This window comes from Panthera tigris, chromosome A1 (genome assembly GCF_018350195.1).
Source record: "Panthera tigris isolate Pti1 chromosome A1, P.tigris_Pti1_mat1.1, whole genome shotgun sequence".
NCBI lineage: Eukaryota > Metazoa > Chordata > Mammalia > Carnivora > Felidae > Panthera > Panthera tigris.
The window spans coordinates 228,412,674-228,556,852 of record NC_056660.1 but is presented as its reverse complement, the minus strand read 5'-3'; the positions used below and the strand labels follow the sequence as shown (position 1 = coordinate 228,556,852).

Below are 144,179 nucleotides of genomic sequence, written 5' to 3'. Positions count from 1 at the left end.
CCAATTCCTCTGTAATTTCTTTGTGCTTTTTCTTTGTGCTCTCCTATTATATGATGCATAATTTAAAATCTAGGACTTACTACACCAAATTTTGATTGTTAGTTTCACTGTCTCCCTCCACAACTACACTGAGAATTATTTGAGAGAAAGACTGGTTTTTATTGTTTATTTTTATTTCAGCCGCCAACACAGTGCCTGGCACATAGACGGTGGCCATTCAATGTGAATGAACAAAATGGAAAGATGGATGGATAGTGATAAAAGAATCAGTTGTCAATAGCAATCATAAGTGTAGAGCTTTCAAATAATGTGTGTTAAACATGATGTCACTCATGTGAAATTTAAGAAACAAAACAGATGAACATAGGGGAGGGGAGGGGAAAAAAAGAGAGGGAAGCAAACTATGAGAGTCTCTTAAAGACGGAACGAACTGAGGGTTGATGGAGAGAGGTGGGTGGGGGATGGGCTAGATGGGTGATAGGTATTAAGGAGGGCACTTGTTTTGATGAGCACTGGGTGTTGTATGTAAGAGATGAATCACTGGGTTCTACCCCTGAAACCAATATTGTACTGTATGTTAACTAACTAGAATTTAAATAAAAATTTGGAAGAAAAAAAATGTGTGCTAAAATAGAAAGGATTCAAGGAAGAAATAGATGATAGATTGAAAATTTCTTAGCATAATATTAGCAAATTGAACTCAACACTATGTACAAAAACTTAAAACATCAAGACTAAGTGACTATGGTTTATCACAGGAATGCAAGATTGATTTAATATGTGAAATTCAATCAATGCAGTTTACCTTGTTTCGAGAATAAAAAAAGAAAAACCATGACATCATTTCCATAAATGTACAAAAGCATTTGAAAAAAAATTCATAGTTATGTATGATAAAATGACCAGAATGCTAGGAACAGGACAAAACTTCCTGAATCTGATAAAGGGCATCAACAAAAAAATCCAACATCTTACATCATTAATAGCAGTGAAATATTTACCACATGCCCTCAGGATTGGGAACAAGGCAAATGCTCCTTCCCCTCACGTGTATTCAGTATTGTCCTGGGGTCTTAGCCAGTGCAGTAAATCAAACCAAAGACATAAAAGTTATAATGATGGGAAAGTAGATGTAAAACTATTCATTTGTATATGGCATAATTATTTATGTAAACATTTTTAAGAAATGCACAAAATAATGATCAGAACTAGTGAGTTAATTCAATAAGGCTGCAGCATTTAAGACTAGTATATAAAAAATCAAAAACTTTTTAAACTGGCAGCAAAAAAATTAGAAAGTAAAATCAAATAAGCAGTTTCAAATACAATAGTATCAAACCATAAAATGTGTAAGTGATAAATTTAACAATTGATGTGAGTGAAGGACCTTTACAAAGAAAGCAACATAACACTACTAAGGATTTTAAGAAGACCAAAAAAAAAAAAAAAAAAAAGATAAACTATGTTCATAGATTGAAAGACTCAGTATTGTCAGTTGTCCATGATTGAATGGATTCAATGCAATCTGAATCATCATATTAGTACCAGGCTGTTGCTGTTTTTCTTTTCTTTTTTCTTTTTTTTTAGATACAGACAAGCTAATTCTCTAGTTGATGTAAAAATGCAAAGGATCTAAAAATCCAAAGCAATCTTTGGAAAAAACAAAAAGAATATTTTTGAAAGACTTTCACTATCTGACTTCATGCTTACTTAAAAGCTAAAGTAACGACTGTTTTACTGCTCTAACAGCTGACAAATAAGTGAAACAGAAAACAGAACTTAGAAATAAACCCAAACTTTTGAGGCCATTAAGAAAATATAAAGATGCCAAAACAATTGAAAGGAGGTGGGGATAACCTGTTAATCAAATTTTGCTGGATATCTATACAGAGAAAATGAATGTCAAACTCTGTCTCACACAATATATACCCACCCCCCCCATTCATAATACACAAAAAATAACTATACAGGATAGTTCATAAACTTAAACATACAAGCTAAAACCAGGAAGCTTGAAAATAATATATTAGACTTCATCAAAATTATTTGCTCAGCAAAAGACACTGTTAGGGAAAGAAATAGGCAAGCCATAGACAAAATCATTGAAAATCATATTTGTGGCAAGAGACCAGTATCCAGATATACAAAGAACTCTATATCCTCCCAAAATGAGTAATAACAAATCAATAAAATAGGCAAAATATTTTCACAAATATACTATAAAAGACAATCTATGAATGGGAAAAAAAAAAAACCCTACATGAGACCATGCTCTAAATCTTTAGTCATCAGGGAACTGAAAATTAAAACTAAGGTTTAATACCCACCAGAATTACTTAAATTCAAAAGCTTGACAAAACCAAATGTCATGTAGGTTGTCGTACAACTGGATATCTCATACATTGTTGGTTGGAATGAAAAATGGTACAATCACTTTGGAAAATATCTGGCATTTTCTTACAAATAAAAAAAAAGTACTTATCTTCCTAGATTTTTATGGAAGAGGAGTTAAAACGAATTCTTAAAAAAATCGTGTAATAAAGTTTATAGTAACATTATTCACATAAACAAAAACTAGAAACATCTCGGGTGTCCATCCATAAGAGAATGGATAAATAAATTGGTATATTCATACAATGGAACATTATGCTGAATAAAATAGATTTCTTCTTTTTAAGACTGGATTTCTAATACATGCTACAACTTGGATGGATCTATAAAGTATTTTGGTGGAAATGAGAAAAAAAGGATATATTGTATCATGCTGCATTCATGTTGCAGTTCTAGAACAGGCAAAACTAATCTATGATGTAAAAACAAAACAACACAAAACAAAAAAACAGGGCAGTGATTGCCTCTGGAGGGGGTGAGGGCTGGGATTGATTTGGGAGGGGTATGTGATGCTAATATTCTATATCCTGTAACAAACCAAAAAACTGTGAGGTTTCAATTACCAATTGCCTTACTGACAGTATGCTGAATCTCTGACTTTCACTCCTGCACACTAGGAAAAATGTATAAAACTAGGGAAGGTAATAAATTTTCCCTAGCCTGGAACCAGTGTTTATAACTTCCCTAACATTTTGTTTAGTTGGTCTTAGAAATTTATAGCAGGAATGAGTGGATGATATGGGAATAAGATATTGTCCCTGCCCTCAGTAACCTCCAGAAGTATGGATTAGAACCATTCCCCTATTTTTCTTGTGCTAAATTTTACCCCTTATTGGCTTCCTCATCTTGGACCCAGCACCCTAGATTCTCTCACTGAGTGTCTTTCTGCCTGATTGGTGGTCTAATCTGTATCGCCAGTTCTGGTTATGTGATCATGCTGGCACCCACTGCTGTGGGGGTGCCTTGACCTACCTGTTTGGAGAGTTACCCTGTATGCCACAGGGAGCTCTTGTGCTCTGGGTTCCCTCTTCCTGATCCATCTCACTCCGCATATGCTCTGGGTTGGTTGGTGGGAGATAGACCAAAAGTGACACTGTCTTTTGAATATAGAATAAAGGCAAATTGTGTAGAAGAAAGATCTCCTGCCTGAATCTCTAAGCTTTTTGAACAAGTCAACCCAATTCCTGGGCTTGACCTACACCTGATTCTTTCTCTAAATCCCGATGGGAATGAAAATTGATGTCAGTCAGAAAGGGAGAGTTTGTTTATTTATTGCTTCTTTTTTTTTTTAACATTTATTATTTTTTGAGAGACAGAGAGTGAGTGGGGGAGGGGTAGAGAGCGAGGAAGACAGAATCTGAAGTAGGCTCCAGGCTCTGAGCTGGCAGCACAGAGCCTGATGACCATAAGATCATGACCTGAGCAGAAGTCTGATGCTTAACCGACTGAGCCACCCGGGTGCCCCAAAGGAAGGTTTGAAGACTATGAATAATACAAAAAGAAATAAAGGCAAACATTAGTGTTTCCAGAATAGTGGGGAAGAAATTACAACCCTCTGCATCCCAAATTTAGCACTACTAAATATTCCCAATACACTGAGAATGTATTGGTCTGGGAATGGGGATATCCGGATACTAGTCTGGGTCCCCCATTCGGCTGTTTGACGTTGACTAAGGCACCTCATCCATAGGGGTAGTGGAGCCAAGAGGTGGAGACCTGAGCCAGACCGCACTAATCCGGTTCTCCTGCCTGCTGCTCAGGCTACCGAAGCACTTCCTAGCTCTCTGTCATCCTTGGGTAAAAATGGCACTAATACTCACTAAAATGCTGTGTTTCTATGGTCTTTTTACATTTTCGTTTTCTGATCAGTTACGGTGCCTTGTAGTGTGACATTTTAATTGTTTACACATTGAAGACAATAAGAAAGAATGCAAAATTTTGACCCTGAAGAACAATTACTGCGCAATCCTATCCTTCGGAAGTGGGGCAAAAAATGCACAACTTTCCCTATTTTACACTTGAAGATTTATAAACAACTTTTATTTTGCATCTAAATTGGAGCTATTCAAAAAGGTAAGCTACAAATACACACACACACACACACACACACACACACACACACAATTTGGTTAAAAACTTGTGGAAAAAGAAGATGGGTACACCAGGATGTCAGAGCGTATCTTTAAACATCTGAATCATAAAATTTTCTTTTGTTCTAATTCTGATGTCACCAGGACAAACTCTTGATTATTATTTTTTTTAAGTCCAGAACTCAGATTTTTTTTTTAACTCTACACTTGGATTCTTTTTCTTTCTTTCTTTTTTTCTTTTTTTAAATTTACATCCAAATTGGCATGTAGTGCAACAATGATTTCAGGAGTAGATTTTTAGTGCCCCTTACCCATTTAGCCCATCCCCCCACACCCCCTCCAGAAACCGTCTGTTTTTTCTCCATATTTAAAATTCTTTTACATATTGCCCCCCTCCCTGTTTTTATATTATTTTTGCTTCCCTTCCCTGTGTTCATCTGTTTATTGCTTCTTTTGGAGAAAAGCCCATAAACTTCAAATGGACTTCCTTAAGGTGGTTGACACCACTGGAGATATTAATTCAGAGAGAAGAAAATGTGGTTAGATATGTTTTGTTGCATTTAATTAAAAGCTAGTTGTCCTGAGAGTAATATTTCTGAGTGTGACAATTGCAGGCTGTTTTATGAGATCAAAAACAGATTTGTAGGGTATAAGCAATACCACCAGTTTTAAGAAACATAATCCTTAAAATTTGGTTGGATTCTGAATTTTTGTTAATATATTTCCCAACTAACAATTTCTGCTACTTTTCTTATTGCCTGTAGTTCTTCTGAATGTTTTTATTATTATGATGTATGTAATAACAAAGAACTAAAAAATCTTTTAGTTTTGTAGAGCAATATAATAGAATATGAAGCATTTACTCTACGTGTAGAGAAAATAATTCCTTTATTGTCTAAAACAATTCTTTGAAGAGCCTTTAGAACTTATTATCCTCTCATTATTCATGACTAATTCCTTGTTAAGAAATTTGAACTCAACTGGCCACACATAAGGGCAGTACTCTGATTCTCAAAGTCATTGAGAATGACTAATATTTTATAAAAGAAAATATCTCACAAATAAGTATTTTCTGACTTTGCATCAATATTTTTATTTAGCTATAGGAAACATTTCATTGTATAAAAAGCGAATTCCATTCCATATATTTTATTAAGTATTTGATTATCTACTACAGCCACATGTTTTCTTAATATTAATATATTAGGATTCTCTAATTTTTTTAAACTACTTAAATTGTGGTTATGGTGCAGGTAACAGTAATTCTTTCTTTTTCCTCACTTCACTTAGAATTTCTTCTCTTCCTTCAAATGCTGCCTTCTGGGAGAGGACTCAACTCACTATCTATACACACACTATATATAGCACATACATCATCTCCATCAGAATGCCAGCTCTCTGAAGAGACTCCATCTTTTGGTGATGGCTGTGTCCATACTTCTTAGAAGAGTACTTGGCAACTAGGAGGATCTAAGGAAAATTTGTTTAGTGAATGTTGAATAAATAGTTCACTTTCCTGTATCTTTCATTTCAGTGACAATTTGTTATGCCCAACTCTTCATTTCTTAAAACAATATTTTAATGCAGAGAGTTAAACACTACTGGTATATTTTAAAAATATATGTAAAGGACAATACACTGTTTCCAGAAATTAATAAATGTATTATTCTGTACTAAATTTCATATTTGATTACTATTTCATGCTGTATCAAAAGTTTACCAACACAGCCAAAATATTTCCTTGATCACAAAAACACAGCCAATTCTAATTACCCAAGATAATGGGATAAGAGAGTGGAATGAATTGAAATTCACAAGTTAGTCCCTAGTTACATTTTGGTCAGTATATTAAATGTCTCTACCTCCTAACCTTTAACTAGAGTTGCTGGCAGGCAGAAAGGTGTCCGGACCCACCTTGCCAAGTGTTTCTATTCTAGAGGAATCCTTGAGCTCTATTTACAGAGATCATTTTTATTATATTTTTTGACTCCATGAAGAATTGATTAGCCACTCTTTTAACCATGACAAAGTGCATGTGTTTTTCTCCTAAAATGTGTTTTAATTTTGTTTTTCTGTTCATAACCTTTTTTTTTTTTTTACAGCACATTTATAGAACTCCTCTTCTATTTATTGTTTCCTTACTTGTATTTGAATGAAAGGAGCTCTTACTGGAACAGATACTTCAATAGTAATACTGTACAGAAATGCCTGCAGGAAGATTACATACCTTTCATTAAAATCCAGTAAAATAGGAGTATGAGAGAGAGAGAGAGAGAGAGAGAGAGAGAGAGAGTCTGTAGGGGAAGGGGAGGAGGAGAGATGTCTGTTGTGTTCATTCATGTCACCCAGAAGACTAGAGTTTGGCATATAACACACTTTCAAAGTTATATATTGAGTGGACAAGTGACAGGTGTTATCTTTGATAAATCTCAGCTGACCAAGATCAGAAATGCAGTGCTATGCACTTCCACTTGGGGGCCTCCTTGCCTGTGTCTCATGAAACTCTCTTGCCCAGAGATTTCTGTGCCCTTACCCACATCCCTAAACATGCCCGGCTATTCATCGGGATAGCAACCACAGCATTCTCTGTATCCACACCTTGTTTCAAACAAAAGATCTTTGCTTTTGTCCTTCAGATTGGGCCACCTACTGGAGGGCGTTTTCTTCTGAGTTTTCTCTCAGACTCTCTAGGCCAGGGTCTCTTCCTTTGCCCTCCATCTTTTGCCCCTATTTTCAACGACCTTGGCAGTCATTCTACACGGATATTGTCGTTTCGGTTATAAGTTTCCCTCTTTTTCATTCCCTCATGGTTTTCACTGCAGATGGGAGAAGGGTAAATAAATATATTTTTGTTATTATCTTAGGATTATGATACCTCTTTTCTCTCTTCTACATACTTTCTGGCATGTATCCTTATCATTTGTAAACAGCTTGCGTCATGTGGTTGTACTTCCTAGTTTTCCAGGGATCAAAGAGACAAGTTCTATGTATAGACAGATAACAGAGGAATGATCTCAATAAATAAGTGACTTTAAGTATTTTTAGCAAGGATGAAATAAAATCATCTAACCCCAAACTAATGGAATCATAAAAGTTGCCTGTGCCATATTTCTTATTTTATGTCTGGTTTAAGTACATTTGTATAGGTGTCCAGTAAATTCCACTGGTGACTTACTCTTGGAAGTACAGTGCACACAATCAGAACTTCAATAAGACCATTTATGAGATTTTTCTAGTATCAGGTCTCCTGACAGGTCATACTTGCTCGAATGTTTTCTAGGCTCAAATGCTCTCTGAGGTGATATCAGGTGTGGAACTGTGGAAATTTCAGTCATTTGTTCGGCTTGTATGGGACCAGAAAGGTCATTTCTCTGTCTCTCTACTTGAGGAGGGTAGCAGATCATCTACTTATCTGAAAGTCACGATCACATCTGTTAATTATTGGTGAAATAATTCTAACCTTATTACCTATACTCCTCTGTGACATTTAATATATGAGGAATTGTCTTTAATCAGCAACACTTGTGATCTTTACTCCATACCCTTTAGAGAAAACAGGACTTCTTTCTTAGACTCTATGTTTTATTGAAGGATATATTTTAAATTTTTTTTAACGTTTATTTATTTTTGAGACAGAGAGAGACAGAGCATGAACAGGGGAGGGTCAGAGAGAGAGGGAGACACAGAATCCGAAGCAGGCTCCAGGCTCTGAGCTGTCAGCACAGAGCCCGACGTGGGGCTCGAACTCACAGACCGTGAGATCATGACCTGAGCCGAAGTCGGAAGCTCAACCGACTGAGCCACCCAGGCGCCCCATTATTGAAGGATATTTTTAAAACATGTGGAGAAAATTAATGTTTACCTGTGAGTGTGTTTGAGAAAGTACTTAGCAAAAGCAATAAGTCAGCTTGTTATTCGTAATAGAGGGTTGCATTTTCTGAGGACAGTAGAGAGTGAAAGGATAGTTTCAAGCAGGTCTAAGTGACAGATTGGCATCTAGGACAAGGACCGAAGTGAAAGCAGTTTGCAGGAGGAGTAGAGGGTTGAGAAGATGTAAACAAAGGAAAGATGCTTCCCTGGTCAGCTAAAACACACATTGAGGTCCTGAGCTCGCCAGTGGCTGTGGTGATGGTGAAAGATATGCCTGTAGGGGCACCTGGGTGGCTCAGTCGGTTGAAGGTCTGATTTCAGTTCAGGTCACGATCTCGTGGTTCATGAGTTCGAGCCCCACATCGAGCTCTGCGCTGACAGCTCGGAGCCTGGAGCCTCCTTCGCATTCTGTGTCTCCCTCTCTCTCTGCCCCTCCCCTGCTCATACTCTGCCTCTCTCTCTCAAAAATAAATAAAACATTAAAAAATTTAAAAAAGAAAAAAATATGCATAAAGAGGTATGAGATAATTAGACAAGAAAGAAAATCCAGAGGTTTTCATGGTTAAGTGAATAAAGAAGGTTACAAAGATGAAGACTTCAGAATGATTTCCAAGTTTTTGGTCTTGGTTACCAAAACAGTGGTACCACCAGCAGCGGTAATTATACGAGAGGAGGGTGGTAAACTCAGAATTAGGGTTGTTATGTTTGTGTTGCCCCAGGGAACATTAACGAAGAACTTTACAACAACCAGGCAGATGTCTGGATCTGGGGCCCTTGGGACATGTCAGGGAGGACGATGGATCTCCTGGGAGCCTGTGAGAATCCAGGGAGGCTGCACAGAGTGAGGACTGGGTCTAATGATGGGGGTGAAATAAGCCTGAGTATCTTGGGGTTGGGTGGGGGAAGCTCTTAATTGACATTACTAGAAAATTAACAATATATCTGCTATTTACTATAATTTTATCTTAAATAGTTGACAAGTACGGAATTCGGTTAAAGGTGGCTTCTGAGTATTCATGAATGCAGTGGGTTTTCAGATGATGGTACAGCCTTTCAGTACAGCCTGTCAATATTGGGAAAGCGAAGAGTGTTTTTGGTAGACTGAAGGCTGGGAGTAAATAAACAAAGGCAGGAAGTTCTAGGGACTTGTTTTAGGATGATTACTATTTTAATTGAATATAGGTTTGCAAACTATATAAAAGGGAAAAGCATATAAAGATGAAAAAACAGATTTGGACAGACCAATGGAATTTGAACTTTGTTATGTAGGCACTAGTTAAATAAAACAGATTTTTTGCTACATATTATAAATTCAGATAATTGCATAACTTATCTTGACAATTAATTTAACCATTGTTTCACATGTAGGAGCAGAAAACCCATTTTTAGCATAGCATTCATTTCCATTTTAATGCCACTATTTAAACATCTTGGAAGTGAATTGCAATCTAAATTTACTTACATAGAAATCTTATTTTGGTCAATATCTTCATGGTTATATTCAAAAGAGAATTATGAATAGAATTTTATTCCCTAGATATCGATTGGTTTAGAATGGCAGGTGATATTCTTAAGACCACTGAAGCCTCTCAAAAACAATTTAACATATTTAAGACACTGATGTTTTATAACACAAAATAAAATAATCTTGGCTAGTCATTCATTGTTCGACATTGAAATGTGTGTCACTTTTATGAACTCCTTACACATGGTGTTTTAAAAATGCAATTCCATGTGAATATATTTTAATAAATTTGCTTACGTATTTATGGAAAGAATAATCAGAATTCAAAAGGTATCTCATTTCCATTCTTGAAGCATTCTCAACATTGAGTTGAGAGGTTTGATAGCATAAGTTTTTAAGACTCAAAAGGCTCTTTTTATCTATTCATTATCACTGTAGTTCTAGAAGTAGGTCATCTGAAAAAACATCTCATTTTAGCACAGAATATTAGACAGGAAGGATATTTGTTTGCTCATTAAATCTCACGTGATCTGGAAAAAAAGTCTATGGCACAACAATATCGGGAAAAGGTACAATTGAACTATGTCAGTGAAATGTATTAAATGGATATTGACATGCATTTTGAGTAGGATTAACATTTAACTTTAGATAATATTGGGAAAATGAATGCAAAAATGTAAAGTATTTAGAATTTCTGATTAACAGTTTGTTACTTAAGATGATAATACAAGCTGCTTATTGCAGTCACGTGAACATACAATATTTAAAAAAGGAAATAATTCTAATAATTTAAAAAAAAATTTTTTTTCTTCCTCTCTAGCTCAGTCCTGACTTTGCAGGAGCTACAAACCACTGAACCACGGTGCCCCATGTCCCTTCTCTTTCTCACCATCCCTAAGAATCTCATAAGCAAGGGGACTACGGCTCCAAAATAAATAACTTAAAATACAAACACTAAGGTAGAAAGGTATAATGGCGAGCCTGGGGCTCCTTGGCAAAATGGCCTCAAGATGATAGTATCCTACAGGATAAAATTATGTCTGCATGAATTAATTTATTTGCATAAAAGAATTTTTAATAACTATACAGAAAAATACAAACATTTCTCATTAGGGTCAGCAACAGGAAATCTCACCTAATGTATATTGTTATGATTATATCTTAATAATATTTTAATGTAACATTATTACACTTTAAACTATTATGTAACATTATTGGAGATATTAGGCAATATAATATGGTTAGAAGAAGATATAAGTTATTAGACAATATAATAAAGTCAGTTAAATATTAAAATGGAATTATGTGATGTAAAATCAAGAAAATCATAAAAATAAAGAAATTCTACAAAATACTAACAATAAGAAACTTCCAAGAGTATATTGAAACAGGATAGCAAACAAAATTCATTAATGTTTGTATCCCAGAAATAACCAGTTAGAAAATGCAGTAATATTTTTCTTTTGTTAAAGCTACCTGGTCTCTCAAAATATGTGTAAAACATATGTGGATGTGCTTTATGCTGAAAATGTATCGTTACTCAAGGTTTTTAAAGAAGGTGGAGAAAAAAAGGGGGGGCTCCTGGGTGGCTCAGTCAGTTGTGTCCAACTTTGGCTCAGGTCATGATCTCATGGTTTGTGACTTTGAGCTCCACATCGGGCTCTGTGCTGACAGCTCAGAGCCTGGGGTCTGCTTTGGATTCTGGGTCTCTATTTCTGCCCCTTCCCTGCTTGTACTCTGTCTCTCACTCTCTCTCTCTCTCTGTCTCTCTCTTTCTCTCAAAAAGCGAATGAACAGTAAAAAAAAAAAAAGGTGGAGGGGTGCCTGGGTGGCCCAGTTAGTTGAGCCTCTGACTGTTGATTTCTGCTTAGGTCATGATCTCATGGTTCGTGAGATCAAGTCCCATGTCAGGCTCTCTGGGGAGATCTTGGAGCCTGCTTGGGATTCTCCCTCTCTCCCTCCCTCTCTCTCTCTCTCTCTCTCAAAATAAATAATATAAACTTAAAAAAAAGAAGGTGGAAAGATGTGCAATTTTAAGGATGTAAATTTTTTCTAGATGAGTCTATAAATTAAATGAAGTTTTTAGGCAAATCACAATAGAATATTTTGTGGGACTTCAACAATGAATTCTAAGATTTGTTGGAAATCATCAGGAATATAGGTATCTTGGGGGTATGGAACTTGTCATTTCAGATTTCAAGGCATACTGAAAATCTCCAGGGGGGCCTCTGGATGGCTCCCTCCGTTTAGTGTCTGACTCTTGATTTTGGCTCAGGTTATGATCCCAGGGTCATGGGATCAAGCCCCATGTAGGGCTTTGCACTGAGGGTGAAGCCTGCTTAAGATTCTCTCTCTCTCCCTCTGTTCCTCTCCCTGTTCATGCACACACTCTGCCTCTGGAATAAAGAAATAAATAAAAAGAAAGTAAAAATAAAAGAACAGCTGTAATGGCAAAATAGAATAAAGTCAAAAAAGATGAGGACAAATGCATCAACTAAAATAAACTATAGAAAAAAATCCATGCTTGTCTGTGAACTTCACATATAACGGAGGCAGTCCTACAAATTGGTGTGAGACGATCACCTGTCCAACAGTGAGTACTGGAATAATTTGCTGTGTACAGGAAAAAAGTAAACAAAATTTCTACCTTACCTATATACACACATACAGAAAGTCCCAACTGAAAAGATATCTAACATTTTAAATATCTCAAAGAAAATATAGAAGCTTATTTTTTTAAATCTTAAGGTTGAAAAGATTTCCTAAACACAGCATATGAAGCATAAACTTTAAAGGAAAAGCTTGATATATTTGAGGTAAACAAAATAGAACTTCCGTGTGTGGCATTTATTATAAAACTGTTTGTGATAACAACAGAAATGAGAAATGGCTAAATGGCCGTTAATATGGAAAAGGATACAGATATGTAAATGGTGCTATATTAATATGAGGGAAGATTGCATGGTCGTTAACATGAATGAATCTGTATATAATCCAGGACATGTCTTTGGTAAAAACAGGTGATTTGCAGAATGATGCAAAGAGCAGATAGCGTTTATATAGTGTAAAAATAAAAGCAATAATAAACATTTCTTTAATTTTTATGTTCCTCTGTGTGTAAGCATATAAACTTGAACTGCAAAGTTTGTGTCTGCAAAGTGGGGAGCAAAATGAAATTGGCGAGTGGGGATAAAATGATTTCAACTTTAATGTTTTCTATAAAAAATTTAAAGAGGTGTTTTTATTTTAAAAAAAGATAATATAACAGGGGCACCTAGGTGGCTCAGTTGGTTAAGTGTCTGACTTTGGGCTCAGGTCATGATCTCACAGCTTGTGAGTTCGAGCCCTGCGTAGGGCTCTGCACTGACAGCTCAGAGTCTGGAGCTTACTTTGGATTTTGTGTCTCCCTCTCTCTCTGCTCCTTCCTCTCTCTCTGTCTCTCTCTCAAAAAATAAACATTAGAAAATTGAAAAAATAACATAACAAAATGTGAACAAATATAAATTTGGGATTGTTGGTATTTAGGAGTTTTTACTACTTTTGTGCTGTTTTTTAATGTTTCTTAATTTTCTCGGAGCAAAAGTCTCACGTGACTGTTTGAAATAGTAGTTGGATAAAAAAGGTGTTGGTGATTCCCAGAGAAGACAAGCTCTGTGTTCTGTTGTCAAGAATAAGAAACATGCAGTGGCAATAAGCAAGTTCGAAAGAAGCCTGTAGAGATCAAATGATAACAATGGTGCCAGTGTTGAAGGATTAGGAACAGAAAAACATAGTGCGCGCGGGCACACACACACACACACACACACACACACACAGCATTCTGCTTCGCAGTTGTTATGTATTCCAGAACTTCAACCAGATGGGAAGAATATAAATTGACTAAAATTATGTTTCTCCCACCCGGTAAGATAGGGATCGAATACAACTTGAGGTTGTTGTGGAAAATTATGAAATAATACCTTTGTAGAGATGACTCTGTGAATGAATAGTTGTTTTGTGGCAAGTTATATCTTTTTTCCCATTTTTATTACAAGTTGGTTAGGTATAGCTCTGTCTTTAGATCAGGTCTTTAGAATATTAACTACCATGGCTGAAATGCTGTGTGTGTATGTATGTGTATGATATTATATGTGTATCATACATATAGGATAGTTTGCTTTTTCTCAAGCTGAATATGGAATGTATTTAGATAACATATTTTATCTTTGTTCAATCTAAAATCTGATTCTTCACTGAGATGTATTTATAGCTGCTAAGTTTAGCTAATATTTAATTGTGTGAACTACAGTTTTCATCTTTCAAGGTCATACCTATAATAGAAATACTAATTAATAGTTAGCACTTATGGGCTTTTTATCTTCTAAGTACTTTACCAACAATTAATTTAATGCTCTCAAGAACCATGGGAACCCTAATTTCTGTAGGATAAAAGGAAGGTTATACTAGCCACTTTGGGACAGAAATTAGATGAGGGTATGTTTTCACATATATATGCAATGTTCATCAGTGTAAGTAGAGGAAATAAAAGCAAACACATATAATTCATCTTTATTGTGAAATTTTTGATATTGAGAAAAAAATGCCTATTTTCCTTTTCCTAAATTAAGGTGCAAGAAAGTGTGGAATTTAATTGTTCTTGGGGGCAATTCACTAGGAGAAAACCGTAAGTGGGATGCAAATCTACTTATAACACTTTAGTAGTTTATAATTATTTCTGACATGTACATTTTATTTCAAGATTATTCGACATTTCATTTGTTAAACTGGAGGCAATGGGATCTTTTGAAGCACAGCCAGTCATATTATTAATTTTTTTTTGATAATAGTTATTTGGAGCCCTATGACCAGAGTGATACCTTGGCTGTGATATGAATTTCACATTATTCTGTTGTAATTTGGAACTTTCTGGTTATTTGCAATTACTTAAAACTGAACATTTAACAATACAGATGTAGACATCTGGATTACCAGAGTTTGTCTCTAAATTAATGCCTCACCTATAAGATTTAATAAAGTGGTGTGCTTGGAGAAAATGTTAATTGTGGAAACTATTTATATTACCCTTATTTTTTTTAACTTTTAAGGGATCTGAGCGTTTATCTTTGATGATGTAATTGAGAGATATTTTTGTTTTATTAGTGTTGACAGAGGCACATATTTCATAGTAAAGGCATAGAAATGGTTTACCTGAACACTTTGGAGGGACTCACCTCAGAAATTAACATAGCATCAGGGAAATATGAGAAATATGTCACTCTGATTAATCAGTAGAGAGTTGTCCACCATCCTCATGGTAAAAGGCATCCTTTGGGGTTTTGGCTGCTAGAGTCATCAAAGGTGAGTGTTTAGTTGAGCGGGTCCTCAGAACCACCCCCCACACAGCTATTTTGTGGGTGTACGATGGGACCCCTCAGATAGCTTTGAAAAGTACTTACGCAGGATCTTTACCTGTATGTGAACGGACCCTTATCTATCTGGGGAAAAGCCCACTGTCTTGCTTGAAGCTGTGCCTCTGTGAGGAAGTAAGAATTTTAGCAAAATTAGGCAAAATAAATACTATTGATATAAAAGTTGTTGTTTTCTTGGAATAATCATTTGTAGTCATGAAAATCTTAATTTGCTAATAATTTTCTATTTAAATACTTCACTTTAAAGGCCATAAGCATGTGAAATAAACATCTTTATTTTTCACCCATCCATACAATCAAGTATTATAATTAGTTGACGTTTTAATTAAAAAAAAAAAAAACTGAGTAATCAGACTTCTGCCATTGATCTATTTATCCAAAAGCTGAGTTAATCTCTCAGTCTTTGTTATCATATGGTTACTTTTGCCCAGCATTTAGGGCTTATCATTTCAATAAGGGAATGGTTACATGCCAATAATGAGTTCACTAATGAATAGCTTCAAAGATCAATGTTATTAGCATCCTCTTAATGTAGTTTAAAAGTCCCTCCCAAGGGCTTGCCTAGGAAAAGATTCACAGATAAATAATCTACTATTTTCCAGACAAAAATTGTTTCTAGTGATGGTACAGGTTCAATAAATCATTGATGTAAACTTGAGGAAACATTTCCCAACATTACCCATGCTATTGAGGACTCATGAGGACAGAAAAACTTCAACTCCCTACTAGTTTAGTAATTTTAGGGAATTCTAACTGCATTTTCTAAACTGTTCATTGGGAATAACCCCAGCATTTCTGTGGTAGATTAAATAATAACCCCAAAGACATCCACATCCTAATCTCTGGAACCTAGAAGTATTACTTCATGTGACAAAGGGATTTTGTAGATGAGATTAAGTATCTTGAGATGGGATGGTTATCCTGGCTTATCTGATCAGACTCTAAAACGCAACTCCAAATGTCCTTAAAAGAGAGAGCCAGAGGGAGGCCTGCCTGGAAACAGTGGAGGAGAAGACAGTGTGACTATGACAATGGAGATTGTCATCATGAAGCCAGGAGTCAAGGAACATGGGCAACCCCTAGAAATGGAAGAGACAAGGGACAGATTCACCTCTAGAGCCTCTAAACAATAGCAGGCTTGTTGAGAGCCTCACTTTACCTCAGTGAAAGTGATTTCAGACTTCTGGCCTGGAGAATTGGAAGAGAATAGATTTATTCTGTTTGGAGCCACCAAATTGGTGGTAATCTGTTACAAAATATATAGGAAACTAGCACAATATCCTTTTCAACTCCTTCCCCATTAAAAGTTTGCACAAGTCTCTACAAGCCAGTAGGTAATTGATCAAACACATGTGGAACACTTGTCTCTATCCATATACCTATTCTCTATATTGATAATTAATTTTTGGTTTAGTGCTTCTTTTTTAGTGCGCTTAGTTTGTTCCTTAATGCTTATTTATTTTTAAGAGACAGAGCCGAGTGTGGAAGGGGCAGAGAAAGGGGGGCAGAGGATCCCAAGCATGCTCTGTGCTGACAGCAGAGAGCCTGATTGGGGGCTGGAACTCACAAACCGTGAGATCACGACCTGAGCTAAAGTCGGGTGCTCAACCCACTGAGCCACTCAGGCACCCCAGTGCACTTAGTTTTGTTTTGTTTTTAACTTGCATTTATTTCCTTTGTAATTATTACAAAGCCACAACTAACATTTTTCTATCTACCCCCAGTGCAAACGATTCACCTGACTTTTAATCATAATTTATTTTCTAAGTGACTCCGTATGGATAAAATTATTTTAGTAACGTATTTATATAACTAGGACATTTCACATTATAACAATGAAAGCACTTTTGCTTTGAAGATAGAAAATTTAAAAATTCTGAGAGAAGATGTCTTGGTTTTAAAAGCCTGCTTGATGTTTCACTATCCATATTCAACTGAGTAAATTTCAGTAAGTTGGAAAAAAGATACAGACCTTGTAAATTCCGAGCTGCCATGTTGGTAGCAGATTGTAGAGGAAATCTCTGATCATACTTGTCGAAAACTATTGTTTCAACACTTCAGTTCCTGGATTCACAGGCTCAAAGTATATATACATCAAAAACACCTTCATAAAGTAATTTAATAATTATGCAGAGCATAGCAATGTGTATGAATCAGTCTCAATGTGTATCTAATCTTGTAAGAATATTAACTACTTTTGGAAAAGAAAGCCAGGTATCCTAGATTCAATTTCATTTGAACTGAGTAACCACAGGCTCTGAATTTCACAGGTGTTTTTTGTTTTGTTTTTTTTTTTTTTTTTGCCTTAAAGTGGGAAGATTGGTCTGCATTAACCTTCTCAGTGGTAAAGATTCTGTGCATTTTATGGTCGAATGAATTTAAAAAACTGTTACCTCCAGTCTCTGGTGCTGGAGGGATGGTTTGAATCCGCAAGAAACTACTCGTTTGGTTCTGCAACCAAAAAATACAGCTGGCCTCTTATTCTCAGAAATGTGATTAATAGTCTCTTTCTTTTCAAATATACATCTAGTTGGTTATTTTCAAGGAGATGGTAAATGTTTTTAAAAAAATTATGCAGGAAATAGAAGCAAAATTTTAAATGGATGTGTCTATATAAATGACTTGCAATTATGATTGTTAAAAAAAATGCATGTACTTCTTAATGACCCATGAGTGTCCTCCATGGGTTATGGAGAGCCTTGTGATTTACCCACGTACAATCCAGAAATGGACGATCAATAGTAAGTTACCAGGCATATGTTATGTAATCTTTAGTGCTTTTAGTCCCTAGGTCTAATCCAAACACGTTTTGTGTGCACGTGTGTATACATTTGTGCGTGTCTGTGTGTGTGTGTTCGTGCTTATGAGTGAGTGCATGCAGGAGGTGGGAGGTAGAGTTGGGGATGGTTGTCTATTAAAAGGAAGTATGGGAAACTGGTGTTATATCCACAAATACATGCCAGAAATTCTGACATACATTTCCTCTTAGAATTATGTATTGGATTTTATTTCCGATTACACGAGCATTTTAGCTCAAGCATAATTTTTTTCTTGGGATTTTATACATATAATGCAAATCAACATTCACAGAATTTTAAGAGGCAGGTTGGGCAGAGGGCCAGCGTGTATGAAAGGAAAGAGAGATGAGCCTTTGCAGGGAATTGCATTTCAATGATTAAGGAGACTCTGTCAGATAAGCACTGATGACTTTTCCACAAAGTGTCACATGAAGACATTAGAGAGGGAGCAGTTCAGGTGGGCCTTTCCCCCTGGCAGCTGGTAATCCTGCCCATGAATGCTCATTGTCTCTGATGGAATCAGGTCCTCTGAAAAGTTATAAGGGTCTCTTGTTTCCTTCCTCTGTTTCCTTCCTCTCTAAATTGAACGTTTCTTTCCTCATGCCATAGAGCGGTATAGTGACTGAGTCTGGTGTCATTTACAATAGGACTTTTAAAACTGTATCTTTAGATTGCGGGTCTGTTACTTTTCCCTTTTGAGTTGTTCCCAAATAAAAGCTTTTTACTGAGATAGAGGAGAAGGTAGTAGTAAATAGTACCACTTCAAAAACCTTGGATTTTGCAGGCAGCCCTTGGGGGGCAAATAAGAAATACAAAGCTGCATTTTTGTGCCTTTACAGTCTAGAAGGGTTCATACAGTTCACCTCTTCCAGGGCCTACTATCTGAGTGTGTGGCTCCTAAAAGCAGCGAATTTGGGCCTGGCTACAAACTGAGAAGAGAGGACTACAGTGTGGCTGCTGTTAGGCACAAGGGGGCTCATGATATGAATGTAAGTAGCGTATTGAACAATCATAAGAGATGCAATCACAGTGAACCTTTACTTATTTTTTAAATTTAGCAATGAAATCTTCCCCTTCCCAAGAATGAAAACGCATGTTGGCACCCTCACTTGCCTGTTCCTTCTTTGGTAATGAAAAGCCCAATTGTCACTTTAACTGCAAATGCAGTCATGTGTCATACTTAGAATGCTCATTCCAAGATGTTAACAATTACAAACTTGATTCCACATTTTTGTATATTTTTGCCAGGTCTAGCCACCTGACTGTGGACCCCGGCCCTGGGAGGGGGTGTGATTGATCTCTTCTCTATTGTGGTGCCTGCAGGTATCCTTTGCCCTCCACCTCATAACCCTCCAAAAATTATAACAAAAACTTGTAATTAACAAAATTTGTATATATTTACGTCGTACAGTATATTTTGATATATCTTGTGAAATGATTACTACAGTCAAGCTAATTAACACACTCATCACCTCACATAGTTACCTTTTGTATGTGTGTGATGAGAATCCATGAGATCTATCCTTTCAGCAAATATCAGGGATACAATACAGTATTATTAGCTACAGTCACCACACTGAACATTAGGTTTCCTGAACTTATTCATCTTATAACTGAAAGTTTGTATACTTTGATCAATATCTCCCCATTTCCCTAAACTCCAGCCCTTGGGAACTACCATTCTATCTGTTTTCTGTCAGTAAGAGCTCAACTTGTTGATTGATCTGTTGATTTAGATTCCACATATAAGTGAAAATTCTTTATCCATTTATCTTTGATGGGCAATCAAATGGTTTCTATGTCTTGGCTACCATGAATAATAATGCTGGGAAGTTGAAGGTGCAGGTCTCTTCATTTCCTTTGAATATATACCTAGAAGTGGGATTGCTGGATCATATGGTAGTTCTATTTTTATTTTTCTATTTTTTTCATCTTTGTTTTTGAGAGAGAGAAAGACAGAATGTGAGCAGCCGAGGGGCAGAAGGAGAGGGAGACAGGGAATCCGAAGCAGGCTCCAGGCTTCACACTTGTCAGCACAAAGCCTGATGAGGGGATTGAACTCAGAAACCGTGAGATCATGACCTGAGCCGAAGTCAGATGCTTAACCAACTGGGCCACCAGGCATCCCTATTTTTAATTTTTTGAGAAAACTCCATATTGTTTTTAATGATGACTATACCAGTTTACATTCTCACCAACAGTATGTAAGAGTTCTCTTTTTTCCACATCCTACTTGATACTTATCTTTTGACTTTTTGATAATTACCACTACATCGGGTGAGATGATATCTCATTGTGATTTTGATTCACGTTTCTTGATGATTAGTGATGCTGAACACCTTTTTATATACCTGTTGACCATTTTATGTCTTTTTTTTTTTTTTGTAAAACTGTCTATTCACAACTTTTGCTCATTTTTAAATCAGTTTTTTTTTTTTCTGTCTCTTGAGTTGTATGAGCTCCTTATATATTTTGGACATTAACCCCTAATTGAACATATTTTGTGGATTTTTTTTTCTAATTCCATAGTTTGCTTTACACTGTGTTGGCTATTTCCCTTACTGTGCAGACACTGTTGAGTTTGATGTAGTTTTCCTTGTCTATTTTTGCTTTTGAAGTCTGTGCTTTTGGTGTCAAATCCAAAAAGTCATTGCCAAGTCCAATGTCAAGAAGTTGTTCTCCCATGTCTTCTTCTAGGATTTTTATGTTTTAAGGTCTTACATTCAATCCTTTAATCCATTTTGTTAATTTTTGCGTATGGTATAAGATAAGGTTCAATTTCATTCTTTTACGTTTGGCTGTCCAGTTTTCCCCACACCATTTACTGAAGACATCATGCTTTCCCCATTGCGTATCCTTGGCACTGTTGTCTAAGATTAATTGATGGTATTTGTATGAGTTAACATTTTAAGTAGGGAGATACAATAATCAAATCTATGTTTCAGGAATGTGAATGTTGTTACGGTATGAAGGATTGAAAAATGAATACACACATACACACACACTAAGTCTATCACACTTTATAAAGGAGAGGAACAATGTATTATTTGACTTTGCTTTACTAGAATTTTGTTTAGATACAAGCAGTGAACAGGTGTTTAAAATATTTGTTAAAATATTAAATGACTGGATAGGAATAGGAGGTCTTCAAATAAGTTGGCTAAAAACCATTACAGGAGTGCAGAAGAGACATGATAAAATCTGGAAACAGGCTTGAGATGGATTCTAAATGCACACTTTATGAAGTAGCAATTAAATATACATTAAGAGAAAGGAACAATGTCTCAAAGTGGCTCAGAATTCTCTAACTTTGGATGTTTATGACATCATTATGAGAAATGAGAAAGTCAGAGGGTAGGCCTATTTGGGTTAGACAGGGTGTAAGTTTTACGGCCGTTTATACATTCCCGAGGTTGGTTTCTTGAATTAGTTTGAAAGCACGCTAAAAAGTGAATGGTTTGTCAAGGTCGGACAACAGCCAAGTAAGTTGGGATGGTGAAAAAAAAGAAAACCATGTTTAGCTTACTGCGTTTTCAGTGCAGCAGGTTTGTTTCAGGGAGTAGGGGTCTCAAGGAAAAGCCTTCTTTATACCGCATATTGTCTTCATCAGGATCAGCACTAAGCACAGCAGGAGATACCGGGGCATGTGGGTGGCTCAGTCGGTTGACTGTCCGACTTCAGTCAGGTCATGATCTCGCAGTCCGTGAGTTCCAGCCCAGAATTGGGCTCTGTGCTGATGGCTCGGAGCCCGGAGCCTGTTTTCAGATTCTGTGTCTCCCTCTCTCTCTGCCCCTCCCCCGCTCATGCTCTGTTTGTTTCTCTCTCTGTGTCAAAAAAAAATAGACATTTAAAAAAATTAAAAAAAAAAAGAATAGCAGTAGATAGATGTGTTACAGGCTTCTGTCAAAAAAATCCATCATTTTTCTGAAGCGAGAAGGAACCAAGCATTGGTATTTCAAATTGTCTTTAAACAAGAGTGAGCCATGATAGATGAAGGGAGACTTGACTAGCAGAAAAATAAAATGAATAGAGCTAATACTGCATAGCAGGAATAAATGCGAAGTCATTCTGAATACCTCATAGAGGAACAGGCATCATTATTTCCTGTGCTCTGATCATGAAGAAGGATAGGGAAAGGCAAGCAGGGCTGATAGTGTTATTAGCTCAGAAAGACAGGGAGGCAGATGACCGTATTCTTAATAAATAAGAAAAAACCCCTATTATAAATGAGATGAAATTAAGTAAAATTTAAAAAATTTGTAAAACATGGAGGGTACTTTAATTCTTAGATCATTCCAATAATTCCAATATGGTAGACAATGTCATGCACCAAAGGCTCAAGGCAGATCCTGCTTCTCTTTTAGCATCACAAGCAGCATGGCGTGTGTTCTAAGGGTCAACTGCGTGGACTTCATTCTAACTTGCTATATAACCCGAGGGGTGGTTACGCAGTCTCTCTGCTCCTCACGTTTTTAAGCTGTAAAAATTGGTATATAGTAGTGCCTAGCTCACCAATGTGGTAAACAAGTTGTTCTTTTATGTAAAGCACTTAGAAGCGTGCCTGTACAGTCTTTGCTAAACAAACAAATAAAAGGTATTGTGGGGGGAAAATGTGATTCAAATTCAAAGGATAAATTTCAGTATTAAGAGGAATCAACAAAGATTTTCCTCCTCACCTAGAAATAACTTTAGTCCCAAGGGCACCCCAAATGTACTTACTTTTCTTAGATTTTTCATCTTCTTGAGAGTTACTGAAGCCCAGAGAAATTGGGATTGAAATTCAGGGACAGAGTGGGCTCCCCCAGGTCAGTTCTAATTCTTTCAAAATCCTTAAGATGGCACCTGGCCTTGGTTCCTGCCCAAAATGAAGGAAAGAGTAGAGAGAAATGAAAATGAAAATGAAATAATATTTGGGTATGTGCTACCATGATTCCTTTACTCCAAAACTCTTTCCATATCTCCATTGGAGGCAAAGATTTCATCTTAAATTGGATCCTGAGGGTTAAGTAAAATCAATAAAGAACTTCAGAGTGCAGAGAACTTAAATTACCAGTATTCTCTAGGAAAATGAAATTTATCACTGTGTCTACCCTAGAGCAGAATTTGTTTGCTTAGAAATTATGAAAATAAATTATAAACATTTATTTCACACTTATATTGATCTAATGTTAAAAAATTCACAGATTTTTGGAGGCAAAACACAAGGTAAAAAGGTTCTCAAAATATACACATGGAATGAGCTATGGTGATTTTGGGAGGTCTACAATTTTGCAAGTGTTTAGGGCATATATTCCTACAAAGAAAACCTTAAGACAGCATTCAATCATTAAAAAATATTTCCACCGTAGTCATTTGAGTTTCCCCACAGTATTTGCTATTCAGCAAATAGTTACCAGTCAAGTGTCCTTGATCTAACCTCAATACACCTCAGTACTCAAGCATACATACACTTTAATCTTAGAGCAAGTCTTATGATTCCAGGTTCCTGGGGCAAAACAATTTGTAGTTAATAAAAGTCTTTTCTTTCTTAAGTGTAATTTCTCCACCAGCCACATCTCCAAACTAACATTTATTGGGGCTTGGGGGTGGGGGTGGAAAGGAAATCTAAAGAGGGGAAATAATGAAAAATTGAGTGAGAGATTGCATGGTACTAAATAAATACTCATTGTACGAAAACACTGTTTTTATTTTAAGACCTCTTATGGAAGGTGAGTAAAAAGGAGACTCTAGTCCAACTGTAGACTGCTTTGCCTGAGATTTGGCTGATTTTCTCTGGTTTTCAGATTATGTTTAGTTAATAGCATGTTTGATATTGGTGAGCTAATAATTACCTGCTCTTGCCTATATTGGCGCCAAAGTACATATGTATGTTGAAACAATAAATGTTGCATTTTTGAAAATACCATGTTCAAATGATTTCAGTATAAAGGATGGCAATAGTTATGATCTAATAGAATAGTTTCAGTTAATTTTTAGTGAATACTTTTATTATTAAACTTCTCATTAAAATACAAAAAATACAGAAAAGTGTAATAAAGGAAATAAAATTCACTCATAATTTCACCCACCAGAAGTTATTATTCTGAATTCCTTGGTATGTTTTGTTTGCATACATAAAGCTCCCCATACCTTTATTCCCTGGTGGTAATCACTACCGTAAAATGGTGCTTATCATTCCTCGATATCATTTTGTAATTTGTGCTACCATAAAAACAATGTGTAGTATTGTTTTGTGCTTTTAGAACTTACAGAAGCAGTGCTATGATATACATACCCTTTTGCAACTTTTAGACTTAACCTCACATCTTAGTTATTTATCCATGTTAGTACATATCAGTCCAGTTTCTTTTTGCTGCCATAGACTATTCCATTGTTTGAAAAAAATTACAGTGGCTATAATTCCTGAGGAGAAATTATGCAGGTTCCCTGCATGGCTACAGCAAACAGTGCTGCAGTAAAGATGGGTGGATGTGTCTCCTTGGCAAATGTGTGAGCATTTTTCTGGCACACACTGCTGGATTGCTTAGTCCCAGGGTGTTGGTATCTTAAGATTTATTAAGTGCTGTCAAATTGCTCTCTGAGGAGGTTTTATCAATTAATATTTTCACCAACTGTATATTAGTGTCCCCTTCCCCTCACCACCACCAACAAATGGTTAGGTGTTGGATGTTAGTAGTTATGGGATAACTCATTTTCCCGTTAATCTGCATTTCTCTTTCTTTTTAAAGGCTTATTTATTTATTTTTGAGAAAGGGAGAGGAGCAGAGTGAGAGGAAGAGAGAACCCCAACCAGACTCCCCACTATCAACACAGAACCTGACATGGGGCTCGAACCCATGAACCATGAGATCATGACCTGGGCCAAAATTAAGAGTAGGATGCTTAACTGATTGAGCCACCCAGGTGCCACTGCACTTCTCTTATTATAAGGGTATGTCAAGAACTGTACATGTAATAATTGGTGATTCAAATTTTCAGTGTTCTTCATTTCAGTGAATGACATCACTGTCTATCTGGTTGCACCAGCCAGATATGAGAAGTCAATCTTGATCCTTTTGTCTCCTTCATTGATCATCAGTGTCTTTTGATTCTTCCACCTAAATTTGTTTCACTACTTCTCACTTATCTACATTTCCACCAGCATCCTGGTCCAAGCCACCATCTTTGGTCTATATGGAACTGTGCATATATGGAACTATGGAGACTCCCAGTTGGTTTCCCAGAATGCAGTGTTGTCTTTGTACCTTGCATTATCCATCCATATATTAACTTGGCTAATCATTATTTTATAATTTTATTTTTTTGAAAGTTTATTTATTTTGAGAGAGAGAGAAAGAATGTGCACGAGTGTGTGAGTGGCGGAGGGGCAGAGAGCGAGGGAGAGCAAGAATCCTAAACAGGTTCTGTTGCTGTCAGTACTGAGCCTTACATGGGGCTGGATCTCAGGAACCATGAGATCATGACCTGAACTGAAATCAAGAGTCAGCCACTCAATTGCTCAATTGACTGAGCCACCCAGGTGCCCCTGGCTGATCACTTTTAAAGGAAATTATAAACCTATGGTAGTTTTTTAGTTGAGTAGTTACAACGAGGAGGAAATATATAATTCACTCTTTGTTTCTCTCTGTTCCTGTCTTTCTCTCTCTGTCTCTGTCTCTCTCTCTCACGCACACACAGATATCTGCCAACAAAACTAAAGATATACTTTTATTTTCTAAGCCTCAGTTTAGTTAATCCTCTTGCTCAAAATCTAGCAGTATTTCTACACATCAATAAATTATTAACCTAAGGCTTGATACTTTGATACAATATTTCTTTATCTAAGGTGAAATTCTTTTCTACAAAATTAAACACAATCACTTAAAAGTCTGAACATATTACTTCTAGTCCTTACTTATTATTCACCAGCCATTTGACTTTCATTAAATTAAAGTCTAAGATTATCTAACTAGGAATCTAAACACCAAACACATCCCTACAGTCGAATGTTATAAATGGATATTATAATGATCATCCATTTAAAAAATTCCATTTGTCTTAGTATTTTTTTGCCTTAAATCATCGTTATCTAAAATTACAATGTGCTCTTCATCTTTTCACATGATTGTAGTAAGTAAAATCTTTGGTCATATAGCATTTTCCTACTTCTAAATCCCTGATCACGAGCCCATTAAGTGCATTTTCATGGAAATGCGAGGTCAAGATAGTGCATTTCAGTTAATTTTTGTCCGAGTATTTGGATGGTTGCATTTTGCCAAGGTTATATTTTCAGACAATTTAATTTTTTCTGTGCATGTTTAAAGTACTTTTAATCTTTAAAAAAGGCTAGAATGTCATTTGTACGTCCAAGTTAATATATTGCCATTCAATAACACTTTTGTGTAGACAATGACATAATAATAAACAACATTGGTATATATCATGTACAACAAATTGCTGAGCTATTTAACGATATTGGCACAGATGTTGAAAAGCTTTATATCAGCGTACTATTTAGGAGATGCTTTGGATTGGGAATGCCAAAGCCGCTAGTTTGAGATCTGAAATATTTTGGTTTAGCCTTAGGAATGATCTATGTACAGGAGGAACCTTTTAATTTTTCATGTGATACTGCCCTTAGAAAAAATTAAGTTATTATCTCTACTATACATTTCCAAGGGAAAAGATAATAAAGTTTCTGATGTTTTTACTTGCATTAATTGAATAAAGAGAATATTTTTTTCTCATAAATATCTCCATTATAGCAGCCCCAATATACACTAAATTCTTTCCATGTTCCTTGATTAATACTTCAAAGTACATTGAATACCTATTAGTCCTCATATGAAGGGGAGATGAGGAGCTCTTGGCTTTCTGCTATCCATTGGCAGTCATTTGTGTCCTTGTAGGTTCATGGGAAGCCTAGAAAATGGCCCTGGAGGAACCAGAAGGACCTGTATGTGGTCAGCCATTACTGCTCTTGAGGGGGAAGATGCACTGCATATCATCTTTGACCACTTAGTACAAAGTCTTTTTGGACTCGCTTGCAAGTGGTCGTGCCTCAGACTCTAAATTGCCTGACATAATTTATCCATAATTAAGAGCTAAAGATTGTGATGCATGTTGACTCTATGATATGAAGAAAATTCCTTTAACAAGTTACAATTTGTTGAATCAGTCAAAAAATTACATTTTCTAATATTAATCTGGAAACCTGCTTTTTAAGGAAGGATTATTCTAAATATTAGGTCAGTAATGAATTGTTTGGAATGGTATATTTCTTTCCTGGGTCTGTCATAAAGTACCACTAACTGAGTGGCTTAAAATAACAAAAATTGATTATTTTACAGTTCTGGAAGCTGGATGTCCAGACTCAAGATATTGGCTGGGCCACCCTCCTCAGTAGTGTCTGGGGTAGAATCTTTCTTCACATCTTCCAGCTTCTATAGGCTCAGGTGTTCCTTGGTTTGTGGCAACATGACTTCAATCCTGCTGCTGTCTTCATATGATCTTCTCTCACATAGTGCTCTCTCTCTCTCTCTCTCTCTCCCTCTGTATGTATGTGTCCAAATTTTCCTCTTATAAGGATACCAGTCACATTGGATTAAGGTTCCTCTCTACTCCAGTGTGAACTTATTTTAACTCATTTAATTATATCTGCAAGGACTCTTTTCCCAAACAAGACCACATTCTGGAGTAATAGGGGATAGAATTTTTTTTTAAGTTTTATTTTTGAGAGAGAGAGCCAGACAGAGTGCAAGCAGGGGAGGGGCAGGGAAAGAGGGAGACAGAGAATCTGAAACAGGCTCCAGGCTCTGAACCGTCAACACAGAGCCCGATGCGGGGCTCAAATTCACAAACTGAGAGATCATGAGCTGAGCTGGGGTCAGACGCTCAACTGACTGAGCCACCCAGGTGAATAGGGGATAGAATTTTTAGGGGCTCTTTTTTAGGGGTTCGAATCAACCCTAATAGATGATTAAAGCATTAAATATTGATTTTCATTGCTGGATATATGCATATGGAAGGTCTGTCATAGTGCAACTTTCACAAAGAGTAGAAATAAGTTACTTATTTTTGAAAACTAGAAATTCATGATGTGTAAAAATGTTTGCTCAATTTAACTGAAAAATTATGTGTTATGCACAGTTTGCAAGTGAGATTGTTCCATCATATTCATCAACTCAGGAAAATGTATCTACAAAATTACTCTCACTTGGTGGTCAGCTAGTCACTATTCCTTAATAATTTGTTGCTATTATGTCCCTTAATTTGTTAACATGAGATAAACTTGACGGTTACCCATGTCACAGTATTATTTTATGTGCCACTTGGTATACTCTAGAGGTTAAGGGGAGAATTATGGAGACAGGCTGCATTATTTGGAATCCAGGCTCTGTCACTTACCAGCAATATGACCTGCGGAAATTTGTTTATCATTTGTCTCCTTCCTTTTTCTGCAGCTGTACAGTAAGGACAGTCACAGTAGCTACTCAGTGAGGTTGTTCTGAAATAAGGTGAATCACCTAAAGTATGTAGAAAAAGTTTTGCAAATAGCAATTTCTTAATAAAACTTTTAAGTTTTGCTTATTATTAAAATATCTAATCCTCATTTGATATATGAAGTAATTATTACCTTTTAGAGAAATAAAACACAACTATTTATATTTTAAAAGAAACTTAGAAACAACAGGTGTTGACAAAGATGTGAAGAAAGGGGAACAATTTTTCACTGTTGGTGGGAATGCAAACTGGTGCAGTCACTCTGGAAAAGACCACTGAGGTTCTTCAAAAAGCTAAAAATAGAACTAGCCTAAGACCCAGCAATTGCACTACTAGGTATTTATCCAAAGGATACAAAAATGCTGATTTGAAGGGGCACATGTAGAGGCATTTGGGTGGCTCAGTCAGTTAAGTGTCAGGCTTCAGCTCGGGTCATGATCCCACAGTTCATGGGTTTGAGCCCCACATTGGGCTCTGTGATGACAGCTCAGAGCCTGGAGCCTGCTTCTGATTCTGTAGCTCCCTCTGTCTCTGCTTCTCCCCCACTCACACTTTGTCTCTTTCTCTCTCTCTCTCTCTCAAAAATAAACATTAAAAAAATGAAGAGGTACATGCACCCCAATGTTTATAGCAATGCTATCAACAATAGCCAAATTATGGAAAGAGCCCAAATGTCCACCAACTGATCAATGGATAAAGGAGATGAATGGATAAAGAAGATGTTTTCACACACACACACACACACACACACACACACACACACACACAATGGAATATTACTCAGTGATCAAAAAGAATGAAATCTTGCCATTTGCAACAACGTGGACAGAACTAGAGTATATTATCCTAAGTGAAATAAATCAGAGAAAGACAAATACCATATGATTTCACTCATTTGTGGAATTTAAGAAACAAAACAGATGAACATAGGGGAAGGGAAGGAAAAATAAAATAAGGTAAAAACAGAGAAGGAAGCAAACTATAAGAGACTCTTAAATACAGAGAATAAACTGAGGGTTGCTGGACGGGAGGTGGGTGGGGGAATGGGCTAAATGGGTGATGGGCATTAAGGAGGGCACTTGCTGGGATTAGCACTGGGTGTTATGTAGAAGTTATGAATCACTGGGTTCTACTCCTGAAACCCACACTACACTGTACATTAACTGAGTTAAATAAATTGATTGGTATTGGACAGTCTATGAGCTTGGAAAAATGTATAACATGTATCTTCCACTATAGTTTCATAGAAATTATTTTCACTGCCCTAAAAATCTCTTTGCCTATTCATCCCTCCCTCCCCCAGATATACAATATAGTTAACGTGATTTAGTGATTTTAGTGATATAGTGATTTTAACTATATACAATATAGTTAAAGTGTTTAACTATAAACAATATAGTTAAAGTGATTATGAAATTTTGAAAAATCAGCAAATTGGAAACTATACAAAATGTCAAATTAAAATCATAGAACTAAAACCTACAATGTCTGAAAATTAGGAATTTATTAGGTGAACTTCACAACACATTAGACTTATTGAAAAATAATTAGTGTCCTGAAAGTTAGTTCAGAAGAAAATATTCTAGACTGAAGCACAGAGAAGTAAAATAAGTGCAAAACTTGTAATAGAGTATAAGAGATACATGGAATACAGAAAAAGTTCTAACATACATGGAATTGAACAGACAGAAGAAATATCTGATGACATAATTACTATTTTTTTAAAATAGGAGACAAAAACCACAAAAGCAAAAAGCTATTTAAAACCCAAATATAATTGATGCTATAAAATAACACTGGGCACACCATGGTATAACTGCCAAAAACTAATGTGAGAAATGTAAACTTAAAGCATCCAGAAGATAAAGAGAGAGAAAAAAAAAAAGGTATATTACCATCAAAGAAACTATAATAGGATTAATCACAAGCATCTCAAAGCAAAGAAATCCAGAGACAATGGAATATCTTGAAAACACTGAAGTAATACAAGTACCAATGTTTTATACCCAGCAAATATATATTTTAAATATGAAGGTGTGGTGAAGATTCTTCAGAATAGCAAACCATGATGTAATTAAACACTAGCAAAGCCATAATAAAAGAAATGAAAGGTCACTATTAAGACAAAAGGAACTAATCACAGACGGCCATGTAGAAAATAAGAAAAAATGAAGGATTGCAAAAGGTAAGTATGTGGGATTCTAATTGAATATGAGTACATAAAGAAATAACCAAAATATCCTGTTTTGTTGAAATGCAAATGGAATTAAATACCATTTAATTATACCTCAATATTATTAATATAACATATAATATAATTAATATATTACTATACTGCACCTCAATAAAATGATGTGGGAAGGCAATAAATGAGTTAAATTCTCTTTATTCAGGAAATGGCAAACAAGCATATTATAAATATTAGACTTTGGTATGTCAGGGGTTCAATTAGTAATCTCTAAACTGGACTGTCCAATGCGGTGGCCATTAGCCATATGTGTCTATTTAACTTTAAAGTTAAATTAAAAATTATGTTCCTGAGTCAGACTAGCCACATTTTAAGTGTACAAGAGAAATATGTGGCTATGGCTACTATTTTACACTCTGCACAGATGTAGAATATTTCCATCATTGTAGAAATTTATACTGGACGGTATTGCTCTAGAATAACCACCATAAGAATAGCAAAATAGTCATTAACAAAAACATAAAAGGTTCATTGAATCATTAAAGGTCAATAAATAATCCTAAAGAAGAGAAGAAGACAGAAAACAACAATATAACACAGTTGAGGGTCCAAGGGACACCTGGGTAGCTCAGTCTGTTAAGCATCCGACTCTTGGTTTTGGCTCAAGCCATGATCTTGCGGTTTCGGTTTCGTGGGCTTAAGCCCCACATCAGCCTCTGCGCTTACAGCATGGATCCTGCTTGGGATTCTCTCTCTCTCTCTCTCTCTCTCTCTCTCTCTCTCTCTCTCCCGCTCTCTCTGCTCCTTCCCCACTTGCGCTGTCTCTGTCTCTCTCAAAATAAATAAGTAAACTTAAAAAAAAGCAGTTCTGGGTCAAATACAATATAAAGAATACATTTGTAAATCTAAAATAGAATTAATATCCTAAAAAGTGCAAATAATCAAGTAATCTAAATAAAAAAGAAACGATGATCAGAATGGGTTAAAACATGGATGCTTAAGTGATATATACCTTTAAAATAAGCACAGAAACAGACTAAAATTCAAAGAATGGAAAAAGATAACATTTGCAAAAGAAAAAAAAGGATAGCCATAGTAATATACTACAAAATAGACATTAAAAAGAAGCAAAGAGAGGGACAGATCATAGTGTTAACTATTGTACCAAAATAATGCAATTCCAATTTTGTACGAACCTAATAAACACACCTTCAAATACATAAAGGATGACAAAAGAGACACTGGTAAATCTAAAAATACCATTAACATATCTCTCTCAATATCTTATGAAACAGAAAAATTAGCAAGTATACTAAAGATTTGTAACAATATTTGCAAATGTGATAAAATAGGCATATATAGAAATCTTCCTTCAACAACTGCAGAATGCAACTCTTTTCAACTGTGCGTGGAACATTTATCAAGATCGACCCTATACTGGCACATAAAGTATTGCTCAAAACTTTAAAGTCTTGAAACCGTACAGGATATTTTCTCCAACTACAGTGGAATTAAGCTAAAAATCAGGAGTAAACAGATAATTTGAAAATTGCTTTATGTAGGAAACTTATGCAAAACATTTCTAAAATCTCTAGGACCAAAGCAGAACAGAAATAGTAATCCAAAATACATTGGACTGAATTTTAATGGTAAAATATCAAAGTTCACGATGGACTTCTTGCAGTAGCATGCAGTAGAACACAGGTGGCCATTATTCCTGCTGCAACAATTAGAAAAAAATAAAAGGATAAACTGTTAAGATAATATTTTAAAGACATGGAGAATTGTGGAAACAATGAATAGATGAATTAATAATAAAATTCACCAAAGAAAAAGCTTTTTAAAGATAAACTGATAGTGGCTGACCATTTTGGTTCTTGGTAGCATTTGGCAATTTTATTTTATTTTATATTTTATTTTTTGCATTTGGCAATTTTAAATGAGGGCTGAGGATCAGCTTTGGCTCAGGCAGAGTCTCTGTTGGAGGAAGAGAAACCAGAGGACTTTTGGAAGTTGTATGGAGCTGGACTGAAATCAAAACGAACTTCAAAAACAAGATTATTTTTCACCGTGGAACATTTCTGAGGGTCTGGAATGGGCAAGGAGACTAGACCTGGGCCAAAAGAAGAGGTAAATCTTTCACAGTCTTGCATTGTTTAAGAATCAAAGACCTGCTATGGGAAGGGCCTAACATAAACCTACAGAGCATCATTCCTTAAGATGTCTACCAAGTTTTGAACCTTCCACAGGAAAGAGGCTAAAGACTAAAGATCAAAGCTTTAAAAACTCATAACTTAATGAACAGAGTCTTATACAATCAATCAAAAGCCTGATAGTGCCATGCTTGAAGAACAAGAGTGATGTAGATGTGGACTGATCTTAAGAAAAGTTCAGTGCTTATTGGACTCAGATTAATACGTGGTCAGCTAGAGGTAATTGTCTCTACCATATGTACCTAATAAAAGGAGAAACCCTTTGGGGAAAAAATATCATCTCAAGCTTTATGATTAGTTGATATACAATGTCTAGCATACCATAAAACTTACTAGACATATGAAGAGAGAGAAAAACATAATAATCAGGAGAACATAGCAGAGCATAAGAGACATGGGAGGAGGAAATATTCAAAGATGTAATGTCCATATACTTGGAATCTGAGAACTAGGAGAGAGAGAGTGGGGGGAGGAGGAGGGGAAATTATTTGATGAGATAAAGGCTGAGGACCTTCCTGAACTGAAAAGACATTAAGCAATATAATGAATAGACATATTGTTTTAATTCATGAAATGGGACACTGTATAGAAGTAACAATGAATAAACCATTACTACATGCAACAATGTAAGTGGATCTCACAAATATGTTGAATTAAAGAAGCCAGACACAAGAGAATAATATGATTCCATTATACAAATTTCTATTCTGTAATTTATATTGTTACAAATTAGGATAATTGTCACCTGTGATAGGAATGAGTGTGGATTGAATGGGAAGGTACATTTTGGGATTTTATGGAGTATGGTTTTTAATTGGACAATTTGCTCCCCTCTACAATATGAGGATGATATTTGAACAAAAAAAATTAAGGAATTGTTTTCAAATAGATAATACTGTAGTCTCTGCTGCAAGTCCCAAAATCTTGACTTTAGTTTGGTTGTTTTAGTGTACAGAAGGAAAAGTCTGGCTCTACAGACTGAGGTAGAAAAGAGATATAAATATGAATTATCTGTTTCAGGAAACCATTGCCCAGAAAATCATTAAACCAATTTAAATAACACAAAAATTGTGTTCTGTTTCAGGAAGTTCTCGCAATCCAATTTATTTGGGCAAAGAGTCAGTTCATCTGGGCCAAGAGCTCTCACAATGAAATTAATACATTGTTCACCTGGGCAAACAGTTCACTCATGAGGCAACAATCAGAACTTCCTACAAGAATCTAGCTTTTCTGTGTTTACCAAACCTACATTATTAGGTCACAAGTGTTATTTAATCACAATCTGTTCCCCACCTTGAAAATTCTTCCTTAAGCCACATAGACCCAGACTCCCCAAATATATAAATGACTCTTCACTGTAAGTACCTCTCTTACACACTACTGATGTCTGTCTGTAAGTTTTCTTCTTTACTGCAGTAAGTCTAATGAACTTAAATTTAGATACACACCACACAAACACATTTATATAGAGATATTGAGATATAAATATAGATTCATAAACAAATTTATTTATAAATAAATATATATATTTATAAATAAATTATATATATATATAATTTATTTATTTATATCAGAGACAGAATCAGAAGCAGGTTTCAGGCTCTGAGCTGTCAGCAGAAAGCCTATGTATGTGTGTGTGTGTGTGTGTGTGTGTGTATACACACACACATACATATTGTGTGTGTGTGTGTGTGTTGTGTGTGCTATTTTGGTGGTCTTTTTGTTGAGCCATCAGTTAAAAACCCTACTTTATGGTCCAGAAGCTCATATTAGGAGCCTATTAATAGATATCTATATCAAAGTTTACATGGATTTTAGATAGTCCCTTTCTTTTGCATACCCAAGAAATCTAAGGACCTGTGCTATATCCCCCCTTCACTTTATCCTGAAAAATCAAGAATTTTGATTAAGTTCCTGAACAAAATAAATTTTGTAAAAATCTAAAGGGATTATTGCAGTAGAGGGTAGGACCTTTTCTTGAGAGGAGTCTGGGATTTATGTAAGCACAACTGGAGAAGGGCATTGATGTCTTATGGTGACTCTCTACTCTCGTGCATCTTCCTTTGGTGCTAGGGTAAGGCAGGGCCTGGCAGGAATTTCCTATTCTTAGGAAGCTCTAACCACATAAAGGCATGTGGGGAGCGTTGTCTCCCAAAAAAGGAATCACAGGCAGATGCCTACCCAGCTCTTAATTACAAAGGTGAGAAGGAATGTGGTGTTCATGCAGGATCCAGGCTTGTTGATTGAAGGAAGTGACTTGGTGGCCTGCTAATAAAATTCTCCCTTCTCAGTCGTGTTCTTTTTATTTAAAATTTTTTAATGTTGATTTAACTTTGAAAGAGAGAGAGAGAGAGAGAGAGAGCGCACACGAGCGGGGGAAGGGCAGAGACATAGAATCTGAAGCAGGTTTCAGGCTCTGAGCTGTCAGCAGAGAGCCTGACGCAGGGCTCACACTCACAAACTATGAGATCATGACTTGAGTTGAAGGCAGAGGCTTAACCAACTGAGCCACCCAGGCGCCCCTTGGTCGTGTTCCTATTCCTGATATACTTCAGGACTCAAAGCCTCACTAGGCATTCCTGATCACAGCCAGTGACTCAGGAGTGACACTCTAGGCTTTAGCTCATTTTATGCAAAGTGCCAGTTATTTGACAAGTTATGGTAATTAGAAGTGAACTTTCAAATTATTAAATTATTCAAGTGTAGGAAATTATAAGTTCTCAAATTACCAACTGATCCAAATATTTTTTCGACTAAGAGGAACATGTCTGCATTAAAGGGCTATTACTCACTCGTCACATAGTGGAGGTTTTTGCAGATATGTGTCAAGTCTTGCATATGTTCAGAAGAACCATTTGAAAGTCCCAGGTTTCACCAACTATGTCATAATCAAAATAAATATAAATCTACATGTAAAGAAAATATAAAGTCACAATGGAAGTCCCTTTGGAGAATTGCTTTTCAGAATCGAAATAGTGATTATTATGAGAGTCAACACTTCCCATTATCATTATCAAAGTATATCACAACAGGAACACCCTTACCACCCTTAAGATTGTTGTGTGCTGAGTATCATAAATTCAGCTACAGTCAATTAAATTACTACCTGGAACTTTTAAAAACAGAAGGTGATTTTGTATTTATTCAAAATTGATATCACTTTGATATTTAAATATGTTTTAAAACCCAGATTGTAAGTCTTCATGGATATCACATAGTATGTATATTATGCATTTTATTCCTTCTGATTTCATAACATTTCCAGAAGATTATGACATCTTTTGGCTTAAACCAAAACAAGTAAAGCAAAGATAAAAAATGTGTTTGAGGGGCGCCTGGGTGGCTCAGTTGGTTAAGTGTCCATCCTCTGCTCAGGTCATGATCTCATGGCTTGTTGAGTTCAAGTCCCTCTATGGGGTCTGTGCTGACAGCTCAGAGCCTGGAGTCCGCTTCAGATTCTGTGTCTCCCTCTCTCTCTGCCCCTCCCCAACTCACATTCTGTCTCTGTCTCTCTCAAAAATAAATAAAAAAAAACATTAAAATAAAAAAAATGTTTTTGGTTATGTTTTGAATTGATTTGCACATCAGATCTTCAGCTAACATGGTTCTATAATCTAAAGTGAGTTTTGATATATTATTGCATACACCTGGAGTAATGAAGAGATTTCATTTAATAAATAATGCAAAATTAAAATGTTTTAAGTCATTATGACTATGTCATGCTTATAAGTGGGACTTTACCCCACTAAAGTGGAATATTTAAAAGAAGATGAATGGCATATAGCCTCAATCAAATAGCACAATTTCAAAAATGTGATGACGGAGATAAATAAGACAAGATATGGTTCTCCTTGGCCTCTATGTGGGGTGTGGAAGGTCTCAGACCATGGTTGTTCAGTTTCCATTCTCCACAAAGGCACCTGGCAAGTCTGCGTGGTCTGTGGGAACTGAACTCATATAGACCAAGCCAGGGAGCCCGGCTCCAGGTTGCATCAGCTTGGAAGAAAGGATACCCTTGAGAAATAGTGATTCTGAGGGTGTTTTAGCTTACTCATTGACTGGGGTTGGTCTTGAATTAGAACAGAAGGTGAGTTTAGGACTAATTGATGGAGTAATGGAAGGTGCAGAGTTGTCCGGGGTTTTTATTTCTCTCCCTGAAATGCTTCTCTTTCATTTGTTTATTAGAGAAACAATTTCCTAATGTATGTGATAGGCACTGAAAGACATATTACTGAATACCCAACGATCGCTATCTTCAAATAAATTACAGCCCGGCTAAGATGATAACACATTTGTTCACAGTTGTGGTGAATCTTGCCTGACAGGTATAAACTCAGGGATAAGGGAGAAAATGGAAGGGAGAAAGCACTGTGAAAGTTGCAGAAATACCTGGAGGTGGCATATGGAGTAAGAAGTGTTCAGGGAGGTGAGTGAGCTTTAAGGAGATGTTTTTGGCAATGGGCAGAATAAGGAACACCTGGATATGATGTTAAGCAGAAGGCCAACCGCCACTGGAGAGATTGATTGGTGTTCCTGGTATGTGATAATTGTTGGAACAGGAACTAGTCCAGGCAGGAAGGATTAGCTGAATTTTACAGTTAGACAGACACTCATTGTAGAAAATGCCCTGTTTTGAAAGGCAGATATAGGCACTAGTTAAACCTACACTGTGTCAACTATCTTAATACTAGATAAGCTAACAAGTTAAACTCAACCACATGCTAGGGACTTAGAAAACATTTCTTGACTTTTATCTAAAAGCAATGCATCTCAATCTGGGGTGGTGTTGCCCTCCAGGAGACATTTACAAATGTCTGGAAACATTTTGTTTGTCACTAGGAAACAGACATTATATGGTGTCTCCTGGGGAGAGGCTGAGGCTGATACTGTTTCCATAATTTAACAAAATTCCAGGTATTGTACCCATGTATTCTGTGAAGTCCTTATTCCTTTTAATGGAACTGTTTTTTAGATCTTAGAGTTCACTAGTAACCTTTCTAAATTTGTAATCATTATACAAAAAAAGCCCTTAACATTTAGATAAGATATTCAGTAACTGCTTAATAGTGACTACACACATACTTATGTTTCTGACTCCAATTCATCATTTCTCGATCAATGATTTTTTACATAATTGAAGTACCAACATTTTGCTGAGTTAAATGTTAACTAACAATAAAGCTCTGGTCTTTGAGAAATGTGCATGTCAGTGATTTCCTATAATACTGCTGGAAATTCTTAGTGACTAAGCTCAAGAACACCGGATAGTTCATGCTTCTAAACTGATGCTCAAGCCCAAAAAACTTATTAAAATTAATATAATTTATATTTAATTACATCAGGCACACAAGATCTAAAAACTGAGCAAGCATGGGGAAAAAAATAAGCTATTTTAAAATAATGAATAAACTGTACTCTTCTTGGGTGAAGAATTCCTCGTGTCAGAGAAACAATTTTGGAAATAAAGGTTACCTTTTCCTGCTCACCTAAAACAAATATTTAGGGCATGCGGTACATGATCTCTTGATCTAGAAAGAGTTCTCCCATTCTCTGAGACCTAAATACTTACTCTGTCAAGAGTATTGTATTGTATTGTGGCAGAAATTTGTTTTAACCCAAACAAAAAATTGACAATCTATGAAAAAGCTATAGTATATGTGATAAACTAGCAAGAATAGATTGGAAAAACTATTTCAGTTATCTCAGTTTAGAATATGGCCCTATGGTGATAGAAATGGTAAGGGAGATAGTCATTTAAAAAAAGGAAAGCTGTAAGAAAAATCAGTGTGGACAGCTCTTGGCTGGGGATTGACATGCCAAATATGATAATTATAGTTACTGTAGTGAAATGAATGGTTAAAAAATAATCACCCGTAGGGAAATTCTGGGAGATGTCATAAACCTCGCAACGGGGCACATTAAGATTCAGAGACTGCCAGACATCAGGACCTAAGGATTTAGAAGAAAAAAATGTTAGATGTAGGTATTAAATATATGATAATTGTTATTATGTATCAGTTAGTATTTGCTTATTGGACTTGATTCATTATAGAGGAAAGTCTAGCATTGAAGACAGATGGAGTAAAAGGTGGGTCTTTACAATTTATATTTGAGTCAACTCTGTAGGCCTGTGCTTCTATACATCTAATTATTTTCTTTGTGTTTGAATAACATATATACATTATATAAACATATTAAGGAATTATCTTTAATAAACATGTCTATATGGTTAAGTCAAATGTATGTTGAAGTGACTGTATTATACACTGACAGTTTAACTTGGTTCCTACATGTCCTTTATACCAGGGAAGCTAAAGTTTATGGCAGAATTCTCAAAAAACCTTTTAAATATTTATTAGAAACTAACACACACCACATACAGGTAAGGGCTCACCTATATAACAAAGCACACAGAGGGTACAGAGGAAAGTCAGATCATGAACATGCTCAAAATCCCATTCCTTCCTTCTCAAATAGTTGGTAATGAACACCCTTCAGCAAGTTGGGTATTTCATGTATGAATTGTTTTATAATCAGAGACTATAAATTATAATAACCTAGAAGGCATATAGGAATGGCTCATATTTAATTGAAGATAATTTAATTGGGGTACCTGGGTGGCTCAGTTGGTTGAGCATTCAACTTTTGATTTGGGTTCAGGTCATGATCCCAGGGTCATGGGATAGAGCCCCACCTCAGACTCAGTACTGAGTGTGGAGGCTGCTTAAGATTCTCTCTCTCCCTCTCCCTCTGCCCCTCCCTTGCACTCTCTCTCTCTCTCTCTCAAAAATTTTTTAAATTATAAACAATGACCAGAATTTGTAAAAAAAACATATCTAAAAGAGAAAACATACATTTTGATTTATTTGACCAATATTATTTGAGAAAATGTTCAATACATTTCATTTGAGAGAAGCCTTGTCCAGGTGTAATAATTGTTAATATAAATAATGTTGATGTAAATAATGATAAATAATGACATGATGAAATCGTGTTGGTATGAATAATGATACAGTAACTCTGCATAAACTCCTTCCATAAATATGATAAAAGAGGATAGAAAATACAAACAGTCTGGTGGCCAGAGAACAGTGCTGTTAGGAATCAGCCTGGTACTTCTGGGTATATCATGGGAATATCATGACTTTAGGTTGATCTCTCTCATTTATTGAAAACAAGACATTATTGCTAAGAATCAACTAAAAGCCTTTGTTTTACTCTTCCCCAAATTAGTTATGAACTAGAAAGCATGCACTCAAGATGTGTAAAACATGTCCACTTTAAGAAATCTTAAAAGAGGCCAGAGCAAAAAGGCACAATACTTTCAAAGGCACAACAGGAAGATTACATGGAATCCCTTCCAGAAGCAGGGGAAGCTAGGAGACAGCAGAATGATGTCTTCAAAGGGTAAAAAGCCAAATCTGCCAGCTGAGAATTCTGAGCCCATCAAAATATCATTAAAAATGTGAAAATTAAAGAAGAGACATTTTCAGGAAAATAAAATCGAAGACGATTTGTCGTTAGCAGAACCATATTAAAGAACTATATTTTTAAGAGGGAATAACAATAGTAATCAATGAAAGGTTGAAGATGCAAGTTTGAAAGAAGAACATTGGAAATGGCAGATATATCAACAAATATGAATGAATATACTGTCTGTTAAAGACTATGTCGACAACATCTTGGGGGACTAAAAGAGGATTCAATCACACGACAGGTAGAATATAAGTCAGGAGAAAGATAAATGGAATTAAAGGGTTAAAGATCACTGTCTGATTTGATTGATCAAGGACGTATGTTATAATTTCTGGGTAATCTCTTAAAAGCATAATAAACGAATCTCACAATCCTATAAAATTTGTAAATCTACCAGCCTAACAGGAGAGTAAAACAGGATGTTGAAAAATAATCAAACCAAGAGAAGTGCAAGAAAGAACAGAGAACAGGAGAGAAAGGCAAGATTAAGAGAAAGAAAGGTGAGGCATGCCTGGGTGGCTCAGTCAGTTGAGCATTCTACTCTTGATTTCAGCTCAGGTCATGATCTCACGGTTTGGTGCTCAGTTCGAGCCCCACATTACGCTCTATGCTGGCAAGGTGGAGCCTGCTTGGGATTCTCTGTCTCCCTCTCTTTCTGCCCCTCTCCCTCTTGCTCTTTCCCTCTCTCTCTCTCTCTTTCAAAAGTAAATAAACAAACATTAAAAAAAAAAGAAAGGTGGGGCGCCTGGGTGGCTCAGTCGGTTGAGTGTCTGACTTCGGCTCAGGTCATGATCTCACAGTTCACGGGGTCGAGCCCCACATCGGGCTCTGTGCTGGCAGCTCGGAGCCTGAAGCCTGCTTCGGATTCTGTGTCTCCCTCTCTCTCTGCCCCTCCCCTGCCATGCTCTGTCTCTCTCTGCCTCTCAAAAATAAATGTAATAAAATGTAATAAAAAAATTAAAAAAGAAAGGTAAATTAATAGCCAAAAAAGAAGTTAGTTAATTACAAATGGAGCAGGTGCTCTAGTTGTAGGGTAGTCTTATCAGATTGGAAGAACCTAAAATGTAAAGAATAAGAAATTTCAAAATATTGGATAATACAGATTTAGACCTTAAGACATGATTTTATTTCTAAACATGTGATCATAATAATGTAATCATAGTTTATAACTAAAGGATATGTACATATTTCTTAAAATTTGTTCTAAAAAGCATTTGTGAACTCTTAACTGCATGCTTCTCCAAAAAATATAGAGTACCAACAATTACCTGTTACATTCTAGATCTAAATCTATAGCAGTTTATCACAAATACCAACTTTCATCTTTCACTTGGACTTGAAATTTTCAGGCTGAATTACCCTCCACTCTGAATTTCTCATTTGGCTCCTCTGTCATTCTCTATATAATCTAATTGCTTCATTCACCTAGTTACCAAAGCTAGAAACTTGAGTGCAGTAAAAAGTATTTCCTTTCTCCAGCCTCTGCACTCCCTCAAAACCACTTGTAAATGAATTCCCAGAGTATTGATCTTGCTCGGAACTATTTCAATTAGGGAGGTGTCACAATAGCTTTTAGTCTCTAAAAGAAAAAAAAAATAAGATATGGATTCTGTTCCATTGACTCAGTCTGTTTCTTGACCAGGCAGCATATCTACCATTGGCTTGCAATTTTTGAATTCTACATGCCATAAAGTATGTACAGTAGGACGGTCTTTGTCAAGTAAAAAACTTATCCTCAAATTTTAGTTTGGGGAGCTACTGTTTTTAAATGGGGATTTAAATATGTATCAACTTCAAATATAAAATATATGATATTTCCTTGATTTTACTGTGACACGGAAAACAAATATACCATATGTATGTATGTATGTACGTATGTATGTACAAAAGTGGATGGGATAATAGAGGCATTGCTTTCCATGGAATTTCTTTTGCATACCTAGTGTTAAAGCTAGTAATTCACCTTAGTATACCAACATATTGCTATATTACTCTAATACTCAACTTTTGCCACCTTTGAAATTGTAAGCGCAATTATGAATTACTAGCTTCAACACTAGGTCCAAGGAAAAGAAATTCCGCGGAAAGCAATACCTCCTTAGCGCATTTTTTTTTTTTGCTTACACGTTTTTTATTTGAAAAATGTAGTTAAAAGTCCAACACATTTTTAATATAAATTATGACTTTTGAACCCATTGCCATCACTCTTAAATATTGTTAAAGTGATGGTAGCATACACATTAGAAAAGGTAGCTAAAGGCAAAAGAACACCAGAGAAGACTGTGTCCAAAGACAAGACATCAGGATAAGGCTAAAGATCAGGGTGTCCTGAGTCCACGAGCCCCCCATCTTTCTACCCTATCCTGTTAACCCTTCAGATTGAGTATAACCCTCAGGCCATTAAGCTACTTTAGGACAAGATGAGCTACTTTCAGAGCAACTAGCTAGATTTGAACAGTAAATTGGGAATGTATGACCAATCTTCGACCCTGAAAAGGGCAGGAAATACACTGAAATGGAAACACAATTAGAACCTGTCACTAGAGGAGGGGCACACCGGATGGATGGTGGACTCAGCAGAGTGGATCTTAGTTCCCACATTCCTGGGATTGTTCTAAGGAATTGCTTCTAAGACCATGAATAGGTGGATCTCCAGTGGAAGCTTTTATCAGATTCTTATTCACCTGCATGTACTAATTTGTTTGATATTCCTACTTGGTTGTTTAGCAAAATGCAAATAAACTGGACAAGGCCAACATCAAATTAATATTCTCAACTCACCTCAGTGCCCAACCAGACCCTTAGGCATATGAGCATTGCTACATTCCCTTCATTCATGATGCAGGAATTATCTCAATTTCTACCCTCACGGCCAGTTTGGTTGCTCTTGGGAGCACAGTTATTTTGTACACCTGCTGCTCTCACCAAATTATGTTTTTGAGAGCCTGATAGGATCTATACTAATGTATATGAGGAACATTTTAGGTTATTGTCATAGGTTGAATAACATTATCATATATAATATGAAATTTTCACACAATAAAAAATGGTTATTTTGGGGTACAATAAAACTTCCTTACACTCCTGTCACTTTCAAATCTGCTCTAAAATCATGGGACATGAGAGAATTCCCTCATACTGGCCCCATTCTTTGAGAATGAGCATTCAGTATCTAGGTCAAATATATCTTTGGCTCTCTGTCTCCCCATCACCCCCACAAGAACACACATGCACATAGAGGAGACAGAGAATCACAAAAAAAAAAAAGAAAGAAAAACAACAACAAAAAACAAAACAAGAATGAAGTGAATCTAGTATTATGGTTAACACCATAAAAAAGGAAATAATACAAAACAATAAGACAATGTAGGGTAAGGAAAGAAATTAGCTGTAGAAGAAAGTAAACTACCTTCATTTCTTTATTTTTTCTATTCTCTTTGTCCTCTCCGTTATAATTATATGTGGAAATATTCATTATAGTGATTCATTAGATTTAATGAGATAGATAACATTTTAATTTTAGAGAAACAATTATGCCATAAATACACCTGAATAGCCATATTTCATGGTCATGAATACAAAATGAATTTCTTTCATTGATATTAGCACTAAAAACAGTGTACAAATTGCAACTCCCTTTTTAAAAAAATATCATCATGATAGTTATTAGACTAATATATTTCTCAGTTAACCTGTAATTCTGGAGTTACAGAAAGAAGTTGTGTTTTAAGAAAGAAGATACACAACAAATCTCTGGGGTAGGTAAAGTCTGTTTTTCCTTTCCTTTCCTTTCCTTTCCTTTCCTTTCCTTTCCTTTCCTTTCCTTTTCTTTTTTCACTTTAGATTTTGTTGATTTAAACATGGCTGCTAGGGGCACCTGGGTGGCTCAGCCAGTTAAGCGTCTGACTTTGGCTCAGGTCATGATCTCATGGTTTGTGAGTTTGAGCACCGCATCGGGCTCCGTGGTGACAGCACAGAGTCTGCCTGAGATTCTCTTTCTCTTCTTCCTCTCTCTCCGCCTCTCCTCTGCTCTGTCTCTCAAAATAAATAAGCTTTAAAAAACAAAGAAACAAAACATGGTTGCCTTTCCAGACCTGGATTGGCAAGGTGTTAGAGTCTTGATGAAGTGTTTAAGTTTGAATATGGTTGCCATGTAACTAGGGAGAAAGAGGAAAACTCTAGAGAAACTGAATGTTTTCTTGGAATACAAAGTAATGCTGCAGCCATATTAAAAAAAGCATCAACAAAGAGAAGATAGGAAATCTCTGACTCCAATAGAAGTATTACTTGAAAAACCAATCATAGCGGAAACCACTAAAAAACGAATATTTTCACATGCAATAAACAGTTCTCCAGATCATATGTGTAAGCCCACCAAAGATTGCTAAAACAGTCCACAGATTGAAATATAGCTGCCTCTGGAGTAGAATCAAGACAGGATTTGATGCTGGTATATCAAATAAGTCTTGCAAGGTGAAAGGTAAATCTCTGTAGCTTCAGCAATTACTCTAACGGTTTAGTTGCTGTAAAGTTACTACTGCAGCGAGCACTGGGGCACCAAGCTCATACTCCCATGTACATCCTTCATTTTAGGGAAGAAGAAAGATTTAACACTTTAAAATTGATTCACTTAAAGTTCCCAGTCAATTTCTCCTATAAAATTTGACTGCAGCAATATACTAAGGAGTGCTTTGTAAATGCCAATGTACAATGTTAATATTTCATTGAAGTTATTTTAATGATTTCTCAAACTCTGGAATGTGAGAGGGTTATATTGCCTGCAAAAATTATCGTCACAGATGCAAGTGTAAGATAATATTAAATAGTTATACAATTATTCATGACCTTGATACACTTTATTTTTGGTACTAAATACATATTAATTTGCTTTTTCAGATTAAGTATGCATGTATAACTGATCCGGTTTTGGAAGCCTTATGTGAAAAATTGCATACCCATATTAAAAACAGACATAATAATATACCGTGCACACTGAAATTTCTACAGAGATTTACAGGGCAAACTTATTTCATCTGAGATTGGTTGAGCCTTTTTTATATTAGGAAACTCACAGTATTCAGGTTACCTAGTTTTCCATATTGTAATATGAATATTTCAGCATGTTATCCTGAAATATTTATCAAAGTTCTTCCTTCAGCATTGTTGTATCCTTTGTCTCATTCAGGTAATTGGGTTTTTCTACCTCCATCATCTCTGGGAAGGGACGACATATCAGAATATAGAGCCAGTTCTTACTGGTCTTTGCTTTAAACTCTAATGTCCATGGAGGAAGGGAGTTATGGATAAGTTTCTGAGCTTGAATAACATATTTTAGGGTCTATTTTGATGAAGGCTTCCTGTGCTTGAATCAGGAAAATGATGCCCTGGGTTAGCAGGACTAAGGCAGACAGTTGTGAATATGGAAAAGATGCTGTGGTTTTCTGGAAACAGGCACTGAAATCATCACCCCTCTCCCCTGTAAAGTAGTCAGGCCCAGGATTGGTGAGGGAAGGTGCAGTCAAATGCCTTTATGCGTTTAGAGAATGTAAGAGCAGAAAGAAAATGTACCACCTCTCCAAGGTAGAGCCTCAACATTGTAGAGAGACTGTAATGATAAAAGGCTTACGATGAATCTAAGAATGTGGCCTTGGCACCCAAGGCTTGAGGAGTGAAAGATGCCTAGAAGTAGCGGAGAGATGTGAAAAGATCTTGGGATTCAAGATTTTGTGGATCCGGGATCCAAGGATCTCTATACATGCACAAAAACACATGTACATATACATGCTCTCTGTACCTGCACACATACATGTTTTTCAGCCTAAGTTAGTGAAGGTGAGTTCCTATCCACCCTTCACTGTTATCATTTATGCACCCACACCGAGTGTTGCCAAGATCTTTGCTTCACATAAGCTTCCTGGAATTTGATGCAACCCCAGGGAAAGAGTGTGGATGAGGATTAGAAATTGACTTGGTTGAAATTTCCACCATCCAACCAAATGGAGGCTAGAAATAGAAATAACCTCAGTTATTATAAACAGTAATTAAAAATTCTACTTGAGTTTTTGTCCGAAGCTGCATACTTGTTAGTAAGAACAAAGAGAATGGAGACAGAAGTCAGCCTGAGCGGCCTCATAGAGAGCTTTCCAGAGCACCATCATCCAGGATATAGTAGATAACAGTAACCTGACAGACACAATCATAGCTCTGGAAGCTACTCCTTCAGTGGTAAGGCTCTCCTAACCCATGCTCTGGTGTTTCAAATTCATGGTTACTAAACACTCCGATTTCTGCTTTGATAGCTTTTGCCAATCGTTGTGACTTCTCTTCTGTCTGCTTCGTGATCCTACTTATTGCTTTGCCTACTTATTGCTTTGCCTTTTGTTGTTTCTCTACTTCGTTTTCTAAAAATTTCCCCCATTTGTTTGATATTCATTGTTTCTTAAAAATTGGGCTGGTCAGGCAATATTCAGTATAGATTTCCTCTATTAAGAAACATTTCTCTCAGACCATCCCTGAGCTAATTTCCCTTCTCTGACTAATCATGCAGTGGCCTAGGCCCAGAGTCCATGTGCTACCAAAGCAGGTACATCCTGCATAGGTCAACCTCAGACTGTGTTGTGAGTGGGGCAGAGACTTTGTAGACAGGGAGAGTTAACTCTCAGACAGCTGTCAATCGTCTATATATACATTCTTACTCCTGTTTGGGCCGGCAGCAAGATTAAACAGCTTCAGAGAAGCCTTTCTGGAAAAATCCAGTAACAGGGACCCAGAGTCACCTTTACTTACCCTCACCCAAAAGGGTTCACAATACCAAGTTACCTTTAGGTATTGTATTCAGAGGTGAAGCAGAACAGTCAGCATACAGGCCACAGTTACTGTACAGACTAGACTGTATAGGTCTTTGGGTACATCAATGATCCTTGATAAACATCTTGATCTAGTGCATTATATTCTAGCATGGGAAGATGGAAAATACTCCACAAGCACAATAAATGAAAAAATATGTAGTGAGTTGGAAGGGCGGATGTGCTAAGGGACACAGAAAAAGTAAAACAAGGCAAGGGACACAGAAAAAGTAAAACAAGGCAAGGGACACAGAAAAAGTAAAACAAGGCAAGGGACACAGAAAAAGTAAAACAAGGCAAGGGACACAGAAAAAGTAAAACAAGGCAAGGGACACAGGAGTTGAAATGTATAAACATTCAACCGATACAAATGTATCGGTGCAAGACTCATTGAGAAGATGGCCTTTGAGTTCCTCTCTAGTTCTGATCTGACCCTGTCTAACGACCTCTGCAATGATTACCCTGTTTAGGAGAGGAGGAAGTGATGATAAATAAGAACCTCTATCTTTGATTTTTGAGAAATCTTCTTCTGTTTCATAGCATATGTCATAAAGTAGAAAAAAAATACTCTGGCAGGAAGCATAGGCTACCCAGTAACTTTGCAACCCTGGAAGTTTAAGGATCAGATCCACCTGGCATTGCCTAAGTTTCCTGGGGGCGTGAAAACACAACTGGGTTCTAAAATACCACCAGGAATATTGGGAGAAATAGCAAATGTGTTCAAATCACTCTTTTCATGAGAAGTCTGTACATTTAATGATGTCAACTTTGATAATGTGGAGAGGTCAGTAGTCTCACCAGATCTGGTGAGGTCAGAGTGCTCAGCTGAGATTAAGATGCTGTATTGCATCTTTTCAATACTCGTAACCGCAGGTATTTAGTTTTGCTGAGTGAGGTTTTCAAATTTGGGGTCAGTCTCGCTAAAGTTTGCTGCTGTTCCTGCTGCTGTAGCAAATGACTACAGACTTGGTGACTTCAAATAGAACAGATATGGTATCTTATTGTTCTGGGCGTCAGAAGTTTAAAATTGGTTGGCAGGGCTGTATTAATTGTGTCTGGAGGACAGTCTGTTTCCTCGCCTTTTCCAATTGCCAGATGCCAGCAATGGCGACATTCCAACCTCTGCTCTGTCACCACATCTCCTCTCCCTTTGTTGTATCCCGTTCTCTGATTGACACTCCTGCTTCCCTCTCGTGATTACATTGAGCCCGTCTGAATAATGCAGAAATACTCTTAAAATCCTCTCCTTAGATAGATCTGCTAAGTGCCTTTTGCCATGTAAAAATAACATATTCACAGGTTGTGGGATTAGGACACGGACACTTGGGGGCAGGTTATTCAGTCTACCACAGGGAGGTAGGCAGAGAACAAGAGGTTCCTCTTTCTTTGTGTTTCTTTCATTCATCACTTAGTTTTCATTCTAAACACCTGTTGAACAATAGTTTGAAATAATCATTTAAATGAGGGATCTAAATTCAAATTCATCGAAACAGAAAGCAGAAATGGTGGCTGTTGGAGCTGCGAGGACGAATAATAGGGAGTTGCTATTCAATGGGAATACAGTTTGGGTCATGCAAGATAAAGTTCTAGAGATATGATATATTGTATTGGGCTTACTGTTAACAATATTCTGCTGTGCACTTAAAATGTTTTTGAATAAATCTCATGTGTTGTTGTTGTTTGGTTGTTTTCTTTCTTTTTCTTTCTTGTCTTTTTCTTTTTTGGCTACAATAGTCATAATAAAAGGGCACCAAATTAATGGCCTGTTCAGCACACTCACATGTCTTAGCCTGGAGCAGGAATAATGAGTTCCTTGAACAATGCCCTAGTTCAATGCCCTAGTTATTTGACCCGAGCTGTGACTTCTTTGGTCTCTCAACCCCACTGTCTAAGGTTCTACTGATTAGAAGGATACCATGTCAGGAAGCATAATTCTATAACTTTCCAGTGCTGCAGGAATCACAAGGTCTCTCAATTCTTTGGATTCATTGGCTCTTAGGTCCTAGCTTTGTCTGAGTACTTGACATTCAAGCTACTTTGGTTTCTATCAGACAAAGCTTCCAGTGAGGCAGTCTTGCAGTTTCTTTGGGGTTCCTAAGGGCCTTGTGAATGTTCAGCATTACCCAGGTAAACAGTGTTCATTTTGGTTTATTTGTAATTATCTGCCACTAGCATCTGTCAGCTCAACATCTAACTCAGCATCTCTTAGGTTCAACCATTAATACCGTTGTCAATAATGGTGATTATTATGATTCTTACTTGTCTTATGGCTTAGAAAAGACAAACAAGAGAGCTGCTTTTAAAGATTCTCTCAGAGCCTTTCTAAGTAGGGTAACACATTTAGTTTACCCAGAACAGTACCAGCTTACAGTTGTTTCCTTAGAATAATTAGAATTATTTATTTCCCTTTTTACCCTCTAAAGGATCCAGGGTGATGGGAAGTTATATGGTCACCTACTGATCAGTCTACTCACACTATTTGTAAATAAGGAAGAATTTATGATTAGAGCATGAAAAGTAGTACAGAGAAACTTCAATCTGGTAGTATTTGCACTCTGAAGTCTTTGAAATTCTATTGTGCTCAAAAATAGCCTGATTCTTTAACTGACTTCAAGGGCCAGAACTACCTGAATCTAATATATCAAGCGAAACCCTCAATCAGTTGCCTCTATTTGACCTCAGCACAAACAGCCCCTCCACACCCCAACCATTGCCAACGTAAGTAATTCAGTAAAATTTTAGTTCACGCTGTGATGTGTCCTGAGGAGCCTTAAAATTCATGACTGACCAACCAACCAACCTCTTGATAATTTTAAATTTGATTTTATTTAGTTTAATTGTCTCATAATAGTTGTTTGTTAGGCAAAGACATAAAACCAAATAATTTAAATCATTCGGTGACAGGAGACTCTAATAATTTGGTTTGACCTCAAGAAGATTTTGAAATCAGTTCTGTCGTCTTTTCCTCCATTAAAAAACTATTGGTCCTTTAAAAAATTTTTTTTAATGTTTCTTCATTTCTGAGAGAGCGAGAGAGCACAAGCTGGGGAGGAGCAGAGAGAGAGAGACAGAGACAGAGAAAGAGAGAGAAGGAGACACAGAATCCGAAGCAGGCTCCTGGCTCCGACCTGTTAACACAAAGCCTGATGCAGGGCTCGAACTCACAAACCGTGAGATTGTGACCTGAGCCGGAGTCGGAAGCTCAACCGACTGAGCCACCCAGGCGCCCCAAAACTGCTGGTCTTTTTAAAAGCATTTTACAAACTACCGACAAAACAGAGCTTCACGCTTATTCACTTTTAATTGTTTCATGTTGATTTCTTTCCAGAAAGGAGAATCTACAGTAAAGTCTACTACTTGAACAATTCCTTAAGGGAGACACTTTAGAGGAATTTATCAGAGACGTTCCGAGTCACTTGATGGAAGTCACTGAAGTGTGACTGGGGTCCCGTCTGAGAGGAGTTTGCTTATAAGCAAGCCGTGGCTGTCTTGTTTCATCCATGAAACTCGGGGTGTCCGACGCTTCTCAGCCACCTCAGCTCTGCTCAGTCCACTATATGCTGCATCCTTCACTCTGTCAACCAGTTTCTCAAAGAGTAACTCTACTGTCTCGTTCTCGGCGGCACCACGTGTGAATAGTTGTCCTGGACCTTCTCAGATGCTGTGGCACGGGCTCTCCGTGGGATCTGCTTGGCTCTGACCGTGGCATGTGAGTATCTAGAAGTACGGAATTGATGCCCCGTGAGCCAGCCTTTGGCCAGTGGGGGACTCACCCTTCTGTCCCGTTGCTGGTGAATCCTGTGGGGGCATTCTACATCATTCCTCTTAGTGTCCCAGCAGGATCAAACTCCATTTACCCTCAGTGGTGATCTGCTTGAAAGTCAGACAGTTCAATTGACTTTTCCACCTTCGGTGTCTTAGTCTTCCCAGTATCTTATTCTGATTCCTTGGTATCAGTTCCCCAAATTAATGACTTATATATGAGTTTTTGTTCAAGGCTCTGCTTTCTGGGAGAAAACCAGGCCAAGGCATTCATTATCTATGTTTCTTTCCTGTTGTCTTCTTTTGTGTCTTACTAATTCTCCTCCTAGTTTGTTACCTTTTTCATTTTCCTTAAAGTCTTTTTCTTTCATTTTCATTTTGACTTCCATCATTTGGGATATGAAAATGATTCACAGCTATAAAAGGGTGACATAGGGATCCTTAAATGATGGAAGTGTTCTGCATCTTGACTGTGCTGGTGGGTACATAAACCTACAAGTGTGATAAAACTGAATAGAACTAAATACACACAAACACAAGCACAAGTGAAATTTGAATAAAATCTGTGGATTCCACCAACGTCATTATAATGGTTGTGATATTATATTACGGTCCCACCAGATATTATCATTGGAAGAAACTGGTAAAGCATACATGAGACCTCTCTATATTGGTACTTACAACTGCATGTGAATCTACAATTATCTCAAAATTTAAAAAGTTTAAAGAGAATACAACTTTGTTTTTCTTCAACAGCAGCCCCTTGCTTTACACACACATATGAACTGCATTCTTTTAGCAGGCTACTGACCAGTCAATACTTATATATACATTTTGTAATAGCATCTCACTTAAATTATGAACTCATATTCAAAAGTTTATTTGGCTTTTATCTAAACACCATCTATTAGGTTTCTTGCTTTAATCAATCTGGAATCTAGTAGAAAAAGTTACATGTTTTATATATGAAATTAAAAGAGTATTCCAATTGAATGCTTTTAATATTTATTAAGAAGGAAAGCATTCCTATGCTATTTAATATGTGATAACAGTGTATCTGTTGTAAAGGAAACTATAATATATGGTGAGTTTGAAACTTTTTATTTCCTTTTTGCTTGTTTTTCATAAGAACATCTGGGCTCAGTTAAACCCATTAGAATGTTTTTATTTGATTTAAAAAATTTTTAAAAAAATATTTATTTGTATTTGAGAGAGAGAGCAAAAGAGAGAAAGAGTGAGTGGGGAAGAGGCAGGGAGAGGGAAAGAGAGAGAATCCCAAGCAGGCTCTGTGTTCTCCGTGCAGAGCCTGATGCAAGGCTTGATCCTATGAACCGTGAAATCATGACCTGAGCTGAAATCAGGAGTTGGATGCTTAACCAATTGAGCCACCCAGGCGCTCCTAGAATCATTTTTAAATGGAAGATATCATTGACCATTTACATTAGCGGAAAAAAAGTGTCATCTATTTGGATCAGCTACCTACTTATTTCCTAAAAATCCAGAGACTAAATTAGTATTATGTAAAAATTATAAGCTGTTTTTTTCTCCTTAAACTAGTTAAGTATATGAATAATGCAAACATTCTACAGACAATGGCTTATGATTTTAAGGACTTTCTTTCTCTGGAATTATTTGTAGCATCCCAGGCCAACTTCAGGGATGGAAGAAATGAATAAAATAAATTGGCTTGGGGCTTTCTTTTGCTTGATCTGCTTAAAAGCAGGCCTGTTCTATTTTTCTGTAAATGCTCACCACTCTCCACCCAACACATGCCTAATCCACAAAGTTTGCATTTGTCTACATCATTCTCAAATGTTCTCTTTCCCTGTTTTAGTTACCCTTGGCCTATACCTTGACCTTCTGCTGCCCGTCTCAATAAATTCAGAACACAACCATTTACCTGCAGCAAACGGGAATGGTTCCCCCAGAAATATAGCATCCAATAAAAGCCAAAGCCAAAGGAAATAGAAAGGTGAGGTCGAGCATAATTTTCTCATCACAGTCTTTCCTGCCTTTTCCTTTTGGCCTCAGATACTGTGCTGACCTCTGTCTATTTTTATGGCTAGATTAATTCTGCTATTTCAATGAGTCTGAATTTTCAGAATCATATGGTGCAGATGACCTTAAGAGGTGCTAACCTCTAAAAGGATTATGTGAAAAAATGATAAAAAGATGAAAAAATGGAGAGTTGCAGACCACGAAAATACCTTAGAGATGATCTTACTCAACCTTCCAGGTTTATAGAGAGGAAGGGAGCGAAAGAACAGTTGAACGATGTTATGTTAAGCTGCTACCCTCCAACGGTGGCTGTCAAATGCTATAAGTCTTACATCAGCAGTATTGCAGGCCCAAAGCCAACTGTATCCCCAGCCAGCATATGTATAAGGAATCCTAGAATAAGTGCTAAATAATTCATATTGAAACCGGATTTTCTAATGCTGAAATTTTGAATATCTATCCACTGACAGCTGATTTTACCTTGTTACCAGGTCCCTGCTTTGTTCATTGTAATAATCAATGACTGGGTGACTTTTGCCCATTATATACATCAGATCCTTATTTCCCTGGGTGATGTCCTTTAGGATATTGGTCCTGACTTTCTCCCTTCTGGTCCTCTCCTATCACAAACTTCGCACAGCCTATGGAGGGACCCATGATTCTCATCCCTCATGGACAAATCATACTACTTGTCTCCAGACTCTTACACATCAGCCACCAACCAACTGCTTGGGGAGCCTGCTCTTCCAAGAAGGACTTCCTGCCTCTGTGGATCTGTATGGGGCCAGGACTAGCCCTCCTGGATGAGGATGTGGCTCTTCATTACCAGCTAAGGGGATTCCACAGATGATTTACAGTCTAGGGATATTTATTTACCTTTGATAAATTTATCTCTGGGTTTAGCTATCTGCCTGAAAGTTGTTTTCTATAATTTTCTAATAGGTCCCATTCTTCCCCACGTCATGTTCAATTTCAACCACAAAGCCCCATTTGGGGGACGGTGAGGGAGAAGGGATAAGAAAAGCTGGGATGTGAAAATGACACTTTCAAAATGAAGACAGAGAATGAAAGTTGTGGTGAAAACCCGACTATTGCTTCCTCCCAATGTGATTACTCTTTCTTAGCCCTGCACCTTCTGGTGCCTTGGTAATATTCAGCTCCCCAATATTTTCCTTAAGCACAATAACTATGACAGTATTTTTTGTGGTTGCTGATGTTTGCTTTCTAAAAATATCACACCATAGTTAGTGTTGTACAAGACATAAGAGGTACTTAAGAGATAACTGCCCTTTCTAACAGAGTTCTGTGGAATATAAATGAAAAAAAAAAAAGCTTTATTCTCAAGCATGATGCAAATGTAAAACCTCCTTACACAGAAGAGAGTAGACATAATGCAAACCAAGGAATGTTATAAATTTGAAAAGTAATTATTTTGTATATAGCACTTTTAATATTTGCTGTGGAGGAGGGTTAACAGAGATTTCCTATTTTTCTTTCACGCTACCTCTTTGTCTATAATTTTCTCTAGCTAATCAAAAGACAAAGGGAAAACGTTGTAAGGAAATAGTGGTACATACAGGAAAATGCAGCACATTTTTATTTTTATTTTAAAAGCTTGCCAGTCGGCAGATACATTTACACTGTCACATATAGAACAAAATATATTTATTATATATAAGCTACATTGACTTTCAACTCTTAAAAAGCCTGCCCGGTGAAAACACTAATTGGCAATGAGAAGGTACTGCAACTATATACACCAAGATGGATAACTATCACCAAACTAATGTTGAGCAAAGGAAGTGAGACAAAAAAGCAAACATTCTATACGATTCCATTTATGAGAGAGTCAAAATCACACCATGCTTACAAGGGTCTAGTGGTTGCCTTGTGGGTACGGATAATGCCCAGAAGGAGAGATGTGTCTCTGGAATTGTGAAAATGTCTGTTTTTGACCTGGGTGCTGGTTTCATGAGTGTGTTCGCTTTGTGAAAATCTGTTGAGCTATGCTCATGTAATATACACACAGGTGTCCCATGAGCTGTCTAGCTAGTTTGGCGTATGGTGTTCAAGTAGAATCCTGATTAATGGGCAGCGTGTGTTTGGTAACGTCATGCTACGTAACTCGGCTATATGGGAGTTCACCGAGTTAACTGCTTTAACCCCTACTGAAACTAAAGCAGACCAGTTGGGTACTTACTGGAAACAAGCAGATTGTGTGAATTCATGAATCGTTGTCTGAGCTGAGTGAATTATTTTAAATGAGTACAAACAACTTTGTGATAATCACAAAAATCCTTGCATTTTGAGTGGGATACTCAGATGTGGAAGGGAACTACAATCATTTCTAGTGGTTAACGGAAACCACCCTGTATGCTTCTAAATATTGCCAAACTCGCGTTGTGTTTTTTTGCATAACTTAATTGAAAGATAATTAAAGATAATGTGATAATTAAAAGCTATGAATACAATAGCTGCTTTGTGTGAAAAGGCAAATCTGACAATTAGTTCCCTTATCTAGGGCTGTGACTTTATGAGAATCATAGCATAGATACTGTTATAGAATGCCTTATGCAGCTCTTTGAGTAACTGGGAAAAAGTAAAACAATCTTTTCTGTTTTTTCCTTGTCCGTCTTTTTTCCCTACTGGTCAAAAGCAATAACAACAGCAACAATAATCCTCTCCCTAAAAAAAAGTAAAGAAAGAAGAAAAGAGAAAATGACTTATTTTTGTGGTTTTATAAATAAGGAAACAATACCAGTCAGCATAGCAGTCAAGAGCATTTTCCTTCTTTGAGATGCCTTTCAGTCTTACAAAGTGTAGCTTTAGTGCTCATATAAATGAAAGAGTCAAAGCAATGATTAATGCAAAAACTTTTTGCAGGCAGATATTCTATTACCATAGAAGAATATTGCCTAACGATGGAAAGCTTATACATTGTAAATTTAAGGTGAGCCACTGTCAAGTTTTTATCTTTAAATGAACCGTAATCTCAATGCCTGGGCCTCAAATAAGTCGTTGGCAATAAGTAAACTTTCAGAGTGCTGATGGAAAATATAATACTGAGATTACCCTCTGTGGTTGCTTTTCTGTAAGTGTTTCAGTAAAAAATAGATTTCTCAGGCAGACTTCTCCTAATCCAAAATTTCATTATGTATATTTCTACTGGCCAATCACCTACCATGTTAATATAATAATTTACATTTACAGAAGAATACAAGTTCAGCAGGGTAATTCTATTGGTGGGGCTGAGAGAAACTGTAAGGCAGTGGTGAAAATGGATGTGTGCAGCAAGAAGTAGCCTTAATTTTCACCTAAGCGGAGAGAATTAAATTCCTCATGTGATATATTATTTGTATTCTTTTTTTGGAGAAGATGGCCAATACAGAATTTGATTAAATGGTAAACCGTATTGAGGAGCACCTGGGTGGCTCAGTCGGTTAGGTGACCGACTTTTGATTTCATCTCAGGTCATGATCCCAGGGTCCTGGGATCGGGCCCCATGTTGGGCTCTGTGCTGGGTGTGGAGCCTACTTAAGACTTTCTCTCTCCCTCTGCCCTTGCCTGCTCCCCCCTAAAAGGAATTGTATCAAAAAACTACTCAGAACGACAAAAAAAGAACTCTGACAATGTGTTCTACTGGTGAATTTGTTATTTTTTAAAAGATTTTATTTCTTTAAGTAATCTCTACACCCAGTTTGGAGCTCGAATTTACAACCACAAGGTCAAGAGTCACATGCTTTACTGAGTCAGCCAGGAGCCCTTCTACAGGGGAATTCTGAAATGGGTGATATGAATGTTATTTCCAACTGCCCACTGTGTGGCCTTTTAGAGCTGAGGCAATTTCCGGATCTCAGATTGCTCATCTGTGACATTAGGACTCTGAACCAGATTGTCTGTGAGGTTCTCTTCGGCTCCAAAAGTCTAAAGTGCAATTTCACTATTTCCTTATTTTTAATTAATTTTAATGGAATACATGATTGACCACATGGAGTGGCTTACAACATGTTCTTTGGTAGCAAAGAAAACATTAAGTGTCTTTCTCTGCATTGCTATGATACCTTTTACAGGAGAGGATGGACAGAAGAGTATATGGTGGAAAGAAACATACCGTGTACTCAATCAAGGTGAGTGGTATTTTTAACAATTCAACTCTTCTGTTATGCCGTTGCCATCTGATTGTCTCTATGAATGAATGCACGTTATATATTGATGTATCATATTTAAAGCTCCCATGTATTCACTGTTTTCCCTTGACCAATTTAATGGTATTCTTAAAAAACACCTTATTGAAGTATGTATGATATACGTTAAACTACACTACTTTAAGTGTACAATTTGATAAGGTTTGGGCAAGTTCACTGTCTTGATTATGGTGATGGTTTCACAGCTGTAAACATATCTCAAAACTGGATCTCCTCTATCCTGACTTGATTCAGGATTCTTTCTACTATAACAATCTGTCTTATTGGTTCACCCAGTATACTTAATCTTGTAGGGTTTATTAAGAAAAATACTCAGTGTAACAAATTGACACAGGGAATGTAATACTCAGTGGACAAATCAGGGTTATCCACTTAAATTATTATATTTTTTATTCATTATTTGATTTATCCAACTTGACTTTTTCTTTCATTATGAGCCAGGAACTTCGCCGAGCATTAGAGATATTACCATGCTATTAATATGCTGGATGATAAAAAGTTGTAGTCTCTAAGACTTAATTGGAGATACAGTTAAGGAAGCAAGAGAGTGGGGATGTGATGTGAGAGAAACACAGGACGCTCTGGGGACAATGTGAAGGTCCGTATACAATCTCATGCATGAAGGAAGACTTCCGGGAGGACATGGTATCTGGAACCAAGTAGGATTTTTCCAAGGAACGAAGGAGTATGTGAGAGTGTTCCAGTAAGAAGAAACTGAATTTGCAAAGTCCCGCATAGGAGACAGAATTATGGAACTTGCGAGTAGCTTAACACAGTGCCCTGAGAGTTAAGGACATGGAGAGTTATCAGGACATGGAATATGCAGGCCCTGGTGGATTTTGTTAAAACACCAAATCCACTGGTCTGGAAATGGTGGAATTCAGATTTGGTTACAATAAAAGTCAAGTGGTCATTTGGAGAACTGTGGCTTGAATTTCGGTGATATGATTTTAGCCTAAATTAGATCAATGAAATTGCGAAGCAAACAAGTTTGAGAAGTAATTATGAGATACACATAGCAGGACTTCAAACAGAGAAGGTAGACGCTGATGAAAACAACAGTCAAGGCTACTTCCCAGGTTTGTGGTATGAACAAAGTGTTTGAACAGAATCACGATGTTGCTCACAGAATTAAGGCTTGTGGGGAAGAGGAAGGTTTGGTTTGTTTGATCTGTAGTGTACTCAAATTGGTGTACTCATGATTGGTGGATAATTAGATGTTTGGGTTTAAAGCTCAGTAAAGAGATCAGAGCTGGACTGACAATTTTTAAAATTGAGATATAATAGACATAAAACATTGAGTAAGTTTAAGGTGTACAAGGTTTTGATTTGATATTTACATATCGCAAGGTGATTACTACCTTAGCATTAGAGAACACCTTTATGACATCAATAATTATCATTTCTTTTTTTCTGGTGAGAACCATGAAGACCTAGTCTCTTAGTGACTCTGAAGTTTATAATACAGTATTATTGATTATAATCACCAAGCTGTGCCTCGATCTCCAGACTTATTTATCTAGTAGTTACAAATTTGTGCTCTTTTTAAGTTACGTGATTTTTAAAAAGTTTATTTATTGATTTTGAGAGAGCGGGGGGCAGGGGGAGAGAACACAAACAGGAGCAGTGACAGGAGGAGAGAGAGCCAAGCAGACTGTACTGTCGATGTGGAGCCCAGTGCGGGGCTTGAACTCACCAACTGTGAGATCATGACCTGAGCCGAAATCTAGGGTCGATCGCTTAAGTGACTGAGCCATCCATGCGCCCACAAGTTTGTACTCATCTCCCCAGTTCCCCTACCCCTGCCTCCTGGTTACCACCATTGCACTCTCTGTTTCTGAGTTTGGCTTTTTTAGATCCCACGGATAAGTGATAATCATTGCAGTCTGTGATTGAAGCCTTAAGGATAAGTTAAGTGCAGTGTAAAACCTCCTATAGTTACACATTTTTTCTTTCATACCTGGCTCTGAGTTTTCCAAATTTCACCTACTACATAAATATTATTATTCAGAAATATCTAGTTTGACGTCCTTACACTTTAAAACTTTCCAATCTTTTTTTTTAATTTTTTTTTAACATTTTATTTATTTCTGAGACAGAGAGAGACAGAGCATGAACAGGGGAGGGCCAGAGAGAGAGGGAGACACAGAATCAGAAACAGGCTCCAGGCTCTGAGCTGTCAGCACAGAGCCCGACGCGAGGCTCGAACTCACGGACCGCGAGATCATGACCTGAGCCGAAGTCGGCCGCTTAACCGACTGAGCCACCCAGGCGCCCCTAAACTTTCCAATCTTAAAAAACTTTGCCAAGGCCCTTGAATCTCTGCCCTTTTCCTTTAGGAAAAAGAAGATGCATTATGATTTATTTAAAAAACAAAAGACTAATGCAGGGAGTTAATCAAATTAATACTGAAGTTCCCATACAGTACAAAGTAAATGTGACTTTTATAGTCTGTGAAATAGAAAGCATGATTCAAATGAACTCTTTTTAGCTATGCGTGGTGACATTTACGTATAAGGTAAACAGATTTTTCCTCACCTTTGTTTCTAGATAGTAATATTTTAAGAGAAGGATTATTAATCTTCAAATAATACTACAGATAATGAAATAGCTTTATAAATCATGGATATTGATCTGAATAAGTCCTTCATCCAAGAGATTGAAAAGAAAAAATAGGATAAAGGAGCAGAACAATGCTAATGTTTTAGTTTTCATTTTTAGAAATGGCAAAGCCAGGCAATCAAATGAGGAAGATACATTTTCAATCATTTTTGTGAGCCTAAATATAACTTTACAAGAAAATTGGATTCTGGATGGCAGTATAAAAAAATGGGATATTGATATAAGTGTTTACGCTCTTATGAAGAAAGTACTTTTATTATGACACTTGATTATTTTTATGTGAACGTAAAACCCCGATGTAGTGATAACTGTTTTTCACGAAATAATGTGACAAAAATATTTCCATAAAAAAGAATATATGATTTTTAACCTAGTTTAGATACCGGTTTATATTGATTCTTTTATCTGTTATTCTATATAAAATATTTAAATACAATTTTGATCTTTGCTGCATGTGTTCCCTATTCTAAGGTAAGGGGATAGTTTTCTTTTTAAAATTCTGCAGTGTTTTGTGTCAGTTATTTTGAGCAATAAATCACCCCCCAATTTAGGGGCTCCAAACATAAAAAGTTAGTATCACACATGTGCCTACTTTGGTTTGATGGTTTTATGATTGGGCTGGGCTTGTCATGAGTCTGTGCCTGGATTCGTAGGAGCTCACTGGTCTGGGAGTACCTAGGCTGGGCCTACTTCCCTTTGCTCAGCTCCATATGGTTCCTCAGGCCCTAGAAAGCTAGCCCAGGTTTCTTTCTCATTACAGGCAGGGGTCCAAGAGAGACAGCAGAAATGAACCCTAAGGGCTAAGGCAGGTCACAGGGTCATTCTAAAGTCAGGTTGCACAGGGTGAGAGGGCATGGGTAGGGATAAAGAACAGGGGTCACTGTTTTGACATCAGTTGAACACATACTGTATGCTCTATTTATGTATTTGATAACAAGTTGTTCAAGAATTGAGAAGACGTTTTTTAAAAAGACAGCTATTTTGGGTAATGATGAAGACCTGAACCATTATTTTAATATTTTCATTATTTTTGGTTATTATGGTCGGCTGTAAATTATACAATGACTTTGAAATTTTTTTATAGGGAGACATAAAGACAAAAGAAAGAAATACATCGTTGTTTTCTAAATGCTATGTGAAATGCACTGTGGCAATCATGGGTGAAGAAACATCTAGCCTTTTCTGTGGGAGTCAGGGAATGTTTCCTATAGAAAGGAAGGTTTGATCTTCTGTTGACCAGATGAGCAGGGGTTCATCACATAGAAGGGGAAGGGCAGGGTGTTCCAGGCCAGGGAGGCATGAAGAACATGTTACGTACAGGGACCAACAACGAGTCAGTGTAGCAGGCAGTCAGGAGGAGAAGGCTGAGGTTGAAGTTGGAAAGTTCGTGGAGGCCAGATGGTGGGGAGGACTTTGGAGGCCCACTCAGGAATATGGACTTAGTTTGTGAGAATTATTAAAATCTGTGGATCTCTAAGACAATCAGACTCTGCTTTTGAAGGTCTTGTTACTTGTATCTACATTCAGAAAGCATGTCTTTCCTGATGATCCACGATGCTTTTCCTTTCTCCAAAGGATTTGCTAATTTGACTAGGGACTCTACGAAAGCGATTGGGCCATCTTCCACCTTTTTTCCTTTTCTTTTTCATAATCCTTAAAAAAGACAAAAAGTCAAGGGAGTATACTTCTATACATATTTTCAGAGTGTTTACTTTGGAGATCACAACATACCTCCTCATTGATTTGTAAAATAAATTACCTCACTGGATTTAGACTGGTAAACCAGTCATCTCTCTTCTACCCTAAATCTACTTTACTTTGCTAAGCTTAGCAGAGAAGCTGACAAGTGCTTCCCTATCTATACTCCCTTTGTAGTATATAATCTGTAGCCAAATGAAATTGCACCTATTTTTACCACTTTTTTAAAGCATGTAACTCTTTTAACAGCATAATAGGAGTGGAGTTTTGACCCAAGAAACCTAATCTATATGGTATGATGGGTGAATCTTTCTGACTCTGCAAGGATTCGGGCTAGAAACCTTAGAGTCTAGGCTAATTAGGTTATATTAAGTGTTGAGGGTCTTTTAGATATAAAGCCAGAGTGGATGTGATGGCCTGCTGAAGCATTGGAGATAAGCAAAGGCAAAGCTCATCAAGTTTGTGTTTGGCGAGAATTAGGAGAGTTCATTAGATGATCCAGTGAGAAGTAGAAATTGAAAGAAAGGATGGCTTCGGTTTCTAGCTTTCTAGTTCCAGATGCATGCACCTTGGAAGAGCATGTTTTCTAGTTTCGCAAGTATTCGTAACATCATCTATCTGCACAAAAGAAACTTCTGTACATATATCAGCATCAATGTCTTTCTGTTCTTGCAGTTCAATACCTAATACATGACAGCTTTTGAAGCTTCTGAGTTAAATCCACCATTTGAAAAGTTTTTTTCTGAAACGTTTCTCAAAAATATTTCCAAGTTGGGTTTTTTAAAAAAATATTCTTGGGGCGCCTGGGTGGCGCAGTCGGTTAAGCGTCCGACTTCAGCCAGGTCACGATCTCGCGGTCTGTGGGTTCGAGCCCCGCGTCGGGCTCTGGGCTGATGGCTCGGAGCCTGGAGCCTGTTTCCGATTCTGTGTCTCCCTCTCTCTCTGACCCTCCCCCGTTCATGCTCTGTCTCTCTCTGTCTCAAAAATAAATAAACGTTAAAAAAATTAAAAAAAAATATTCTGTGGTAACTAGGTTAGTACTTTTGGGGTTGACTTCCTTCAAGGCACTCTGTTTTCTGGTTCTTGATATGATCTTTGGTTACAAAGGGCACCTGCTCATCAGGTTCTGAAATATTGATAAGGAACACTGTCTAGCTGGTGAAGCACCAACCACCACTGGGCAAGTGTTTGATAGCTTGCTTCCTGCTCAATTCTCCATTCTGCAAATGTGTACTGGCTTTAAAGGTCAAGAATGGTACCACAGGGATTTTTGATTGCATTATTCTGATTTCTCAGCTATGAATCACTTTCTTTCCAAAGCTATAGAAGCAGAGGCTCTAGAATCAATTTAGTCATTACCCTTTATGATATTACCTCCACTCTGCCTGTCTGGCAAAATGCCTGCTATTGGCTGACATCGGGAAAGAGCTCTTCCGTTCTGCCTTAGAAGAGTGGGAAGGAGACAATCAAATAAAATAAACAAAATACAATGGGTTTCAAAGTACCCTTTTCTATTTTCTATTATTTGCCAATGACCAGTTTTCTAGAACACTGATCATACCTGCTTAAAAAGGTCACATCAGAACTCCTACACAATTTAACGTTAATTAATCAATCAATTTATTTATTAATAGCTATAGCATTGAAATATTTATTTACTTATTCAGGATAAATAATTTCTTTGCTTCTAAGAAAGTTGTATTTTATCATAGGAAATGTGTAATCCTAACTTAAAAACACAGAAACACACATTTGTGTATATGCCTGTGTATAATATAGTTATTCAAACTACTGGCATTCGTGATGGGCATTGAAGAGGGCACCTGTTGGGATGAGCACTGGGCGTTGTATGGAAGTCAATTTGACAATAAATGTCATATTAAAAAAACCAAACTACTGTCATTATTTATGTGATTTTAAAGACAGTAAGATAGATAGCCATTTTAATTGTTGCATTTTTAAAGTTTATTTATTTTGAGGGAGAGAGAGAGAGAGAGAGAGAGAGAGAGAAGAGAGAAAATGAGTGGAGGAGGAGCAGAAAAAGGGAGAGACAGAATCCCAAGCAAGCTCTGCACTGTCATTCCAGAGCCTGACACAGGGCTGGAACTCATGAGCCCATGAGATCATGACCCGAGCCAGTACCAAGTCTAACTGACTGAGCCACCTAGGTGTCCCAACTTTTGCATTTTTTACCCCCAAAGATGCATTTGTTTCTTTTTCTTAATGTACTCATCACAAATTTAACATCCCATATAAAATCTGGACCTTTGAGGGGCACCTTTGAGAGTTGTGGCTCAGGTCATGATCTCACAGTTCACAGGTTCAAACCTCGCGTTAGGCTCTGCGCTGACAGCGCAGAACCTGCTTGGGATTTCTCTCTCCCTCTCCCTCTCTCTCTCTCTCTAAATAAATAATTAAACATTAAAAAATATAAATAAATTAAAAAATCTGGACTTTGCCTTTTTTCAAACTAGTCTATTCACAATTTTGTCCAAGTTACTTTCATGGTTAAATTTATAAGTCCCTAATATCTTGGAGTCCCTTTTGTGTACAGCCATATTATTCCCCCATCATATCATATCTATATCTATATTTGTTTCTATATAACAAACTTTACCGTCCTTTTTCATATTCCAGTAACATCTTAATTTAATGTGATCTGTCATGGACATGTGGTGCTCCTGTCTGCCATGATCTCTTTCCCTTTGTGTTTTGTGGCTATGGTGCTATCCCCTTACTGAAATACCCCTTCCCCACATCATGTACTCCTGGTAGGAGAATCAGTGTCAATGCTCACTGCACCTTGACCATGGGATAGGCACCTAATCCAAGTCAGCCCAATGATGTGCACACAGAAATATGAAATGAACTCTGAGAAACCAAATGATAGGAGGCAACAGCTCAGTTCAATCTCCCAGTTTTAGGTAGTTTAATTATTAGGAGATTCCATTTCACTTTTGATTCAATTTTAATGCATTTTTATTCAGTCTCACTTTTAATTCAAAGGTGCCTCTGTGATTCATGGTTTGGAGAGACTGTGATGCAGTAGAGGTGGGGATGTGGATTCATGTATCTCACACACAGGCTTCTTCTCTGTTGACTTCTCCTAGGGTTGTATTTTGGGAAGGGAAAAATGAAAACAATGGACTCTACTTATATGGTGTGATTGAACATTCCTTCTTGTTGGTTTTGTTCTGAACCATCGTTATCCTACAGGAGAAGTCTTAAGTCAGGACTTTGAATGAAGGAGAACAAGTCTAACACAGCACCTTGCCCTGTCTCTTATCTGCCCATGGAGGGAAATAGGAGCAAAGGGGAAGGGAGATTTAAACACCCTGCAAGCTCTGCCTCCTCACATAGGGAGTCCCTATCTTCCTCTTTATCATAATCCTCTTTATAAAGAGTCGGGTCTCCTGGTTCTCAAATATCTATGCATTGTTGTATTTGATATTTTCAGTGACCCTGCAAATTAAAACAAGTAATATATGGGATAAAATACATTTAAAGAAGAAGAGTGTACTGATCAGTGGGCATTAAAATAAGAAATTTTCAGATCCAAAACATAGTGAAAGCAAAATCCCTGGGAGGAAAGCAAGTGCCAGAACTAACTTTCACTCAGAGGGTTTCTGCCACACTCCAGAAACCTTGAATTCTGACGTTATGGTCAATTGTACCATATATGGCAGTGATAACATTTAGAGTTTGCTTAATATAGTGAAGCAAATAAGGTGAATAAGAAGCAGGGTGATCTGGATCTCTGGACATCTAGAACAATCTAGAAAATTAAAGGAATGAAGAGGCTAAAACTTCAGAATCACACACACACACACACACACACACACACACACACACAGACAGACAAATCTTAGCCTAGATACATCCCAGAGAAACTGTAGAGGAGCAAAGCCAAAGAGAAGATGTTAAGCTGGTGGATAAGTTTGGAGATGTGGTCATTTTCAGAGTATGGATAGACTAACAGCCTCTCAATAGCAACAGGGAAGGTAGAACATAATAGAATTACATCTATATTGAATTAGCGAAAAAAAATACCTGTTTATCTAGAATTCTATTCCCGATAAAAGATCTTTTAGGAAAGAAGGAAGATAAGGACATTTTTAGATAACAGAATAGAATTTACCACTAACTACCCTCCCCAGACAGGAGGGAAAATGGATAGTTTCCAATAAAAAGGAGGAAGGGTAAACAAAGACATTTCTAAAATATAGAGTAAGACTCAGCTAACATTGATTGAATAGAAGCAAGAGCAAAAGTGATGGATAAAGCCATAATTTGATTTAAATTACATTTTAATAATATGTGCATTAAATAGGTGGAGAAAATATAAAGAAATATAGCATATGATACCCCAAAAAGTAAAGGAGAAACAGCAAGGTTGAACAACAGTCGATTGATACAGAGGTTGGCAGAGGTGAGGAGGGTGACGTGGGGTTTTTATCTCTGGTCCTGCTTGAAATGACAAGTATCAACAGCCCTTGGACTGCTGTCAGGTGCCACACTAGCTGATCCTTTGACATTAGAATGTGGACTAATTAATGCCTTAGAACTCAGCTTCTAACCCGCCATTGTCAATACCAGGAAATCAGGAATAACATGCACTTCCATTCTTCAAAATTAATTAGGAAGGGACAGAGTTCACCTGGGAACATTTTTTTGTGTGCCTGTGTGGGGTGGGGCATTAGTATTAATACAGGTGGATCTTATGTGAAGCTAGGGCTGTGAGCCACTCTTTATTAGTTGCAACTTCCATATGTTCTTTGGTAAAAATACAGAGACTTTTTTTTAATTGAAAACATTTCATATTGTGATGATGTAGCAGATCAGGCTATTCTATATTCTACAGAACACATCTTACAAATTTTATTCTTGTATACAAGTCAAATATCCTGTAACATAGACCATCAAGACTTGTTTCAGGATGTTTCAATATTATTTTCCTTAAAATAAAGGAATACTGGCCTCCTCAGCATTTGTTTTTATCTTAGGTGTTACTATTTTTAAATGCGGATTCTTCAAGTGTCAGCAAAAATGTATTGGGCCAAAGAGAATAAGAAAGATCATTTTCCACAAAAATTCTAGACTTTAAACATAATGTTGTTTTCGTAGGAAATTTTCTAATTATCATTTAATGAATATACAATAATACATTTAGTAAAATGAACTTACTAAAACGCCCTTCCATATTTATTTGTTTTTGTAGACAGGTGACATTAATTGATTAGATAATGAAAAGCTACCTTATAATTTAAGGGTCTAATCAAAGTAATTAGAGTTCTGAGTGATTCAATTATTTGATTTGATTAATTTGATGCATTATAATGTTTTTATTTAGAGAAATCAAAGTTTGTGTGAAACTGAGCAAGATGAAGGATATCAAAAAGTAAAGTCTAGCTTTCAGGGACATGAAACACTAGAATATCTTACATCTGGATATTACAATAGAATTTTCCAAAGTGTCTAGTATGTTGAATAATACAAAGAATGAGAAGTGTTTGTGGGTGATCTTTTGATTAGATTAATTTCTTCTTTATGAACCGTGTTTCTCTTGTACAGTTGCCAACTTTCTTGCTTGTCTTTATAAATAATAATTGTTTTTGTTTTTTGATCATGTTCAGTGTGAGATGGTTAATTTTAAATTTAAGAAACATCTCATCATAAGTTGTTTGCCTTAGCTTAGTGTTCATTCATTTTAAGCTCCTGATTTTCTGACTTGTATCTGTCATGTTGCTCTCTTTGATAACATTAACAACATCCTTTTAAAAACTCTTAACTTCACAATTTATTGGCATCCCCACAGAGCCTTGATTTATTTACTTATTTCCGGTATCCAGGCCCTGACATCTTTGCATCTGCTTTGACTATGTGTGTCAATAAAACGACAAAAACAACAACACAAAGTACTTGGTTACAATGAAAATCAATTAAGTTTTGGTCTAACTATATAAACTACTATGCTTTCATTAAAGATAAGTAGTACATGGCACAAAAATAGACACATAGTTCAAAGGAACAGAATAGAGTCAAGAGGTAAATCCATGCTTTTATGGCCAATTAATCTATGATAAAGGAGGCAACCAACAAATGCTGTTGGGAAAACTGGACAACTACATGCAAAAGAATGAACTGGATCACTTTTTCTCACCATTCACAAAAATAAACTAAAAATAGATTAAAGACCTAAATGGGAGACCCGAATCCACAAAAATGGGAGGAGATATTTGCAAATGATATAACCCATAAAGGGTTAATATCCAAAATATATAAATAAATTCTACAAGTTAACATAAAAAAAAAAAACCCAAATAAGCCACTTAAAAATGGGTAGAGGACATGAAAAGACATTTTTCCAAAGAAGACAGAGAGATGACAAACATACATGAAAAGATGTTCAACATCACTCATCATCAGGGAAATGCGAATCAAAACCACAATGAGATATTACCTCACACCTGTTATAATGGCTAAAATAAAAAACACAAGAAATAAGAGGGTTGGTGAGGATATGGAGGAAAAGAAACCCCCATGCACTGTTGGGAATACAGTTTGGTGCAACCACTGTGGAAAACAGTAGGCAGTTTCCTCAAAAAGTTAAAAACAGAACTACCTATGATCTAGTAATTCCACTACTGGGCATTTACACAAAGAGAAACAAAATACTAATTTGAAAAGATACATGCACCCTTATGTTTATTGCAGTGTTATTTATAATAGCCAAGATATGGAAGCAACCCAAGTATACATCCATAGAAGAATGGGTGAAGAAGATGTGATCTATCTATGTATATATCTATGTCTCTCTCTCTCTCTCTCTCTCTCTCTCTCTCTCTCTATCAGAATATTACTCAGCCATAAAAAAAATGAGATCTTGCCATTTGCAAAGAACATGGATGGATGTAGAGGGTATAATGCTAGATGAAGTAAGTCAGTCAAAGGTAAATGCCGTATGATTTCACGCATACATGAAATTTAAGAAACAAAACAAAGAAAAAGAGAGACAAACAAAAAACAAACAGACTCTTAAATATGGAGAACTAGTGGTTACTGGATGGGAGGTGCATATGGAGAATGGGTTAAATGGGTGAATGCGATTAAGAGTATCCTTATCATGATGAGCACTGAATAATGTATAGAATTGTTGAATCACTGTATCATACGCCTGAAACTAATGTCACACTATATGTTAATTACACTCGGATAACAGAAAAAGATAGGTAGTACATAGAATTTTTCTTCCTCGAAATAATTTGTATCTGATTGAGTTCTGTTAACCGGTGTATTTTGTTACCTTATAAAAATGGTTCTATTATTGCATTTGTTTATTATTAGAAAGGTCTTTAAGTACTTTACCCATTAAGAATCTGTAAAAACTACTCAGCTTGCATTAAATGGCAGCTAAACCTTTATATTCCCCAAGTGATCTTGAACACAGCATCAACAAGGCAGACAGAAATGACTCTGTGAGTACACGGAATGAGACAAAGAGGTCATTTCATAACCACAGAGATGCCCAAATATCTCCTTCTTCTGTCTGACATGAATGATGTTTGTTTTGTTACCAATGACCTTGCTAGCCTCACTTTATTCCTTCAGCATCCGGGATAAATATTAGTAAAAATTATGTTAGTAATAATAACATATTAACCATGATACTACTTTAATATTATATGTTATAATATGCATAATATATCCTATAATAGTGACATATTTTATGTAGTATACATCATTTATAGAAAATACACATTAAAATATATAATGAATATATAATTTTATTTATAGAATCATACATACATTTATGGCATATGTATGTGTAGTAATATATCAATTCTATGACACATAACTGATTGCATCATTATATGTGTTATTATTAGTGTAACCCTGCTTCTCCTTTTGATAACTTTAGTCCAGGACTGGCTCCTGCTTCCTTAAACCACTTTCCATAGAATTATCTAGCATAGGCCCAAATTTATTACAAATGCCTTTTTTTTTGAAGATTTTTTAAAGTAATCTCTATACCCAACATGGGGCTCAAACCCACAACCCTGAGATCAAGATTTGCAAGCTCCATCAACTGAGCCAGGCAGATAACCCTCTATGAATGCGTTTCTCAGTCCCTCTTACTGAGATGCTCCAATTTCCACTGGATTGTGTTCAACCTTGCCGAAGCTAAATAAATAAACCTGACTTTGTTTATGTGTTCACTTATGGTTTTTACTACAGGCACAATATAATTCAGCCAATCAGAGTCTGAAGATGAGCGTTGTCTTGAGCATTTTTTTCCTACTGTGGAACCTTGGGCAAGCACTTACTGGAAACACTGTGATCCTAGAGTCCCCATCTGTTATGTGAAAATACAATAGCAACTATTTCATTTGTGTTGTTTTGAGCATCAAATGTGAAGACAATTTTTGGGGTGCCTGGGTGACTCAATCAGTTGAGTGTCTGACTCTTGATTTTAGCTTAGGTCATAATCCCGTGGTTCCTGGGTTTGAGCCCCATGTTGGGCTATGCACTGACAATGTGGAGCCTGCTTGGGATTCTCTTTTGCTCTCTGTCTTCTCTCTCTCTCTCTCTCTCTCTTTCTCTCAAAATAAATAAATAAGGCAAACTTAAAAGAACAAATGAGGAAATAACTTTTAAATGAAATATAAAATCCTATTCAAATTTTGTTGCTCATGCTGTCATATTCCATTATCCTGTTAGTTAGGCAAAGTTCCCTTCCTGTTCGCCCATTGCCCGCTGAGCTCTGGCCCCTGACACTAGCTTTCTCTGATAGAAAATACTACCTTCTGTCTCCGATAGAAAAGAGTATCTTCTGCACTGCCACCTAGGGATAAGTCTGATTGCATTTTAATATCAATGCCGTATTAATTAAAGAGGCAGTGCTCCAAAATAAATTGCTGTCGTTTCTAGATATACCCCTATGATTTCTGCGGTTGATGTTTTTTTGGTTGACACAGTGACCCTGATTTGAAATGGTTTATATAAAGCAGAGTACCACCAGCAAGTTCTTTAATAAGTTTTATGTTTCTTGAATACAGTTTTATTCTGAACTAAATGAAGTACTCAGACATATTAGACTTCTAGAGTCATGGCTCTTAAGCAAAAGCAGGATTCCATTTTAGACATAATAAATAAAAATTCCATGGCTAGAACCCAATAATCTGCTTGTTTTAGAAATACCCCAGCTTCCTAAGCATGCTAAAGGGATAGATTTTGATTGAAGGTGTGGATAGCTATGGTTTTGACAAATTTTATCTGCAGCTTGAATTCTAAAAAGTTTCACCTGTGGCATAAAAATCTTACCTTTCAAATCACAGAAGGAAAAAATAAATCTATGAATTAAAACCATTAACAAATATCCTAAACATTTAGTTTAGAATTTCCAAAAATACCATAGTATTTCAAGGGAAACAAGTTCATGAGGAAATGTGAAACATTTACTTACTCCAGAAAAAAAGTGATGTAAAATTATTCAGGTGTAAGTTATGACATTGGTAGTAGGTTGATTACAAAAATGGTCCAAATTCTCTAACACTCTTTGCCTGGCATGTACTTTGTACATTTTGTACATTTTTTGCTCCCCCCCAGAATGTTACAAAAATCTTTTAGTTGTAATGGTTAACATGTATGGTAGATTGATTGCAAAAGTTCTCCAATTCTCTAATTTACCCTCAATTCTGAACTAAGGTATCAAGAGGCTTTTCACGTGTCTGTTGCCTCTGGGATCTCTGCCAAACAATGAGAAGTGATGGGATGAGAGCCCATACTCAGAAGGTGGGGTCATCCTCGCCTACCCATTACCCAGCTGACCTGCACCTGCCTATGAGTACATGCATAAATTCACCAAAGATCCATAGATGTACCCCAATGTGCACCCCTGCCATCTGACCTACAGACCCCTAACTATGCTTATGTTTGTATGCCACTGAGTTTTCAGGGGGTTTATTACACAGCAATAGCTAATTAATACGTCTATATTAAAACTTAGAAGTAATTTCATATATAATGAAAATAGCTCATTGGAACAACAGTTGGTATTAAAGTTTAAAGTCTGGCTCCTATGCAACATAAATCTTAGTGTATAAATAAAGTAATATTGTTTGACCTTCAGAGAAGAAAAGTAAGTAAGTAAATAAATAAATAGCCGAGGATGAGTTTTTCTTAGACATTCTCAATCAGCCCTACTATGGTCTATACCAGTTTTAAAATTGTTATCATTAACACGGAATTGGAATCAGAAAGCTTTTTCTGTAATGGGCCATATGGGAAATATTTTAGGTTTCTGGGCTTGCAGTCCTTATCACAACTACTCAAGCCTGCCATTGTATCACAAAAGCAGTCATAGGCAAACATTAGTGAATGGGTATGGATGTGTTCCCATAAAAATTAATTTACCAAAACAAGAGCAGGCCTGACATTGGAGTTAATCCCTTTTTTACTGCTTATAGTTAAGAAACCTACGTGTAGTAAAATTTTTGAGACCATCTGAGGACTTGGAAGATAATACAGTACCTAGGGAATCACTGTGTGTGAAACCTAGAATTTAAATATTCTTGGTGCATTGGGAAGCATGTTTTCTAGATTTTTCCTGAGTACATTTTTGTTTTATTTTTCTCTCTTTAATATTTTACTTTATCTTAAATCCAGTGTACTATTGTAATTGCAAAATACATTTATTATTTAGCAGACAGAGGAATAGTTATTTGCCAATACTTCTCAGGGCTCGTGCACGAGCTAATTTAGCCACAAGCAAAGTAGCTTTTTATAAATATTATTTGTTCATCCTGTAATCACCCGAATGAGTTATTTTCATGGATATTGCCATTTCAGCATTACATATTGACCTAAATGTTAATCTTTCATCATACTTAAAATATTTAAAAATATATGCTGTGACAGAAGATTAGAGCATGTAAATATTTTCTATTACATGTCAATTACTATATTTTCTCATTTGAAAATATTGTCATCATTAAGAAAATAGTAGAGAAAAATTAATATATTTTCCTTTCCCCCAGCCATTTGGACACTATTAGTATATATTGTAATTCAGAAAACATATTTCTAAAAACTTTGCATTCTGAGATACACTAAGTCACAAGTAACAAGAGTTTTCTGAAAGTCTGAATAACAGCAGCATCCTGAAAGCTGTGCATTTTGAAATATACCATGATAGGTTTCCTTTTTTTTCATTTTTTTAATTGTTAATTTATTTTTGAAGGAGAGAGAGTCAGAGCATGAGCAGAGGAGGGGCAGAGAGAGAGGGAGGCACAGAATCTGAAGCAGGCTCCAGGCTCTGAACTGTCAGCAAAGAGCCCGATGCTGGTCTCGAACTCACCAATCGTGAGATCACGGCTTGACTAGAAGTCAGAGGCTCAACCAACTGAGTCACCCAGGCACCCCTCCAAAACAGTTTGCTTTTTAATGAAACCAGTATTACCCAGTCAAAAATTTCAATTACCATACAATAATCTGAATTAAGATAATTTGCCTTCCTTTTCTATTCTGGAAGCTCATGGTTCTTTAAATTGGACTCACTCCTATATCTTATTGTAAGTAGAAATTTAACTTCTTGTTATTACTTTTTTTCTTATAGAAAACTTGGAGATCCCACCAAGATCAGCCACACGTAATTCACCCACTAGATATGACTTAATACCCTTTGGGTGTGGTAACACAGAGGTATGTGCTCTCCACCGACTCCCAGAAATTAATATGCAGAATTTAAGCTGCATTGAGCCAGGGTGATACCTGGCTTGATAAAGCAGTTTGTTAATTGTCTTACCTTCCCTCTTTTGTTGGCTTGCAACCTTGGTGGTTCTCAGAAGGAATCTGCAACTGCCCAGTACACAGAGGGCAAGGAGAGAGGGAAGACAGAGGCAGGCCACCCTAGATGGGTAGGTAGGCAAGTTTAACAAGCAAGGGGATCTATTTACAAGGCTTGTGTCCTTCCGCTGCAAGACAAGTAGGTCCCCGCACCTGCCAGATAGAATTTTCAAAGTTTATATAGAAGCTTTTAAAAATATGTTTTAATGTTTACTTATTTTTGAGAGAGAGAGAGAGAGAGAGAGAGAGAATGGGGGAGAAGCAGAGAAGGGGGAGACAGAATCTGAAGCAGGCTCCAGGCTCTGAGCTGTCAGCACAAAGCCTGACCAAGGGCGAACTCACAAACTGTGAGATCGTGACCTGAGCAAAGTCGGACGCTTAACCGACTGAGCCACCCAGGTGCCCCTGTGTAGAAGCTTTAGCAGAGTTCAGTCACATGTTGCACGTTGGGAAAGGTCACTGAAACCACACAACCAGGGGATGACCCTTGGGCTGGACCCCGGCACCGGGAGGCTTCTCCCCCCAACCCCCCATCTTTGGAACTTAGTTCCGGCTTGCCTTTCCTGCTCTCAGAGGCTGCTCCAAGGACACAGCCTCGAGACAGGCTTGTGATGCTGAGAACACCTGCTTGGTATATGTGACCGCACCCAGTTAAGGCCTTTCTACAAGCTTTTAAGGTTTGGAGGGCAGGTGTGGGGAACCACTCCTCTTGCTGCCCTCCCCCCCCCCCCCCCCAAGCCTTATTTGTAAGTTTCCTTTGCTGATTAAAATTGCCACCGACCAGCCTGGAGGCCCTGCCTCTCTCTTCCGGTCTCTCCCTGCCCTCCAGCTATGGGAGATTTCACACAGAAAGCTCCGGAGAGAGTTTGGAACCTGCACCAGACGGTCTCCACCCCGCACTGCTCTCTCAAGGCTGCATCCTGGAAAAGGGCTCCCACCGTGGGAAGAGCCAGCAAGCGTGCATTCCAAGGACAAGGAGGGGGTGAGGAAGCCCCGTTGCCCGGGCCCAGCTGGTGGGTCAGCGGGTGGTCACGACCCTCAGATGACTTCCTCTAACAGGTGTCCCTCCTCCACCCTCTGTCCTTGTTTCCTTCACCTCCCAAATAAACTGCTTGATCCTCTATGTTCATCGGCCTTTGGAGGAAGTCAGTGACCAGGCAAGATCGGTAAGTGTTTTCTCCCTCTGACAGCCGTTTTACAAACAGTGATTGTGTTACTCTGAGATATCAAAAAATACATAGAATTTCCACCATTTTGGATTGCTTTAAATTTTTTGTAACGTTTATTCATTTTTGAAAGAGAGAGAGAGTGCGTGAGTGGGGGAGGAGCAGAGAGAGAGGGAGACACAGAATCTGAAGCAGGCTCCCGGACTCTGGGCTGTCAGCACAGAGCCCGATGCGGGGCTCGAACTCACAGACCGTGAGATCATGACCTGAGCTGAAGTCGGTGGCTTAACTGACTGAGCCACCCAGGTGCCCCCATTTTGTATTGTTTTAAATCGATTAAGTTTTGATTGTTTGGATATTTTCTAAGGGAGGTTAAGGCCTATAAAGAGAGAAAATCAAAGTAGTCACAAAGCAATGTTTTGCGTATTTTTCTTGTCTCTAAAAACATAGTATATTATAAATAAAGTGATAAATTCTGTGTGGTATACGAGTTACTCATAATATGCTTAAAGTTGCTATGCTTCAAGCTACTGTTATGTTTTATTACATGTGTATGTATTTTAAGAATGTGCATATGTATATTGTCATTATTAATCAAAGTAACTGATAAATAAGGGAAAGGAATAAAACCTTCGGGAGAAAATTGTTCTTAAACACAGCAAATATCAGTGTTCTGATATTTGTCCAGAAAACAGAGGTTCTCAGCAGAACACTCTCATGTCCTGAGAAACTGTTGACTTATTGTGCTTTTGATATTAACTTTATCATGTTCTTGAATTGTTTTGAACAAAAGTTCTGACTTCCATGAAAAATCAAATCTATAATAATTGGGGGTTTGTTTAATTTGAAGAATATTGTCTAACATATTAATTGTATGGACAAGACAGCAATGGTTTCTTGTCCTGAGGTTCCTCTGACTTATACTCATCTATTGATATAATAATAAGTCTTCTCTGATAGCCTTTTTGATTTGGCTTTCTAAAATCAGGTCCCAAATTAAAAGTGGATGTGAGGTAACACCAAAGTCTCACTCTAGTAATTTGTAACCATGAGGGAAGGTATGCATGAGTAAGGAGGGACAGTGAATTCAGCAGGTCTGGAAAACATTGATATTTTCCATATTTTTCATGAGCTCAATAAGGCAATGAGAAGTAATATTTAAAATGTTTATTTATTTTTTTGAGAGAGAGGGTGGGGAGAGGCTGACAGAGAGGGAGAAAGAATCCCAAGCAGGCTTTGAGCTGTCAGTGTGGAGCCCTACTTGGTGCTCGATCCCATGAACCATGAGATCACGACCTGAGCCAGTTCAAGAGTCGGGGCTTACCAACTAAGCCACCCAGGCACCTGAGAAGTATTTTTATCAAGACCATCATGTTATTTTTATTTTATTTTATTTTATTTTATTTTATTTTATTTTATTTTATTTTATTTTATTTTATTTTATTTTTATTTTATTTTATTATTTTATTTTATTTTTAAATATTTATTTATTATTTATTTTTTTAATGTTTATTTTGAGAGAGAGAAAGAGAGAGAGCACATGCATGGGAGTGAGTGGGAAAGGGGCAGAGAGAAATAGAGGGAGAGAGAGAATCCCAAGCAGGCTCCACACTGTCAGCACAGAGCCCGATTTGGGGCTTGAACTCACATGACAAGAGATCATGACCTGAGCTGAAATCAAGAGTGAGATGCTCAACCGACTGAGCCACCCAGGTGCCCCAAGACCATAATTTTAATATAAATATATATATCCTGTATATTATGTTTACAGCTAATATATAAAAATATTCTGATAAGTCATGTGAAAACTCTAGCACAGTATTTGTTAGCAAACTTATTTTTAAGAAAAGTTTGTTTCTAGGAATAAAATATACTTGTCACTGTTGAAAATCTTAACATATGCTTCGTAGGATAGGTTCGAAAGTCTGGAAGGTATGCAAATACCCTCACTGGTTGTAATGTCGTCTTACCCTCAGAGTAAGCGTTAACTGACTCCATGTGGTATAGTTATATTTTATGCCCCACTAAGGAATTCTATCTTCCTCCATTCTGATCTTATATTGTCTCTCAATAGGGTGTCAGCATTATTCTCCTGTTATTCCTTAAGCTCCTGCTACAAGTTACGGAGCAAATATTAAACCTCCTGGGAGACACGATAAATAAGACCAGTTTCTCCGAATGTTGGCAGAAAGGGTTGTAGCAAGCACTCTGGACAATTGATACCTGAAGTAGGGCCAGCGCCAGATGGCACTGCTTCTGGAGCAGACACCCCACATATAGGGACTGAGTCAGGGTTATTGCTGCAGCAGAGGATTTCAGGAGGTGAGCTGCTGACTCCAGATCAGAAGAATTAGTTACATAGGTCTGGATGGAACTGGAGGAAAGTTGAATGGTAGTTATTTGCTTGCTTCGGAATGGTGTTGATATTGTTTAATGTTCTACTTTGTGGTGAGACTGTGTGAAACCTTTCTTTTTTATCTAACTATCAATTGAAAAGTACTTCTAGGGTCGCTCAGTGGGTTAAGTGTCTGACTTCAGCTCAGGGCATGACCTCATGGTTTGTGAGTTCGAGCCCCCCCCCCCCCGGGATTCTCTCTCTCTCTCTCTCTCTCTCTCTCTGTCCCTCCCCCACTCGTGCTTTCTCTCTCTCTGTCTTAGAATAAATAAATTACATTAAAAAATAATAAAAGGACTTATTAGAGAGCTTCAACTTTCAAGCAGTGGCTTCGAAATGATCTCTCGGGAGTCATGAAAAAAAATACAACCAAATAGAATAACAGTTAAGAAAATTTTAAATTCAAATCCAAGAACAAAATAGACTAGTTTCATAGAAGAAATAAAGAAGTTAATGCATACTAGAGAGGAAGTGGTTACAGAGCTCCCCCATAAAATGTTCTATGAACCCCCTCCAAACAAGTTCTGAGCCCAGAAAAGCTCATGGAGCAAATCTAGCAAAGAGAAAATAATTATAATGCAACATCAATTGACCCAGAGTAAAGACTTAGGAAGGCAAATATCAAAATATCATTTATGAAACTAGAATAACTTGGATTCTTAATCCCAACAAAAATTGCACTGAACGGCAAAGCTACATGCTGACCTTAATTGCATGTTAATTCAGAAGTCTTGTCTAAAACACTAGCAAACAGGATTCAGCAGTTCATTCAAAATAGAAGACATCAGGACCAGATGGAAACTACTCCAAGGGTAAAAATGTGGTTTCAACATTAGGAAAGGTAAAAGTGCAGTTTACCGTATTGATAGAGCCTAAGGAGGAAAATACAGGACCATCCCCACTGATGCGGAAAAGACAGGAAGCAAAATCCAACAGCCTTTGTGATTAAAACAAAAAATAAACAAACAAAACCCCCTAAAAACCACAGCTTAATAGTAGAGAAAATCACAGATCCTTCCTTACTACAAAGTATATGTACAGAGGCCAAAAGGTGAGAATGAATTTGTGCTTAGGAAATAATAGGTAGTTAACATCAGAGTTTAGGGTGTGCATATGAAGAAATGAGGTTGGTTAAGTAGTCAGGGGAAAAGGGTTTGCATGAAATGTTGAGAACATTTTATTTTATCTTTTTTTTTGAAGTTGATTTATTTTTGAGACAGAGAGAGAGAGAGAGAGAGCAAGCTAGAGTGCATGAACAGGGGAGGGCAGAGAGAGAGGGAGAGAGGGAATCCCAAGCAGGCTCCATGCTGTCAGAGCAGAACCGGACATGGGGCTCGATCTCACAAACTGTGAGATCATGACCTGAACCAAAACCAAGAGTTGGATGCCCAACTGACTAAGCCACCCAGGCACTCCTATTTTATCTTGATAGCAGGAAGCCATAAAGGGTGGTCAGCAGGGAATCTGAATGATCAGTTTGGGATTTTGTGAAGGTCACTGTGCTTATGAGTATACTAGTAAGGATCCATAGGCAAGGAGGGAGGGAGGCTGGTGCAGTGATGTAAATCTGGAGTAGGGATCTGTAGACAATGTTGTGTGGATAGAATCCCTGAGCACAGAGTAGGACCTTGATAAATGCAATACTCAATTCACAGACATAAAAAATAACCCAAATAATACCCACTGGTCTTATGTGATTTTAAAATCTTTAAAGATCTCACAATAACTCGGGGTCAATGTTGTTGGTTACAAAAAGTATTTTATAATTACAGAATAATAGAAAATTAAGTAATAGGGGTTTACTTCATGACTTGTATCTATTCTATTGGGGTCTTAGATGTGGTTTTCTTTTTTGTGGACATTGTTTTCTTGTTTTTAAAAGGATATTTAAACTTTTGTTTTTGTGTAATTTAAATAGGTGCATAAACAACATAGGAAATAAACTCGTTTAATAAAGTTTATAGAGAGGCACCTAGGTGGCTCAGTCGTTTGAGCATCCGACTTCGGCTCAGGTCATGATCTCGCGGTCGGTGAGTTCGAGCCCCGTGTTGGGCTCTGTGCTGACAGCTCAGAGCCTGGAGCCTGTTTCAGATTCTGTGCCTCCCTCTCTCTCTGCCCCTTCCCCGCTCATGCTCTGCCTCTCTCTTTGTCAAAAATAAATAAACATTAAAAAAAAAATTAAAAAAAAACAAAGCTTATTGCACTTTCGTATGCAAAAAATAAGATTTATAATATGTGAAAAAAACTTTTCAGGGGTGCAGACTGTGTGACAGGATTTTTCTCTAGCATCTGTACAGTGTTATTTTCTACATCCTGTATTTAATGACATGAAAGAAAGGAATCATATATACAGCTTTGTAGATTTACATTTTAAAGCTATCCTTACAAGAGTTAGCATTTTTTCACTGTCTACTATTACATTCTCTAATTTTTTTTCTTTATGAACAATGTGCATAATTCAGCCTCACCTTTCTAATCTCAGTGGTTTCTGTGTCATCAAAATATTTAAAGAATGCTGTTAGAGATAAATATAAGGAAGTATGCTATGAATTATTAAATGATGGAATATATATTAGAATTTTATGTGCAAAACCATTGGATTTATAGAAGTGAAACAGCTTTGAAAGATGTAGAAACATTGTCTAGGCACAGAGTAAGTGAATTCCAATCTTTTACTTCATATACTGTAGGAAAGTCCCCCCCACCCCACCCAAATAAGGGAAGGTTTATTTTTAATTAAATTCATTTTAAATTAAAATGATAGTATTTTCAAGTGAATATTACTGATTCTCATTTTTTAAAAATTATCTATGTAATATTGGGCTCCAAAAATCACCTGATTGTTTTTATATTAATTTATTTTGAATGCTTGGGAATTGTTACTACTGAATTATATTTGATATATAAAGGCTTATTTCCTTATTATCATTCCTTCTTGGTTAATTAAAGAAATAAGGTTTTGAGCTCTGACAAAATGTAGAGATCATCTAGTTCGATCGAGTCATGTTTATAGAGGAAAGGAGCTTTCTGGAAGAGGGCTGGTGGCTGTCACCCTGAAGTTTCCAGTTGACTGTGTCAGAGCGGAGGACAGAATTGAGAAGACAGCCAGGGTTGTTGCGTTCCTGATGGAGGTTCTTACTTCTTTCTTACGTAGCCATTCTTTTAGGAAGACACTTGGTATTTCCCCTGAGATTTTAAAGGTTGAACATACCTGTGAAAGCATTCTGAAATAGTACAAAAATATAAATGAAAAAAAAAATTAAGTTTATGTGTTTATTTTGAGAGAGAGAGAGCATCCTCATGCACACACAAGTGGAGAGGGGCAGAGAGAGAAGGAGAGAGAGAATCTCAAGCAGGCTCTGCACTGTAAGTGCAGAGCCCAATGTGGGGCTCGAACTCAGGAATTGTGAGATCCTGACACGAGCCAAAATCAAGAGTCGGATGCTTAACCGACTGAGCCACCCAGGCACCCCAAAAATATGAATCATTTTTATTTTTTAATTAAAAAATTTTAAATGTTTATTTATTATTGAGAGAGAGACAGAGCACATGAGTGGGGTGGGGCAGAGAAAGAGGGAGACACAGAATGGGAAGCCCGCTCCAGCCTCTAAGATGTCAGCACAGAGCCTGATGTGGGGCTTGAATTCATGAAATGCGAGATCATGATCTGAGCCGAAGTCGGATGCTTAACTGACTGAGCCACCCAGGTGCCCCCCCAAAATATGAATTATTTTTAAATTAATAGCCATGAGTTAGCAGAGGCTTGTTTTAGCACAAAGTTGGGCTTCAAAAATACACTTTAAAACCTAATTTTTATTGTTTTTAAATATGGCTTTTGTGGTAGGTCTTGTTTTAATAAAGAAATATTTCATATTTTGCAAATTAATAGACAGATGTAAGTAGTTTTTCTTGGCCAACATTAATATAAAATTGTATGTGAATGCAAATTTTTAAGGAGCTTGAAAATTTGGTATCCCAAATATAAATAATACCTTTTAATGAACACTTAAAATATGGTATAAAATATATAATCTCATTGACACTTGAAATTTCTACAAAAATGCCATTACTAAGTTTCATTTTCAAGATAAAGCAATCGAAATCAGAATGATTGTGTAAATGTCCCAGATAATATAGTCTAGTAGTGATATGCCTAGATTTCAAGTACACCTGTTCAAGTAGAGTTTGTCTTTGTCTAAATAAAGTAAACCTGTGAAATCAAAGAAAACTCAATTAGTAAATGAGATTATTTTTAATGGAGATACTGTAAATTTTCCAACTGAAGGAACAGCAGATGTGGTGTTTCTTAAGAGAAATAAGGGAATGATAGGAAAAAAAAGTAATTGTGCTTATTTGCAAGGCTATCGCCCTAAAATCTGAAACGCAGTTTACTTTGACAATCAAAACTTGCATTTTCAAAATTTTCAATTTAGTTTTTTTCTACAGTATTTAAGATATGATTGTCATTCTTATTCTACCAAAGCTTTGCATCATTTTACAACAGCAAAAGTTGAGATATTATTAACACTAATATGAAAATATTAATATGTCCAATAAACTCTAGGAATTGTCTGGATATATCACTTGTGTGGTTGACTGATTTTAAACAGGAAGTTAAAAATTCATTCAGATGCCCTCCATGAAACGTCTCAGTGATTCACTTAGAGAATAGAAAATCCTTTTCTAAGCAGTATAATTACAAGTTTTAACCAATCAACAGTTACTACTTATAATATAAATAATTTCCATTTTATTGTGTTTGACAGTTAGCAGTTAGGATGCTGTCCTAAAGATACTATCTTGTTAACCCATCATACCAACTCTTTGAATTTCTGGTCTTTTTATTCCAAACGAATTTGTCTCCCTTTCCCCCTCGACACACTTATTATACCATGGTGTGAATCAACACTAGCCTCACCACTGTGATGAAGTCACTAACTTTAAGATTTTTGTGTGTGTGTGTCCAGTAAATGAGTTAAGTCCACTACACATGAAACAATTTAAAAAAAAAAAAAAAGGAGAAATTTCCCTAGTGATTGCACTGGCCAGGGAAACCTTACTATAAGATGCAAAGCTTCAGGCTGTGTATGCCCTACATATTCTCAGAGATACCTTTGGAGATTCAGCCAGCTTAGATTAATCTCACTCTCCATCAGCTTCCTGCACTTTAACGTTACACTTACCATGGCTCACCTTCTCTTGAAGTTATATATACATGATGTGATTGGTTCTCATCTCAAATTGTTAAGGTTCTAGAAGGCCACGGTCATTATCAGTTTCATCCCTATATCTCCTATAATACCTATCACAGTGGTCCCCAAGAATTTTGTTGAATTAAAAAAAATATATATAGCAAGTGGATAGTCAGGTTCTATCCTGATTTCAATGGGGGAGGAGAATTAATGTATTTGAGCATCTGTTGTGGGTCAGGCACTTGGCAAAGCAGTTTTCAGTCTTTAAATATAGAAATCGCTTGAGATGGATATTATAATCATCAGTATATTTAAAAATGAGTAAACTGAAGCTCTGCAACATGAAGATTTTCTGTACATTTTAAGTGACGAAGTCAGGATGTGGTCCAATTTTATCCGTCTCCAAGCCACCCGCTTCTTGCCTCTGCTTAGTGGTGCCTTCCCTTACAGATATCCTTCAGTAACAAATGGCAACCTGTATTCCAAGCGGGCACATCGTGTTTTTGATTCAGGTTAAAAGAGTAGGAATTTCAGGGTGCCTGGGTGGCTCAGTTGGTTGAGTGCCCATCAGCTCAGGTCATGATCTCACGGTTCCTGGGGTCAAGCCCTGCATCGGGCTCTGTGCTGACAGCTCAGAGCCTGGAGCCTGCTTCAGATTTTGTGTCTCCCTCTCTCTCTCCCCCTCCCCTGCTTGCACTCTGTCTGTTTCTCTCTCTCTCTCAAAAATAAATAAACATTAAAAAAATTTAAAAAAAAAAGAGCGCTTGCTTCGGCAGCACATATACTAAAAAAATTAAAAAAAAAAAAAGAGTAGGAATTTCATGTAAACTGTGTTCACAGAATATTGGGCTTAACTCAGGTTTCCAATAAGAGATTTTAGATTTTTGTTTTGTTTTGTTTTTGTTTTTGTTTTTTAGAATTTCACATCAGGTTCAGCAGCAAATCATCTTGTCTTTAAAAATGAATTTCCCTCCACACATTCACCACAACCTAGTTCTGGCTATTAATTTTGCCAAGCGAAGGAATGAGCTGGCATTAGAGCCCCAGGCACCATCTTAGAGGACCACTCCAATTAATCAATTAACTAAATAAAGAATGGGAAGTCAAGTTTTTCTCTTTTCTTTCTCTTCTTCTGCCTTGCCTTCATTTCTTTCTCCTCTCCTCTCCTCTCCTCTCCTCTCCTCTCCTCTCTCCTCTCCCCTCCCCTCCCCTCCCCTCCCCTCCCCTCCCCTCCCCTGTCCCCTCCCCTGTCCCCTCCCCTCTTCCCTCCCCTCTCCGTTTCCTTTTCCCTCTCCCTTCCCCCCTCCCCTCCCCTCTCCCCTCCCCTTCTCTTTTCTCCTCCCCTCCCCTCTCCCCTCCCCTTCTCTTTTCTCCTCCCCTCCCCTCTCCCCTCCCCTTCTCTTTTCTCCCTTTTTTATCCTCTCTTCTTTGTGAAAGATATGATTACTAGGCATAGTCATCAACCCAGTGCTCCAGATGCATTAAAAAAATCTTGGGAAATCAGGGGTGCCTGGGTGGCTCAGTTGTTTGAGCGCCCGACTTTGGCTCAGGTCATAATCTCACGTTTCATGAGTTTGAACCCCACATCGGGCTCTGTGCTGACAGCTCAGAACCTGGAACCTGCTTCAAATTCTGTGGCTCCCTCTCTCTCTGCCCCTCCCCCACTCGTGCTCTGTCTCTCTCTGTCTCAGAAATAAATAAACATTAAAAACCTTGGGAAATCAGTGAATTATAAGGCAAACTGATTAAAACAATAATTTGGAAATATTTTTCATATATTCATTCATAAATATTTATTAAGTACCTACTATGTGCTAGGCAACTTGCCTGGATGTGGGCTTATAAACTGATTGTTCTGGGCAGCCCACAATCTAAGAAAGTTGCAATTGTGTAAATAAACAAGTATTCACAATACAATGGTAATAAAGAAGGACAGAAGAATTGCAAAATATTTGATAACATCAAGCTTTGCTTTCCTAAAATATTCTCCCCACCTCCTACAACCATATTAAAAATATGGGCACCTGGGTGGCTCAGTCGGTTAAGCATCTGTCTGCGGCTCAGGTCATGATCTTGCGGTTGGTGAGTCCGAGCCCCATGTTGGGCTCTGTGCTGAGAGCTAGGACCCTAGAGCCTGCTTGGGATTCTGTGTCTCCTTCTCTTTCTGCCCCTCCCCCTCTCACACTCTGTCTCTCTCATTCTCTCTCTCTCAAAAAAATGAATAAAACATTAAAAAAATAAAAAAATTAAAAAAAATATTCCATCACCAGCACGTTTGGGACTATCCCAGCACTATGATTCTATTGATGGCCAATAGCTCCTGCAATGCAAAGGTGTTTTCAGGTGTATGGCAGGTGTTCAAGAAACATATGTTCACAAGGCCTGCTACAGACTTGTAAGAAATTGGTAGATTTGAAGACAGTGGCTTAATTTGATTAAGAAAGAAGAGTGAATGATTCTTGCTTTACTTACCTTATAAATTCCAACAATGCAACGTACATCCACAATACACGTCTCGCAAGCTTTGCACAATCTTCAAAGCTTCCAACAAGCTCTGAACCAAATATACTAATTTCTATAAATGCGTGTATTAAATACTTTCTTTAATGGACTTGTGCTGTTGTAGCAGTAAAAATTATTCACCACCTACTTAAATAACAGGTGGAATTCATTTGGGAGGAAATTTTGATTTTTCTTTTAGTGGGGATTTCAGAAATAAATGGTAGTGAACAGTGAAGAAAGTTCCATGGTTCTGTCTAGGGATGACATCAGAGAGGAAGAGGTGATATAGAGGATTTTATTCTGTATGAGCTGGCAGACAAATAAGTGAGAAAGTGTAAACTCTGGGTGTAAGATTATCTGTGTTTTCTTTTTCCTTACTTTAAAAAAAGTATTCCAGCCACTTAATATACCTTCTTGCATATTGTAAACACTCAAGAACAAAAAACAAGTTTGTGAAGACAAATTAAAAGTTTCAAGTTGACATCTTGGATTGAAATAACAGATGATTGACTTTAGGTGTATCATGGCATCATCCTGGAATCTTTTAGAAGGAATTGAAGCAGTATTTCTTTTGGTATTTGAAGCAGTATTCTTTTGGTGTTGGAATGACACATATCTTTGTGTATAGGACTGTGCCTCTCCTTGCAGGATATTTATCATTCCTGGGGTTTCTGTGAACTCCACCCCCTAACACACTGAATATCAATGGTATCTGTTTCCCCTAATTACACTGGCAACCAAAAATACTGATCCACCAGTCTAAACACCACTAGAAGTCCAGTTGAAAACCATTTGAGTAGAGGCAAGGAATTGAATGAAAATAAAAAGATTGATTCCCACCTTAAGGTTTTCTTGTTGGTTTATTGTGTTTTGCTTTGTTTTCCCAGTCAAGCCACGAACTCAACTCTGGCTATCCAAGGGGGAAAATAATGAAAATATATTTATCAGAAGAACTGCTGGGGTCACCTAAAATATTTAAAGAGGATTAGAAATCAAGGCTCCTCTAGAGTATTGGACCTTATTATTTTTGTTGCTGCCTTATAAGATGATCTATCACCCACCCCCCCTCTCCCCAACACACACACAAATGAGTATCTGAGTATTCTTTATTATATTTCAAATTCACAGCAGGAAGTGTTTGTTCTGGTTAAGGTCATAGATCTCTCAGCTAAGGAACCAGGGATTAGCTCAGGATGTGCCATTGGGGAAGTATTACAGTAATAGCCTTACAACTAATTCAAGTCGTCTGCAACTACACACATTTTACTAAGGCTGCCTAATACTTGAAATTGTTTGCCTTTAGGGTCAACCTTTAAAAGTTGGAAGATTCCAAGTAAACAGTTGGATACCACTTTGAAAACTCAACAATCAAGCAATATCATGTCTTTATTTCCATATATCTGCAAACAACTACAGCCAAGAAGAGTTTTACTCTTTCTTTTACTTTTTTTAAAGTTTATTTATTTACTTTGAGACACAGTGTGAATGGGGGAGGCGGAGAGAGAGAGGGAGAGGGGGACTCTCAAGCAGTCTGCACTGTCAACACAGAGTATGACGTGGGACTCAAACTCACGCAGCTGTGACATCATGAACTGAACCGAAACTAAGGGTTGGAGGCTTTACCAACTGAGCCACCCAGGTGCCCTGAAGAATTACTCTTTTGATGGGGGAACCCACTCCCTGTGTGTCAGATAATGAACTCTGGCCTCTTACATTACGTATTGGGCCCTGCCAACATCTGAGTGTGACTCCCACGTGTGTTCATGAAGTGGTTCTTAGAGGTGTCATTCTCCTTGGATGGACAAAAAGAATCCTCTGAGAGAAACCAGCTTAAAATTTCATCTTAAAGAGCAATGCAAATTAATAAAAGTAAAAACACGGGGCACCTGGGCGGCTCAGTTGGTTGAGCGTCCGACTTTGGCTCATTTCACGATCTTGCAGTTCCTGAACTGGAGCCCCCACATTGGGCTCCCTGCTGCCAGCACGGCAGCACAAAGCTGGCTCCAGATCCTCTGTCCCCCCTTCTCTGCCCCTCTCCCGCTTGTGCTCTCTCAAAACTGAATATTAAAAAACAAGAAAGGTAAAAACGTGCAATATGTGTTTAAACTTTTCTGTTACCATTATTTCTCTAGATAGAAAAAAAATTAATTTCTTGTAAATGTAGAAAGAAAAGGAAAATGTGTTGATTTTGTAGGAACAGCCATGTGCTATTTATAATGCCTTTTAAAAGGCAAGTGAGTTTCTGGAATGTGCTGACTGCCCTGTTCTTGGCAACTTCTCTTCTGCTCATTAGCTATTTCATATAAAGTAACATGAGAGTCCCAGCTGTACCTATTAATTCATTAGAGAACTGATTGCATTTTCATTTTCACCTTTTTGAGCTATCAGATGCATATTTATTCCTTATAAGAACGTCTTCACTTGCCTACTTCACTTTTGGCTTTTATTGTAAACAACAATAAAAAAAATTTCTTTTTTTTCTTTGAGATCCATTTTTTGACATGCTACTTGCTAGAATCAGCAAAGAAGAAATTTTTTTTGCTTTCCTTTTTCTATTTTTTACCAAGTTCAAACAGTTGATAATGATTTTTCTTTTGATAAAGGGAACAACTTATCTTTAGGTATTTCTATTTCCAAATAAAATGGAATTTCTTGAAAATTTACCTATGATGAAAAAGAACCAGTATGATATTAATTCTGTCAAACCTTTAACAACTCTATTTAATAAAGATTTTCTTAAAGGTAGAAAAAACAGTTGTATTAATTTTCATTATGAGAATATATCACAGTTAGCGCTAATGAAAGGGAAGTAACACAGGCATCCCACAGGAAATCTACTGGGCTCACCATGTAAAAATTTTCTTAAGAGTGAATGCATAGTCATTTTACCCATTTATATACCTAAACATAGTTTCCAAAGGCAACTATAAGCTTAACCCTCAAAGTCTATCATTTAAGTAGCTAATAGAAATATGGATGAAGTAATTAGTACAGTCATAGCCACATAGTTTTTGGAAAGAGGATGTAATAAATAGGGAGGATGTAGTAGTCGACCCTTTGCTTTCATTTGTGCCATTGAGCAATACAGAATTGATTATACCCACAAAATTCCTTTGCCTGGCCCTAATCCATATTAAGAATTCACTTCCCATTAAACAGTGGTTTCTTAAGAAAACATTGGATGGCTTGGTGAGCAGCAAGCTTTCTATGACCCCAAGAGAGTGCTGACTTTGATGTTTGTTTGGTAAGCATTTCTTTTCTACGAAATTTTGCATTGAGTCTCTATTAATCCTTCAGCCACTGAAGTGACATAAATATGGTTTAGTAATTAGAATAAAATGAGCTTTCTTTGTATTAGTTATCTATTGTGGGTAACAAATCACTGCGAACATAGTGACTTAAAACTACTTAAAAATTTATGGTTTCAAAGCACAGGCATGGCTTAGCTTCACCCACTGTTTTGGGTGTCTTGTGAGGTGGCATTCATGGTGTGAATGAGGGTTGGGAATATAATTTGAAGACTTAACTGAGGCAGAATCTATTTCCCAGGTCCCATGGTGTTGGTGGATTTCATTTCTTTTTGGGCTGTTAGGTTGAGGGCCACAGTTCCTACATGGTTGGTGGCCTGTTGACAAATTGGACTTCCCAACACAACAACCTCCTATGTCTAAGGCAGCAAGGGAGAGACTAGGCTAGCATTACAGAAGTTACAATCTTATGTATCGTAATCATGGAAGCAAAGTCTTGTACCTTTGCTATATTCTGTTAGGAGAAAGTTACAGGTTCTGCCTATAGTCAAGGGGAGGGGAATATACAAGGCATGAATGCCAAGACATGAAGACCTTTGGGGACTATCTTAGAGTCTACCTGTCACACTTTTGTACATACTATGCGCAGGTCTTCACCATTCAAGATAAAAGTTTAAAGCATAAATACTGCAAAAATCATGCATTTTTTCATGTTACTAAAATTTACACGAAATAAATGTACACTGAATCAAATATGCCATTCCATTTGACCTTATAAGTTATTTGACTAATGTTGCATTTGAACTCCATGAAATATAGAGAACTGTGATGCTGGTAATCATATCTCAAACACTCTGAGATGTAAAATTTACCCATAAGTTCCTTCGTGACAACACCCTTAGTGTTCCTGAGGAAAAAAATGTAAGGGATTTTCAAATTTATGCCCAGATTTATAGATGTTGGGATTCGTAAATTTTGATCAAAGAAACTAAGATGACAGCTGTCCAGCCTCCAAGTTCCATGAGTGCGCTAAGTTGGGGATCTCCTCGGAATGTGAGGTGAAGTAGGATGCCGTGTAACATCCCTAAGATGACACATTCAGTAACGTGAGCTTTCAAAGAGGCACCTTCGACTCTCAAAGGAAAAAAACTGCTTTATGGAGATCAAATTAAGTTTCATCGTTTAAGGGACAAATCAGCTCAAGTTGAATGAAGAGAATTGAAAACTCTTTGAACCCAGTAGATAACTTTCCTTGGTCGGCATGTTATTTGGTATTAATGTAGTGAATATAAGCTCTCATTAAAAACAGTAACAAATCTTGATTAGATGAATTAGTCCTTTCTGGAAGCAGGTAGCAGTCTTGTTTTAGATGTTATTAGATTACATAGTATACAAATCACAGATTTTCTTACATATGGGATTTCCTCTTTTAGTTTTTCTAATGTTTATTTATTTTTGAGAGGAGGGGAAGGGGCAGAGAGAGAGGGAGACACAGAATCTGAAGCAGGCTCCAGGCTCTGAGCTGTCAGCACAGAGCCCAATGCAGGGCTTGAACTCAGGAACCGTGAGATCATGACCTGAGGCGAAGTCTGACACTTAACTGACTGAGCCACCCAGGCACCCCTGGAATTTCCTCTTAAATAATAAGTTCTGCCAACCAAGTGATGTTAGCTTTGGGAAGCACTTCCAAAGAAACATTTCATCTTGTGAACTGTCCTTCTAATATTATAATCCATATCTTTGCTTGATTCCTTAATTTGACATAACCTGAATTTAAGTAATGTACTATGTTCTCCAGTTTATACTCTTAAGGTTCATTTATTCTGTTTTTAGGGTCCCTTTTAAAGGTAAATAGGTGATTTACATGTGAAGTTTTCCTAGTTTGTTGTTGTATCCGGTGTTAAATCTATTACATGAAAAATATTGCTAAACATTGAAAAGCTAACATGATACAATATAGGGCCAGTATTTCCATTCTTAATTCTGCCTTAGGATACTCTCCTGCATGAAGTCTTTGGACTCTTTGAAAGTACCCTTCTAGCCATTACAGTTTTTCTTTTTTCTTTTTTTTTTTTTTTTTTTACCCTTTAGTAAGAAGTATAACTTATCTATTTATACCTTCTTTACGTGTACTTTTACAGTCATATGTGACTTAAATAACACACATTTCACACATCTATATAAAATACAGGATGAGAAATTTCTAGAGGATGAGATAATCATAAACAGATATTCTAATATTTTCTTTCCTCACTACAGTGTTTTACATACCCAGTTTTAAGAGTCTAGACAGTAGGACTGTGATAATAATTGTTGGTACAGATCAATGGTATAAAGTTTTGGCTTAGATATATTAAAAATAGAAATGATTAATTTCACTCAAGGTAATAAAAAACAAAGTGAAATCAACTCATACTATTTAAACCTGTCTTTAGTCAGTTGTTTTAAAAATAATAACTAGAAAAAATGATAATGATTAGAAAACAACCATGGGAAAACTTTAATCTTTTACATGCAACTTAAAAGAAATTTAAGGCGACTAGAATTTATCGGCTTGTATGTTTCTAAAAAGTGTGTTATAACATTTAGTATTTACATAAATTCAGTCATTTAGGAAACAGGTAAAAACCAGTTGTAAGACAGCTAAGCATGTAGTTTAGAAATTTTGCTTAAAAATTTCAAGTTTGAAAAATAGATGTATTCTATAGATAAGATGCAATTTTTATTTAAATTGGCAATGCATATTAAACTCTAACATCTGTTCTTGTGAATGATGTTACTAAAAATGTTTAGCTAATTCCTGTAAAAGTGTTTTCTAATTTACAGATTAGTTCTGCTACTCAAAAGAAAGGTCACTAAACAAAAGAGGTATTTTATTTTTCTTAATTTTTAATTTTTTTTTGAAAACGTTTATGCTTATTTATTTATTTTGAGGGAGAGAGAGAGTGCACGCACATGCTGGGAGGGACAGGGAGGGAGGGAGAGAGAGAATCCCAAGCAGGCCCTTCACCATCAGTGCAGAGCCCAAAGCGGGGTTTGATCTCACGAACTGTGAGATCATGACCTGAGCTGAAATCAAGAGTCAGAGGCTCAACTGACTGAGCCCCCCAGGCGCCTCCAAAATAGTTATTTTAAATTATATTTATATAAGGCTGGCACTTAGAGTTAGTTGACTTACTTAACCCACTGTCCTTAACCACAAGTTATACCTTGTGCCAGGTATAACTGTGCTTTGTGCTTTGTGAGGCCTGTGCTTTGATTCTCCACATGAATGCATTTGTATTAATCTAAAACTACCTCATCTTAAAATTCCAACTGAAGTTATATGTGTTCCCTTAGGTTTTATCTCTATTCTCTAAAACTCTTGCTTTACTCAAAATTGTTGTCAGTGGTTTTGGCATCAAAATATATGCTGCCTTGCTCTGAAATACGTTTTCCTAGGGGCCGGCAGTAAACTTGCCAGAACCATAAGAAACATCATGTCGTCTTTGTCTGATTGATTCAGGTCCTATAAGATCTTTTAATATAACGTCATTGTACACAATAATTATTATTATACTCCTGCCACACAGAATGCTAATTTTGGCATGTGCCTTACCAGAAGCAGAGAGTATTAGCCAAAGGTGTAAACATGGCTGCTGTGAAATTGACCTGACCTACCCTACCTGCTGGCTCAGATGTGGGCAGACTCAGTCAGAAACACTCTACAGTCAAGTAAGACAGGCTTTTCCTAGAGAAATATAATGATAACGATTAAGATTATTAATAGTTCACTTTCAGAGTGAAATGAGTTTGACGAATTCTTTTCATAGAGTGAGTTTTGGAAACAGGGCAACTTGAAAGAGTGAATTGCACTGGGTATATAGGATATACGACTAGGTATCACTAAGGTTTAAGAACAGGCATGGAAAGGACGAGATAATCATGCCAGATATATATGTTTTAATGTGAACACATAAAGTTGTGATAACCAATACTCTTTTACTGCAACATTGTGTTAACTTGTAGCATAGTGTCCTATGTGAATACATTTTCACTCTCAAATTTATCGTCTTCCTTTCTGAATAGAGTTTAGTCCTTTAGATTTATTTGATAAGGAATACATTTAAGAGTTGATAAATTAGTATAATGTGTAATACCCATGATTTTTAAAACTATACAAATTATATGTTTATATGTTATTAATTATAAACGGAAATATAGTTCTGTAACACTAGGCGATAGTCCATAAAAATTTTTCTTATCTAGTGAGTTTTAAATAGCATTTATGCTTGAATATCTTTGTTCTTCTGGGGAAGGAAAAAATTTGATTCAGCATAATAAAGTGTGGCCTTTGATGGCAGCTTAAATTACCAGGAGATATTTAATTGGATCTAAGATTGAATCAGACGTAGGACATTTATGGGCACTTGAGTGATATTTCATAACAGTGGCTATTAATTTAGTCTTCAAATTTGGGAAGCAAGGCCGCTTGTGTATATGGTTTAACAGATTTGCATTTCATAGGTTATTTGCCTTGTTGCAAAAATACTGATTTAAATATTATATGAAATTAAAAAATAAAATTTGACTAATTAGAAAATTCATAGTATGTTATATAATTTACCTTCTATATCATTTGCCGTGCATTTTCATTATTTTTATGAAATAATTCATGGTTATTTGGATTTTAAGTTATGGTGTAACTGGAATGAAATAAATGCACATGGATCTTTACAGTAATACACACACACACACACACACACACACACACACATATGTATAAACCTAAGAGAAAGGGCCTTTTATTTAGGGACATACTTAGCAATGAAAGTACAGTTTAGGCAGAATTTATGCCTTTAACTTTATATACACATTTAAAGCTAGATATTGGCTAAAATTTATCTGATAAACACAAGGTAATACTTTGGTAATGTCATGCTTAGGATGCTTACTCTATGTGGTAGAAACAGTCTCCCTGTCTTCTAGCATACGATAATTTATAGTCATAATCCATATTTAATAATCAAGACATTGAAATAATTAACTTAAATCTATATATGAAAGATCTGAGTCCCACTATCTAGATCTCATGTAAACAAATTCTAAAATACACGTATTTTCTATTTCAAGGTGGATTTGTGTACTTTTTAAATGTCAGACATGCCTAGCTTACTCTGATGCAAATTCATAGCGGCTGAACAATGCAGTTAGAGGAAAATGCAGGTAAGGCTCTTCCACTTAATACATCACCACACTGGTTAAACTTTGAAACATTAATCAAAGCACATTAAGAGCTGAATTTGGAGTGTGTGGAAGAACAAAAGCGATCTCTACAAATTGATTGAAAGAAAAAGAGTCTAGCACTAGAGACCTGTAATCACAGTGGCTCATGCTGCAAGATGCTGATCGTTGCCATAGCAACAGACTGTTTTGTTACATCATGGAAATGAGGAGTTTGAGGCTTACGAGAGCAACATCCCAACGGAGGGGACAAATGCAAAGCCATAACAGTAAAGGGTAATGTAAGATGTGCTCACAGGTAAAGATGAGCACTTTGGAAGGGGTAGTAACAGGCACGTGAAGAAGGATGAGCAGCTCATGAAAATTCAATTCTACTTTTATATTGTGGCTTTCACTGGAAACTATTCTCAATCACTGTTATCACTGGTTAATTTTCTTTCTTCTCCTCCTTCTCTCCCGCCTTCCTTACCTTCCTCCTTTCCTTCCTTCCTTTATGCTCTCTCTCTTTCCTTTTCTTTATTAAAATTTTAATTTTAATTCCAGTATACTTTAAAAAAATGTTTTTAAACATTTATTTATTTTTGAGAGATAGAGCAAGACAGAGCACGAGCAGGGGAGGGGCAGAGAGAGAGGGGGAGACACAGAATCTGAAGCAGGCTCCAGGCTCCGAGCTGTCAGCACAGAGCCTGACGCGGGGCTCGATCTCACAGACCGAGAGATCATGACCCGAGCTGAAGTCAGATGCTTAACTGAGCCACCCAGACGCCCCCTGTATACTTAATATATGCTGTTATGTTAGTTTCACGTGTACACTGTAGTGATTCAACACTTCCATAGATTACTCAGTGTTCATCATGATAAATTTACTCTGTCTCTCCTACTTCTTTAATAACACACAATAGAGTGCAGCTTAAAAAAAGAAAGTTCAGGGGCACCAGGCTGGCTCCGTCTGTTAGGCATCTGACTCTTGATTTCAGCTAAGGTCACAATCTTGCAGTTTGTGGGATCAAGCCCCATGTTGGGCTCTGTGCTGAGCGTGGAATCCCTACTCGGGATTCTCTCTCTCCCTCTCTCTCTCTGCCCCTCCCCTGCTCATGCACACTCTCTCAATCTCTCAAAGTAATTTTTTAAAGCATTAAAAAAAGAAAAAAAGAAAGTTCACATTTTTGTCTATTTCATTTCCTAAGACACTATATACTACTGTCAAGTCCAAGAAATAAAGACAATATCTACTTTTATGTATTACAGAGATTACACTCTTATCCAAATGCTAGACAATATCTACAACATGGGGAAATACATCACTTATTAAATGTATGTGTTCCAATCATATTTGCATGTGTCCAATATTATGAAGCTTGTTAGAATCCAATGTGTGGATACATTATTAAACAGTGTCCATTTGTGTAACAAATCCATGTTTATCCAAAACCTTAGTATATTCAGAATTGCACTTCCCATAGTGACTGGGTCAGGTCCAAGTGGACCGCTGGTACCACGGAGAGCAATGATACAATCTGGATGTGATAGAATAAGCAGCTGCCTAAGAGCACTGGGGAATGAAGAGCAGGCAAATGTAGAGTATTGATTTGGAGGGGAGCTGAATGGTATTAGTTCTCCTTTGTTTCTACCCCAGGAGCAGTGGGCTCCCATGCAGCTGGGGAGTGAGGTGATTGAAAGAGCACAGTCTTTCTGGCCTCAAGAAGCACGTTTAGGAGTCAGTAACTCAGCCACGTTGACAATAGGGCAAGATACTTACGATAACATCTTGTATTTGCCGTGGAAAGCCTCTGCAGAGAAGGGGTCTCAGACTTCTATCTGACCACATCTTTGGCTGATCCCCAAAGCATGCCTGAGAGGAGCAGATGGAGAGAAACTCAGAGACAAGAGATCTGAACGGAGATTAGAACTGCTCCCCAAAAAACAATGTTCATTTTGTCGACAACCCAGTTGATTGCCTGATAAAACAAAAGAAACATTATAGACTAAAGAGTTTCCACATCTTAACATTCAAATATCTAAGACGCTATCAAAGACAGCTTTCAAAAATAAAAAAGGTAAAATTATAAGCCTCATACAGATATAAAAATGAACACTTGTGTAAGATTTTATTCTATTCATTTATTGAGAAAATGACCAGATAGATGTTCTAACCAGTTCAAAAATTCTACGTCAGGAATATTGAAATGAGTGTTGAAATGGAAGCAAAAGTTTTTTCCTACAGTGAAGAGGGAAGTCAACTGAACTTAGGATAGAATTTGCAGATCTATAAATTAGCCACGACTTACCGAGTTATAAAATATCTCAGTGATATAAAACTGGAATCAGATAGCCTGGGGGTGTCTTCCACACAATGTCTAGTTTTCCATTGAAATACAATGCTTTTTCAAAACACAATTCCAAAATCTCCTAACATAAAAAAGACCAGGAAATTGGTAGCATCATTGACTGAAGATACAACTAAATGAAGTCCATCTAAAGATCGTCCAGAGGTTTATTTAGGAAATCAAGAATTTGAGAGCCATGATAATATACTCAGAAAGGTATAGGGAGATTAGATTTCAAAACTTTTTTTTTTTTTTAATTCAGGCATCTTTTTCATTAAGTAAATGGAGACACACAAGAATGGCTAAAATTAAATGGCTGACAATTGCAAGTGATGACAAGATAGGGAGAAACTGTAACTTTTATATATTATAGATAGAAATGCCAAATGTTTCAATTTGGAAAGCAGTTTGAAAGTTTCTTAGAAATTTAAGCATATACTTACCATATGATCTAGAAATTCCACTCTAAGGTATTTATCCAAGAGAAATGAAAACATAGGTTCACACAAAGAGAGGTATGTGAATGTTCATAGCAGTTTTATTTATCGTGGCCCCAAATTACAGAGTACCCAAGTGTCCTGTGACTAGTGAATGGATGAACAATCTTGTATATCCATACCATCGAATTCTACCGGGACATAAAAAGAAAGAGCTCCTGAAACACAGCATCAACGAATCTCACAAGTGTTTTGCTAAGTGAAAGCAGCCAGACATAAGAGACTACATAGTGTATAATACAATTTATATACAATTCTATGAAAATCAAAACTTGGGTGACGGTAAATACAACAGTGTTGCTAGGGATTGTGGATGGGGCAGTTTTCATTGCAAAACAACAAAAGGGAACCTTTTGGGGGAGGTGTAAATATTCTGTATTTTCATTGTGGTGATAAATCCACAGCAGTGTCCATTGGCCAGAACTCAGCAAACAGCACACTTTTAAAAGGTGTAATTTGTTGTATATAAATTATACTTCAGTAAACCTGATTTTAAATATCTTTGCATTTAGTAGGGTGCCTGGGTGGCTCAGTCAGTTAAGTGTCTGACTCTTGATTTCGGTTCAGGTCATGATCTCACGGTTAGTGGGTTCCAGCCCCTTGTTGGCTTCTTTGCTGTCAGCGTGGAGCCTGCTTGGGATTCTCTCTCTCTCTCTCTCTCTCTCTCTCTCTCTCTCTCTGCTCTGCTCTCCCCCAGTTTGTGCTCATTCTCTCTCTCAAAATAAATACATAAACTTCAAAAAAACTTTGGCTTTTTAGGATATGGATGCCAAAACACTAAACGATTTAAATATAACATTGAACACACAAAAATTTGGGGGGCTCCTGGGTGCCTCAGCCAGGTAAGCGTCTGACTTCAGCTTAGATCATGATCTTGTGTTTCGTGGGTTCGAGCCCTGCATCGGGCTCTGTGCTGGCAGCTTGGAGCCTGGAGCCTGCTTCAGATTCTGTGTCTTCCTCTCTCTCTAACCCTCCCCTGCTCACCCTCTGTCTCTCTCTGAAGTAAACATTAAAAACACACACACAAATTTTTAATATTCATACTATTGTTTTAATGATGTCTTTCTAAAAACATTCTGCATGAATTAGCAAGTAAACTGAAACATGGTACCAGTATATTACATAGGTAATATTTTGACTTACCACATTCACTCCAGAAATGCATATTAATCATTGAAACATATTAAAATACATTTATTTGCTGGCCTCTATTTTACTTAAAATGAATAAAATAATGCAGAAAAATAGTTTAGTATCAAACATGTACAGTTTTCCTACAACTTCTTGTGGGAGTGACTGTCATAATTTAGCAAATCTAATAAAAATAGCATAGCATTTATTGTCAGAAAAGTCTCATTTTGTATCCTGATCCTACTTACATACGATCTAAGAATTACCTCAGTGTAGAAAACTTCAGTTTGTAACAATAAAATCCAAAGATTTTTTTAAATGTTTATTTATTTTTGAGAGAGTGAGCAGGGGAAGGACAGAGAGAGAGACACAGAATCCGAAGCAGGCTCTAGGCTCCAAGCTGCCAGCACAGAGCCTGACATGGGGCTCGAAACCACAAACGGCGAGATCATGACCTGAGCTGAAAACGGACACTCAACTAACTGAGCCACCCAGGCATCCCTAAAATCCAAAGATTTTTGATTGATTCATTAGTTATTGCTGCTACAAAAACAGTAGCTTAAAATAAATATATTATCTTAGAGTTTTAGAAGGCAGAAATTTAAAATCGGTCTCATTGTACTACAGTTAAGGTGTTAGTAGGGCTACTTTTTTCTGGAGTCTCTAAAGGAGAATCCATTTCCTATCTTTTCCAGCTTCAAGAGGCCACCTGCCTTCCTCCTGGCTTCTTCCTCTGTCTTCAAAGAGAGGAGTAGAGCATCTTCAGATCTCTTTATAAAGAGATCTCTCCTCCCCTTTATAAAAACCCTGGAGGTTACATATCCCCAGTGGGATAATCCAGGATTGTCTCTCCACCCCCTAATCCATAATCTGATCTGTAAATTTTTTTTCCATATAAGGTAACATATTCACAGGTCTGGGAATTAGGGCATGGATATTTTTGGAGGGGTTATCATCCAGGCCCATCACAACTGGCAACCCTGAATTATGTTACTCACTAGGCTTTCAATGGTGATGAAGAAAGAGAAGGCCGCTGACCTCCTGGGCTTTATAGCCTAGTAGGAATTTTAATAAATCCTAGTAAGGTGATGTAGGACGAAAAATACTTTACAGGAGGTGGCAGGAACAAAACATTTAAGTAGTTACTAATATTTCAACAAGTGAAAACTAATAAATATATATTTGTGGATAGCCCACATTAAAAAGTGGTATTAAAACATTAGAAGCAATTTACAAAATGTTCTTGTAAACATTGTATGAAAACATGATCAACGGCGAAGAGGGAATACCGTTCCTATAGTGAATTTTGTAATGTTTTCTAATGAAGATTGAAGCAGGGAGGGTGTGTATGCACCATAAAATTAGGTAAATGTATTTTATAGGTATTGTGAGCATTTTTTCTGCCAGTATCCAATGTATTCTTTACTCAAACACTGATAAAAGATAGACCTACCATTCAATGGATAAGCCATTGAGACGGGATACGTAGCCAGATTGTTAGTGTAGTGGACGCTTAGCCTGAGTTCCAGCAGAGTCTAGGCCTTCTAGTGCAGTGTTGATTTGAGAACAAAAGTAGTCCGTGATGTTCTGGGAGGAGAACATGCAAGAAAACGTTAAAGCCCAATGGAGTATCAATTAGCTGAGGAGTCCACGTAATCGGGTTGTCATGGTGATGATGCAGGCAAGGGAAGAAAGCAGCGTCCCCAGGAGTGCCACTGCCACATCCCATCATTTCAGGAAAGCCAGATCTGAAGGGCTTTGCTTTTGGTATCGTACGAGGTTTTTCTTCGCCCGACATATTTTTTTGACAAAAAAAAAATGTTTTTTTTTCAGTGTTTTCAGTTAATTCTAAAATACATAGTGATATCTGCATCTATGCTTGTCTTCTTTTACATTATGATTTCTTAAGGGCAAACTCAAAATGAAATTCCCTACATTTAAAGGTTGTCATTTTAAAATTACTTCTCTTATTTTTTTCTGCATAACCAATCAAGAATTTTACAGCTATTATTTTTAAAATTTTGGTTATATATACATTTTATTCTAGTTGCCAGTTGGTTTTAATATTTTTAGCAGCCTGGAAACATTGTCCTGAGATATCTTTTTAGCCCTGGTAAAAATTCAAGTATGCCTTTTTCCCCTACAACTTATGTTGAAAATTTCAAACATAAGCAGTTGACTGAATAGTTAATGAACATCCATGAACACTTCTCTTATCATAATTATTTACATTATGCCATGTTTTAAAAATCTTTCTAGATAAATAATATTTTGTCTCATGAATCATTTGGAAGTTGGAGACATAATGACATTTTACCCCTAAATACTTTAGCATGAATTTTTTAAGAGCAAAGAAATTCTCTGATTTAATCACAGTACAATGATCACATTCAAAGGATTTAGTGCTGGTAACATATTCGTATTTGCTCGCTTTCCTAATGAAAGATTTATAGCATATTTGATATAGAATCCAATTAAAGATCATACATTGTATATAGTTTTCATATTTCTTTAACTACCTTTAATCTAGGAATTTTTTTCTTTCTTTCATAGAATTGATAAATTACAGAACTGAGGTCAGTAGTTGGGCAACTGGGTTTGTCTGTTTCCCCATGATCAGATTCATACAATGAGAGTTTGTATCATCATTGGTGACGTTAAGTTGGATCAGCAGACTTTCTTTAAAGTATCATTTTCTGTTTGTAATAAGTAATCTACAGGGTGATACTCTGACTCCTCATCCTACTTCCCAGCCACAATTTACTCAATGGTTTAGTATCTGTTCCTGATCCTTGCTTCAACCAATTATTGCTTGGATATTTTGCATTTATAATTTGGTATCCTTCTGAAAACAAGCCTATTTTCTTTTCTCTTTTTAATTTGATTGTAATTATGTACTTTTTTAAAAGTATTATAATCTATTGCTGTCATTATTCTTTTAGATCCTCAAAATTTCCCGTAATTTTCAGTGGGAACCCTATAAAGCTTGTTCTTATGCCCTTTTGAAATGCCTGTATCTAGAAACAAAGTTTCCTAGATTAAAGGTAAAGAAATATGAAAATCCTTATTTTACAGCATAATGAGATATTTTAGGCACACCATTCATGTTTTCTTCCCTATATCTGGAACAGGTGATTTCTCTAAAGAACGTTTATTGTTTTCATGAAGAAACTGTATTATAGCCTGATATCTAGGCACTAGGTACACTAATTTCTCCTGGGATGTCATTGCCTCTAGGACATTTCAATAGACGTGAGCTAGAGAAATAATACTAAGAGTACTTTAAAAACTTTGTACTGATACCGTCACAGACAATTCAACAATGAAGGGCTATTTCTCTCCTCCATCCCCATTTATATCATATTTCTCCCACAATAGTCACATGGTTACCACAAATATTAGCGTACTTACCATTTTTTTCTATATGAATACATTCAATATATAAAAAAGTAGGTTTGGGAATTATGAAACCAATATTACTAGCAATGACATATTTTTTAAATCTTTTTTAAAAGAGAGAGTGCAAGCAGGGGAGGGGCAGAGAGAGAGGGTGACAGAATAGAAGCAGGCTCCAGTACAGAGCCTGGGTGGGGCTCGAACTCATCAACTGTGAGATCATGACCTGAGCCGAGGTGGAAGCTTAGTTAACTGACTGAGCCATCCAGGTGCCCCAACAATAGCACATTCTAAATCTAGTTCAAGACTCCTTTAGAGTTCCTGTTTCATTTAGAATACATCCAACTGATGTTGTGTAAACAGATCATTGTGTTAAAAAGTTAATTTTTTCTTAGGGTGCCTGGATGGCTCAGTCCGTTGAGCATATGACTCCTGATTTCAGCTCATGTCACGATCTCTTGGTTCATGAGATTGAGCCTCACATCTCGGTCTGTGCTGACAGTGGGGAGCCTGCTCAGGATTCTCTCTCTCCCTCTCTTTCTCTTCCCCTCCCCTGCTCATGTGCCCCCCACTCTCTGTCTCAAAATAAGTAAATATTTCAAAAAAATTTAATTTTTTTCTTTATTTGCTTTTCAATTTTATATACAATTAAGTTTTTCTGTTAGTGGTTCTATTTTATCATATCTCCCTTTGCTTTAATTTAATTTTGTTTTATGAATATGTAAAACAATATTGTTCAAAATTAAATCCATAGTAAAAGTTATGCTGAAAAGGACTGTACTTCATTTTATAATTAGATTATTAATCTATTTTGGGTGGCTTCTTTATTATGGCATAAAATATGGATTCACATTTACCTGTTCTCTGTTGGCTATCCAGTTGTCCATGCCATTTATTGAAAAATCCACCTTCTGTTATTGATATGAGAGGCCAGCTGTTCACATACATATTTGTATGGAATGTTGTAGATTGGTCTATCTATTCACTGCTTGTACCAACATGGTTACTTCCTTTTATCAGGTGAGTAAAGCCAACTTGCACTGACGACATACCTGATGTCTTTAGTCTAAAACCAGTCATATTATTTTATATTTTATATATGCACATGCTCTGTCTACCTTCCCTTACTCTTCTATTTTTATCTTTTTTCTTTTTTTTGAGTTCAGAAAGGTTTCATGTTTGTTATTCTAGTGCTACTTTTATCCTAAGACCTGATATAATGCAAATTGCAGTCTTTCTTAATTAGTTTCCTACTCTTTGATTTTTCAGTTTTACCTGACATTTTTCTACTCCAACCTTTAGCTATGGTCCGATCAATGAGACTACCCTACTTCCTATTTCCCCTGGACTTTATCCTCATTTTTAGTTACTTTTCAGTTGGAGCACAGAGTATTTAATTCTTATTCTTCCACTCTGTCCTCACCTAGTTTTAGTCCTACATCTACCATTCGATAAATGCATTGCTTTCCTATCAGTCCTTTTGCTGAATTATCCCCCACCAACCTGGGTGGCAAAGCTTGTTTTCTAGGCAATTTAAAAAAGAGAGATTCAAGAGTGCAGTGATCCCTGAGTTATTGCATATTTAAAACTATTTTTCTAAGGTGTTGATACTTGGACAGCTTTGTTGAATATTAAGTCCTCGGTTCACACTTTCATTTTCCAGTTTGCTGTCAATCTGCTGCATTTCAGTCCTGTATTCCATATTCCTCTCAAAACTTCTGATGCCGAGTTGACATTCTTTCTCTTCCTCCTCCTTCTTCTCTAATTACTTTTTTTTTTCTTTTGTAAATGTCTAACTGTTAGTTTCTTGGAGTTGTTGGGACTTTTTTGCTTGCTTATTTGTTGAAGTCTGATCATTTTACTACAACAAGATCTATCACTGAAATGACCATTTTAGCTTAATTTCCCCAGATACACCATGGACTCTTCCTGTATGAAATTCAAGCCTTCATTTATTTCTAGAAAATTTTCTCAGAAATTTTAAATACATGTTCTGCCTCAATTTTTTTCTTTATGAATTCTATGCATACAACATAATCTCTGCTTTTGTCTTCAGATCAAACAGTGATTCTTTTTACTTCTTACTTTATTTTATTTTCTTATCCTTTTATCCCCTGATTTCATTCTCTTTATCTAGACTACTGGCGTGGCTTTCTTCACTGACACTTGTAATTTTTATTTCTAAGATTATTTTTGGGTTATTTCAAATGTCTTCCTTCATTATGCACAACTCTTAATTTGCATGTTTCTTTTCCTTCCTTTTTTTCCTGTTTTTGCTGTTCTGACACAGGGATTTCATCATGTGCAAATAACCGTTTAAGGATTTTTTTTTTTTGGTCATAATATTCTTCTGCTTCATGCGTGTTTTCTAGGGGACACTTTTCATTAGTTAAAGCCTATCATATTCTGTTTTCTTCGTAAAATATATTTTAAGATTTTGTTTTAATATTTTAATGATTTTTTTCCTCCTCTATCACAAATTACAGTGACGTATGGGGGATGCTGAGAATTTGTGTTGGTTTAATGTCACAGGTTAAGTGCCTTAGACTCTGAATTACAATTTGAACTTTATTAAGGGATGCCCTTAAGATCAACACCTGTGGCCACTAGTGGAAGAAAGCAGTAGCGAGTGGGTGGTAGAGGGAGAAATAAAGCTGTAATACATCTTTGGCTGTTCCCGTGGAGAGATCTGGACCTACATAGCCTCCCAAAATTGTCCCAGTTAGGGCAGATGGCCAGGTCTTCATACTTTTACTCCAAAAAGCTTTGGATGTGACCCACCTTGAGAAACATTACCTTTGATGGGGTAGCCTTCTGTAGCTTGGGTAATCCTGAAGGGGCTGACACCTGAATTTGTCAGTAGCACTGACAGAGTCAAGTATAGTTTGGTTAAATTGATTGTGTTAATTGGGGAGGGCGACCTGTTAGTATGTCTCTGGTTCACCATTCTTTATTGTTTCTATAAGGCTCTGACTTCTCCCACCTCTGTCTTTCCTCGCCTTCAGCATCAAGCCTCCAAAGAGTGCCTCTCATTTCAGATTGCTCCCATCTACCCTCAGAGGCACTACTTTTTCCTGTGAATTCATACTTCAGGTCTCCTTCTTTCATTTTCCTAGAGGCTAGTTTTTTGTTTTTTGGGGGTTTTTTTTGGCTTGGATTCCCCGGGTTGGGGGCGGGGGAGGGGATGCTTCCAAAAGAAACTAGCAAGGAGTTTAGAAAGCAAAATGAGAAAGAGAGGGAACCGAGTGAGCTTGCGATATCTGGCAGGGTTGCATAGATCCTCAGAATCGTCTAGGTCACCACCAGTGGGGCTGGGCTCTCACCACCACACGCTCCACAGTCTGTGCTTAAGGGCCACCTGTGGCTTTCTGTCTGCAGTTGGAGAGGACTCCACAAGCCTGAGGGAAGGCCTCTGAACACAGTCCCAGTGCTGGCTTTTAGATGGAGTGGAAGAGAGACAGGAGCCATAAGAATGAAAAATGCCATCAAAGCAAAGCTCAGAGGGTTTTGAAGTGCTGCTGTTAATCCACTGACAGTACTGGCTGTGGGCCACCAGTTCTCAACTGTTTTCAGATTGTCTACATTTACCATAGGGATTTTCCAAAGATAAAGAAAAAAATAAAACATGGGGATTTTCTATTTCTTGAGGTGACTTCGTCTGTGTTTTATCCCTGTAGGTCCCTCTTCCTTGTTGTGTTTTCCACAAAGCACCCCCGTGACTTATTTGCTTCTGAATGGACTTGGAAGCTGACTTTGCTGAATTTGGGGTGTTTAGTTCCTATTTACATGTTACTTCAAGTTTGGAATATTCTTTTATTCTTTTTTCCCAATTATTCTATTGGCTTTGATTATGGTTTGTTTGTTTGTTTTGACTTGTGTTGTTGGGTGGGAACACGGTTTTGTTTGTTTGTTTTTTGTTTTGTTTAGGTATGGTTTGTTTGGGTTTTTTTGCTCTGTATGTTTTTTGGAGTTTGAGAGGAGAGATTTGGATTTGGGCTGTTCGACTTGTGAGTGGAGTATATTCTTAACGCCTTATTTATAATCATGATTCTTTACACCTTATTGATAATCACTATAAGTATGTTTATATGTTTAATGTTTTATGTAAAATGAAAACATTTTAAACTCATTATTTTCCTCGGTGCCCATAAGAAAACTTTATTTTTATTAATATTACTTTTTAAAAAAAATTACCAACTTGTGGATCAATAAGCTTAAATCAGTTGCGGGAGTGAACCCGAATAATTCAGGGTTTATTGTTTAAGGGATAATAATGATCTATCACTGAGTTACACATGTAGCCAGACTCATATGTCAGGCATCTAGAAGTTAAGTGTTCTGATTAGTAGCTCTAATTTGAGCATGCACAAATGAAAACCTTCAGTTAGTTTGATGTAATCAACAAATTCATCAGCCCAAGCACTTATTGTCTGTCATGGGTTTAATCACATTTTTTGTGTGTTTCTGAAAATTTCAGGTCTTCTAGCCCCACATACATTTTTAGTCTTATTAGAAAGACTTCTATTTATTTTGGCCCAATTTTATAGTATGATTTGAATTCTTGTTACACTTTTTGCTACAAATTTCTTAGCTTTAGCCTTCTGAGAATATATTAGTTCCAGGAAGTATTTATAATGTTGTCTTGCCTAAATGGAATCTCTTTTATTATATGTCCAGCCACTGAAATTGTTGCTATTAATTGATCAAACTGTAAAACTATATTTTCATGTAATATGTTCTTATGATTTTTACAGTAATAAAGAGATTTTAATTCTCCCCCTAAAACCCATCAGCCAATGTTATGCTTATTTGTAGATAAAACGTGGGCTTAGCTTTGGATACAATCTTCGCTACAGTGTGGATGACAATTACTGCTGTTGGTCTTTAAATTTTAAAGGGCACATTTCTTTGGGTTAAGTTATCTGCCATATATTCCATCAGGGTGGCCTTTATCCAAGTGTAGGACAAAGACACAATTATCTTCACATATGAATTTCCCCTTCCTTTGAGTCTTGCAAAGGTACAATGCCTGCTACAGTTTTCTAGAAATGCTTCACTTTACAGACTTTTGTTGAACCTCTGCTAAACTACCAGATGTTAATTACCAATGAAGAGTTAAGATAAGCCTTTTTTCAGAAGTGTGTGCGTAATTGAGTTCCTGGACAGAATTTCAGTGTGTGTGTGTGTGTGTGTGTGTGTGTGTGTGTGTGTGTGCGCACGCGCACGCGCACGCAGGTTTGGTGGGGTGGGCGGGGTTGGGGGTGGTCACACACCTTCAATAATCAATGCTCTGTGACAAACCATCAAGGTGCCTAATAATTCAACTGAATTCTCATACTCTCTGTGGAGATAACATTAGAATCTACAAGTTAAGGGTTCAGTCCTACAAGACTGCCTGCCTCTCTCCCCATTCAAACACCAATTGCAAACCTGGGTCATCATCTGTGCTTCTGATTGGCTAAATCAGAGCTTCTTAAGACCCCGTCCCCATATTGGATTAATTTGTAGAACAGCTCACAGAACTTAGAGAAACATTTTATTCACTAGATTACTAGTTTATTATGAAAGGATATCACTCAGGAACATCCAGATGGAATTGATGAATGGGGAGAAGTATGGGAAAAGGGTACACAGCTTCCATGCCCTCTCGGCACATGTCACTCTCCCCAGTCTCCACATGTTCACTGATCTGGTTGCTCTTGAACCTTATCCTTTTGGGCTTTTATGGAGGCTTCATTACACAGACATAGCTGATTACATCATTGGTCATTTTCAACTGATTTAGCCTCCAGCCCCTCACCCTTTCCTGGATATCAGAGAGTGGGACTGAAGGCTCCAACCCTCCAATCACTTGGCTGGTTTTCCTGACAACCAGCTCTTTAGTTTACCAAAGGACTTTCCAAAATTCAGTTCGTTAACATAGAAAAAGACGCCTTTATGGCTCTCATTACTTAGGAAATTCCAAGGGTTTTAGGAGCTCTGCCGGAAATGGGGAGGAAGATCAAATATATATTTCTTATCATCAATCACAATATCATAGTGCAAAATAGGCAGATCATAATGACTGAAAATGTTGAATGCCCAAGCACATAAATCCTAATTATTAAGATGTCACACTAAGGAAGGTGGAACTTTTCTTGTGGATGGATGAGTGGAAAGGAATATGTCGTAGCACCACATTACTACCAGGATTATGAATGTCTGAAATGCAGCAACACCAGATTTGCATAAACCAGCAATAATACAGCAGACTGGGTTGTTGAATGGATTTGCTGAATAAATGAATTGATTAATCTAGCCCGCTTCTTCATTGAGTGAGCCCGTCTGCTAATAGTTTATGAAAAACTGTTTTTTTTTCTGTTTAACAGTCTCAATAATACTAATGAGATCTGAAATCTGCCAATTTTTCATGTGGAGTCAAACATAAATTAATAGTAATGACTCCATTTCCATTTTATCCATTTATTAATTATCTTTTCAATCACAGTTTTGAAAGGACTTTTTTTCTGTTATAACAGATGGGTTAAACATCTGTATTTAGCCATTTTATTATATCATATGTAAAGTGTAAAGTGTATATGCTATCTAAATTGAATGCAACCATTCAAAGAAAAAAAATTGGATATTTAACAAATGTTTTTATTAAATTTCATTTAATGTTATGAAAAAAATCCTATTCAACTTCAATAACCTTCAGTTCTTTTTTGGCTCTTCTTTATAAAGGTGTTATATGTTGATGTTTTTGTTATTCTAGAGGTATAATTTAATTTTCAATTTTAAGGCTCCATTTATCTGAAAGAATACTAATTTTATTTTGGGGGTATATACCTATAATTTCTTCAACAAATATAGTTTCATTTTATTTAGGAAATTAAGTTCAACAGAATTAATAGTCTCCATAGTTTTAACTTTTAATCTTCTGGATGAGTTTTGATTATATCTATTAATTATTCCTAAGTCTTGGTCCACTTTTTATAATATGGTAAATTCTTTATAATACTGTATAACAAATGAAGCTATTATGATGAAGTGCAGTGTATTGGTTAGAGCAAAGCTCCTCGAATGGGATTTTTCTTCCATGAACACTGGTCTTCAAATCACCATGGGGATAAATCAAGTAGGATAAAGCCCCAGAACTTGTGGTCAAAGACAGTTGTTCTTAAACAACTCGATGTACATCACAATCACCTGTAGTACTTATTAAAACACAGATGACTAGGTTGCATACCAGAACTTTCTGTTTAGTAGGTTTGGTTTGTAACTTAAGAATTTACATTTCTAACTTATTTCCTGGTGTTGCTACAGGTGCTGTTGGGGCAGTGACCACACCTTGGGAGGGTACCCTAGGTTTATGTGCTCTAAATAAACTGTTTTTCCAGCTTTATGTTATTATCAGGAAGGAAAAGGAAGCTTTAGGACTCTGGATGCTCCTGAAAAGTCCTGACTGCATTCTCTCCTTCAACAATCACAGTATTACCATTTCCTCTACTGCCATAGTGAGACCATGAGGATTAGTCACGTGGGTGTCACTGTCATAAGCCCCTGGGACTCTAGGTCGGCCCTCATCTGCTGCTTTCCAACTTCCCTATGCCTCAACACTTCTCTGCTTCATTTTCCTTATTTTGTACTTTCCTGGCTCCCGAGTCCTTTCCAAGTGTCCTCTGTCCACTATTCATCACCAACACACACTCTCTTTCCTCCACTGCGTCCCTTTGACTTTTTGTTTGAACTTAATGGGCTCCTTGCCACGGCCATTGTTTGCTCTGCAGTCCTCTCCAGTAAGGGCTGTTTTACCTCCTATACTTTTGGATATTTGGCCTGGAGGTGGAGTAGATATCCTGGCCATTGCCAAATCTCTCTCAGTGCCTTCCTCCTCAACTCCATTCCCAGTTTTGAGTCTTATGTTATCGGGTGTATCATCAAAATACCCACCAGTTACATTCACCTCCTAATACTCAGTTAGATCATCTTTATTTGATGAGCGTTTAATAACCCAATTCACTTCCTCTTTCCTGCAAAACTTTAGACTTAATTTCTTGGTAATTTCAGTTTATGGGTAGATGAACCTCCTGAACCACTGTACTCCTAGTTTCTTGAATGATCTTACCCTCTACACTCAGCAACTCATTCTCAGGACATAGCCCACTTTTTGTCACTATCTATAACAGCAAAGCTTTCATTCTCTGAATTTCAAGCAGTTGTTCCAATCTTTAGTCTTTCTTTTCAGCACATTCACAAAATTTTTCACCAGGGCTATTGATTCTACCAAACTTTAACTGTGTCTCTGTTCTGTTCTTACATCCCGTTTGACTCATACTTAAAAATGTATTTAATTCAGGCCTCTTCACACTCTCTTTACCACTACCAGACTAATCCAAGACATTCTCATCAATCTCTTTATGTTGCCACTCCTGACGCTGACCCGTAGATTCTTAACACTATAGCTAGAGTTCAGGCTTTTCCTTTTTAAAATGTTTGTTGGTGAATGTCAGAAATAGTTCCCCATTTCTGTCAAAGTAAAAGACAAAAGGTTCCTGTTCATAGTCAACATTGACAAAGTAATGATCTGCATGGTGTTTCTCAAACCGTCCAGGAAAGTTCCTACCTCAGGGTCTTTGCACTAGCTGTCTCTTCTGTCGGTGATGTTCATTATCAAAATGTGCACACGTCTTCCTCCCTTATCCCCCGTAGGTTCTTGCTGAAATGTCACATTTTAATTGGCTTTCCTCATAATTCCAACTGCAGTTATGATTCCTAACTACTTTGTGTGTCTTTTTTATGGTTTGTTTTTCTCCACAGAACTTATCATCACTTAAAATCTTTTATATTTCATTATAAATCTTTAAAATGTATAAAGGCAAATAAAGTGCTCTGTATTTAAGCCTGAAAAACACAATAAAAGTGGTACTCAGAGGAAACTGTTAGTCTTATTTTTTATTAACATGAAAAAAAGAAAGTAAATAAATGATGTCTTCTATTTAAAAAGATAGTGAAATAAAAAGCTAAATATAAAAAAGGATGGTCATATGACTTAATAATTATTAAAGCATAAATTAATTCCAAAATAGTAGAAGAATTTTTATTCATAATAGAAATTATGAATTAAATAAATAAGGGTTCTTAAGGAAATGAATAAAAGAGACATTTAGATGTTCTGAAGAATTAATAAAGGAAGAAGTATAGAATTTTGGAAAAGATAAAAGGGAATAATTGTGTGCCAACTATGCTGAAATAAAAAAAAATAAAAGAACAGCAAAATCAATAAGTACAGAACTTGATGAAAGGAATTATTGTTTGTTCTGATGGTCAGATATTATTTTTGCCTCAGATATCTTTGTAATAATTTTTCTTTAAATAATTCAAAACGTTTGAAAAGTATCATGAAATTTTCATTAAAAACTTTCCTTATGTTTATTATAAACAAAAATTATTCAATAAAATTTCTTTATAAAAGGAGTTATAAATACAGAGCAAGTTCAAATAATTATAGGAAACAACTTACTCATCTATAAATAAATTTGATAGCATATATTAAAGAGATAAAATAAATAAATAAATAAATAAATAAATAAATAAATCTATCTGACATAAGAAGAGATAGAAAAATTAAGAAACCAGGACCGTTGTCAAAAATCTACTTCTCACAAATTTTGCAGCATATTGATTTTCAATACTATTTCAACAAGGTGGCTATTGGAGTTTTAGATACCACAGTCCCATTTCAGTCATAAGGGATGAAAACAGGACATGAACACAGCATTTTACTTACATCAAAGTGTTCAGAAATTCTCCTAGTTGCTAGGAAAGTTGAAAAATATAGACTTTTATCTGAGCATCAATACGCCCAGACAAAAATGTTGTGGTAATGTTATGAAGGAGATTGAGCGAGCCAACTGGAAATCCTTAGTACAAGGGCATAAAATATCTGAGTAATTATAGACATATAATATGAAGATGTTAATGCTCTCAAAGGATAAAGCTCGCCTTATCAGATATTAATATGTATTACAAATTCATGGTAATGACAATAATATGCTACTGATAGGAGAATTAAAAGATAGTATAACTAAGGAGTTTAGAAAAAGTTACCCCACACTTGTGGCAGACCGTACTGTTTGGTGTAAGTGCATCACAATTCTCGGAAAAAGTGGTGTTATTAGGTTTTCCAGCTCAATTGCATGGGAAGAATTATATCCCTATGTCACACCACCTATAGAAACATATCGCTAAATATTAATTATTTAAATGTGAAAGTATGCAAGATAAATATAAGGAAGATAATGTGGGAGACAATCTATATAACTTCAAATGGGGAAGAATATCTTAATTAAGACATGCAAACACTTCAGTACAAGGGTAATTCGACAGCATCAAAATTACGAATTTTTGCCAAATGAACACCTACCATGTACAAAAAAGCAAGGTGATGCCTGACATGAAGAGTGCAATTTCTGAAACCAACAAATTAAATTTTAAATTTAATTTTAAATACATTTTAAATAAATATTTAAATAGATATTTAAGTTTAAATTAATTTTAATAAATAAATAAATATTAAATAAATAAATAATATAAATAAATATTTAAATAAATATTTAAGTTTAAATAAATTTTAAACAAATTAAACATTAAATTTGTATATTGTACCTAAAATAAAACATCTTATCATTGCCTGAAAGCCTTGCAGAATGGCATGTACTCAGCCACATGATGTGTTTCCCCTCATATCATTTTTGATGATTTTATTTATTACTGATATCTTTATTTTAAATTGTATACATACGAAACCCCGTCCTTTCTCAGGAAATCTCTCATTTGCTATTAATTCTGCCTAATGTCCCATAGTCTGCTTCTTTCCACTTTCATGTATTAGTTTAAAATTTACCTCCTAAGGCATGTGTCTTTTGATCTTTTAAAAACAACCTATCCATTTAGTTTCTATCCTATTAATGTTGTCTATAGTTTTTATTACACTGTGATAATTATGTTCTTCAGCTGTTGTCGATAATAGAGAAAAAAACTTCATGTTTTAACAGTGAGGGTTTGCTGAACTAATTTTGATGAACCTTGGGATCCTGGGCTAAGAGTAAGCAAATGCAAATTAATTTTCAACTCTATAGATTGTGAGAAGTACACAGAGATTTGCACAACTTCATCTTTCAAGAAGGAATGATGACAGGGGCATTGGAGACCTCTGTGCCTGGGGACACAGAATTTATCTGGTCCTTGGAGAGATATACTTATAAATAAATAAGAATTGAAGGTCCCCACCTGGTTACATTTCCACGAAGCCCTCTATAGGAGGGAAGGAGAGCATCTGTCTCTCTCCCTTCTGTAAGAAGAGAAAATTCACTTTTTTCATCATTCTTTGTTTATGACACAGACGGCAAATTTTGTGCGTATAGGACATTTGACCTGCCTGTTAATGTGTTGACCCAGGATAAGAATTGAGGGATGGGGAACCATGTGGTCACTTTTTAAGCAGATAATTATAATCTGTCTCGGGTCCAAAGCACCTCATATGAATAACAGGACAAAATCAATAGAGATGAATACTAAAAACCTGTATGGTTGAGTGATGCTGAAAAATGTGTGTGTTTGTGTTTGAGTGTGCCTTTCTGGTTGTGAGGGTGTACATTTGCGTATGTGGGTCCATATGTACTTGGTGACTTAACCATTGTTTCTCACCAGGGATGCAGATCATTATCCACAGTGTTTCTTGCCACCCCATTTTCTTCCCCCACATTGCCAAGTCAATAGTCCGATTTTCATTCTGCATCGTGTGCATGTCTGTGTGTTCCTCATTCAGTCCCAGATTCCCCGTCTTTATCATGAGTCTCCCCACCGTGCAAGAAGGCAGACGCTGTATGTGTATGCATTGCTCTACCATTTAGCGTAATTCTCAGCACAGATCAGACTACGAACGTATAGTTAATGATTAAACACACTCAGAAGTTTTAAATGTTGAAATTTAAGACAAAGGCAATCAAGGTTTTGTGGATTTCCACCACATTTAAAAAATATGTGCTTCCCTTACATCCATATATTTTCATCTTAAAACTAAAATTTGTTCAATATATTTTTATTTAACTCTGCCATGAAACATTATTGAAGGATGTTTGGAATGCCTGCAGTGTGGTCTTATCTTTTTTGGGAATTTTGGTTATTAACACCATTCGATAAAAATGTGATACTATTTCAGACTGAGACCAATCAGGCAAATGGAGGATATATCTGATTCTATGTAGAAGTTATAATATTTTAATGACTCTAAGGCCTACATAAATAAAATCGTTTAAACTTTCTACTTATTGTCAAATATTTACATCCATCTATTTTGAAAAAAATGTTTTTGCTTTATTTGAGACATAACTCATATAGCATGTTTTTACATCATATCTCAATATTCACTCAACTTTATAGTATTTTTCTTAGCAGGCATATATAATTATTGTCATACATTTTTCAATTGATGAGTAATAATTTTTTTCTCATAATAATGCCTATATCATGGCAATATTTGTTTGATTTGTGTTCTATTTTTCGTGTGTTTTATTGGCAAACACTTTAAAATAGCTTCATCAAATATAAATTATAATGATTAATTTAATGCAGCATACAAAGTGAAATAGAAATAAGCATTTGCATTAAAAAAACTTACCCTTTTAGTAACTCAACACAAGGGCATACAAAGTGGTTTCCTTGACAACAAGAGATAGTAAGAATTTATTTGTGAGTTAAAGATTATGTTATCTAATAATTTGATACATATTCCCATTGTTTTAATTTTACTGTGAGAAAATTCTTTTGTACTAAACAAAAATAGGTGAGATAATCCTGCCATTATAAAAGAGCAAATGTTAAATTTAGCCAGATGCACAGAACTCCAAAGAAATGGGGTTAGGCAAAATAAGCCTTGTCCAATTTAAGTTAAAAATAACCACAAAAATATTCACTGAGTATTTCTGAAAATGCTAAACAGTTTCAGATGAATAGATTTTTAAGTACTTCATAAAATGAATCTGGGATTAAGATTATTTAAATCTGTTAGTTCTCCGGACCATGCCAAACGTAGGTTATTTCAAAGAAGAAAATAACCAGACAGTACAATACATTTTGTATAATTATTTTGATAATCTATCAATTTTCATTATTATCTGTTATTATTTGGAAATAATATTACTAATCGTAAAATAGAACTACCGCATCAGTGTGCTGCCATCTTTGTCCAAAATAACAGCACTGGTAGAACATACATGTATTAAGAGCTTTATTTTAAAGAACTGGCTCATATGATTGATTGTGTGGACGGGAAGACCAAAACCTATAGGGAAACTGTCAGGTTGGAGATCTCTGTAATAGCTGGTTCTGCAGTCTTGAAGCTGAAGGCTGGAAAGTGTGACACAATTTCTTTGTTACAGTTGAAGGCAGAATTCTTTCCTCAGGAAGCCCCAGTCTGTTAGGAAGGCCTTCTGCTGATTGGAGGAGGCACATGGACATTCTGGAAGGTAATCTGCTTTGCTTAAAGTTAACTGATTGTAAATCTTAATCATATTAAAAAATACCTTTACAGAAACATCTAGACAGGTGTTTGAGCAAACATCTTGTTACTGGTCTAGTGAACACATCAAAGTAACTACACAATCAGTAATTAAGATGTTGACTTCAAGTGACAGAAGCTCCAAATCAAAATGACTTGAATAGTAAAGATACATGTTACCTCCCATCCAAGGAAGTGCAAACCACCTCCTGTGTTTGTGGAACTGGATTCTTTCTGTTTTTCCAATCTGTTATTTTCCATGTGGACCCTATCCTAGATCTTATAGCAAAATAGCGATAGCATTTTGAGGCTCACCTCCCAGAGACAGAAGAGAAAGACTGTTTCTTACTATGTCTTCTTCTTAGGATTAAGAAATGCTTCCCCATAAATCCCACTATCACATTTCCCCTGACACCTCAATATCAGAAGCAGTCACATGCTCATTTCTGATCTACACTGTTGAGAGGAAACTTGGCTTGCATTGGACTGGTCATCTGATGAGGAACAAGTATTTTGAGGGCAACCAAAATGCCTGCCGTTACTAATTGCATGTACCCATATTTTCATATTTCTCGTAGATTATAAGGGTATAGAAGTATATGTTGTTTTCTCCTGGAGTTATTAGAATAATAAGATACTTTATTTTTTAGTGTTTATTTATTTTTGAGAGAGAGCACAAGTGGGACAGGGGCAGAGAGAGAGGGGGACAGAGGATCTGAAGCTGGCTCTATGCTGACAGAAGCGAGCCTGATGCAAGGCTTGAACTCATGAGCTGTGAGATCATGACCTGAGCCAAAGTCGGATGCTCAACTGACTGAGCCACCCAGGCGCTGCTAGAACGATAAGATACACTTTAAATGAAATTATTGTTTGGGTTAAGAAACATACTTTGTTAGGTGAATATGCACAAAGGCTCCATGTTTGAACTTTTAAGCTTCAAAAATGTTTGTTTTGTGTCATATAGTGCAATGCTGACTCCTGTTTTGCTGTGGTTTCCATTTGTATATTTATATTTAACCCAGAATAGCTAAGCAAATAACTTATGGAGTTAAGAAATATTGTGATATTATGGCACAAAACAATAACATGTTTTTATATAGCCAAGAGGATGTTCTTATAGTATAGATAGATAGATAGATAGATAGATAGATAGATAGATATTTAAGAAAATGAAAGGCAGGGCATGTGAAGTCTTAGGCCAATAGCAAGAGACTTGTTGTCCATTTAATACTCCATTTAATACTCCATTTAATGTGTTCAGTCTGCTGTGGCTTGTCTATAAACAACACGTGTGCCAACTTTAGTACATACGAGAAAGGGAGCTTTATCAGAATTATGGAGTCAAGAGTACTTTAATTAGTAAACACAACTGAAACAAAGCTTCAATTATTGGAGAAAAGGCAATCTCTCAAAAATTACAAGGCACAAAAAAGCAAAGGAAACAGAAAAGCACTTTTAAGAGATACAGCAATCAGCGGAACGAGACTAAGATGTTGGAACTGTTCCTCAGGAATTAAAATATCTATGATTCATATGCTAAAGATCTAGTAGAAAAGGTAAACAATAGGCATGAACAGATGGGGAATTTTAGCACAGAAATGGAAATGATAAGAAAGTGACAAAGGGAAGTGAGAAAGTGTTAGAAACAATATCCTCTATGAAAATTCCTTTGATGGGCTTATCTGAAAATTCTATATAGTTATGCAGTTGAGTAAAGAATCTGTGATCTTGAAGCTATATCAATGGAAGTTTCAAGTTAAAATACAAAGAAGCAAATAATTAAAATATAATAAACAAATTAGGATATCCAAGAGTGGCGGGACAATGTAAAATGGTGTAATATGCATACATTTTGAGGAACAGAAGGATAAGAGAGCGAGAATAGGATGGAGTAATTATTTGAGGAAATCACTGAGAATTTTCCAAATATATTGAAAGACATCAAATGACAAACACAAGAAGCTTAGGATGAAACAGCGAACAAAACTACACCTAAATATGACATTGTAAAACTTTTGAAAACAAAGAGAAAAAATAAAACTTTAAAGGTAGTTAGAGGGAAAACGACATTTTGTACAGAAGAATGAAACTATAATGACAGCAGAATTCTTGTCAGAAATTCTAAAAACCTTGAGTTAACAGAGTGGTATAAAGTGCTAAATGATAAAAACAAAAGCTGTTAATATAGATTTCAATCTCTTTATCTTTCTTCTTTTTCAGTTTCAATATATTTCAAAAATGAAGGCAAAGTCAACAGTTTTTCTGGCAAATAAAAACTGGGAAATTCCTTGCCAGTAGACCTATACTACAGGAAATTTTAAAAGAAATATTTTCAAGCAGAAGGTATGAGGAATTGTTGGATCTACAGAAAGAAATAGAGTTGGAAAGAACAAAACTTAAAGTAGAAATTTAAAAAAAATTAATTGCTTTAAAAATGACCGTCTGGAACAAAAAACATAGTAACGAAGCACTATGAAATTTAGAACATGTAAAAGTAAATGCAGGACAATAGCGGAACAGGAGGAAGGATTGGAAGTATACAGTTTTAAGATTCTTACGCTCTATGCGAAGTGTTTTAATGTTTTTAGAAAGTAGATTTTACTAAGTTCAGATACATATTACAAAGAAGAGAGCATCAATTAAAACTAAAAATAGGTATAAATAATAAGCTAAAAGTAGAGATCAAATTAAATACTAAAAATTACAAATAAAAAATAATGCAGAAAAGGGACAGCACCAAGAAGAGATAGGATGAATAATAAACAGCTAGTAAGATCAGAGATTAAATCCAACCCTATCAATAATCATATTAAATTAAAAGGTTTAAACACTTTAATTAAAAGAGAAGAGTTGTCAGATAAAAAAAAGTCATAATCTAACTGTGAAAAAGAAACCAATTGTAAATATAAAGAAATAGATAAGTAAAATAATACGCAAACATGAAACAAAGGAAAGCTGGAGTACACCCCTGACAAAGTGGACTTCGAAGCAAGGAATGTTATTAGAAATAATAATAGGGACATTCCATAATATTAATCAGACCAATTTACCAGGAAGGTATTCAATCATAATGTGTGTGTACATAACAAAATAGCCTCAAAATACATAAATCTGGAACTGAAAAGGTAAATAGTCAAACCTACAATTATATTTGAAGTCTCTAACACTCCATTCATAGCTAATCGTAAAACAGGTGGTTACATAATGCTTAAGGAACGACAGTCTCAGACATCTTGACCTCATTGACATTTATAGAACAACAGTGTTAGGATGCACACTCTTCTCAAGTGCACATGGAGAATTCATCCAGAAGGCCCATATTCTGGGGTGCCTGGGTTGCTTAGTTGGTTTAGCAACCCACAGCTTATGATCTCACGGTTCTGAGTTGGGGTTACGGGCTGTCGTGGGATTCTCTCTCCTTCTCTCTCTCTGCCTCTCCCCTACTCACACATGTGCACGCTCTCTCTCTCAAAAATAAATAAATAAACTTTAATTAAAAAAAAAAAGAAAGTTCATATTGGAGGTATTAAAACAAATCTCAAAAAATTAAAAGAATTGAATCACATAGTGTATGTTCTCTGATTACAGTAGAATTACATTAGAAATCAATAGCAGAAAAAAATATTCAGGGAAAAATCCCCAGATATTTGGAAATTAAATAACGAATTCCTAAATAAACTTACAGATTAAAGAGTTAGGTAGTCAAAAAAGGAACGTATAAAATATTCTGAAATGAATTAAATTAAAAAGACTATCAAAATGTGTTGAAAAAGCTTTTATAATAATGTTTATTGCATGTACTGCTCAGAATATAAAACAAGAAAGTTTTAAATCAAAAAACTAACCCTTTCCTTAAGAAATGAGAAAGAGGAGCAAAATAAACCTAAAACATGAAGAAATTAGGAAATAATAAAGACTAGGGATACATGAAATTGAAAACAGAAAAAAAAGAAAAAAAATGAATGAGATCCAATGAGGCTGATTTTTGGAAATGATCAATAACATTAATAAACCTCTGTCCAGATACACTGAGTGAAAATAAAAAGAAGACACAAATTACCAATATGAAAAAGACCAAGGGGACATCTCTATAGATTTTACGTACATAGAAAAGAAGAAAGGAATAATATTCTGAACAACTTATACCAATCAGTTTGATAATGAAATGGACAAATTTCTCAAAAGACACAAAGTACCAGAACTTACTGAAGAAATAGGTAATTTGAAAAGTTCTTTTCAAATTGAATCACCCCTCCATAATCAGTCCCCTTGAGTCTCTTCAAAGGTCCTCTTACATCACTAAGCCCTACGTTCTGATATTAAAGCTTTCCTCAGGGTAATTGCTGTCAGGGTTAGAATGCGACATGTGCTTGAAATTTGGTTACTGTGGGTCCTGAATTGGGAAAATAACATTATTTAACAGATTTGGGCATTTTAAAAAGTGAATGATGCATCTGGGATTTGGTACTGATCTAATTAAACTTCTGAGGCCATAAAGGATTCACCCCTAATCAGGGAGAAGCAGCCAGGTTACAGTTACTATGGGAACAGCACCACCACCCAGGTACTGAGAGGCTTTCTGGTTAATAGTTATTCAAATAAGAAAATGGTGAATGGGGGCAGATTAAAAAAAATTTTTTTTAACATTTATTTATCTTTGAGAGACAGAGTGCAAGCAGGGCAGGGGCAGAGAGGGAGACACAGAATCTAAAGCAGTTTCAAGGCTTTGAGCTGTCAGCCCAGAGCCTGATGAGTGGCTTGAACCCCCAAACTGTGAGACCATAACCTGAGCTGAAGCTGGACACTTAACCAGCTCAGTGACCTGGGTGCCTCTGGGGGCAGATTTGTTTGGTTTGCACTTTAAGATATGTGTTTGTGGTTTTTTTTGTTGTTGTTGTGGGTTTCTTTTTTTTGTTGTTTTTTTTGTTTTTGTTTTTTGTTTTTTGGTTTTTGTTTTTTTTTGGCATTGGGCTTTAACTTATGAGAAAAAGATAACTTTATTTTGGATTTTAATTATCTTGGATTATAACGTCTAAGAATCTTTAATTATTGTAATTGAATTTAAAAATTTCGGCAGTTCTATGTAGCTGTGTTTCAGTATTAATGTGACATTCAAATGCCAGGTCTCTGATAGACTATGCACAGCAATTTGGAATAAGATATGGTATATGGAGTGAATATTTAGTCTTGGGTGAAGAGAGCATTGGAATTGATAAATATGTGTTTTAGAGCCTTTGGGGAGTAGGTCATTACTAACCAATAGAAATTTCCTGAAAGATACCCAAAGATAAATTGGTTAGATCTGGGGCACTGGGGCCTTGTGAGTGTAGAAGCAGATTAGCAATGTTATGGGACTGATGACCTCAAGAATGGTAGAAAAAATTGTGTAAACATAGGAGAGGTTAAATCCTGTATTTATAAATGCTTAAGAATATTGGTGAAAGTTACAATAGGGCTGTTTTCCCCAGGCCTTATATTTCTATGCAAAGTGATGGTAACACTACTGGGTTGTGCCTTTCTACACTTCCCTAGGAGAAAAGGAATCACTTAGCTGATTGGAGTGATAGAAGGCTCTGGGCAGCTAGAAACCAGTGCCTTCCTTCCTCGTGTTGATAGTTGCCCATGATTTGCTCCTTCTGGAACAAGTTCTATAAGGAGCAGGTTCCGATTTTAGAAGCACTTGTCTAACTGTCTAACCACGACCAAATATAACATTATATTAAGAAGTGTGGTGTTAATATGCAACAGAGCCATGTTCTCTACTATAAGCCTTATAAGAATACCAATATTCTTTCCACTTGCCTTATTGATCTTCAGTTTTCAATTGGTTCAAATGTTAGGATGTGGGGAAAGAGGGCTGTTATTTATCAATTTCCATTATGATCTTCCAATTTTTTTTTTCTGTCTCTGGGCCATCCATTATTGAAAGATGAAGGGAGATAGCAAACTTAACTTTACACTTTTTAAGTCACATTAATTGGGTTCAAGAAGGAATTAGTTTATCATTGAAATTAATGCTTTGGAATATGTTTTAAAAGAAAAAAATGTTTAGTGTTTAGTTATATGATTTTAAAATATGATAAGTATTTGTTCTGCGTATTATGAAGTCAGTACTTTTTATAATGAAGAGAACGATTGTTCTTCATTAACAATTAATTTTTCTATCTTCTGTTGTCAAGACAACCTTCCATTCTCTACTCAATTACTAAGCTGTAGAAAAAAAAATTACACTTTTTGAGTCTCATTTACATAATTGGACTTGTAATATTGATTGTTTCTTTTAAAGAGACTTTGTTTTCCAACCTTTAACTATTAATCATAATTACTACACTTCGAAAAGATACAAAATATAATTTAATTTTAAGGTTATGTAAGAGAAGGCCACCAATATCTCAAATGTATAAAGAACTTGCATGAAGAAAATTTTTTATTTTATTTTATTTTTTAATGAAGAAAATTATTATAAAGCTCTTTACTTAGTATGCTTTGTAACATTGATAGCACTACTATAAAAGATGTTGTAGTGATGTATATTTATGATGGTCTATCTTAACAAGATAGTATTCCAGTATGTGCAAGTATCCTACAAATGGCAAATTTTCCTGACCACAGAAACACTATGTGACCAACCAGCAGTAATAAACTGTTCTGTTTTCTTGTACTAGGCTGGCTATGTTCAGGTAAATATTCTTACCAGGCTCTTGTATGTTCCATTTATTAGGAAGTTAACTGGTATAACGAATTAATGCACTTATTTGTTAATGACTTCTACACGTATTTTTGAGTGCCTGTTTCGCGCTGTGTACTGCAGCTAATGTTGGGAGTAAGACAGTTGCTTTCTCTGTTATCATGGAGTCTTCGAGCTGCCTCTTCATCCACTTCCTGAAAAGGAAGCAACATCCAATTGTGGACAGAAGTAAATACATTTTTGGCATTATGAAATCTCTGTTCGATATTTATTTTAAGTTTTTTAATTTCTTTGGCATATTTTTAGAGAGGATCATATTTTTCTTGTAAAAATCATAAAAAATAGAGAAGCTACATACTTTAAAATAGTCTCATTTATTCTATCCTCATTTTCTGTAGGAGTTAAATTTTCAACGTTTTTCTTTTTATGAATCTTCCTAAACATTTGACATTTAAAAATTAAGAAAAAATTGAATATTAATCACATTACATTGAGCAACTGAGTATTGTTTTCTAACTTAATTTTCTATGTAATTACACATCTTAGAACTATTTCCTTGTCAACTATACAGAACTACGTATTAGATTATAACTGCTATCCAGTTTTCCATAGGATACTTATACAGTAGTCTCCTTAGATCTTGTCAGAGGAGCCATCTAGTATCTGTCCCAAGTTATAGAATTACAAAAATCCATAGTGAATGTGGCTGTACAGGTATCTTAGTGCACATTGCAAATAGTTGTTTTGGATGCATGCTTAGAAAAAGACTTGTTACATCAAATTATGTGCACACTTTGGCAGCGGAAATGAGGATCCATTGTTCAATAGGTATAAAATTTCAGTTATTCTAGATGAATAAATTCTAGAGATGTTATACAACATAGTGCCTATAGTAGACAGTGGAGTATTGTACATTTCCAAATTTGTTAAGGGTAGATCTCATGTTCAGGGTTCTTACCCTGCCTCCCCAACCCCTCACCTCTCAAAAATAAATAAAATAAAGAAAAAGAAAACTACCAAGGGAATTAGATATGTTATTATCTTGGTTTTGGTTATGGTATCATTTGGGTTTACATTTTTGCAAGCTCATTAAATTGTTTATATTAAATCTGTACATTCCTTTGTATGTCAATTATACCTCAATAAAGCTATTAACCTCAATAAAGCTATTAAATTATTTCTCTAAAGATATGAAGTTGCCAACCAGAAAGTTGATATCAATTTAAAGCCTCTGCCTGAGCCACTTCGGTGACTCAGTTGGTTAAGCGTCCAACTCTTGATTTCGGCTCAGGTCATGATCTTGTAGCTTTGGAATTCCAGGCTTCTATCTGGCTCTGTGCTGACAGTATGGAGCCTGCTTGGGATTCTCTGTCTCCTCTCTGCCCCTCCTCTGCTCATGTTCTTGTGCTCTGTCTCTCAAAATAAATAAAATAAACATTAAAAAATAAATCTGCTAGTAATATATGAAATTATATACTTCTTATAATCATTCTCTATACTAGATTTTATCACATTAAAAATTATATATAGCCAAATAATGGGGGAAAATCATATACCATATTTGGTTGACATATATACTTTCTTGATAATTACTGAAGTGGAATATCTTTTCATACATATATTGGCCATTAATATTTCCTACGTATTTATTTTGTAAATTTGTCTTCATATTCGTTTCTAGTTTTTCTTACCGTATTATAAATAGTTATTTAAAATTCTAAGCTGTTTGAGTTACATAAAAAGAGGTAAAATCAGCCCAAATATTACAAGTCAGGATAAAACTATAAACCTGATTTTAAATGTCTTCTTTGTGCATACACACACAAATTAAAAGGATCATTTTATGCTTGTAGTTTTCTCAAGAGCCTTTTCTTTTATCCAAACATAAGAAATGGTCCTTTATTATGTGAATTACCATTCAAAATGAAACCATTTTTAAGTGGTAATACAGGCATCTCTTGTATGGATGTACATAATTAACTAATATCCTTTGACAGGACATTTAGAATTTGGACAGTTACACACACACACACACACACACACACGCACACACCACACTTTCTCCATTAACAACATAGGATAAGTTCATTGATGTGAAACAGCTGGGGCAAATGATATGCACATTTTAAACACTGATGCATATGCTACCTTTTTCTAAAGCTTGCACATATTTACAGATTATCAGAGAACTGGTTTTCATATAACAAATCCTAGAACTACATAGTGTTTTTCTTCTTATTTGTTTATCAGCTAAATGGCAAAAATTTTATTATTGCTTTTATTTGAATTAGTTTATTAGTGTTCTTAATATTTGCTAAATAGTTATTGACCAATATTATTTCCTCCTTTCTTCCTTCCCAATTACTTATTCATATTCTTTGGCTATGTTTTTCTCAAGAATGCTTCTTTTTCATACAAATTTGTAAGAACTCTTCTCAAGTTTTTACCTATGATAAAATTAAATAAATATTCCTCAGTTTATAATTTGAAACATACTTGCACCATACAGAATTTGTAATATTTAGGTACTTTAAGTTAGAATAGTGCTTTTATTAATTACCTTATTTTCGTCGTTTTGTCAATTTGACGGTTAATTTTCCCAGCTCAAGATTTTTGAATTTAATGATAATTTACATGCAGGGGCACCTGGGTGGCTCCGTCAGTTAACCGTCTGACTTCAACTCACAACATGATCTCACGGTCCATGGATTTGAGTCCCGTGTTGGGCTCTGTGCTGACACCTGGAGCCTGGAGCCTGCTTCAGATTCTGTGTCTCCCTCCCTCTGCCCCTCCCCTGCTCATGCTCTGTCTCCCTCTCCTCTTCTCTCTCTCTCTCAAAAACAAATAAAAATTTTAAAAACTTTAAAAAAGGATAATTTACATGCAGGTATATTTCTAAATTCTTTAATTATACCTAAACCAGTCCTGTACTGATGCTATACTGTTTAATTAAAAATTTTGTATTTTGATTAACTGGTTGGGAATCTTCCTACATTAGTCTTTGTTTTTAGGAATTTTCTAATCGCCAATATTTTTTCTTTCAAGAATTAATATTAAAATCATTTGTAAAATAATTAAGTAAATCTAAAACTCATGAGATCATTTTGACAAATTGAAGCATTCTTAATAAATTTTAAGAAATCTCAATCAAACTCCAGCAGGTTTTTTTTTACATAAAAATTGACAAACTGCTTCAAAATCTTATGTGGAAATGGAAAATACTTGGAGGAGCAAAAACAATTTAAAAAGAAACCCCAAATTGGAACACTTACACTTCCTTAACTAGTCTCAACATCTATAAGATCTATTACAAACCAGAGTAACCAATGTAATATAGGCAAAATATAGACAAATAGGTTAAGGGAACAAAATAGAGAGTCTATATTGATCCATGCATATATGGTTAACCGATTTTTAACAAAGAAGTTAAGATAACTCAGTGGGGAAAGATATAATGTTTTCCATGAATTGTCCTGGACAACTGGATATCTTCTTGGAAAAATGAAATTTACCCTTACTTCATACCATGCACAAAAATTAATTTAGGATAGATCATAATTGTAAACATAACACCTAGAAGTGTAAAACTTCTTAAAAAACATAGAGCATTATATTTGCAAATTTGGGATAGGCAAAGATTTTTTGGACAAGACATAAAAAGCCCAAGCAGAAAAGAAAAAAAGGATAAATAGTACTTTATCTCAATTAATAACTTCTGTTTGTCAAGAGATACCATTAAGAAAATAAACAGTAAAGCCACAGACTCGGATATAATATTTATTATGCATGTATTTAACAAAGAGTTGTATCCAGAATATATAAAGAATTCTTACTACCCAAAAAGAAACCCAATTTTTAAAAAATTGGGCAGAATATTTGAACAGAAAATTCACCAAATGAATCTACAGATCATCAGTAAATATTCATTATTCTTTAGGGAAATAAGAATTAAAACCATGAGATAATACTTCACACTGACTAGAATGGCTAGGATCAAAATGACTGGTGAGTTGTTGTGATAGATGATCCCCAGTGATCCTCGTCTTATCAGATCCATACCCTTATAGAACCCCAGCCTTGAATAAGTTTCTTGTAATAAATGTAATATGGAAATGTTGGTGTGATGTAACTCCTATGATTGGGTTGTAGGAAGTCTGAGACTTGTGTCTTGCTATCAGACTCTTTCTCTCTATCACTGGCTTTGACCAAGCAAGCTGCATGTTTGCATATTTGCAGAACAGAGGGCAGCCTCCAGGTAATAATCAGTAAGAAACTAAGGTCCTCAGGTCAAAGGGGTCCTCAAGGAACTGAATCCTACGGATAAGCAGCGAAATTAAGCTTGGAACTGGACAATCCTCAATTGACTTGTCAGCTGAGATTCCAGTCTTGGCCAACACCAACAGATATGGAAGGACTGTACCTCTCATCTTCCTGACGGAAATGCATTATAATTCAGCCATTTTGGAAAACAATTTGGCAGTTATTTGTATAATTAAGCCGTATCCACCATATAAGTAGCGATTCTACTCCTATGTATTTACTGAAGAGAAATGGGGTACAAATTATCACAAATTGAATGATGTAAAACAACAACAATTTATTTCTTACACTTCTGGAGGATAGAAGTCTAAACCCATGATGTTGGCAGGGCCATGCTCCCTCTGTAGACTTCCAGGGAGATTCCTTCCTTACCTCTTCTTGGCTTAGTATGGTTGCTGGCACTCCTTGGCATTTCTTGGCTTGCAGCTGTGTCACTATGACTGTCATCATATGGCCTTCCTTCTTCTGGGACATTTATATGTCAAATGTCCCTCTACCTATGAGGATGCCACTCATTGGATTTAGGGCCCATTCCATTCTAATATGACCTCACGTTCACTTGATGGATATTAGTGGAGAAACTGACAGAATCCAAACAGTCTAGGTTTTAATAATAACATACCAATGTTGTTTTGATAGTTATGACATGGTTATCTAAGATATTAATAGGGGAGATTGGGTGAGAGTCATATGGGGACTTTTAAATACATCTAAAATTATTCCAAAATAGTTTGATTTTTTTAAATGAAATCTATGAGGTAGACTCAGGGGAAATTTAACTTACATTAGATGGTCTAAGCCAGCTTTTTGGAGGACTTTATATTTAAACCATAAACAAAGAGTCACGTACAACCAGCCTTGCCAACAATGGGGGACAGAGTTGCCTGGGCAGAACACATAGCCAGTGAGCAGATGCTGGGAGGGAAATGTGGGAATGAAAAACTTCAGAGTGACTGCAGAAGAGTCGATCAGAGGGGGCACCGCATAACATTGACCCGAGGAGTAGCTATGAACAGTCTATACAAGGAATTAGAGTTTAACACAGGAAAGGAAGAAGAGAGGAAAGGAAGAAGGGAGGAAGGAAGAACTACAAGAAAGAAAAGCATTTCTATAGTATTTTCTATGTACCAGGCACTGTTCTAAACACATTTCATATACGAGAAATTTTAATTCTTGCCTCAACCGTATTTGGTGTGTACCCTTATTATCTCCCAATTTATGGCTAGAGAAGCTGCCTCAGAAGGTTGGTAACTTGCCCAGTGTCACTCTATTGCTAAAAGGCAGAGCTGTGGCAGTCTGGTTTCACGGTCTGCATTTATCTACCATGTTCTGAGTGCCTGCCCAGTCCTCAGAGGCTAATATATCAATTTAGACAAAAGATGATAGTGATTCAGGCTGGGACAGAGTGAGCTGGATGGGTTTGAGATGGCCTCCAGGTAAAAACAAATGGAACTGCCGGTAGCTTAGGTAAAAGTAATGATGAGGAAGACAATCTCAGGAATGGCTTTCCAACTTCTGCCTTGATTAGATTATTAACTAAACGAGGGAACAGCATAGCTGTTTGGTGAGGGAAATCAAAATTACAGTTTTTTTCCCCATTGGGATGCTAAAGCAATGTCTAAGTAGATGTGTCAAAGCTTAGTCTTTCACTGTTTTCTTCCCTCTTTCTCAAGGGGGAGAAGTGTGTGAAAAAGATCATCTGACTGTCTGGTAAAACGAAGAAGACCACAGTGCCAAGGGCAGATACTCATGGTGCCTTCAGGTCAACACAGGTCACAGACTCAGGTGGCTGGTCAGGCATGTTCTCTGAGAGCTCCGCTCACAGGGGATTCTGTTCCTTGAGGATGGAACATTCTTCCTTACTGACCAGGCCCTCTCTTCCCTGTTACTTCTGCAGACTCTCATGAATACACAGCGAGCATGTTGACTTACCCATTACCCCTTCTGTACCCTACACGAGACACAGCATCCCTTCTCTAACATGCGGGAACAGAAAGGGGTTCTGAGGTCTTCTCATGGCCACAGTCTAACACAACACCTTTTTCCCTGTGATGCAGGGCAGAGAGCCAGAACACAAGACGATTTGCTGTCAGCTGCCCCTTCAATCTGCCTATTTTCATTCTAATTTTTTTTTAATGTTTATTTATTTTTGAGACAGAGATAGAGCATGAGCAGGGAAGGGGCAGAGAGAGAGAGAGACAGACACAGAATCTTAAACAGGCTCCAGGCTCTGAGCTGTCAGCACAGAGCCCGATGGGGGGCTTGAAATCACGAACTGTGAGATCATGACCTGAGCTGAAGTCTGACGCTTAACTGACTGAGCCACCCAGGCGCCCCTGCCTATTTTCATTCTAAATAGGGAAGCCAGAACACAGGATGGACCACTTCCCTTCCTGTTCTCTTCCCCTTTAGGCATCAGAGGAAATTTAATTATTTCTCATTCCTTTATGCTTGGCACTTCCCTGTACCGTATGTTATTTCTCCCGTAGCTGGGAACCTCCAACCCTTTTCTATAACAACTGTAAAGTTGGGATCTCTGAGAGAACATGGATCACTGAGATGATGAAAATACATGTCTGTAAAAACTAGTTCAGTTTTTTCAAAATAATTTCCCCATTGCACTCATCTACACCAATTCATTTCATGTCTATCCCTTCATCACTCAATAAGAATGTAGATGTTAGATTGGGGGGATGGTTTAGAGTCCTTGTCACTGGTCCTCATATTAGATACAAATTAGGGAATGGACAGGTCCCCTGTCTCCATAGAGGAGTGAACATTGAAAGGAGTTAAGTGATTAAGAAATTTTTTAATGTTTACTTTTGAGAGAGACACAGAGCGTGAGTGGGGAGGGGCAGAGATAGAGGGAGACACAGAATCCGAAGCAAGCTCCAGGCTCCGAGCTGTCAGCACAGAACCTGAGGCGGGGCTCAAACTCGTCAACCGTGAGATCATGACCTGAGCTGAAGTCCGACGCTCAAGCGACTGGGCCCCCCGGGCGCCCCAGGAGTTGAGTGATTTTAGAGGGTAGATACATTTGAGTAGCAGAGTCTGTAGTTTACATTGAGGAGAACACAAATGACTCACATCATGGGATATTAACAGAAAAGTTAAATTGATTCCACTTAAAACTTCAGTGTTTGAAAAATGAATACCCCACTGGGCTTGGTCCAAAATGCCCTGTAAGAACTGCTGCTTCCAAGCAAGAAATATAAATTTAAAATATATTTTGTACAGTTACGAAACTGGATAGCATTCAACAAATTCCAGGGATTTGACATGTTTTCCGAATTTCCTTTCTGTGCCTTCTTGTCAATGAAGGATCATAAAAGTCTCTGCAGACAGTGATCAATTCAATCTTTGCTTACACTTTCTTTCTATTAAATTAGGCTTTGCATCCAGACATTAGGACTTAGGATGGCTTTCTAAATAATTTCTTAATGTGTGCTCTCACAAATGTTTGCTATGTGAGGAACTTTGTGAGATCCCTATTCATTTACCATTGCCTACCTTCTACTTTGGGGTTATATTCATGCCTCTTTTGACCCCAGCCTTTCCTCATCTTTAGTAAAAAGAATTTTTTCTTAGGCTTACGATGTTTATAAGATTCAAACAAACACAAAGGATAGAAGTGGAGGATGGGTACTTAATATACATTCATTCTGCTGCTGTTCATCTCAGCTGATTTCCTTGGCTCGTTAAATCTTCCCTCCGATTTGGCAACAGGCTCAAAAACTCTTAGCTGCTGAAGTAATCTCAAAGAAGAGTCAATGGTGGTTGTATGTAAGTGAATAATCACTAAATTCTACTCCTGAACCTAATGTTACACTGTATGTTAACTAACTAGAATTTAAATAAAACCTTAAAACGACAAGAACAACAACAACGTGACCTTCAGTGGGATTGCTTTCCCCTACCCCCAAAGAAAACAAAAAGAGAAGGAATTGGAGATCACTTCGCTGATTCCCACTGCCATGGATTTGTTCCCATATCGCTTCTTATGTCTGCTTTTCATGCAATTCTTCCAAGTTCACTGTTAATCTCCTTTTCTGGCTTCTTCGTGCGATCAAATGGATATAATTTTAGCTTGGTTCCTACTTGGAAGATTATTAACCTGCTTTGAATAAGCATACGAATTTGCATGCACTAATGTGCATTTGAGGTCATTCTATTCTTTTTTAAAAAAATGATTTTACAAACAGAAGTGATATCTCATTTCGGTTTGAATGATCGTGATTATGATTATGAATGAGGTGGTATTTAAAGCAGTTTGAACATCCTTAGTAAATTATTTCTGTGACTCTCTCATTCATCCAACCCAGTCATTTCTGGGAACTTTTCCTAAGGGTCCCATTGCACTCTGCTCCTGCCATTAGAGGATGCTTTGCTCCAGGTGATAATTGCTTGGCTTCCTGAAGGCTGTCCTTTTGAGGTCAGAGGCTGTGTGATGTATCCAACTGAATGGGTAACTCTAGCAACTGGGATATCGGCAAGTGCCGAAAAAAACGACCAATTGATAACATCAGTTAAAACCTCTTTCCCAAAAATGACTTGTTTTTTTCTGCCGCCTAACCTACAGACCTTGCTACTTAAGTGCATCTACTCTAAAGTGGGTGTTTTTCCCCTAATATCCGACATATAAATATAGTATCTTATTCCACTAAGACATATGTTAAATATGTAGCACAACACCATAAATAGATAAATAGAGAATAAATATTTGGCGCATAATTAATACCCTAGATGGGTGTCAGAAAATAGTATAGAAAATTCTTAAGTAAGAAGTTTATTTGGTGGTTTGAAATATGTACTCAAGAGAAAGCAAGGGAAGGCTCTATTACTGAGCTATTAATTTCTCAGTTAACGTGGCCAATTGTAAAATTACTTTTCATTTTCATTGATTTTCTCCTGTGGCTACTAACTGAATATAGAGAAACAGAATTATAGAGTGTGTGGTTTTTCATGCAATTAATATATTTTTACAAAAATGTTTTAAGTAATGTCCCATTCTTTTCTGAGGAAATTAGATCTTTTCATGAGAAAGTTGGAAAAATTATATAGCCGGACCATTTTCATTGTTAATTTATGAAGTGGCAAGTTGAGAATTATCGACAATACCTGTTTTTTATGATTGGACCAAAATATGATTTTCGGGTTTTCCTTCATGCTCCTTCAGTTTTGAAGAATCATGATCTAAGTTTTTGCTGAGTCTATACAATTTTTGCTTATTGTAAAAATTTAGATGCACTAGAAGTTTTCCTACTGTTTGTTTATCCTCCTAGGTAACTGCTGTTGTTTAATCTACAACTCTCGGATTTTGATAATTATGTTTATGTAATACAGTATAATTTTATAAATTATTTTGTCTTCTTAATGTTTCTCTTTTAATAAAAAGTAGCTTTCACTGACAACACAAATATATTTACCCTCTAAGTATTCCATTGATGGAGGCTCTGAATTCTTCACCAGCTCCCAGATCTTAAATGCTTAGATATTTTTAATTTTCACTTAAAAGTTATGTTGCATCACATATCTTTAAAAGTACTTTCCTTTAGGAAAATGTCCAGAAAATTATACTGTGAAATCGATGAATCTGTACATTTCGACATTGTGCACGGCCTCATGATTACTCTCTAGGTAGGTTTTACCTTCCCCATATCAGCGGGGGGAAGAGAGCAGCCATTCCACTAAGGAAGGCCACGTGAAATCAGACCTGCATTTTTGCACTTTGCATTTAAGTAGAAAAGCAAACAGGATAAGACATGCTGACAAAACCTACTTTACTAACATATTTAAACCAGTGTATTCACATTATTGGACTGCACTTGTAAAAAGTAAGTAGATAGAAAAATCTCTCACTTTTTCTACTGTTATTCCTCATAACATATATTTTAAATGGACAACTTCCTGGATTTATTTCTGTCCCCTTTTTGAGTATTTTTTTTTTCTTCTCCAATACCCCAAAGACTACATCCAGGTCCATGCTCAAAATATATTTGCTTATATGTTGACCCTAACACAACAGCTAATTTGTTGGTCTCAACTTGCTGCTAAGGGAAAACAATCCAGCTTAACTCATGCCAAGTAAAAGATAAATAATTTGTACCATACTAAGCCTATTTAGAGAGTTAGTTTGGACAGTAAGCAACTCGAATATATCTATGATCTGTAACAAAGTGAAGAATGTTGAATTGGCTCCAGGAAATAAATAATTTCAGACAATTTGAATAAATTATTTTTAATATTTTTATTTTTTTTTTGCGTTTTTATTTATTATATATAGAGAGTACACAAGTAGGAGAAAGGGGCAGAGCAAAAGAGAGAATCTTTAAAAAATTTTTATTAAATTTACTTTGAGAGACAGGGAGAGCAAGAGTGAGCGTGAGTGGTGCAGGGGCACAGGGAGAGGGAGAGAGAGAATCCTAAGCAAAGTCTGCCCTGTCAGTGCAGAGCCGAACGTGGGCTCCATCCCACGACCCTGGGATCATGACCTGAGCAGCAATCAAGAGTCAGGCACTCAACCAACTGAGCCACCAAGGTGTCTCTAATTTTAATATTTTTAAATTGAGGAAAACATACATCCAATAGAGTACATACACTATGCTACTCTGAAGTATATAGTTCAATTTTTCCATATACCGTCTTTATGTACATATGTACACAGGTTTAGCTACTACCCAGATTCAGGTGTAGAACATATCCAGGATTATATGAGTCCCTCATACACTTTCCCAGTCTGTACAACATGCACACACACACACACGCACACACACACACTGAAAGTAACTATTTTGACATTCTGACTTCCATGTTTTATGAGATTTGTCTTAGCCTGAACAGCTCTTGTTGTGTAAATATTCCATTTACTTCTTGATAGATGTTTGAGTTGTCTACTTTGGGCTGACAATGGTACTGTTGCTATGAGTACGAGTCCTTGTGTGGGTAGATACACTCATTCATGAACAAGTTCTTGTGTGGATAGATACACTCATTCATAGATACACGCTTGTATAGACTGATAGAATCACTTTAGTGGTGCAATTGCTAGGTCATAGAATAGGAGTATGTTTCACTTTATTAGAAACCCCCAAACAACTTCAAACTTAGGAGTTCGGTTTTACACCCCAATTAGATACGTAAGGGAGTTTTTATCGCTCTACATACTCAATGCAACTTAACATTATTAATCATTGTAGCTACTTTGTTGGGTGTAGTGAAACTGCTGTTTTTGCATGAGATTGGGCTTAAAAATAGTAGTTTATTACAATTATGCAAGATAAAAGATCACTCAGGGGTCTTGAATTCTTTAATGCTTTATACACATATGTCTTGAAGTTATTAGTATACCTGTTTTTTTCATCTATTCTAAGTTTTTTTTTTCCTATATTTTAACATTTGTGTTCATGGATTTTTCTTAAGATTGAGACTACTGCTGTTATTACTGAAGAGGCTGTTATTTTGTGGTTGTCATATCTTATGTGCTGTGATAAACGTCATCCTGGCTGTTCATATTGTCATCTCTTTGGTTGGACTTAAACTACATGCAATAAGTTTAATTGTCTTTTGAAATATATTCAAAAGCTTACACTATGACTTGGTGTTAAAGAAAAATGACTATGTAGAGAAAATGGCTCTGAAATAGAGTGGTGGATAAATATATTTTGGTAACGCAAATATTCATTGTGGGAGGAATATCTTTAATTGTCTTTTGGGAGCTAATCTCTATTTTGTTTATATTTTAATTGCTGCCTATGAATGAGAGAGATTATTAATAATTTTTTTGTTTAAATAATTCTTAAAAACCTCTTTTAAACTTAAATTTGGGGAAAATTATTTCATACTCTGACATCATTATTTTTTTCCTCTTAGTGCAACATAAAATCATGGTGCTTCATAAAATATATGCCATCTTAAACTCAATGAATTACGGTATAGCCCTCTGTTCTTTTAAAATGTCTATGCATTTCAGTGCTTTGTCCTTTTCTCCACCTTCCTCCTGCCAGGATGAGTCGTCTTGGCAAAGAAATGTGGGCTCTCCATCTTGGAATGAGAGTTGCTCGATTTTCTATACTGAGGCCATTAAGCAAGTTGAGGACTGTCCATAAGCAGCATTCATGGAATGAAAAATATGGGAGTGAACGGGAAACCTAATGACAATCCTTCCACTTTGCTGTTCTGGACTCATCCAGCCTATTTTTGGTCATTGTATCAGCTACTGTCACAACTTATTCTTGCTGACTTCTTCAACTATGCCAGTCATTTTCTGCAGCCTTTGCTTAAATATGCAAAGGATCAAAGTTCACATTTGGGGGCATATTGAAGGCATTTGAAATCATGCTGTTAAGTGTTCTTCTCTTCTTAAACGACTCCTTATGTTGGCTCACAGGTTCACAGTTCCCAAATGGTCTATCCAGCCGGCAGCAACTCTCTGGGAAGTGTTTTTCCTGTTCACTGTTCACCTGAGTCCAGAACCAGTGTGGTCAGCCTATAAATAATACCTCCCCCCATGTTTAGTTCTAAATAAGTCATAAAAACAGTTTTTCTTTGCTGAATTCAATCCACAATTATTGAGAACACATTTCTGATTTTAACATTTGATTCTTATATCCTTGAAGAAATTGGTACATCAATCCAGAACCTATGTTTCACGGGATTTCCTAAGTGGCCAAAGGTAGTTTTCACTTTCATAAAAGTAAATTGGCATATAATGGACCTCATTATTGTTCTTTGGTGAATTTTGTAGTAAATCATATTTTGGGGTTTAGTAATATATATGTTGAGGGATGCCTGTTATCCCTAGACTTCAAAATTGATCGGCACATAATATTCTGGCTGAGGTGGGTCAGGAGGGAAGGTGAAAGAGATGATGAAAATTGATCTCTTTTTGTCCATTCTCCCCTTTTGGATAGTTTCATCTATGTAGATTTTTTATACTAAGATGTCTAAGTTGGGGGTACTTCATATAATCTCGATATTATGTATCAGTTTGAATCATAATACTTTTCTGTTTATATAGCTCAAGGATTATCAAAAATGGCATTTTCATGTGGTTCAACATAAAACTTAGGAATAAAAGTTAAAATCTACAAAAGTGTACCATAAAAAAATCATAAGTACCAGTTTTAAAAATAAATAACGATGTTTTAATTATTAATGGGATCAGAAATTACGAGACTTTTTACATCTCATGTTGGTATTTCCAGATTTTACATTCATACCATACTTATACATACATATATGTAGATAAAAGACATGAATAATATATAAATAATTTGAAGTAATCAGGTTAATACCTTTAAAGTAAAAAAAAATTATATTTATATGACCAAATAATTATGGCCAGAATTGAGTAGTCTTAATATTGAAAAATTCACCTAACTCTCCAGGGCTTATTTTCCTATTCAGTAGAATGATGATAATAAATCCCTACTTTCCAGGGCTCCTGGGTGGCTCAGTCGGTTAAGTGTCCGACTTCAGCTCATGTCATAATCTCATGGTTCGTGAATTTGAGCCCCTCGTCGGGTTCTGAGCTGACAGTGTGGAGCCTGCTTGGGATTCTCTCTCTCTCCTTCTCTCTCTGTGCCTCTCCCCCACTCATGCTCCCTCTCTCAAAATAGACAAACTTTTAAAAAGAACAAAACCTTTACTTTCCTCGCAGCACTGCTGAGAGTGGGTGATGGGGACACAAAAGAACACAAATCTGAGAAATATATAATTTAACAGATTATTATAATTTTGTTCTTCTTTCTAGTTTATTTCAAAAAGTTAGATGAATTTGTGATTTGTCTCTTCTTTTGTTACCTAGAGGAAAAAAGAGTCTGAAGCTAGAAGAAAGAAAACACCATTCCTTTTTTTAAAATATTTTTTTTTTAACATTTGTTCATTTTTTGAGAGACAGAGCAAGAGTGGGGGAGGGGCAGAGAAAGAGGGAGACGCAGAATCCAAGGCAAGCTGCAGGCTCTGAACTGACAGCACAGAGCCTGATGCGGGGCTCAAACTCACAAACCATGAGATCATGACCTGAGCTGAAGCCGGATGCTTAACCCACTGAGCCACCCAGGGGCCCCAGAAAACACTATTCCTTTAACACTGCTTGATGTTTCCACATAAGCCCCTGGCCACCTCCTGGGAGATGCAGGCACTTTTCCAAGAAACAAGCTGGTCCCTTCCGAAGGGCCATTTCCAGCCTGTATTTTTGCATACAGGAGGGAACTGCCAAGGAGAGGAATATATTTGAATAATGAGCCCACCACTGGGGAGAGGAGGGAACAGATTTCCAAGCAGAGAGGAGCAAGCAAGGTAAAGACAGAGATTATCACCAGCCCATGATGTGGGGCAGCGACTCCATCAGTTTTGTGGGAATGGAATTAGGAAAGCTTTCTTACTCTGGCGGGAGAGAGACCTTGAACTTTTCCCAGGCTTGAATTGTTAAAGCCTGTGCAGGATTCGTGGAGCAAAATATCTAGACCTTCTGGATCCGACTGCAAGGGACGCTTGGTTTAGATTAAGCAAGCAGTTTGGAAAAGTCATTCTTCTGAGTGGAGAGCAGGACAAGAACAACTTTTGTTAGGAGGTGAGATGCACAGAGGTAGACGGTACTGACTGTGGGGCTTGTGACAGGACTCACCACTGCTGAGATGATCCACCTGAAAAAGTGTCCCCTTGGGCCACTGTAATTAAATTAGTAATTGCTAACATGTATTGATCACAGACTTTAGGTCAGATTTTGACATCAGTAGTTTCAATGTTTTGGGTTATTTAATCCTTCCCACAACTCCATGATCATCACGATTTTGGTACTGTTTCGTTCTCCATTTGACAGATGAGTAAACTGAGTTTCAGGGCAATATGGCAATTTCTTAAGACTACCCTTAAGCGAACACCGGCATCAGCTCCAATCCTGGTTGTTCTGATTCCAGAGATAGGTCCCCGGACCCTTATGTCAGACAGTTTCTCTTTCCTGCCTTCCCAAGTCACTTCTCCCCGCAACTTACAGTTGTAGCATACAGTCTTAGATTCTTGTTTCTTTTTTGTGTATTTATTTTTTAATTTGAGACAGAGAGAAGGAGAGAGAGAGAGAGAGTATCTGAAGCAGGCTTCACGCTCAGTGTGGAGCCCAACCTGGGGCTCTATCCCATGACCTTAAGATCATGACCTGAGCTGAAATATAGAGTCTCACACTCAACTGACTGAGCCACCCAGGCACCCCTTAAATTCTTCTTTCCTTAGTGTTTCCTCCCCTTCTTGTGAACACTAATTCCCCATGAATATTTGGATGCAGTGGTCACCAAGGCAAGCAGACATGTGGGGACAGAAACGTGTGCCCAGAGCACCGTGTTCCCTGTGACCGATGCTGTGACCAGCAGCACAGTGACTTTAGGCTCCCAGCTGTGTAAAGTGGTGGGAGAAGAGCCAGTAGACAGGGTCGAAGGGCAACTGGGCATCTTGGGAGTGTTCTGGAAACAATCTGCCCCCACCTCACACTTATTCCTGAAAAAGACCAGTAACTTTCCATGGCTTGAAAGTTTGTTAATGAAAACGCTTCCAGGAAGACAAAATGGAAAATTACCAAAAATGAAATCAGATCTGTAGTATGGATTTCCTTCCTCATTTGAGATTACTCGGTAGCTTACTGACTAAACTGATGTATAATGCATATTTAGTGATTAAAAACAATTTTTAAGTACTTGGTAATGATCAGGCCCCAAAATACTATAATAGAAAAATTGAGTTTGTTATTCAATTTCACATCTTGTAACTCATACTCCGTTCCTACAGCAGCTTAGCAAGGGGATTTCATAGCTTCCTTCTGCACGCAAAGCTTGTTCAGTGTAACAAAAGCTACTCTCTCAAACTTGACAATTCACAAAAGGGCATTCCAAGACTGCGATCCTGGGTGTGAGAGTGTTTCGGCTTGTTCTGAGAGAAGAATAAATTTCTTGGCTGTGATAGTTGTTCTTAGGAACTGTCACTTTTCTTGGCTGTTAAAAGTATCTAACTGATTTGTGTCACCAAGTGTAAGTCTTCCAAAGCCATAACAAAGATCACAGTACAAGGCATGCTTGATTGGGGATATTATTTTCCATGCTCTGGGGACAAGCCCATAACAGGTGCCTTGCTCCTTTGACATTTTTAGCAGCCCCCCGGTACCAATAAGGTCATAGGATTTCATTTTACTTTTCTTATAGTTTTCAGCTGCAAGGATTGTGATTCCTAAACTGCAGGGCTCTCAGGAATGTTACCTGAGATGGTGTTTTAAGTTTCTTTTCTCCAACCATTCATTCAGGCCCTTTGTACTTTGTGTTGTGTTGCTTTATTTATTATGTAACTCTTAGATAATAGACATGCAATTTTACAGGCACAATGCCCTGCATCAAGCCATGCCTATGTTTACCCTCCTACTAACTTATTCTTCCCAATATGGAACACATTACCTAGTTTCAAGGGTTAGATATTACTGACATGAGTATTATCTAGTTAAACTCCCCCTGAGTTCTCTCCAATGCTAAATGCAGCTATGTTGTTTAAAACATCCTTCAGGCTGTCACCTAAGCATTTATAAAGCTAACATAGTTATTAAGCCAACTTGGATATTGTATACTGATGTAGGTTCCATCCAGAGTCTTTTCTTTCCAACAGAATAAAAAAAATCAATTTTGACCATATATCCTGTGATTAGATTCAAACATTTGCTTAACATTCAAAAAATATTCAGTGAGCAAATTCTGTGCCTCAGTCACCTGTCTGGGAAGGTGAGGATTCAACAGTAAACACAGGAGTTGAAAATGCTTGCCTTCACAGAGTTTTGTGATGTGGGAATTGGCTTTTCTACAAGGGAAGAGACTGTAGCAGATGTCTGTAATATGTCTTCTCTGACCATTGAGAAGTAATATTGAGAAGTAATTTAACTAAAATTCTGGAAGGAAACTTAAAAATAACCCAACCAGACTCATGAAGATTATATAAGATATCAAGAGATAGCATTACTTATTTAATATTATCACAATGTGACAGATTTATGGCCATTCATATTTGAGAATAAATTTATCTTTTGTTAAAAATTAATTTTAATTATGGATGGATGCATGTACATTTCTAAAAGTTGCATTTGAGGAATATGAGTTGCTGGGAAATATTTTGCAATGATATTCAATAATTTTGCAGTCTCAGTCATTAAGCCTTGCCCACAAAACCTCTGCCCTCATAATTAGACCATAGGGTGTAGGTGTCTATAGGAAAATGCTGGCCACCTGAATCCTGTACCAAGTTTGTGGCACAACATGTACGTGAGTCTATTTGCAATACTTCCTGCTGAGTGTTTTTAGTTAAGATAGCTGAATTATGTCAACTGGTTCATGTGGTACTAAGGAAATGGTATCTAGTTATAAGAAGTGGTAACTATGAGACTCAATGCCTAGGTTTGTAGCTATAATCTGAAGTGAAACCACCTCTTGTGACCAAGGATGCTCTCGTTGGTGGTTGTGTTTGGTGGGATGGAGGGGTGTAGAAATTAAACCTCTTATTTTTCATGAGTGTCCACCACAACTATTAGGGTGTGCGCTCTCTTGCCTGCCTTGAATCTTTTGCAGTTAAATACAAATGATGTGCGGAACATCATATATCACATAAACCTTTTTAATCATTTGAAGCCAAGGACGAATGGATACTGTCAATGGTCATGTACCTTGAAAGTAACCGCTCCCCACAACCTCCACCCACCTATATACAGCCATTGCATCTGATCTAGGCAAGTATGATATTACAAATCATATTGAAAATAGCAGGTAGTGTCTACAATAAGAAGACTACAGGATATGAGAGTTAAACCTTATCAGGTGATAAAAATTCTCCATACACACAAATTACAAAGAATAAAACTTAGGCACCCTCTCTGAACCAGAATTAAATATCCTTAAATAAGCAATTATAGGCATGATGAAAATCTTTACTCAGAATTTTTTTTAAAAATTCCAGAAACAAATGAACAAAATTAAACAAACCAAAATCAGGAAGATACTAAATGAGAATTAAACAGACCAAGAAAATAATTGAAAACATTTTTTAATGGCTGGATTTTTTTCAATCTTTTCAATTGAAGAAAAAGAAAAAAATCATTATTTTGGATTAAAATACAAAATTGCCAAAGAGGAATTAGATTTGCCCAAAAGCATAATAAAGATGTTGGACAAAATAATGAAGGAAATAAATTTTTTAATGATTTAAAATGGATCTGAAAAGCAATGATCTATCTAAAAACTAGGTAACAAAATCAGTTATATTTTTAGTGGAACTTTGGGGAAGAAAAATGAATGCTGCATAAAAATATTTAATACTGTAATCCAAAGTTTGTTTCTGGAAATAAAAGACCTGAATTTATTTTTAAAGGGGCCACCATGTACCTGGAAAAAAAATTGACCTAGAGCTCTCAAAACCAAGACATATTCTGATAAAATGATATTAATAATAAATGAAAGTAAATTCTCCAGGCCTTAGGCAAAAAGTCCAAGTCAGCTACAAAGGAAAGAAAATCAAGTTGGCATTAGACTTAAATGAGATCTACAAATCAAGAGGAACTTCAGCATTTTCAATAAAATAAGGAAAATAAAGTATGAAAAAAGATTTTATATCCATCCAAGCTATAATTCATATTCCAAGGCTTCAGAGAAAAATTCAATAGGCAAAAATTCAGGGAGTATGGTATTCATGAAAAATATCAAAGAGAGATCTGTTCATCTAACCAAAAATAAAGGGAATTTTTTCCAAAAGAACTGATGGGGGGAAGTAAGTATATCTAATTGTGGAGCTCTTGCTAAAACAAATGTGGATTCATGTGTGGAAAACAATATGAAGCAATATAGAAACACTGCTGTGAGAAATGTAAAAATATGTATGAGTAATGTGAAACTGTAATGAGTAATGTAAAAAAAAAGAAAACGATATGACTATTCATTGTCACATTGTTAATAAGTGGAGTCAAATAAATCACAGAAAACTGAACCCCAATACTAGACACCTAAGTGAAGAAGAAGGATATTGAAGGCATCGTAACTATATTAGTAAATATGTAAAAACCTCTGGAATAGATACAGGCATCACTAAAGACTCAAAATAACGCAAAATGACTAAATAGAGTCTGAATGGAGAGACACATATGAAGAAAAAAATATGTTGATAAAGAACAGTCAAATCAGTGATACAATGACGTGCCTATGAGACTCGCTCGAATATTAAAAAAGAGAAATTTCACCTTAGCCTCCAGAATGCTTTATACAAGAGAGAAACCTAAAATGAAGAGATTCAAAAAGGTTCAAAATAAGAGGATAGACAGAAGAAAATACAAATATGAATAAAAAGAAAGCAGGGATTATCTATAATCTTCCTGTGAAGAACACGCTCAGAATTCTGGATGGCAAGCATTAAATATGACAAGGATCAGAGGAGATTTGTGTTTGTTAGTTGGTTTTACCCAAAGGAAAAGTCAACTTTCTATCTTCTTTCTTCACAGGAGGTAGCTTTGCGACTTGGAGAATCAGATCCCTATGGTCTCCCAGAGAGTGGCAGATAGGAAGGTCATTGTCCCTGATGACTGCATTTCAAAGGAATGGCTCCCAGGTCCTTGAGAACATTCCTGGCATGCAGAAGATTTCTATCTCAAAGGGGAAGAGAAAGAATTTATGATTACAACCTTTTTAATGTCAGTACTAAGAAAAGGGAGGTCAGGTCTACAGTGAGGAAGAAATCTAAATTTAGTTGAGGGAGGGCAAGTTAAGGCCTTCTTAGATCTTGATCATTCAGATATAATCAAATTCATTAGGATAAAGCAGGTAAAACATGATCCAAGAAAGTTTTGAACACAGTATTCTGTTTGCCCACTCTCACTGTGATATATTCTAAGCATGAAAACAATTGCAAAGTAATTTTGAATTTTTCTTTGTTTTTGGTTATGTTATGTTATGTTATGTTATGTTATGATATGTTATGATATGTTATGTTATGTTATGTTATGTTATGTTATGTTATGTTATGTTATGTTATGGAAGCAGTAATTTTGATACAAGTCTTTGTTGGAAGACAGCAAGTGATAACTAAATACAAGGTGTGTGCAGCAGGGGACACATAATTGAATACTGGGGTGAGACAAGGCAGTTATCAAGGATGTTATTGGCAAAAATGGCAAAAGGATGTTCAGATAATGTTCCGGTGTTAAATTTCATGTACTTGGTGATTGTATTTTAGATGCCCTTGTTTTCAGCTATATCTTGAAATATTTATTTGTGAAATGACATGATGTCTGTGATACACTTTCATATTTTCAGAATGGTGAATGACAGATAAGGAGAACACATAAATTTGGTGATACTAACGATGCTAATAATTAGGTAAATGCTATTCATCATACTATTCTTTCAACTCTTTTGTAGTATTGAAATTTTCCAAAAAATGAATAGAAGAGAAAGCATTAGCCCCAGTCTAAAATAAGTTAGAAAGTGCATTATAGACTAACCTGCTGAAACAACAATTTTTTAAAGTAAAATGACAAAAACAGTTTATGCAGAGACTGTTATTTTAGGTTTGGTAAGACACAGAAATAACAAAAAGTGAAATTATAGTCTTTGAGTTGCAAACTAGGCTATTAAAATTCACAGAGGACACAGTGGTCTTAAAGAAAAAGGCATTCTCTTGTTGGAGAGAATGTTTTGATTTTAGAAAACTTGCCTTTGTGTTTCCCTACAGGGCTTGACACATAAATGCTCTACCCAAAACTCAAGTGTCATATTTTAGATTGCCCAATTTTATCGAGGCTTGGAGCAATAATGCTAATGTAGCTGTGTATTTATTTATAAATTATACGTATAAACATCTATAGTAATATATTATATTCATTGGAAATTTCACACAAGAATACAGAAGAACATAAAAAGATAAATAGAAATGGAAGTTCAAATGCAGATCATTGCAAGTGCCCCCTGGGCAGTATGCCTCATGCTTTAGAAACCAGTACGTCAAATGCTAGCTTAGAGAACACTGTGCAGTGATGAAAGACTTTGGTTCACAGCTCCCAATGAGAGAAGGCTAAATGGCTGACAAAAGGGTGGAGAATCGTAAGAAGCATCAGTAGATTTGATTACCGATGGAAGTTTCTGAGAAGTGATTCACATTCCTCAAGACAAAACTTTCACGGGGTGGGGTGAGGAAAGCAACACCAGGTAATTGTGGCACAATCCAAGAGTGCTTGATTTCAAAGGTGTAGCCAACAGGCAATTGTGGACCTGTTCGAGAAGCTGCAAGACCCACCCTGCAGCAGAGGACAGAGTAACTACAACAGAGAACTGCATGGCAGCAATGGCTTAGTGGATCCAGGTGGATGAGTGAAACTGAAGGCAGAATTACAGTGCCCACAGTCCAGTGATTGTAGCCAAGAGACTGATAAATGTGGACTGGGCTGACAGAGGAAGATGAGGACAAAGAGTGTAATGAATTGTTTGAATTTTAGTTTTCAATTTAAGAAGTTTCAACCTTGGAATAAGTTTGGGAAAAATGATTTACTGAGTTTTCTTGGAATTGAATCGATCATTTTCCTGTTAGCAAGCAGAATGAAATTCAAAGTCAAAATTAAATTGTTATGAAAAAGTTGCATTTTGGATGATTAAAATTGTGATGTGAAAATCCCCATCTGCTACCTAAAAAAATTAAATTTTCTTCTACTCCTACTTCCAGAACTAATCACCAATTATTTCATGAGAGCTTTCTTGTACCTGTTGCAATACTAAAATCAAATGTCTTACATCCATCCATCAAATATTGATTGAGTGCTTACTTGTTCAGGATTCTGTTCTAAGTGTTGGGGATGCTTTGGTAATAAAATAAGGTTCTAACAGATCTGCTAAGAAAATGTCAATATCACTGCTTTAATTCAGAAAAATTGTTAAATATATTTTGGCAAATGAACGGGAGCATATATTTATGATCATGTGACTTCGCAGTCCTAGGCAGTTTTGTGTTAACATTTGGACTCTATTCTTCTTACTAAAGTTGAGTAATAAGGCATGTCTCTGTTGATTTCTCTTTCCATCTAAAAAAAATTCTGGAATGTTCATCTTCTGTTCCATCAATGGACACCGATGACAGTAAGGTGGTGTTTGGGTACTGGCCTCCTAGGGTTGGTAAGCCAAGCCTTAGCTGACTCCGGTCAGTGACTTTTTGAATTAAATACCAGATTCAAGGACATTATTGCTCTGGTTATCCAGGCACATGGAATTGCCTTGGTTTGTTGGAATTTTATTTTTATTTAAAAATTTTTAAATTATTTTAAATGTACTGTTTTTAATTTAAGTTAAATTTAATTAATTAAACCATTTTCTCAATGGTTGAACTTATGTTAAAAATCATGGAATAAAAATTAGATATAAAGAATAGTTTTTTAATGTTTATTTATTGAGAGAGAGAGAGAGAGAGAACACGAGCAGGGAAGGGGCAGAGAGGGAGAGAGAGAGAGAGAACACGAGCAGGGAAGGGGCAGAGAGGGAGGGAGAGAGAGAGAGAGAGAGAGAGAGAGAGAGAGAGAGACTCCCAAGCAGAGGCTGATGTGGGACTCTATCTCATGAACTGTGAGATCATGACGTGAGCTGAAATCATGACGCTCAATTGTGTGAGCTGTCCAGGTGCACCACAAAGAATTCTCAAAGTGTCAGGGTAGCAAAAAATTTCAATGGCAGGAGGCTATTTGAGAATTCTATAACAAAGCTTCTGATTTCTACAAGATGAATTTAAAGCATTAAATTAAGGAAAGTATATCTAAGTGAAGATTACATTGACTTTCCAAGGAAAATAAGTCACAATTTGTGTAAATGGACCATCTTTGCTATTTTACGTAAGGCTTCTGTAAGACAACAACATAATATAAGGAGGAGAAAAGGGCCCAATGCACATAGATTATTCGTATTTTCTCATGGAGGAATTATATTCTCTATTGGAATATATCAAGCTCTAAATATCTGTCAGTCTCAGGCAGAAATTGCCCCCTGGCTGTTAACAACTCTTTGGAGACCTGTAAAATGAATTTAGAGTAATTTTAATATTATGTCAATTCAAGTTCCTTTCAAATTTGTGTATTCTGTTCTTTGCTACTCCTGATTTATTTTATGGATTTTAAATGTGAATTATTAACAACTTACTTCTCTTGGAAAACAATTTCCTTT

At 36.5% G+C, this 144,179-nt stretch overlaps 2 long non-coding RNA genes across 4 annotated transcripts; one reads left to right on the top strand and one right to left on the bottom strand.

The window, feature by feature from the left end:
- The first annotated feature begins 34,228 nt into the window (after positions 1-34,228).
- Positions 34,229-74,505, top strand: LOC122231891. 2 transcript variants are annotated; one of them, XR_006209176.1, is made up of 6 exons: positions 34,229-34,262; positions 50,555-50,935; positions 57,057-57,113; positions 73,126-73,211; positions 73,355-73,426; positions 74,185-74,505. It is a non-coding gene; the product is annotated as an uncharacterized LOC122231891 (long non-coding RNA). The 2 variants fall into 2 exon arrangements; XR_006209178.1 differs by lacking the exon at positions 57,057-57,113.
- A 5,347-nt stretch (positions 74,506-79,852) lies between these two features.
- Positions 79,853-100,560, bottom strand: LOC122231893. 2 transcript variants are annotated; one of them, XR_006209182.1, is made up of 4 exons: positions 100,448-100,560; positions 98,490-98,821; positions 94,841-95,039; positions 79,853-80,140 (listed from the first exon to the last, which is right to left on the bottom strand). It is a non-coding gene; the product is annotated as an uncharacterized LOC122231893 (long non-coding RNA). The 2 variants fall into 2 exon arrangements; XR_006209179.1 differs by having other exon boundaries at positions 94,841-94,933.
- Between the last annotated feature and the right edge of the window lie 43,619 nt (positions 100,561-144,179).